Source organism: Ochotona curzoniae, unplaced genomic scaffold (genome assembly GCF_017591425.1).
Source record: "Ochotona curzoniae isolate NIBS_2020 unplaced genomic scaffold, NIBS_Ocur_1.0 contig_2321, whole genome shotgun sequence".
Lineage (NCBI taxonomy): Eukaryota > Metazoa > Chordata > Mammalia > Lagomorpha > Ochotonidae > Ochotona > Ochotona curzoniae.
The window spans coordinates 7,657,363-7,762,610 of record NW_024465421.1 but is presented as its reverse complement, the minus strand read 5'-3'; the positions used below and the strand labels follow the sequence as shown (position 1 = coordinate 7,762,610).

The window sequence follows — 105,248 nt, the reverse complement described above, 5'->3', positions numbered from 1 at the left end:
CAAAAATAAAAATAAATCTTAAAAAACATAGCCATGCTATCAATAGTGACTTTTAGATTTGACATAATCCCTATAAAAATTTCCAATGTATGTTTTTACCGAAATAGAAAAAAGAAGTCTCAAAATTCAGCTTGACCCACAAAAAACCTTAATAGCCCAGGCGATGTGGACAAACAACGAAACTAAAACATAAAGGATGTGGAGAAATTGAAATCCTGTACTCTGTTGGAGGTATTGTAAAATGAAACAGCCAATGCAAAGCATGGTACGGGAGACTCTCAGAAACTTAAAAATATGGCTTTGTGGTACAGCACGTTAATCTGCCTCTTGTGACGCTGGCATCCCATGTGATGCCAGTTCAAGCTCACTTCTGATCAAACTCTACTAATACAACTGGGAAAGCAGCAGCAGATGGCTCAAATACTCAGTCCCTACACCTACATGGCACACCTGGATGGGGTTCCAAGGCTCCTGCCTGTGGTCTGGCCCAGCCCTGGCCATTGTAGCCATTTGGGGAGCAGATGGGAGACCTTTCTCTGTGTGTCTCCCTCTTTCTCAAGCTCTGCCTTTCAAAGAAAGGGGACTCTGAAGGCAGTATTATGCAGGGAGTTAAGGCACCACCTGGGACTCCTGCAACTCATCAAAGTGCCAGTTTGAGTCCCTCCCTGCTGTTCTGTTTTCATTTCTAGCTGCCTCGGGAGCAACAGATAATGGCTCCGCGGCTTGGGCTCCCATCACCCAGGTGGGAAAGCTAGAGTTCCTTTTTCCACTGGTTCACTCCTCTAATGCCCACAACAGGTGGGGCTAGACCAGGTCAAAGCCCAGAGTTCCGAACTCCAGCTGGGTCCCCCACATGGGTAGCAGGAGCTCATGTGTGTGGGAGGCATCATCCACTACCTCCCAGTGTGTGCATTAGTAGGAAGCTGAATAGAAAATGGAGATGGGGCTTGAACTCAGGCATCAGCTACAGGATATGGCATCTCAAGTGGCAGCTTAACCCTTATACCACAATTCCTGTCCATCATTTTTTCTTCTTTTTAAAGATTTATTTATTTTGGAGCCTGGCACGATAGGCTAGTGGCTAAAGGCCTCACCTGGCATGTGCAGGGATCCCATATGGGTGCTGGTTCGTGTCCCAGCTGCTCCACTTCCCTTCCAGCTCTTTGCTTGTGGCCTGGGAAAGCAGTAGAGGATGGCTCAAAGTCTTGGGACCCTGCATCCATGTGGGAGGCTTGGAGGAAGCTCCTGGCTCCTGGCTTCAGATCAGCTTAGCTCTGCCCATTGTGGCCATTTGGGGAGTGAACCAGTGGATGGAAGATCTTTCTCTCTGTATCCCCTTCTCTTTGACTTTTCAATGAAATAAATCTTTTTTATAAAGAGATTTATTTATTTTTGTTGTAAGGCAAATTTTACAGAGAAGGAGAGGAGAGATAGAGGTCTTCCAACTGCTGATTCACTTCCCAAATGACTACAACAGCTGGAGCTGGGCTGTTCAGGAGCCAGGAGTTTCTTACAGGTCTTTTGTGTGAATTAAGGGGATAAGTTCTTGGTCTATCCTCTACTACTTTCCCAAGCTATAGCAAGGAACTGGATCAGAAGTGGATCAGTTGGGACTCTAATTAGCATCCATATGGGATACCGAAGCTGCAGGTAGAGAATTACCCTGCTACACTACTAAGCCAACCCCTTCCCCACCCCATCTCCTGTTTTTTCTCTTTCCTGTTCTCCTTTTCTTCCTCTTTCTTCTTCTTTTTAAGATTTTAAAAATTTATTTTCATTGGAAAGGCAGATCCAGAGAGAGATACAGAGGGAAAGATCCTCCATCTACCATCCACTGGTTCACTCCCCAAGTGGTCACAACAGCTGGAGCTGAGCCAATCTGAAGCTCAGAACGAGGAACTTCTTCCTGGTCTCCCACATGGGTATAGGATCCCAAGGCCCTGGGCCATCTTCTGCTGCTTTTTCCAGGTAACAAGCAGGGTGCTGGATGGGAGGTGGAGCAGCTAAGATCCAAACCGGTGCCCATACAGGATTCCAGCACACACAAGGTGAGGATTTAGCCCCTGAGCCATTGTGCCCAGACCCCTAATCTCTTCTTGAAGCACAGGGAACTTGGTCCTCAGTTCACATCACATCCCTTACCTCTGTTTAACACCTAGAAATTTAACCTGAGTCCTGTACTTACATCTAAATGCTGCATAGACTTCCTTATAGTTGAAAGGCTCCCGACACTGCTCTTGTAAATCACCATCCCACACTGTTAGCCACCTGCCTCCCGCAATGTTACATTATGTTTATTCAGCCTTTTATCAAGCCCAAGGCAAATAATCTTAACTTGGACAGAGACAGAAAAGGGCACAGCACGGTTTCTTCCCTGGTTTCATAAAACAGCTGCCGCCTGCCCACACTCTTAGTTTTTCCTCTCCAATACTTCTTTCTCAGAACTTAACCCCTTGGGACTAACAGAAGACCCAGGAATTTAGACTATCACCTCTTAGAAATTCCAGACACCCTACCACTTCGTTGTTGTTGTTCCTATCTGCTGCTGTGGTAGGTTGCCTTGGCCACCCAGGGCAGATGTGGTCAGCTAGGGCAGACCGTTAGACGCGTCCATCTGTCTAAATGATGTTCAGGGCAGAGTCAGAGTAACATCAGAACTCCGGACTCTGAAAGAATGACAGCAAAACCATAGCAGAGCAGCTTGCTCGGCGGGTAGATGAACAGATCATGACAATAATAAACCTGAACTCACTGTTGGGTTTCCGGAGGTAATCATTGTGCAGGGTTCCCCAGCCAGCTCTAGATTCAAGATCACCCAAATATTCTCCATGCTTCAGGCTGGGATCAATGGAGGCAAAATGTGAAATTAGAATCTCAGTGACTGGGTCAACAACTACCTCCAATTACCACAGCCCTCTTCCTGCTGGCCCAGTCCCTGGGAAACCAGTGGTGGCTACAGAGCCATAGGGTTATGGATGGACCTTTTGGTGTGGCACTGACCGCCAAGATCCTTTGAGCAGTTCTGGCTACTAACTTCTGGTGGTGGCCACTCAGTGTCCTAGGTTATACATATCCTGCATCTTGTAAAAGAACAAAGCGTCCATCCTGTGCCTCCCCATTCTCCTGGAGTTGCCAGTGTTCATAGTCTCCTTTTTACACAGTTATCTTTCTGGAGTTCTCGGCAGGGTGTTAAACCACTGACTGTTTGCTCTCCACTCGGAATCCTGGTTTCTGCAGCTGCTGGCGTCTCCCTGACTCTTCAGACCTATCCTCGTACCACGCCTTACCCCAGTCTGTCGTTCATTATCATTGTCCTGCTCGGTAAGCCCTGTGTCTATTCCTTCCTCAAAATCAAGCTCCCCATCTTGTTCCCACTTCCATATTCCAGACAGCCTCAAGAACACAATTTTGTTCATTTGCCGAGATCACAATTTTAATCCAGTCTGCTTTGCTTAATAAACCTGAAACTGTCCCTGTATGCAATTCTCCCGTTCATATCTCCATTCTGAAGCCTCCACCTGCTCACCTCATCCCTGGACACCTCTGAGCTCTGTTCTTCTTCTCCTCTCCTTCCTCCAGAAAGTCCCAAAAGTCATTTGTCTGCAGTTTTCATAGTAACCCACAAAGGAATGTTCTATAGGGGTTTTTAAAGGCTACCAGAGCATGGCATATCCAAACATGTGGGTGCTGTGGCCAATCAGACACCCAGAAAGAACTTAAATGTGGAGTAATAGGGGAAAAAAAGGAAACAAAAAAAAATGTTAAAACAAAGATTGTGTGTTGGGGGGCCCATAGCCTAGTGGCTAAATCCTTGCCCTGCATGTGCTGGGATCCCATATTGCCGCTGGTTTGTGTCCTAGCTGTTCCACTGCCCATCCAGCTCTCTGCTTGTGGCTTGGGAAAGCAGTAGAGGATGGCTCTGAGCCTTGGGACCCTGCACCCGTGTGGGAGACCAGAAAGAGGTTCCTGGCTCCTGGCTTCAGATTGGCTCAAATCCAGCTATTGTGGCCACTTGGAGAGTGAACAAGCAGAAAATTTTTCTCTCTGTTTCTCCTTTTCTCTTTAAGTCTGCCTTTTCAATAAAAACGCATAAATTTTTTTAAATGTGGAATAAGTACAGCTGCCAAAAGAAAAAAGGGGCCCAAGAAACCACACTTATTAGTAGAATAAATTTAGAGACTGAAAAAACTGCAGCAGAAGGAACAGGCTACAGGCAAGAGTTCAATCACTGTAGAATGTTCCACTACAAATCCCCAAATAACCACCCCCTCCCACTCACCAGAAAACCTTTTCTATTGGAGATTGCACAACAAAGACAAGGCCTGGGGAAAGGGTTGAGTGTGTCTGCTTTTTGGAAAGAAAGGCTGGACTTGAGCATATGAAGGGGACGTGCAGGGATGGCTGGCTGAGTGCTTGCCTTAAAACTGAAAAAAAAAAAAATGTGAAGTCTGAACTTTGATTGCCTTCTATGGAGCTGTCAACAGTAAGGGGAGAAGTTGGGCCCAAGCTGCTGGCACGAGTCCTGTGGCTCTAGGAAACAGGTAAGAAGTTGGATGGACAGAGTTTTTTTAGGAACCAGCTTTGTGGCATGGCAGCATCTCCAACCAGCATGTCTATCTGAATTCCGGCCGTTCCACTTCCGATCTAGCCCCTAGCTGGGAAAACGGCAGTAGAGGATCTAAATCCTTGGATCCTTGCATCCACGTGGGAGACCTGGCTGGAGCTCCTGACTCCTGGCTTCAGCCTGGCCCACTCCTGCTTGATACAGCCATTTGGGGAGTGAACCAGAAGGTGGAATATTTCTCTCTCTCTCATCCTGTTGCTCTTTCAAGCCACAGTAACAACAACCACAAAAGTGAATTTGCTTAGGAAAACATTACTTCTCTTCTACTTTCAACATACATCAGATCAATTATTGGATTAGGAAACAAAGATCAATTTGTTACCGGCAAGCTGGAACAGCAGTCAGTTCTTGTCTTCCTGAAGGAAAGAAGTCATGCGAGAGGCAGAAATTGGCCGTAGGCACAGTGGAGGATGCATCTGAAGGCCAAGGCAGGCAGTGCGGTACGAGGCTTTAACAGGCCTGGGATAGTTTTCCTCATGCCATTTTCCCCCTCTTCTCCCTGTCCTGAAAAGCTACTGGCAAGAAGTTCCCCCAGGGGCCAGAGTTCCTGGAGCAAGACTTTGTAGTTGTTTTTCCACGGATGTTGAGTTATTTTCGAACTCCTCACCCCACCCCACCCTACCTTCCGGATCTGTTTCTTCTGATTGCATGCAAGAGCTCACATTTTTTATTTGACGAAGTAGCTCCTGATCTTAGGTACCGTGGGTGGCGTGTCTTCTATGGCTTTTTCCTACTGACATCAGGGCATTAGATCTGATTGTAGGTGTTCTCTTGCTGTCTGTCCCAAGGAAACAAGGATCTGGATGGGAAACAGGGCTGCTGGGATGAGAACTGCCACCCAATATGGGATCTTGGCATATGCAAGGTGAGGACTTTAGCTGTCAGGCTATTGCACCGGGCCCACATTAAATTTTTTTTTTTCAGACACAAAAGATTATTTGTGAAGGAACCAGGTAAGCAGGGAAGGGAGAGGGAAAGGGAAGCACCTCTGGAAAGGAAGCCCGGAGGTGGGGTGCCTGTTGAAAGAGGAGGGAGAAAGAGACACCCCCAAATTACTTTTTTTTTTCTTTTGTCACCATTTGCCACTAGCAAAGTAGCAAGGGCTTTAGACAAGAAACATCATGTGTGATAAAAGTGATGGGGAGAAGCTGGATGAGGAACATGATGTTGACATCTCAACTATTTCCCATAAATTATTAACCAGTTTCAGCAGGGAAGCAGTCACTGTAAAAAGGAAAAAGCTCGTGGTCACTGCTTTGGCCGAGTCATCAGAACAGGTTCACCAACATTCAGTACTTCTGGTGTGACGAACTAGGAACAAGATTGTATCGCTTAAAAAAAATACGTTTATTTACTTATTAAATATATTTTTTTAATTGGAAAGGCAGATCTTCAGAGAAACGGAGAGACCGAGAAACAAGCTCTTCCATCTGCTGGTACACACCCCAAAAGTCACAATGGCCAGAGCTGAGCCAATCTGAAAGCAGGAACCTGTTCTGTGTCTTCCACACAGGTAGAGGGTCCCAAGGCTTTGGATCATCCTCTACTGCTTCCCTAGGCTACAGGCAGGGTGCTTTATAGGAATCAGAGCGGCCGGGATATGAACTGGTGCCCATCTGGGATCCCGGTGTTTACAAAGTAAGGATTTAGCCACTGAGCCATCATGTTGGGCCCCAAGACCGTGTCACGTCTATGAAGTTCTAGCTACAAGTGCCAAACCTGAAAATAAGAGACACTGGGAAAATCTAAACTAGTGACTTTCGTTTTGAGAAATAAAGTGACCGAAATTCTTCAAAAATTCATAGTCACAAAAGATAAGGCTGATAAATAGGTTAAAGATATAACAGTTTTTAGTTTGAATGGTGAAATGACAGAAATTTTACATTGCTCAAATGAGTGCAACAGCCAGGGCAGAGAAGGCAAATGATAAACAGAAGACCACAGTGGTAAAAAAAAAAAGTCACAGCTCTTCTAGGAAGAGGGGGGAGCTGTCAGGTGTGATCAACCAGTAAGTGGAGGGAGCCACGTCCCCCTGTAGGCTCAAGGTTTTTGGAGGTCCAGTGTATGACTCAGGTGCATTTGCCCTGGGGAGTTCCAGTTGGTGTTTAGAGCAAGTGGGTGCAAGGGCAGCTGAGTGGCACTGTGGTGAGAGGCAGCCATGCCAGCTTCCATGGACAGCTAACAAGGGGATTGTAGTCAGCACACTGAGATAACTAGTGACCATTGACACAACAGGAAGTGGTTACCAACAAGTGGTTCTCTCAGTTGTATTTCTGGACCAACCACATTGAGGAACCAAGAGTAGAGAGCTGGAAAATCTCAGATGAGCATGACCCCACTTTTGGTATGAGAAAGGTCAACTGGTGTTCAAGATGGGTACCAAGGCAACATAGCATTATAGGAGTTACAGGAATCTTCCATGTAACTTCATATGTCTGGGGTTCTGATTCAGTAGGTCTGATGCTGTTTTGTCGTTGTTGTTGTTTTAAATTTTTACTTATTTGAGAGGCAGAGAAACAACATACAAAGAGAAGAACAGAGAGCTCTCACCTGTTGGCCCTCAAAGGGTCAGAATGGCTGGGGCTGGGCCAGGCCCTACCTGGGACTTGGGATCTCCATGCAGGTCTTTGGTCTGGTTGGCAGAGACCCAGTGACTTGAGTCATCACCTGTGGCTTCCCAGGATGGGCGTTGGCCAGATGCTGAGATCAGGAATGGATCTGGAACTTGAATCTAGGCACCCTGATCCATAACACAGGCATACCAGCCACCATCCTAACTGCTGTGCCAAGTGTTCACCCCAGGTCTGCAGTTTTTCTTTTTCTATACTGTTACATCTTGTTTATCATTATCATTAACAAAAAATGATAACATTTTTTGGGGGGGAAGAAAATTAAGCCACAATTTAAACTTTGTAGTATATAGTGATTAAGCATGGTTTTACAGAACTTTGCATTTTAACAGTTGAAGAATAGAAAAGTTTTAGGCAGGTGAGCAGGGAAATCCCCAACAACCTAGTGAGTGAGGAAGAATTTAACCCTACATCCTACCTAGTAAAGTCCAGGAGAAGCAAATAGGGAGCCTGACCAGTAAGTACAGGCTGAGCGATTATAGGCTGATTGGCCTTTTCCCTGGCTGTTCTAGCCTTTCTATATCTTTATCTATGTCTCTCTCTGTCTATCTGAAAAGCCAGATGGGAAGCCTGATCAGTGAGGTACAAGCTGCGTGATTATCAGCTAGCTGACCTTTATTAGTCTCTGTCTGTCTGAATTAATTTTGGGGCTCACAGCAACCCTGATGGTTGGTGTAAGAGAAGCCTGGAATGTGCAGAGAAATCCTCCGTACCCTAGTTAGGAGTAACTTATTTTCGTGTCCTATATAGTAAGGTATGTGTGAATCCCCACTGATTGTTTCCTGTCTAAATCTAAGCTTTCCTTGCTGTTCTCTGTTTATTCTAAATTTTTTGTTGTTGTTTGTTTTGTTTTTTTGAGGGGGGCTCCGGGGCGACCCTGATGGTCATTGCAAGAGAGGGTGGGGATCCAAAGTTGGAGCTAAATGGGGACCAGAGAAAGCTCCTCTCCCCAGTCCCATAGGGAGTTTATTGTTCTCCTGTTTCTGTGGACTGCTCAGGGCTCCTGGCTGTTGTTCCGGTGACACTGGGCTCTGCGAGGAGGGATTTGGACTTCTATCCAATGTGGGAGATTCAAATGGGAGTGGATGACCTCAGAGTACTCAGCCTCCGAAGGCACTCTAATTCCTCGTGGTCTCCTTGGCAGTTAGGATGTAGTCCTTGGTGCCCATACTGATAGTCCTTGGTGAGGATCTGGGAGTCTCCAAGGTTGGGATACAAGCCTCCTCTTGTCCACCTGCTCCACTCTGGGATCCCCCCTGCTCTGTGCATATCCTGTTAAGAGGTTGTCAGGATTGCTCTTGATACCCCCTATGTCTTTTTGTTTTTACTATTGTCTAATGCTGATTTGAGTCTGTTGTCTATAAATTACCTGTTATGATCTTGATAGGTTATGCTTTACGTCTGCCTCACACATTTTAGGGAGATGGAAGATTTCTCTGCTCTCCCGCCCCATTACCGAGAAGCATAGGGTCTTAAAAGTGTATTGGGTTTTACAATTCTTTGATGTAGATCATGAGCAGTCTGACTCATATTGATTGTAGGTTCATTGATTACATCACAATATCTTGTTGCATGAGATACAGGTTGTTAGAGATTGAAATAATATTACATTTTACAGGTACCATTTTTTAGATTGATAGCATTTCAATTTAAATTAGGGCAAACATGTGGTATCTAACCTTTTGGGATTGACTCATTTCCCTTAGCATAATGGTTTCCAGTTGGGCCCATTTGGCCACAAAAAAACTGCATTTCGGTGTTTTTTTTTTTTTTAATAGCTGAGTAGTATTCCATGGAGTAAATAAACCACAGCTTTCTTATCTAGTCTTCTGTTGATGGGCATTTCGGCTGCTTCCAAGTTTTTGCGATTATTGATTGTGCTGCTATTAACATGGGGTGCATGTAGGTTTCTCGTGTAGCAGGGCACCCCTCCCAACAGTGTTCTGTGCCTCAGCTGGTGACATATGCCTTGTTAAAGCTATAAGCTAGTTTAGATTATCCTAAAATCTGCCAAATTCAGTAAAAATTATGCTTCAACACTATAAACTGCTAAATACTAAAATGAAAATCGACCTGAGACAGCTGAATAGTATCCTATAGCAATTTTAAGGTAGATAAAAGCCAGTTGTATACAAACTAAAATTGAAATGTTAATAAAGTAGTCACAGGATGTGGTTAAAACACAGCTAACATCGGATTCAGCAGGGGCAAAAACCTACCCTAGCCTGTGCTACACCTACCCTGGTTCTCACGAACGCCAGTGGGTGCTGGAGTCTATCCTAGTCCTGCGCACTCAGCCCAGTCCACACTTGTGCCAAGGGATACTGCAGCCATATCTAGACCAGAATGCGGTTCCTATTCCAGACCTTGTGCTTACCAGTAGGGACCACAACTCAGCCAGGGTGTCTCCTTGGCTTCCCTACCAGGTCTGTTCCCAGTCATAGATCATGAATGTGCCAGTGTTTGCTCTGACCCAGTTTGGCATAGTCCCTCACCTGTCATGACCTTTGCCTTTGGATGCTGTAACCTAGCCTGACCTGGCCAGCGCTAAGTCCCACCACTTGCTGGCAGGTGCTGGAACCTGTCTCTGCTCAGTCTGCTCCCATTCCAGGCTCATGCAGACTGGTAGGTGTGACAGCCTAGCTGAACTTGACCTGTACTCCAGCCTGGTTTTTGCTATTGCCAGTGAGCAAAGGTGGGTTTGGCCCTGCTCAGTCCACCTCACACCCTGTTTTAGGATGCATGTGCAGGTGCTGCAGCCTGGACCTGCCCAGCCTGTTTCCAGCCCCAGCACCTGAGTGTCGGCAGGTTCCATGGTCACTCCTAGCTCAGCCCATCACCACTCCAACTCTTTTCTTTTTTTTTAAAGATTTATTTTTTTTTATTGGAAAGACAGATATACAGAGAGGAGGAGAGATAAAGAAGAAGATCCTTTGTTCGATGATTCACTCCCCAAGCACTGCAACGACAGGAGCTAAGCCAATCCAAAGCCAGGAGCCAGGATCTTCTTTTGGGTCTCCCACACAGTTACAGTGTCCCGAGGCTTTGGACTGTCCTTGATTGCTTTCTGAGGCCACAAGCAGGGAGCTAAATGGGAAGCGGGGCCTCCGGGTTTAGAACTGGCACCCATAAGGGATCCCAATGCATGTAAGATGAGGACTTTAGCCACTAGGTTACCATGCCAGGTCCCAATCTCTAACTTCTAATTCAGATTTTCCATCTTCCCCCGCCCCCCCCCCCGGTCCAAAGTGTCTTACAATTCATTCATTGTTTTTTCAACTATGTCCATCCTATTTTAAATGCCTACTTAGTTTGCAATTTTTACATTTTCATTTAAATTGTTTAAAAAAAAAACTTCCTCTTTTTTCATATTCCAGAGCCACTTTTTAAAAAATTAGGTCAAGTACACATATTTCATATTTTTTCTCATTTCCCCATTTCTCACATTGTTGTAGTTTTGATTTTGTTGGTTTTCTGCTGTGTCTGAGTTTTGGTGTCTTCTGGTGTGCTTTGCAATTACTGAATGTGAACAGCTATTTTCTCTTTTTTTACAGATTGATTTATTTGAAAGACAAACTGATAGAGAAAGAGATAGAATCTTCCATCTGTTGAGTCACTCTCCAAATGGCCACAGCAGTTGGGACTGGTCCAGGGTGAAGCCAGGAGCCCAGGATCCCATCCAGCTCTCCCATGTGGATGGCAGGGGCCCTTGCTCTTGAGCCATCCTCTGCTGCTTTCCCAGGCACCTTAGCACAAAACTGGGTCAGAAGCACCTGGGACTCAAACCTGTGCTCAGAATTAGGAAACTCCAGCCGGAACAGCAGCCCTCAGCAGCTCTTTTTCCTCATAGTATTACCCATAGAACATTCCTTTTCCTGTTATCCATAGAAGATTCTTTGAAATCTGAGGTAAAGATAGGTTTCCCTAAGTGGCCACAATGGTCAGAGCGAAGCTGATCCGAAGCCAGGATCCCGGAGCCTCTTCTGGGTCTCCCATCCAGATATAGGGTCCCAAGGCATTGAACCATCCTCAACTGCTTTCCCAGGCCACAAGCAGGGAGCTGCACCTTCCATTTACTTTCAGTAAGATCTTTTGAGCCTTCCAAGTGGTGCCCATTAGTGCTGAAATCCAGTTATGGCTATAAAGACTCAGAGGATAACCTCCCATTTCTGCACTGCATGTTTACCAAAAAGCAGTTTTTTCCAGGCTTCCCTGGATCCAGGGATATACTGGACCTGAGGGCTATGCCGTCCTCAGCGACCTTGGCTTGTGCCAGGCTCTCATATTAGACTTTACTTTGGGTAAAGCTTTAGGTTTTCTTTTCTTTCATCTGTAATAAAACAGCTGTGAAAGAATGAAACATAAGCTAATCCATGCAATAAACCTGCAACAAATTAAGCAATAAACGAATGAGCACTGCAAAACAGGGGAAAAAGGATTGAGACTGTGGACCGTACCAATGTAAATAGCCTCATTGTGGTATAGTGCATGAAGCTGCTGTCTGTGACGCCAGCTTCCCCCTGTGAGCATTGGTTTATGTGTCTGCTGCTTCCTTTCCGCTCCCTGTTAGTGAGCTGGGAAGGACAGCAGAGGGGTGGGTCAAGTGCTTAAACCCCTACTACCCAAGTGGAAGACTTGCATGAAGCTTTTAGCTCCTGGCTCGGGTCTGACCATTATGGCCACTTTCAAGGGGGTGCAGGTGAACAAACGATAGAAGATATCTATCTCTCCCTCTCTTTTTGTTAACTCTGACTTTTAAATGAATTAGTCATTTTCTTTTTAACCCTAGGTGATATTTTCTGGTGGAAAAAAAAAAAAAACCTCTGGGTGTAGGGAGGTCTGTGTTCTATTCCTTACACCCACCTAAATCCAAAATGAAAGCTGATAAAAAAAAAATCTCCCAATCCCTGAGTTATGTTAAATCACATACATATATGACCAAAGTATCAGCAAGTAGCTGAGTCACTGTGAGTTTGAGGTCTTGGCATTGCTGTGGTCCTCTCCACTATCCCTGTTGCCAGAACCCAGGTTCTCTGTCCATCACATCCCGGGGTCCTCCCAGGAGCATCAGCTGGGGCAGATGAAGGAGAGGAGAAGATCCACCTCATTGCGCACGATGAGCTTCCCTGGATGGATGTTGTCTGGCAGCGCCAGGCTAGAGGTCATTTCCCAAGCATCCACGAAGGCCACACGGAGGCCAGCAAAGGCAGCACGCAGGAGCCGGTTCACCTGGAGGGTGAGCCAGTCACTGCCATACACGGACTTGTAGCCAGTGTTGGCCAGTTTGATGACCACAAGGGTGTGGGGCTCCCGGGCGAGGAGGGCTGTCACGGCTTCCCGGATCCCAGCCAGGCGTTGCACGAAGATGGTTGGAGGGAAGGTGGTGAAGTGAGCCCCCAGACCCAGCACGACCACGGTGTGGGGACCGCCAGCCAGGCCCCTCAGCTCTTGGGCCACGGAGTGCAGGGAGGCCACAGGTGTGCGTTTGGAGCGTAGGGGCCAGCTGTGAGCCCGCCAATGCAGCACGATGCCCTTGCTGGTGTCCACCAGCATCAGGGGCCCTACCTGATAGGTGGCATGCAGATCCACGGGCTTGAGGGCTGTTGGGAGGATAGGAGCGAGAGGGAGTAAGGGGTTAATGAAGGGCTAGGTATTCTTCTCTTATATAAATAAAATTCAGTTCCTGTTTGTTTCCTAGGACACAATCGTCCTGACACCCTGACCCTGACATTCCTCCTGCTCAGTGTACTTCACAGTTGCTTGGATCACCATAACCCATCTGAGTGCCTCTGGATTAAACTTTAACTTACCACAGCATTGACTTCCCTTTGCAGGCTGATCACTCCCCAAACTACTTTTTTCCCTCTCTGTAACTTTACATTATGCCATTTTCCCATTTTTTTCTGCTCATAACTTTGCTCAGTTATTTGCTTCATAGCTCCCTTGACCGTGTAGATGAAGGCATTTGCTAAATTTCTGTTGCTGTCATCTACTTTTGTGGGGAAAATTCAGTCTTTTTTTTTTTTTCCTTTAAAAAAAAAAAAGAGGGCCCGGCGCGGTGGCGCAAGTGGTTAGGTCCTCGCCTTGCACGCCCGGGATCCCATATGGGCGCCGGTTCTAATCCCGGAAGCTCCACTTCCCTTCCAGCTCCCTGCTTGTGGCCCGGGAAAGCAGTCGAGGACGGCCCAAAGCTTTGGGACCCTGCACCCGCGTGGGAGACCCGGAAGAGGCTCCTGGCTCCGGATCGGCATAGTATCGGCCGTTGCGGTTCACTTGGGGAGTGAATCATCGGACGGAAGATCTTCCTTTCTGTATCTCCTCTCTATATATCCGCCTTTCCAATAAAAAGTAATAAAAATAAATCTTTAAATAAAATAAATAAATAAATAAAAGAAACAGATTTAGGGGCCTGGCACCATGGCTCAACAGGCTAATCCTCAACCTTCTAGCACCAGTATTCTGTAGGGGTACTACTTTGTGTCTCAGCTATTCTGCTTCCCATCCAGCTCTCATTCTGGGAAAGTACTGGAGGATGGCCCAAAGCCTTGGAAGCCTATACCTGCATGGGAGACAATGATGAGACGTTGGTTTCAGATCAGCTCAGCTCTAGCCATGGTGGCCATGTGGGGAATAAGTCAATGGATGGAAAAATCTTTCTCTATGTCTCTCCTTCTGCCTGTAAATTTGCCCTTCCCATAAAAACAAATAAATCTTGAAAAATAAACAAATCTTTAAAACTTTATTCATTTATTTGAAAGGCAGAGCTACAGAAAAAGAGAAACAGTTTTTTTCTTTCACTGGTTCATTCCTCGAATGGCCACAAAAACTGGGTCTGGGTCAGACCAAGAACCAGGAACTTCCTGCAGGTTTCCCACATGAGTACAGGAACCCCAGCACTGGGGCCATCTTCCACTGCTTTCCCAAGCAGGTCAGGGAAACTGGATGGGAAGTGGAGCAGGACTTGAACGGGTGTCTATATACACTGCTGGCACTTCGGGTTGTGGTTTCACTTACTTTGCCAAAGCAACTCTCCCTACTTCCACCTTTTTAGATTTTCCCTAGGAGCTGTGTCTTCCTGACCTTTGGCCACTCCACAAGCCCAATCGCTATTTTCTCTCTAATGTTTCTCAGCTGCCTTCAATCTGGTATGTATGAAATAAGTCTTGCGTCTCTGCACAAATCTTACTACTTCTGAGTCAGACTGGCACTCATATGGGATGCCAGCATCACACTGTACCATGACCCCAGTCCCTTTGTTATTTAGGCTTTTAATACTATTACTATGTTCATTTACTGTACAGATTGGAGTGTCCTCTATCTCACAGATACCGTTCCGGATGCTTTTGTAATCAGTGGTTAAAAAGAGACATTAAGTCCTACTTATGGAGCTAACGGTTCAAAAGAGAGAGAGGGGCAGGCATTTTCAAATGTAGAAGGAAGATTGGACATTTTGAAGACCTGAAAAGTTAGTGTTCTTAAAGCATAAGTAATGATAAGAGATGATGTTAAAGATAAAGTTAGAGTCAGCACCAGCATGATCTTTACTTTGGAGTTCTGTGTACACTAAACATGATATTCACATTTTAATTTTATTTATTTGAAAGGCAGAGTGACAGAGTCGAGATGGCAGAGAGGAATCTTCCATCCCTAAATGCTCAGCAATAGCCAGGTTAAAGCCAGGATCCCAGAACCCCACCCAAGTCTCCCACCTGGATCATGAGGACTCCAGGACTTGGGCTATCACTGACTGCCTCCCAGGGTGTGCACTGGCTGGAAGTGGAGCCAGGGAGCCTGGCACGATGGCTCAATTGGCTAAATCCTCAACTTGAGAGCACTGGGATCACATACGTGTGTATATGGGAGAGACAAGGAGATCTTTCATCTGCCTGTTCATTTCCCAAATGACTACCACAATGGCTGGGGCTGGTTCAGACTAAAGGCAGGAGCCCAGAACTCCACCTGGTCTTCTACAGGTGTGGCAGGAGTCCAGGTACCTGGGCCATCCTCCTCTGCCTTCCCACATAGCAGGGAGTGGAAGTTGGAAATGAAGCCGCTGAGGCTCAAGCCAGTGCTCTGTTTGGGATTCCAGCATTGCGAACAGCAGCTTACCCTACAGTGTCATGACATGGACCTAGAAACTATACTGATTTTTTAAATGGCCAAGATACATTTACATGGAGCCAAGTTGACAGCTGGTGGTTCTGAAAGTTCCAGAAAGATCAACTGTGGATTTATTATATTCATGGTCATTGCCACAGCCACATGAAGTGGGCCAGATCATGGAGGAAAATCACTGCAAGGGACAAAAGAACTACAAAGAACTTCGTCATTGAAAAGCTGGGTATGCAAGGAGGAGATTGACAGTATAAAGGCCTGACATAAGGGAAAACTAGGTGAAAATGAGTTGCCCATAAACTAAGATGCTGTTACTAGAATGCTGTTACTTAACTTCTCACCTTTAACTGAAATAAAAGATACTAACAATAGTCCTTTGAGGCTACAAGGAAACATTCCTTCCAGTAATGTTGTTGAAAGTATATATAACAAGGAGATTTGGCTAATGTTAAACAAATTTATACTCTAACACATACATCCTGTGGAAGTCAGTCAGCTGGACAAATATGTATCTGGACGGACTGCTTCTAGTGGCAAATTACTTTGTCTAGGACACGTCCAAACTAGAACAGGTGTCTTGTGATAAAGCGCATCTCTGCAATGAATGTTGGACAGCCATAGGAAAAAAAAAAAAAAAAAGAAACGTGCCAAGACCCAACGGTATTCCATTTACAAATAGCCTTTAGGACACACACAGTCTGAAACTGAACGGAGAGAAGTCTGCCTACCATGGAGATGGTAACCAAAATAGTATAAATGGCTATGCTTTTTTTTGAAATAAAGATTTATTTATTTTTATTTGAAAGGCAGATTTTACAGAGAGAGGAGGAGGAGAGAGAGAGAGAGAGAAAATCTTCCATCCTCTCGCTCATTCCCCAAATGGCCACAATGAGCAGAGCTGAGCCAATCCAAAGCCAGGAGCTTCTTTCGGGTCTCCCATGTGGGTGCAGCATCCCAAGGACTTGGGGCCATCCTCCACTGCTTTCCCAGGCCATAAGCAGGGAACCGTATCAGAATGGCTGGGACAAAAACCGATACCCATATGGGATGCCTGTATTGCAGGCAGAGAATTTGTCTATGTCATAGCACTAACCTCCAAATTCTGGTACAATTCTAATGTAATACAAGTACTTTAGAACTGTTAGGAGTTGACACCACAGTTGGGATGCTGTTTGAGACACAGCCAGCTCACATGATTAAGACTCATCCATCCACATGCCCAGCATCTCCATCTTCAATTCAGCTCCCTGCTGATGTGTCAGTGAAAAGCAGTGGACGGTGGACCCCTGCCTCCATGCAAGGGACATGGATGAAGATCCTGGCTCTGGGCTTTGGCCTTACCTAGTCCTGTTGCAACCATGTGGTAGGTAGTGGCGAATCAGCATTGAGCCTGAGGAGCCAAAACCTGTTTAATTCATAACACAAATGTACTGCTCTGGTGGGGATGTTAATAATGGAGAAGAGTGTGTGTGTACGTGTAGGCAAAAGAGATATGAGAAATCTCCGTATTTTTTTCCAATTGTGCAGCGGCCACCACCCCTAATGCTGGCATTCATAGCAAAGCACCAGTTTAAGTACCAGTTGCTCTGCTTCTTCTTTAATTTATTTTAATTGGAAAGGCAGATTCACGGAGAAGAAAGACAGAAAGACCTTCCATCCATTGGCTCGCTCCGCAAGTGGCCACAACAGCCAGAGTTGAGCTTATCCAAAGCCAGGAGCCAGGAGCTTCCTCCAGGTTTCCTACATGTGTGCAGGGTCTCAAGGCTTTGGGCCGTCCTCTACTGTTTTCCCAGACCACAAGCAGGGAACTGGATGGGAAGTAGAGCAGCTGGAACATGAACTACTGCCCACATGGGATCCTGGTGCTTGCAAGGTGAGGACTCAGCCACTAGGCTACTGCACTGTGCCCACGGACATGGATTCCTAACACTGAAATACACACGGGGAGACCCCAGAGCAGTGTTCTGGCCAAAGGACTTTCTGAGCTAACCAACGTGATCTAGAGATTCAAGAGGGACAGACATTGATGCCAGCACACTGCAAAAGTTCGTGAAAGATGTACATTTTATTATTATTATTAATTTGTATTTATTTACTGCAATGGAAGAATTACAGAAATGGAGAAACAGATCTTTCATCTACTGATTCATGTCCCAAATGGCCCCAACTGCCAGGGCTGGGCAAACCAAAGCCAGGACCCAAGAGCTTCTATGCTAACACACCAGCCCTTATTTATTTATTTTGAAAGAGATACAGAGGAAAAGGAAGAGAGATCTTGTCTCTGCTGGTTAGTTGCCAAGATGGCCCCAACAGCCAGCAGCTTGAATCATCTTCTGCTGCTTCTCCCAGGTGCATTAGCAGAGAACTGGATGGGAAGTGGAACAGGAACAGGCACCTATGTGATTTGCTGGAGGTCCAGGCAACATCATTACCCATTAGGGCACAAAGCCTGCTCTATGGGACTCATTATTTCATTGTTTATATTTTATTTTAAAGGCAAAAGATAAGAGAGAAAGCGAGAGGCAGACACAGAGACCTATTGTCCCTTGCTTGCTGGGATGTCCAACTGTGTCTTTGGCCTCTGACTTCCATGTCATCAGCAGCATTCACGTGTTTGACAATCAAAAATGTCCCCCAAATGCCCTGTGTTGGGGGGGCAAGAGTACTGGGTGGCAAGACACTCTTAAAAGCTCACAAGTGCCCTCAACATGTGAGTCCAGCAAGGCAGGGGGCAGGAGTGGTCTCCCTCAACCCTAGGAGAGACCTGGAAGCCAGAAGTTGGGAGCTTCTTCCGGGTCTTTCACATAGGTATAGGGTTCCAAGGCTTGGGCAATCCTCTGCTGACTTCCCAGGCCACAAACAAGGAGCTGGATGGGAAGTGGAGCAGCTAGGACAAGAACCAATGCCCAAATAGGATGTTGGTACTTGAAGGCAGAGGATTGGACAATGTGCCAGTCCAGGCTTCTGTGCTTTGAATACAGCTCCCTGCTAATGCACCTGGGAAGCAATGGAGGATGGCCCAAGGTGCTTGGATCCCTGCCACCCATATGGGAGTTCTGGATGGAGTTCCTGGCTCCTGGCTTTGGCCTGGCCAAGTCCCAGCTGTTGTGGCCGTTTGAAGAGTGAACCAGTAAATGGAAAATTCTGTTTCAGATAAGTAAATGAAGTTTGAAAAACTCAATTCTGTGGGATTTTATGGACCAAGACAGGACATTTAACTTGAATGGAATATCAAATTTAAGGAAATGCTGGAGGGGAAAAGCACAAATGCTGTGATCACAGGGTGGAGATAGGGAGGCAGTATGCACCGTGGTGTATTCATTTGCACACGAAATGTAACAGCATTGCACCCCAGAGGCATGTGACATTGTTATGTATCCATTAAGCAGTTTCTAGAAGTAATTTTCATTATTTGTTTTGCTAGATATGGTAATCTTACCTGGGTTATGTATAAAAATACTTCAAAAATGTTAGACTGAGTGCCTAGTGCACAACAGCCTAGTGATTACAATCCTCACCTTGTGTATGCTGGGATCCCATATGGGTGTCAGTTTGTGTCCTGGCTGCCCCCACTTCCCATCCACCTCCCTGACTGTAGCCTGCGAGAGCAGTCAAGGACGGCCCAAAACCTTAGGACCTTGCACCCGCGTGGGAGACACCGAGGAAGCTCCAGGCTCCTGGCTTTGGATTAGCTCAGCTCTGGCCATTGCAGCCACTTGGGGGAGTGAACCAGTGAATGTAAGATCTCTGTCTCTCCTTTCCGTAAAATTCTGCCTTTCCAATACAAATAAATACATCTCTTTTTTTTTTTTTAAAGGAAAGGCAGACATACAGAGAGGAGGAGAGACAGAGATTCCGACCGATGATTCACTCCCCAAGTGACTGCAATGGCTGGTGCTGAAAGCCTGGAGAAAGATCCTCTGCAGGAGCATTCACCTGCTTACGTAGAGTTGCAAAGGAAGTAGAGGACTTGATGAGCCAGAGTTTACGCCCAATATCTTCCAACTCAAGTCACACCTGCTACAGAGACACTCTGCCTGAGCGTCTAATCCAACCATCCTCCTCACCGCTGTGCACTGTCATGTCACTCCTTAAACCAAGAACCAGGCCAGTTGTAACTTGAATTAAATAAAACGATCAATAGTTAACCACCCCAAGACTACTCAGATATTGGGGTTATCTACTAAGGATTTTAAAGACAGATCACAAAAATGTGTGAATGAGCCACTGTGAATAGCTACTAAAATAGCTAAAATGTAAAAGAAGAAATGTTTTTCAAGTGTTAGGAAGGATACAGAACAAGAAACCCTACACATGAAGGGGGCACTGTATAGAATGATACAAGTAATTTTTTTTTAAAGTTAAATGTATACCTACCATAGGACCTAATCATTTCATCTTTAAGTTGTTTTTTTTTTAAAGAAAGTATATGTCCTTACAAAGACTTGAACATAAATATTCATGGAAGTTTTATTTGTAAGAGATAAACATTAGAAGAAGCTCAAATATCCATCAATAAATGGAGAAATAAATTGTGGTATATTCATATAATAGAAAACTAGTCAGTACTACAAAAGAATGAACTTGCACCACATACTGAAACAGTGATGGCACTGAGTTAGAGAAGTCCCACACCTGTGGCTTCTCTGTGAACGCACCCTGTGGCTGCATTTGTATGAGGCTCTGGGAACTGCAAACTAAGCGGCAGAGTCAGAAAGCAGAGGGAGCAGATGTCGGGGGTGAGACGGGCAAGAGGGAGGGAACTACGAAGGGGCACAGAACACTTCTAGGTACTCATACCAAAGTCGTCTCATAGAGATTGTATCATGAGAGGACATGGGGGAATTGTTCAGAAAGTTCATGGCAAAAGGAAAGGATACATTTATTTTGGTCCTCCAAAATTTTGAGTTTTATACATTTTGTCTCTTGATATCCTTTTGTGTGAACTTTTTGAAGGCCCTGAGTAGGTTATAACTTGTCAAATTTGCCCATTTTAAACATGTAACATTCACTTGTGATAGGCCAGTTTTGCCTCAATTGATTGTTTTGAAACTTTTATTAATTTATTTTTATTTGAAAGTCTCTCTTTCTCTCTCTCTCACGCACACAAAGATCTTCCATCCACTGGTTCACTCCACAACTACCTGTAACAGCTGCAGCTGGACATGGCTGAAGTCAGGAACCCAGAACTCAGTCCGATCTCCCAGACAGGTGGCAAGGACCCAAGCACTTGAATCATCATCTGCTGCCTCCCAGGGAATGTGTTAGCAGGAAGCTGGATTGGAAATGGAGTGGGGGGTTTGAACTCAAGCACTGTGATATGAGATGTGGGTCCCCAAGAAAGGGGAACCTCAAGTCAGAACGCACTGATCATGATGACAGTACAGTAGCTGCACACCTGAGATTGGAAATAATAGTGGGTGGCAGTTCCCCAAACACAGGGTGAATAAGTGCTCCAGTGCACTTGCTGGTAATGTCATGATTGAGTTGATAGAATGTGCTCACTAAGAGTAAGGGCCCAATGTGATGTGACAGGCACCCCAGTGGCATTTTTTTCTCTATGTTCTGATGGCCTAAATACTTCTGATGCTCGCACCACGTACTGACTGTCTAGGACATCATTTGGCTTAAAATAACTGCTTCAGCTGCTAAGTGTTTGTTTTGCAGGAAGTTACTCATGCATTCTGTGATCTTGACTATTTAGACAGGTAGGAGATGTGGCTTTGGTTTATTGAACTTCAGCAAGCCAAAGAAAGGATAGAGATTCAGCAGAAGTCATTCAGCTTTCAGTGCTAAGGGAATCACCAGCCCTATCAAGATATGAGTCAAAGTCAGCCACAAAATCAAAAAAGAGAAAAATAAAACCCTCAGGAAATTGACATGGGGTGGGGTAGATTTAACTTTACTGAAGAGATTCCCTGGGAGTTTTATTTAGGCAGTAAATGGGGGAAAGTTTTGGCACTGTCGTTGAGCTCATTGCATGCTTTCCGGTGAGTTAAACTGGAAGAGCAGCACCATGACAGTGGTGTACCCTTCCCACTCATGACTCCCTCCTTCTCCTTTTGAAAGCCACAACGTCCTGCCTGCCTCTCCCCCTAAGGCTCAGGAGTTTTGTTGTTCAAAACCTTCCCCTTTCCACTTTTTCCTACTAAACAACCAGGTGTCCTGTCCCTTCCCCTCACGGATACTCACAGGACACGGTGTCACGCAGATACTCCCACCACTGCCGAAGCGTGGAGTCCCCCATCATGTGGACAATGCGGCCGGTCAGGCAGCCCAGGATGCTGTCCTCGGTGGGGAAGGAGCGGCCTGAGCAGGCCAGTGAGTGCCATACGTTTCGGTGGTAGAAGCCAGAGGGCCGTGGGGCTGGGAGTCCTGGGTGGCATGGGGGCCGTGGGGACAGGGCTGAGGGAAAGAGAAACCAAAGAACTGACATTAGTATCACACAATATGTTGGGCAACTTTTGCTGAATTTCATGTACATGAATTCAGTTCTTCTTTCTCAACCCCTGAAGCACTATTCTTTTAGCCCCCTTTTTTACAGGGAGGGACACTAAGGAACTAAAGTGTTTCATAGTTTTGCCATAATCAAGAACAATAACTGGTGGTTTCTCAAAACACCTAAAATAAAAGGAAACAGTATGATGCAGCCATCCCCACTTCTGGCTCTATATGCCCCAAGGGTCGGGCAGCCTGCCTGAAGAGATATTTGCACGGCTGTGTCCCTTGCAGCATTTATTCATAACAGCTGCATCCACATATTGAATGTCAGTGGGTCGGTGGCTAATGCTAATGTGGTATAGATATGCCATGAAATAGCATTCAGCCTTTATCAGGGGAATCCTGCCGTTGGTGCCATCCATGCCGTTGGCATGAATGAACTCGGAGAAGGGCTCAGGGAAGTGAGTCAGATGGAGAAAACCAAACACTGTGTAGTTTGACTTATTTGTGGGATGTTCAAAAAGTTAGATTTCCAGAAGCAGAGTGGTTGCTTAATGAGGCTAGTGGGTGGAGGGGAGGTGGGGCACGGGGAGTTGTTGATCAAAGCATCTGACATGCAGCAGCAGGATGACTATAGTTAAGGATGCCACACTGCATGCTGGAAACCTGCTATGACAGTTAAGTCCCAAGAGTGCCTGCTGTCAGAGCGAGGTGACACCAGGCGCTAACTGGACTATGATAACCATTTCCCAATGTGTACACATCACAGTGTGTACCTCATATAGATGCACTTCTGTCTTTTTTTTTCAGTTATAGCTTGCTATAACTGGGACATTTAAAAAAAAATATATATATTAAAGGAGGAAGCCCTGCTGTTTGTGACAAAGGAGTTGACGTTGCAGGACAGGCACAGTTAAAGTTGTGCCAGGCGCAGGATGAGTACTGCAGGCCCCCACTTCTTCTGAGGGAGAAGCTAAAATAGTGAAGCTCACAGATGCAGAGAACAGAAGGGAAGCCGAGATGCGCTGAGGGGACAGGCAGCAGGAAGACAGCCGTCAAGGATTGTAAAGTTTAAGAAACACAAGTAAATTCTAGAGATGTACTGTATGGCATAGAACCTGCAATTAACTATTATCTATTGACTTTTTAAAATTTGTTTTCACTTATCTTAAAAGTAGAAAGACAGAGCTTTTCTCTCTGCTGGGTTTCTTCCCCAAATGCCCACAATAGCCATAGATGGACCAGGCTGAAGCCAGGAGCCTGACACTCCATCCTGGTCTCAACGTGGGTAACAGGGACCCCAAGGAGTGCATACTTATCTCCAAACCCACGAAGATATTGCTGTACATTAAATATGTGCAGCATTTTGTATATCAAAAAGCATCTTTAAAAACGCGGTGACTGGCAAGGATAGCATTTGAATCTATAATCAGTTTGGCCCACCCTACTAGCCCTAATACCATGATAACCTGGTAGGGATAGATAAAACTCCCAGTGGAGTGTGTGCAAGTCCCATCCCTCTCTCCCCAACCTCTCCCAGCCCCACTCACCCAGGCTGCTGTTCCCGGTGGCTGTCACTTTGATCTCAATGCGGGACTTGCCCGGTGGGAGCAGCTTGTCAGTCACATTCCTGAAGAAACAGCCAGAGCTGAGCACTGAGAGCCAGCAAACCCCAGGCAAGCCTGGGTCGGGGTTGTTTGGCTTTTGATTTCTACTCGCCCTAACTCCCACAAATGGTGTGAGGTGACTGTGATGTAATTAACACTTTTGGCATAATAATGATTAAAAAAAATACAAAGAAGAGAAGTCTCCTATCAGGAGTCTGGGAGAGACTGCTGGCCATGAATCCACCCCAATGTTTCTCAGCTTACTGACTGCCAGGGCCAAAAGTTAGCAATTCATCTGTAACAGGTAGTTCCTTCATCTGAGAATCCCAGGAAAGACTTCCTGGGAGGAACACAGAGCAAATAAATTTCTCTCATACAAAAACTCAGCGGGGAAGCCTCACTCCCCATGCATGCAGTTTGGTTTGTGCAGAGTGACTTTCAAAGGAGAAGGTGGTAGAGGGGACTTAGCCACCCATCCCATCAGCCAGGTGATGAATTGTACTGGTGGCATAAATGCTTGACATGATGGAGAGAAAAATGTTAATGTCTGTGGTCTCTACTCTCCGAGCATTCAACCCCTTTTTTCATAAGGAAAAAAATTCCAATACAGGGGAATCCTATAATATCATTGACTGGTATTTCCCAGATTCTCAAAGTCATCAAGAACAAGGCATGTCTGAAAAACTGTCATGACTCCGTATATGATGCTAACTTAAATGGAATACCGGCAGTTTAAGACACTTGTTAAAATGTCCATGTCCCATCTTGGAGTGTCCAGGATCAGCACTCAGCTCTGGCTCCTAATCTCAGCTTCCTGTTGAGGCAGACCCTGGCAAAAATGCTCATGTGATTGGGTTCCAGTGCAATGCCTCAGTGGGTAAATCCTCACCCTGTAAACTGTCAGGATCCCAGGTGGGCACTGGTTTGTGTCCCGGCTGCTCCATGTCGCATCCCTTCTCTTGTACTATTGATAGACCTAAGTATCCACAACACCTTCCCTGGATATTATGGATAACATATTTTTAAATCTACTTAAATAATGGATATCTGAAAAAAAGAGAGAGGGATTTGATTTCCAGATGAGAAGTTGGAATTTCTGTTAAACCAAGACAGAAATCCAGGTAAATAAACGAAGCACTCGAACCCCTTTTGCTCTGAGAACATCTGCTCTGCCTTGGACACTTGGCCTCTTTGCTTCCCCAAGAGAATCTCTTTGCTTAAGACCTGTAAGTCCAGTGTCACTTGCAGGCTTGCCCAGACATCCAGTCTGACGATTTCACCATATTACATGGCTCTATCAGCCACTCAACCATCCCATATTGCATGAGAAGACAAACACTTGAATGGTATAAGTGGTGGAGCACATTGGATCATAGGAACAAGATTTGGCAGGTAGGATATGGCTCAAAGTTTGGCGAAGATGTCCCAGATTCCGGGTTTCTTACCATCCCAGCAGGGCCTCTTCCTGTTGTGTGGTCACCTTCAGGTAACTCCCACTTGAATGGCCAACCAAAGAGTTGCAAGGCAAGGTAGGGGGCTGAGCACAGAACCAGAGCTCACCAGAAACCACATCTTGGTACTGGCAGGTCGGCCCCTTTGCTCCCGTCGAGGAGGGGTCAACATTGCAAACAGCAATCTCTTCAGCACCAGTGGGTCCCCGGAAATACCCCCTAAAATTAACCGTGGCCCCCTTCTCTCTCCAGATTCTTCTCAGGACGCCAACTGCTTCACTGGAGTGGATCAGCCACACTCTGACCTGGGCCCGCCCTGCCCAGAGCAGGTGGAAGGATAGCAGGTAGGTGCCATTCTCCAGGTCCTGCACATCCCCAGGAACACCAGTGGTTAAGTCTGGACCCAGCAGCTTTGCCCGAAACAGATCCCCACCATGGGTCTTGGGCCTACCCCGGTGGTCCTTGGCCACAAGCACAACCTCCAGGGAGCCACCCAAGTCATAGGTAGCCTGTGCAGGGCCCCTCAGGTGGAAGGTAGAGGTTTGGGGGCTGGTGGAGGCCAAAAAGTCCCTCCCATCTCCTGGGGTCGGAGGCCAAGACAGAAGATGGGTCAAGTTGGCGAGCTCCTCTGGCAGAGACTTCAAGATGGAGGGTGACTGCGTGGTCCTGTGAGTAGACGTAGTAACCCCTGTGGCATTGGAGACAAATGTGATGGCATGGTAAGGTCCTGGAGGCCGATAGACAGTGCTGTCAGGCCAGGACGTCATGAAATATAACACCTGTGGGTGGAGCAAGAGGAAGCTGTCAGTAGTTTGTGTTTTCCCCATTTTGTTTAGGAGAAAAATTTCCACTCTTCAAAGCTAGTACTTCTGGCAGACAGGAAGACCAAGAAGCACTGCCCGTTTGCATCATGTTGTGCGTATCTCATAAGCCCAGCTTGTGAGTCACCACCTTTATGTGAAAAGAGTGTCTCATATTGTGATAAAGTGGGGAAGAAGTGAAGTTGGACTTCTGGTTTAGCTCAACTGTCTCTACACAGGCTTCGTTTCCCTACCAATACACACACACACACACACACACACACACACACACACACACACACAACACCCAGCCATAGTGTTAGAACAGACTTGGATCCAATCCTCCCAACTCTGATTTTTCTTGCTCCTCTCAATCCTGCTTCCCCTGTTTTGTAAACAATTATTTAATGTATTTTAACTATTTTATTTATTTTAAATATTCATTTTAAAAAATATTTAAATTTTTTTTAATTGAAAAGACAGATATTTAGAGAGGAGGAGAGACAGAGGGGAAGATCTTCTGTCCATTGATTCACTCCCCAAGCGGCCACAATGGCTGCAGCTTAGCTATCTGAAGTCAAGATCCAAGAGCCTCCGCTAGGTCTCCTACGGGGTGTAGGATGTTAAAGCTTTGGGCCATCCTCTGTTACTTTCCCAGACCACAAGCAGGAAGCTGGATGGGAAGTGGGGCAGCCAGGACATGAACAGGCACCCATCTGGAATCCCAGCAGGTGTAAGGTGAGGATTTAGCCACAAGGCTATCACACTGAGCCCTGTAAAAAATTATTTATAGTTTTTTACTTTTGGCTCTTTTTTTTAAAGATTTATTTTTTTTTTATTGGAAAGTCAGATATACAGAGAGGAGGAGAGACAGAGAAGACAATCTTCCATATGATGATTCACTCCCCAAGTGAGCGCAACGGCCGATGCTATGCCGACCCGAAGCCAGGAGCCCCTTCCAGGTCTCCCGCACGGGTGCAGGGTCCCAAAGGTTTGGGCCGTCCTCGCCTGCTTTCCCGGGCCACAGGCAGGGAGCTGGAAGGGAAGTGGAGCTGCCGGGATTAGAACCAGCGCCCATATGGCAGGCATGCAAGGCGAGGACCTTAACCACTGCGCCACTGCGCCGGGCCCTCTTTCTTTTCTTTTTAAAAAATATTTTAAAAATTCACTGAGAGGAGAGACAGAGAGAAAAATCTTCCATTCACTGGTTCATGCCTGAAATGGCCACAACAGCTAGAGCTGAGCTGATCTGAAGCCAGAAAGCAAGAGCTTTTTCTCCCATGTGGTTGCAGGGTCCCAAAGCTTTGGGCTATTCTCCACTGCTTCCCCAGGTCACAGACAGAGAGCTTAATGGAAAGTGGAGCAGCAACCAGGCCATGAGCTGAAGCCGATATAGGATGCTGGTGGTTGCAGGCATTAACTGGTTGAGCCATCATGCCTGGCCCTAGAACAACTATTTTTTTTACACATCTGTACCCTCTGTTAAATCATGCTGTTACAGTGGGGTATTGCCTGTTCCTAAGATCTAACACAGTAGTCTGTAGAGAAACTTAAGTAATTGGGTTAAGGGAAAAAATGGTAGCCCTCTGAAAAGAGCTGAGTGCATCGGTGGACAAGGGAGATATTCATAAGCCAAGAACACCTGGGCTTGTGTCTAACCTTGGAACTCCAAGTGGCAGACCGAAATCCACGGTGCTATTTCTCCTTTGTGCCTCCCTCTGGTTAAACGTAACAGAAGAGAGTGTCCCTGGCCTCAATACTTATCTCTTCTTATACTTCCCTTGAGTTGTAAATAACAGACCAAAGCATACCGAGACACTGTGTTAATGTCTTCTTTTACTTTTTTAGTTTTGCTAACATAAGAATAACTATTCTAAGAATTTCTAGCTTCACATAAGATAAGAATTAATGAAACCCTCTCTGTAACTCCTGTATTCTTTTAGGGTATAAAAGAAGGCTGCAGTATAGATTTTTAGAGATTAATGTAGATTAATAAAATCATTTCTAAGTTAAGCATCTTCTTGTTGTTTGTTCGATTAAGCCTAATACCCTCTTTCAAAACTCAAGACAGAGACCTTCAGCAGGAGGGTGAGGTGGAGAGAGAGAGAGAGAGAGAGCATGCTTTTGGGTTTTATGTTCTTCTGTGTCCTGTGAAACAGAAATAATAAGACAAGTCCAAACTCACAAGTCATGAGTTAACAAGAATGCAAAAAGTTTTTGCATTTATTTGAAAGGCAGAGTTACAGAGAGAAAAGGAGAGAGAGAGAGAGAGAGAGAGAGAGAGAGAATATCTTCTGGTTCACTCCCCAAAGGGCCCCAGTGACCAGAACCAGCCATGCAAAAGTCAGGAGCCAGAAACTTCATCCAGATCTCCCACCTGGGTGTAGGGGTCCAGATATTTGGACTATCTTCCTTTATTTCCCAGGCACATTAACAGAGAGCTGGATTAGAAGTGGAGTAGCCAAAGCTCAAGCTTTGAGAGAGAGAGCGTGGGATGCCAGAATCATAGGCAGTAGGTAGTTTAAATCACAGTGCCATAGCAATAGACCCAATTTATTGCCTTTGTGATTATGGCATATATATCAAGAGACCCATCTCTCTCTTTTTAAATTTTTATTTATTTTTATTGCAAAGTCAGATATATAGAGAGGAGGAGAGACAGAGAGGAAGATCTTCCATCCAATGAGTCATTTCCCAAGTGACTGCAATGGCCGGTGCTGCGCTGATCTGAAGCCAGGAGCCAGGAACCTCCTCCAGGTCTCACACGCGGGTGCAGGGTCCCAAGGCTTTGGGTTGTCCTCAATTGCTTTCCCAGGCCACAAGCAGGGAGCTGGTGGGAAGTGGAGTTGCCGGAATTAGAACCAACGCCCATATGGGATCCTGGCACATTCAAGGTGAGGACTTTAGTCGCTAGGTGATCATGCCAAGCCTCTGAGAACCATCTCTTGACCTCTGGACCCTCTGAATTTACTTTGCACATTGCACTTTATCATGGGTTAGGCTATCTAACCTGGAATATTATCTTTTCCTAATGAAAGGAGATATTTACTATGGAAAGCAAAGGTTATGTGAATAAAAAAGCAAAGGGACAGAAAAGGAAAAAGACTGAAAAATGCTACGCTCCCGGCTTTAGAGACAGTGGAAGGGGCCCTGAGTCAAAGAAAGTAGACAGGTCTCTAGAGATTGAAAAGGAGTTCTGTCCTGAAGCTTCTAATAGCCATACAGAAACCTGGAAGTCCCATTTTAATGGCTTCTGACTTTCAGGACTTTAAGAGAAGAAATGTGTGTTCCAATTGACTTTTTTTTTTTTTAACTTAGCAGTTTATACTATCCACGCAAGATTTTACAGAACTTCGTGCATTTTAGGGTAATCAAAACAGTTTTATAAATCGAATAGGCCATATATTAACAATTGAAGAGTAGAAAAATCTTAGGCACGTGAGCAGAGAAATCCCCAATAACTTAGCAAGTTTAGCACTGCACTATCATGCCGGGGCCTGAACTGACATTTGCAAAACTTTGTCACAGTAGCCATGGGGAACTATTACTAAATGAAGTTCAGAGTGATTGCCTGGGCTGACAGCCTATAAAGCTCCCCGAAAGACAGGGTCTGGGATCATAATAGACTAAGGCAATTTTAGATGCTGGTAACACATCAGTAGGTGGTTACATGTGATGTCCAAAAGAGAACCACTCCCAAATCATTCCTCTTGGGGTCCCATCGCGGTGGCCTAGTGTCTAAAGTCCTCACTTTGAACGCACTGAGATTCCATTATAGTTGCTGATTCTAATCCCGGCAGCCCCACTTCTCGTCCATCTCCCTGCTTGTGGTCTGGGAAAGCAGTTGAGGACAGCCCAAAGCCTGGGGACCCTGCACCCACATGGGAGACCTGGAAGAGCTCCTGGCTCCTGGCTTTGGATTGGCGCATCCCTGGCCATTGTGGCCACTTGGAGAATTGGGTCAGCAGATGGGAGATCTTCCTCGCTGTAAATCTGCCTTTCCAATAAAAATGAATAAATCTTTAAAAAAATGAGCAGAAATATTTTAACAGATGCTTCACAATAAAGGAAAATTCAGGTGACCAACAAATCTATAAATAGGCCATTACTGAATTAATAAGAAAAGAAATGCAAAATAAAAACAAACTTATTATTTCTACATGTTCAAAGAAAGGATACAATCAAAGTGCAGTCAGATGGAAATAATAAGCTCTAGTTTTATACACAGAGGGGGGACAAAAGGTTACAAGAATGGATTTTGTAGTGCAGTAGATAATTTAAAGAGAGAAACTGGTAGACCCCAAACAAAAAAGGGATTTGTCTGACTTGATCAGTTTACACAGTCAATAAACATATTGCATGTTAACCCATAAAAATGTACAAGTATTGTTCATCTAAAAATTTGCAGTAATTTAAAAAGAAACAGCCACTCTGAAATGGACTTTGACTTGATTACTAACTAAAGCTTTCCTGCAAACTCCTTCATTGCTCTCAGAATACAAATGAATTTCTAGATCAAGATCTCCAGATCACCCTTTTTTTTTTCAACACAGAAATCTAGGTTTTCATGTGAAATATTCGTTTAATTACCAACAACCCATTCTGTTTTCACAAGACATCTGTAATGGAAACTCCAATTTTGACCCATAATGGAGGGGGGACATGCCTTCTCCTGACGGCTTCTTGCATAACGATAACGAAGCACCCAAAAGAAGCAACAAGGGGTCACTTCAGAAAGGAGCAGAAAGGGAAACAACTGTTGGAGGAGAGAGCAAACAACATGAATCTTTTGTGGTTTTTTTTTTTTTTTTCCTCCTTGGGGATTCCACTGGACCAGTCTCTTCCCAGTTAATGTTTTAGATTCCTCGATAGACACCCCAACAGCCCACCTACTCACGCTCTTCCTTTGAGTGGCGTCCCACCCTGCCACGGGTCTTCCTAGAGTTGCAGCAGGGTGGAGGTGAGAAAATGAAGCGCCCCCTTCACCCTTTTAGACACAGCCAACTAACCTACCCAAAGATGAAGGCACACCGAGACAGAGAAGAAATGAGCCAGCCCTGAGAAGCACTGGAAAGCAAGAGCAGTACTCACCCAAACCAGAAAGGCCAATCCCACTGTCAGAATTTTGTATCCCTTGACTTGCTCCATGAATGGATGCATGTAGCTGGCCTCTTTTGCGGCAACCAGTCTGACTCAGGTGCACAGGTGACAAATGGAACAACTGAACTGCAACGAGCTCTCTCAGCATAAACTGGGAGTTTATAGTGGCTAGTTTCCAGTTTCCTTAATAGTTATTTATGTTGTATGTACACAGTCCACCCTCAGGTTGTAATGGCTTCAACCTTTGCACCTGAAATCTCAAAATACTTCTCATCATTTAATCTCCCTGTAACATTCTTTCTTGCCGCAGCCTCAAATTTGGAAGTCTCAGCTCCTCCATAAGAAAACACTCATTCCATTCCAGGATGTCATGAACCCTGGAATGGTCCTTGCCCGAAGCCTAGCCTATGCAGCTGAGGAATTTTCTCTTTCATGGCTGTTTCAGACTCACCCATAGAACCTTAAAAGCCATCTATGAGAAGAACTACAGTGAATAACAAGTCATTCACTTGTTAATTATTATTATTATTGTAGTTCTTAGTTTATTGAAAATCTGACAGCGACATGGGAAGGTTCAAACAGCTCCCTGGGGCATTTTGAAGTTAATCCTGACAGTGGGCTGAGTGACCTGCAGATGGGACAGGCTGCCAAAGTCCAGAAGCTTCAGCATCTCCTTGGTGTCAGGGATCTCTGAGACCTCCAGGACATAGTTGCCTCTCCTTCTCCTCCTCCTGCGGCTTGATGCTTTTCATGAAGCCTCCCTGGATGCGCTCCATCAGGTGCATGACAGCCCGCGATCTTGTTGCAGATCATCTTGCTGGGGATGATGGCAATTTCCTCACGCACGCGTTTTTGGTTTGGAAGTCATTGGCCAGCTGGGTCTTGTACTTCTCATTGGTGACCGTACTCTTCACGGATTTGGTGTGAACGCAGCAGATCGTGAGTCAAAGAGAAAACAGGAAGCACAAGAAGCCTGTACTTTTTTTTTTTTTTTTTTAAACTCAAGAGACAGAGACAGGAAGGCAGAAGAAGAAGAAAGTGCTTCTAGTCTACGGCCATACCACCCTGAATGCGCCCGATCTCGTCTGATCTTGGAAGCCAAGCAGGATCGGGCCTGGTTAGTACCTGGATGGGAGAAAGTGCTTATCTGCTGGTTTATTCTCCAAATATACACAATGTCTAGGACTGAGCCAAGTCAAAACTGGAAGACAGAAGCTTAATTTAATACAAATCTCCCATGTGGGTGATAGGGACCCAACCACTGGAGCCCTCTCCACTTCCTCCCAGGAAGCTGAAATTGGGAGCCAAAGCTGGGACTTGGAATCCAAGTATTCTGATATGGGATGCAGGCGTCTCAATCAGCCTCCTAAATGCTGGGTCGCACTTCTATCCTAGACCTATAAATGTGTATATATGGAATGTACTTGGAATTTATAAAAAACTACTTTATGCATAAAAGTTACCACAATGCATAAAAAAGCTCACAGTGAGATGGTAAATGCAGGCAATGATACAGTGTTTAAAATGCCACTGAGTGGAGGATGTTAGTGCTGTGGTATGAGTTAAACCACTGTCCACAACACCAGAATCCCACATAAGACTGCTGGATCAAATTCCTGCTGCTCCGCTTCTAGTCAACTTCCTGTTAATGTGCCTAAGAATTCAACACATGATGACCCACAAACACATACAGGCCCCAAGGCCCTGTACCCATGTAGGAGACCTGGATGGAGCTCCAGGCTCCTGGCTGCCACCTGGTTCAGCCTTGGCAATTGTGTTTATTTGGGAGAATGAACCAACTGATGAAACATTTCTCTCACACTCTCACTCCACCTTTCAAATAAATAACTAGATTTTTAAAAAACAATCGGCTGAGACCCTGAATCAGCTGAAAAGGGTCAGTCTTCTGGGGCTGTGGAGTTTGGGGTGCAAGGCTGGGTGGCAGGGATTTACTCTTAACAACAGAAGTGTTAAAAGGTTGTTAGGGATAAATAGTAAATTAGTGTCTAGAGGTGAGACTACTTAAACATAATAGTAGTAGGAATGCAAGAGTGCTGAGTAGTGATAAGGGGGTTTCTTAACTGTAAGCATAACCGCTATACTTGGCTTCTATAATCGTTGCTTGGCTTTGCTGCATAAAGAGCAGGACTGACGCCATGATGGGCCAAAGGTCTGGGAGCAGGCCTAAGTTTCACTTCACTTCAAAGTCTCATTTTTCTCAGAGTGATGGAGTGGGCAGCGGGAACGACCTTAGAGATGGGCCATCAGGGGCATCACACGTCTGCAAATGGCATGTAGTCTGCACTGATACGGGTTGCATGGGAATGTGGCCTAGACCGGTACAAGTTATATGTGACCAAGATAAGAACTGCTTGCTGGAGACATGTTGTATGTGACTAGGAGGGAATAAAAACAGTCTACAAGAGACAAACAGGATCCTTGTCAAGACTCCACTGTGATGGGTGAGACACGGACCCCAGCTCGAGCTAGCAATTAAGTTTCTTTGCTTTTGCATTGTTGCACGTGGAACCTGTCTGCGCGTGGTTCGGGGATCTTTTGGATCTAACAGGGGCAAGTTCTGTTGAGCTAGACGGCAGAACCACCAACAGAATGCAAGATCCGGGACAGGGAGTGGGTCCAGTAGGGAAACTGTGGACACCTCTGATGGGCTGCAACTCCCACTGGTGAGCATAAGAACCAGAACAGAGGGTGGCTTGGCTAGACAGGCAGTGGCACCTACTGGCATGAGTGTGGCCTGGAGGGTGAAATTGGTTGGGTTGAGTTAGGCTTCAATGCCCAACAATGTGTACAGAGATCTGATGAGATATGGGACAGACTGGACCAGTTCACTGCACATGTTGGCAGGCAGAGGAACCAGGGCTGGGGGCCGGCCCAGTAGGGTTACTGGGGATCATGGTGACTGTGCTGCAGCTCCCCCTGGTGTACGTGGTGGCCAAGTGTGTGTGATGAGGAGCGCTGGGCTGGGCCTCAGCACCATAGGTTTGCATAGAGGAAGCTGAGGAAGGAGGGCAGAACAAATTGATAACTACCCTAGTGAAGCTTGACAGAAAATTTCTGGGTGAATGGAAACCCTGAGGTGGATTAAGTCAGCCAATTGACCTTGAAGGATTTCCTCATCCTTTGCTATGCAAGATCAACAGCATTTCAGAACTATTGAAACCACTTGAACTGAATCCTCAGAACATGCTCCTCAATGGGGACCCTGGAATGACATAAGGTGGCCATTTCCCATCCCCAGGTCCTGAGGCGGTTGCTAGGCTGGGTGCGGTTCCTTCCCTTCCAATTACCCCGATCCCCAAGGAAGAAGAAAAGGAAAATGTGTAAGCAACAGTCTCACGCACCTTCCCCTAATTCTCAACTATGTAAATATCATCAAACATAAAATGAGTAAAAGGGTGGAGGATCCGAGTGGCTCACATCCGTATTTCGCCTCCTCCAGTCACGTACACACATTTCACATACAAACACTGCCCACGCTGATTTTTACTTAACATAGTTTTTAAAACTTAACTTATTGCAAAAATTTGACCTTATGCACCCACGAGGGAGGCCAGAAACAGGTTCTTCAGCTCCTGGCTTCAGATCAGCTCAGCTCCAGACTTGGAGGCCTTAGGGAAGTGAATTATTGGATGGAAGAGTCTCTCTCTCTCTCTCTCTGTAAATCTACCTGTCAAATAATAGTAATAGTAAATCTTTAAAAATACACTCAAGACAGAAAACTTGGTTTTGTTTATCAGTTGATTTATCCAGCATCAAATTACATTTCAATAAAAAAACCAATAAGGACAAGTATACCGGAGGGCAAAAGAAAATACTTGCAAAAATTCTATGCATTGTTCACTGAAAATTCTTGCATAAATAAGAGGAAGAAAAGCTACCACATTCTCTCAAGACTGTTCATCTTTTCACAGTTGTAACTGAACCTGAAGTTAAGGACAGCTTTTCATGTTAAATGTCTTTGGGCATGCTTGGGATAACTTGAACATGTAAAATGTTTAACATGACAATTCAGGTTTTGTCACTTGTTAATGTGGCTTATTAAAGTTGGGTTGAAAGCAACATTTCCCCTAACTTCTTGCAACAAAATCAACTTTTTTTTTTTTAAGATTTATTTTTTTTCTCTCTTCTTTTTTATTATTATTATTATTATTATTTTATTACATTGCATCATGAGACACAGTTTTACAGGCACTGGGATTCCCCCCTCCCCTCCCCAAAACCCGCTCCCCCCCCCCCATGGTGGATTCTTCCATCTTGTTTAGAGCCTTACAATTTTACAATTCTTTGATGTAGATCAGAAGCAGTCTACTCATATCGAAAATCAACTTTTTTTTTAAAGATTTATTTTTATTATTTTTGTATTGGAAAGGCGGTTATACAGAGAGGAGAGACAGAGAGGAAGATCTTCCGTCCGATGATTCACTCCCCAAGTGAGCGCAACGGCCGATGCTATGCCGATCCGAAGCCAGGAGCCCCTTCCGGGTCTCCCACGCGGGTGCAGGGTCCCAAAGCTTTGGGCCGTCCTCGACTGCTTTCCCAGGCCACAGGCAGGGAGCTGGAAGGGAAGCGGGGCTGCCGGGTTTAGAACCGGCGCCCATATGGGATCCCGGGCATGCAAGGCAAGGACCTTAACCACTGCGCCACCGCGCCAGGCACAACAAAATCAACTTTTAACTCCATTTTCTATAAACTTCTTTTCTAAAAATAAAGCTTCTTCTTTAAAAATAAAGCTTTATTTCTTATTTTTATTGCAAGGCAGATTTACAGAGAGAAGGAGAGACAGAAAGATCCTTAACTCACTGTGCCACAACATCCACTTCCAGGTCATTTGTCTATTCCCTTTAAAACAAGAATTTCTTGCATCTCACACACAAACTCATTATTATCCCCTCAAACAGCCCAACAACTCCACACCTGCCTTTCCTAGTTCTCTTAACACCCTCATCTCCATTCAGCTCTTCCTGGAGAATACAGTGGTGACATCCCTCACTGCTTTTAGAGGAGGTTGGTGAACAAACAATTGTGGTTAAGCACTACACTAGTGATAGGAGTCCTTTATATCTCTAGAACAAAGTTGAGTGTGTGTTAGTAGTGACGAAGGGAATAAATGTGAGGCATTGCCGAGAGAGAAAAAGGTTAGGCTTGTTTGCAAATTGCTTCGACAAGGTGGAGTTGGCCAACTTTTGCTGCTGAATGCATGTGAACAAAAGTTGTCTCACATTTCAGAATTCACTCTCAGCACCATGAAAGGTGGCAAAGTCTCCCCTAAAATAGAAAGGAATCCTGGAAGTGGGGGACGCGGGGTAACAGAAAAATTATTATTCAGTGTGTATGTCAGCAGCGTTCCATTTAGTGATATAGGTGTTTTTCCAAGAGGGTCCAGGTTTTTAACTTCAAAGAACTTCAGCAGCTTATCTTCAAGTGCCAGACAAAAGAGCATTCTCTGATCACTTAGCAGAACCTTCCTGCCCCAGGCGCACACCTCACCCCTCTGGTCTCTGCTCTACTGTCCTCTTCATCAGAAAGAACATCTGATATAAAAATAACACATCCACCCACCACCACCCTGATTCTGTGTTTTGTGCTTTTTAGGCAAGCACAACACATACAAGAGAGAAAACCCACAAAATATTTCAGCAGCTCACCGAATCTTCCCTCCAAACATTTGTGGAATGTCAGCTTCAGGAAGCTTCCTTCTTACTCACTTCTTTCTTCCCAGTTTGTAATATTACAGATTTGTTTGGCCTGTTTTTATAGATGTATGAGGTTTATAATAATACAAATTTTTATTATTATAATTATAAACCTAATAAGAAACTCATAAACCTAAACTAGTTTTATTTTACTTTACTGTTTTGTAAGTTTTTCTTGCCGGAAAATGTTCAGTCTTGCAGGTTGTCCGGCCAAGTCCTGCTCCATGGGCCCTTCACCCATGACGTTCCTGACCCTCCAGCTGCCCTCTTGGCCTTCCACATCCCACCGTCGCAACCCCACCGGCCCCTCCCCAGGACCCATCCGGGGATCCCTCCTTGGCCAAGAGAGGTGGATGGAGGACAACTGAGTTCCTCACCGCCTGGGATGGCCCATGTGCTCGGTCCCCAGTCACCCAACGGGAGCCAGGGCTGGCCTCTGGGCTCCTGGCGCAGCGGGCGAGGCTGTCTGGGGAGTGAATACTAGTGGGTGCAAGATCTCGCTCTCTTTGTCATTTTAAAAAATACACATATATAAATATATTTATATTTGTTATATATATATATATATTTTTTAATTGGAAAGGCAGATATACAAAGAGGAGAAGCAGAGAGAAAGATCTTCCATCTGATGATTCACTCCCCAAGCGACCGCAACGGCTAGAGCTGAGCTGATCCGAAGCCAGGAGCCAGAAACCTCTTCAGGGTCTCCCATGCAGGTGCAGGGTCCTAAGGCTTTGGGCCGTCCTCGACTGCTTTCCCAGGCCACAAGCAGGGAGCTGGATGGGACGTGGGGCCGCCAGGATTAGGACCAGGATTCCGGTCCTAAAATATGGGATCCCGGTGCATGCAAGATGAGGACTTTGGCTGCTAGGCTACCACGCTGGACCTTCTGCTTTATAAATAAATTTTACAAAAAGGTTGTTGGTAATTTTTGTGAGAGTTTTTATTTTATGATTATTTTTAAATTTTAAGCAGCGTTTGAATAACTTTTCCCATGTACTTTACAATCTCTCAGGAACAAAGGCTAAAACCTACGGGACGACTCTACCCTGGCCACTAGTAGGCAGTGTAAGGCAGGTGGACAAGGGACTCACCGGCGCGCGCATGCGCACACCCACAGCCCCGCTCCATTGGGGCGCTTCCAGCAGCGACCAATCCGCGCGGCTGATTCAGTTTGATGACGCAGCCACGCTCCAACCACGCGGGGGGCGGGGCGGAGCACGTGACCCGGGCCTGGAGCCGGAAGTCTCCGCGGCACCTTTGGCAGGCGGCTTGCCCGGCTCCTAGAACTGCGATGGTGAGTGAGGGCGCATGCGCAGGAGGGAGCGCCCCGGGCCGGTGTCCTGCTCCCCTGGCCTTTGGTTGCCCCCTCCCGGATCCGTTCCTTGTCGCTCACCTCCCGTCGGCCCCAAAACGGAGAGGGAACGAGGGAGGGGAAGCACAGTGGCGCGGAGGGCTGGAGGAGGGATCCCCGGGTGGGTGTTCAGGGTCCTGGGGAGGGGCCGGTGGGGTTGCGACGGTGGGATGTGGAAGGCCGAGAGGGCAGCTGGAGGTCGGGAACGTCATGGGTGAAGGGCCCAGAGGGAGCCTGGAGCCGTGGTCCAGGGACTTGGCCGGACAAGGATGTGGAGGGCCCCGCGCCCCAGCTCCCTTCTCACTGCCTGCATCTTTACCCCGCAGACGTCTGCACTGACCCAGGGGCTGGAGCGAATCCCAGACCAGCTGGGCTACCTGGTGCTGAGCGAAGGTGCAGTGCTGGCGGTGCGTTCTGGGAAAGGGAGGGAGGGTCCCCGAGCACAGCTGGCCGTTTGGCTTCCCTTGTCCCCTGTTCTGGGCCTTTGACTAGGAATCCTGCCTGGCAGAGGAAGCTTTCAGTTCTTGGTCGGTTTTGGGTCTGTCCTCTGCTTTGCACTGAAACAAGTTCCCATGTCACATGACTTCGTTTCTGCATAACTTTCTCTCTAGTGGCTCTTATTCCGTGGCACTGAATGGGGATAGCTCTCTCTGGACCCGTTTACTCTAGGTAGAAATGCAAGGCTTTGGCTATAAGGGTGAAAACAATGTGGCCACGCCTTACTGAGGGAGCTGAGATGGATTCAGCTGTGTAGGGCAGCTTTCTAGGAGATGTGCAGCCCAGCTTACAGGAAGGACGGTCGTAAACCAGCAGAGTATTCAGCGTGGGGAAGTGCACGCCGCCTGGCTCCTTCCTGAGGAGGGTTTGTGTTGAAAAGATTTAGGAGGGAGACCAGAATGAAGTGAAAGGGTCCCACTGGGGAGGCTTCAAGGCCACGATGCTAACCCCTTTGGACTTTACCTCGAGAGTCGTGGAGACCGTGATGATTTTCCACAGAAAGCTGACTCAGTGAAGATGGCTGAGCAGAATTATTGTGTTGGTGTGAACAGAGTGCTGGCAGCGGGGTGCTGAATCTGGGCTGGTGGTGGAGGAATCTGCATCCTGGCAGTGACTGGGTGACTAAGGAGGCCTGACTGGATACAGAATAGCAGTGAACAGCAGCTGTTCTGGTTCAGTGGAAGCCTCGCCAGCCTGTAAACAGTGGTTGTCTCAAATTGACAGATGAGAAATCTTAGGTACAGAATGTCAAAGGACCGAGGGAACTAAAAGTCACCGAGTGGGGGCTTCTGTCAGCTCGGCAGGAGGAAGTGGAGACTCACTGGAAAAGGGGAAGTCATGGCAACCGGGAGGGAGGGGGTAGGTGTTGGGGAGCAGGCATGGGTGTAGGTCAGAAAAGCTGTGACAGGTCAGTGGCCAGTTGCTGATTCTGGAGAATGTGTGTGTCAGATGGGTGGAACAGGGCAGACAGTCCAGGTCCAGGGTGCTAGAGGAAGGCCCAGTGTAGCAGGATGGCACCGTTACAGGCAAGTCCTAGGGCCTTTCATTTGGCAGATAGACAAGGGAAATGTCAGGGAGATATACAACGTGCAGGAGACAGAGGGGGCAGGCCTGGGACTTCAGTCCAGGTCTGTGCCTTCACCGCTGCCACCCACCCTCCTGCTCCGTGTACAGTCATCCGGGGACCTCGAGAACGATGAGCAGGCAGCCAGTGCCATCTCCGAGCTGGTCAGCACGGCCTGTGGCTTCCGGCTGCACCATGGCATGAATGTACCCTTCAAGCGTCTGTCTGGTGAGCCCCCGCTCCTGCCTGTGGGGGTGGGGGTACTTGCAGGGGCTTCTTAGGGAAGAACCCCATCTCCTTCCCACCATCCCACACCTGGTCCAGCTACTTCCTTCCCCTGAGAACCGAGCTCTGACGAAGCAGCATTCAGAAGGGATTGAACACACAGGCCTTTCGTCTTCCGATCCCAGCCTCGTTTGTGTGCAGCCCCATGGCGGCCGTGGCACACACTCACTCTGTGTTCCCTTCCCTCCCCTGGGGCGGGGGAAGGTGTGTCTTCCCTCCAGTGGTCTTTGGAGAGCACACGCTGCTGGTGACCGTGTCGGGACAGAGGGTGTTTGTGGTGAAGAGGCAGAACCGAGGCCGGGAGCCCATTGACGTCTGAGCCCACCCAGGCGTGAGGGTCCAAGCAGTGGATGGGGGCCGCTGGCCATGACGTGGCTGATGCTCGAGTCCTCTGCCTCCCTCTTGGCTTACTGCTAGAACCAAGGTCTTTTGCTCAGCCACCTCCCCACGCCTACCTGGAAAGGCGGCAGACCCGAGATTGCGGTGTTTAGGAGGCTCGCAGCAATGGCGTCTCCGTTGTTCTTCCCTCCCTCCCAATAAACTTGAGTTTCCTGTTCTTAGGCCTGGGGATGTGTGCCTGGTCGGGGGAGGCTATAACAGGATGGGGGATCTACACCCAGGTCTGTCTGCTGCTGTCCATGGTTACTGCTGGATACCTTAGCCCAGAGTGGTGGCCACCTCGGTGTCTGTTGGGCAGTAGGTAGGGCATGGAGGCCTTTGAAGGCTTGTGGGAGGGAATCCTTCTATGCCCCTGGAGTCTCTGCACCTTCCAGCAACACACACAACCATTCTGCTCCCTCCTGGACAGTCATTTAATAGGCTCACTTCAGTTGGAAGTAGTGGTTGGAGAATAAGTTACAGGGACCAAGGAAAATAAAAAGGCAAAAAAAGAAAAAAAGAGAAAAAAACAAAAAACCACAACTTAAAGTGCTTCAGGCTGGCTGCCAACGTAAACATGAGGGGCAGGAGGAGGCCACCTCACTGTCTCCCCAGCCCCTGAGACAAGAGAGTCATTGTCAAGGCCCCTTACCATCACCACCCTCTAATGTGGGCCCTCTGAGTGGGAGGGAGGGAGTGTCGGGGGGCAAGAAGGAACAGGAGAATGAGAAAATACCTTGTAAACGTAGAACCAGGGTGGGGTGGAGGCAGGGGAGCTCCTGGCGCCCTTGCCCTGGCCTGGGGTGGGACCGGCCCCCCAGGTCCTTGGGCAATACTATTGGCTTAATGCTGTGGCCACACGGGCCAGTTCCCGCCTCGCCCTAGGCCCTGGTCAGCAGACACAGACAAGCGGCCCCATGGGGCCTCTCTGTCCACCCTGGGAGGCATCCCAGGGCAGCCGGGGCCCTGCAGCGCCTCAGGCTTCTGGAGTGTAAGCGGGGGCAGAGTTGCACAGTGCTACTTGACGGGCTCCACCACCAGGACCTTGCACTCGCGCTTGGCAATCTTGTCCAGAGAGAGCACAGCCTTGTCTGGGGGCAGGTAGAGAGGGCGGCCCACGGGGGAGGCCACAGGGGGCGTGATTGCCCGTCGCTCCATCACGCTGCCAGACCTGAGAGAAGGTACCAAGAGGCCATGGGCCATGTTCAGACCCTCGCCCATCCCCATGCCCAGCTGTTGGCCAGTGTCGTGCCCAACCCAATACTGTACCTCATGAGGTGGCTGCGGGAAGGCTGTTGGTGGGAGAAGGACTGAGAGCGACCCAGGCTGGCCTGGTGTCTCTCCACCAGGTCCCGGACGGCAGGGCTGCTAGGGCTACTCTTGCGGGACAGGGGCCGGGCCTCGGGCGGCGGGTGGGACACACTGGCAGTGAACTGCAGCTTCAGCTTCATGTGCTGGCTCAGCTGGGGAAGGGGGCACATCAGCCTGGTGGCCTGACCACCAGGGCCTACACCTCCTCCTGGGTGACCTGTGGGTCACCGTGCTTGGTTTTCTAGTGTAGGCCCTGATGTCTTCCCACCACAGAAGCAAGGGCCCTGACTCCCCCCACCCCAGCATCCCACGGCACCAGCTCACCTCAAAGAGCCCTGCCCTCAGCGCCTGGAAAGCCACACTGAAGGTGAGTGCGCTGCCCTTGCGGGAGAAGCCCAGGTTGTTGAGGGGCGTGTGACAGACAATGGAGTCCAGCGCTGCCTGCATGGCCCGGCGCTCCTCCTCACACAGCTGCTTTCCTGGGGGCGGAAATGGGGACCAGTCAACCCTAGACAGCATGCCTCTGTTCCCAAGGGAATTTCACTGTTTCATGGGATCCTCGTAAACTGAAAAAAGTGTTGGCTTTTGCCAGCAGTCATATATGATAAGCATAGTGATCCATTTGTCCTCTTTTAGAGAGACTGGGCCCAGAGAGGTTAGGTAACTAGCCTAGGATCACACAGCCAGCACATGAGAGATGGAACTCACACCAGAGGATGATGCTTCTGTGTCTGCACTTAAGGTCGTGCAACCACACAGACCGCAGCAGCGCAAGCCCCTCTGCCTCTCAGCCCCATGATGCTGAGGAGAGCATCCAGGTCCAGGGCCCCAGCCAGCTGCCACACGCCTCGTGCGGCAGTGGGGCTGGCACCAGGTCTGAGCTGCATCTACCGGCTTCCCTCTACAATTTCATCCGTCCCTCCCATTCTGGGACGAGGCCCCAGCCGGGCAGCTGACCCACCGGCCTGTGCGTGCTCTGGGGTCCACACGAGCCTCACAGCAAGGAAGTCTTGCAGATTGTTGAGTAGCGTGTAGGTGACAGTGAAACGCTCGTAGGTCCGAACGGGGGACTCACAAGAAGCGGTCATCACAAAGCATGGACGGTCCAGTCGGACACTGGGCAGGCTGGGAGCGCAGTGAGAGAGGGCAGCCGTGAGGGCGTGGGAGGCAGCAGGGGTGTGGGGGATGGTGCCTGGCTGGGAAGCCTGCACACTCACCGGTAGTGGGTGTAGATGCTCTGGGTGAACGGCAGCTTCGGGGTGGACCACTGGACCACAGCAATCAGGGGAACCTCCAGGCCCTGTGGAAGGGGCCAAGGGAACCGCCATGTGTCAGTGTCCCCTCCTGGCTCTCCTCAACCCCCCCACCTTCACCTCCCTCTCCCATTTTTTCATTCTTTTCCCCTCAACACACCCATGCTTGCACTCACCTCCTTGGCCCCTGGAGGGGGCTGCTCATCCCCTCTCAGTTGAAACAGGAAGTTGTGTTCTTCCAGGGCACTGAGTGAGCAGGGGAAACAGCCAGAGGTGCTGGGCAGCCGGCAGAAGGAGCCCATGGAGACCTCCCCAGACTGGTGACTGGTTCCGAGGGGCAGAGAACAGAACGTGATGCCCCCAGCCTGGGCTCACCCTGCCCCCCACCCCTGTCCCACCCAGGGACCTCACCACACGTTGTCCACCAGCAGCACGGAGCCATCGGGCATGACAGGTAGATAACTGGCGTTGAAGTTGGGGAGGATTCGGACATCCCAAATGGAGATCTCCTCCTGGGAGGAGCTGTTGAGCACTGTGGGAGGTAACCAGGCCCACTCAGAACGGTCAACTCTGAAGGAAAGGAACTGATTCCCACCTGCCCCCAAATTACTGCCACCCCTGGCCCGCCACCCCAACTTGAGCCGGCTGGTCTGCTCACCCTTGAGCACTGTCAAGTGCTTCCCAGCCACAGTGAACTGCCGGCATCTCAGAACGGGAGGGGGCAGCAGAGTCAGCAGGGTGCTCACTGCAGGAGAGGGAGAGATGAGGAGGAAGGTCTGGCGTGGCCTCGCCTCCCACCCGCAGCTCTCACTCTCTTCTCCACCGCACCCCAGCCCCCAGCCTCTTTCCCGTGTGTTCTCCTCCCACCTTGGGCCTTGAAGGCGCTCTGCTCCCCCCGGAAGGTCTCCCCAGGAGACCGGGTCTGCAGCAAGCGCAGGTAGCCTTGGTCTCTGACCTCGGGTGCCTCCACCTCCCGCTTCCACACGGTCACTACAATCTGGACAGAGGGGACACACGGGACCCCGAGTCAAGAGTCGAGACAGACAGAAGGCGCAGCCTTTCTTGATAGGGCGTCTGAATTCGGGTGGCTCTTACCTTGGCCTTCGGTGTCCCTGGGGGCAGTCTATCCAGCGAGACAGTGAGTGGGAAGATGACCTCATCTGTGGACACGATTGGTTCCTCCACAGGCAGCTGGGATGGTGGAAGGCGGTGAAGAGGTCAGGGAGGGACCACGGTGGTCCCTTTAACATGCGCATAGCCTGTCTTCCCCACCCCCGTCTCCCCACCCCAGCTCCTCACCGTGGTCGCTCCCCCTGAGGTAGCAGGGCCCGGGCCATGGGTGAGAAGGGGGCTGCAGCCTCGGAACACACCCCCTCCACCTCCGGGATCCCCTCCTCCCGGGGGCTCGGGATCCTGGTCGCCGGTGCCACCGCCCCCCGACACTCCACCTCCGGCGCTGACCGAGGCCAGGGCGGCCAGGGCGGTGGCCAGTTCTGCCCAGGCCCCTCGGGAACCAGGGCCTCCTCCGGCGTTGGAGCCCGCGCCGCTCCGGCAGCGCAGCACCAGCAGGAAGCGGACAGTCTCCCCCAGGTAGAGATGATTGCGGCGGGGCAGCGCCCGGTACCGGCCCGGGTCTCCCGCCAGCTCGGCGCGCGGCGGCAGCGGCACAGCCGGGAAGTACATCGAGTAGTCACACTGGGACTCCATGGAGTGACGAGGACGGGGACGCGGCGGAGGAGGACAGGGGGCCCCGCTGGGGTCGGGGCAGGAGCGGCCCACAAGATCGGTCCGGCCCGGGGGGACCCGGAACCGCGGACCCCGCGACACCGAATGACTGGGGAGAGACCGGAAGCGGAAGGGAGGGGGCGGGGCCTCCGGCGTCCCGGCCTCTGGGTGGCCGCGCAGGGAGGCGAGGGCGGGCGCCGGGCTGCGCCTGGACGCAGGCAGGGATGAGGGAGGAGACCCGGCGATGGAAAGAATTCCTTGCACCTTTCCTGGTCCCGAGAGCTTTTCTGCAATTCCCTCCCCCTTCAGCCGTCCGCAAGCCAAGTGGAAGTTTCAAGTTATTTATTCATTTAACAAACATTTGGTAGTGCCCAGTAACAAATCTTTACAACTCGTCAGTTTCCAAAGGGCTCACTCCATCTTTTTTGCTTCTCCGGAGGGATGGCAGGAGGAAAGGGGCTGGCTTTTGCAGAGTACCACCAGGACCTGCGTTGGGACAGTGAGTGGGTGAGGGCAGTCCTGCTGAGAGCCCTACGGAGGGTCCTCTGTGGGCAAAGGCTGGAAGATGACCGGAGCCTTGCAGACATCAGGACAAAGTTCTGTCCAGTCTGCACCTGACTGCTGCACTCAGCACCCGTGCCCCCTGCTAACTTAAGGGCTCTTACCTGGGGGATCTCTAGAGGTGTCTATGGGGCCAGTAGCCTGGCTGTCTTGAGGGGCACCGAGACCGTAGGGGGAAATTGCTTGGCAGCCAGCTTGTCTTTGTACTGGAGTTCAGGGGTGGCCAGGCGTTCACACTCCTCCTGGTCACCGGGGCTCAGCCCACTCCGAAGTCTGTAGCCTAAAACCTTGGCTGACCCAAACTGGAAGGGGCGGAAACGCCGGTCAGAGATGTATTTGGGGTCTAAAGCCTCACCCCCTTCAAGGCAACGTTTAGCTAGGGCCTCCCGGCGGGCCCTGAGCTGGGCCACAGCGCCCTCCAGACGGTTCTGGCCATACTGTTCTATCCGTGCCCACAGGCTGCGGTTGAAGTGGACATAGAGAGCCCAGTCCAGGTGGTTCCAGGCTCGGGCACGAGCGGTCAGTTGGCGCTCCTCAGCCGTCTGTCCACCGTTGCCAGCAGCACCGTGTCCCTGCTCACCTCCAGCCTGGGCATTGTGCACAAAGCCTACCACATCATCCAGACCCCAGCACAGGGCATCCGCCAGTAAAACCAATGACTCGTCAAAGTACTCTGCCACCATGACCAGGTCAAACACAGAGTCTAGCCAAGCCAGACCCCACTGGATGAACGACAAGGACCCCGAGTCTGATGAGGCAGGGCTGGCGGTCCGGCCGTGACCCTCAGCGACAGTGGAGATGGGTTGGAAGACAGCACTGAGGTCCTTGTTCTGAGCTTGAGGGCCAGCGGCAGAAGGCAAGCTGTGCAGCTGGGGGCTGGGGAGAAGAAGATTCTTTCTCTTGGTCCTCATTTCAGGGGGGAAAGGGAGGCCAAAGTCAAACCACAGTAAGTTGCGGGCGTAGTGGTCCCCACGGGCCCCGGGCCGGTAGAATGCCCGAGGATTAGCCAGGAAGGCAGCCAAGGATGGCGCTTTGCGAAAGGCGGACGAGGTAGACTTGTAGTAGGAGAAGGCCGAGCGGGCCAGGGCCGCAGGGTCTCGGACGATGGAAAAGAAGAAGCTGTCAGAAGGCATGACCTGAAGTACCTGCAGAGGACCCAAAGCAGACAGACAGACAGAGCTGGGCTGGGGGGAAGGTAGACACTGGGGATGCTCAGCCTCCTCGCAGCCTGACTGGGGACACCCCTCTGAGCTTTCCTTCCTTTAACTGCCTGGCCTTGAGCAAGTTACTTAACATCACAGACTCAGTGTGCTTATCTGCAAGGTGGGGCTCTTCCCTTGGCCTTGGTCTGTAAAAATCCTCCAGAAGCCAAACTCGATGCTCTCCTTACCAGCAAAGACAGTGTTATCCTCTGCTCAGGAACTGTTTGGTCAGGACTTCAAGGCAGGAACCAGGGGCCAGCCTTGTGGCTAACCAGGCTAATCCTCTACCTGCAAGTGCTGGCATCCCATATGAGTGCTGGTTTGAGTCCTGGCTGCTCCATTTCCCATCCAGCTCTCTGTTTATGACCTGGGAAAGCAGTGGAGGATAATTCAAGTCCTTGGGCCCCTGCACTCACATGAGAAACCCAGAAGAAGCTCCTGGCTCCTGGCTTTAGATGGGCTCATCTCTGGCCATTGCAGCCATTTGGGGAGTGAATCAGTGGATGGAAGATCTTTGAACAAAGAAACAAACAAAAATAGGAAGGACTACTGTTGGGAGAGGGGCAACCATCACAGGCAACCAAAACATGATAGGGAAGAGTAACAATAGGGTTGTCCTAGCATGTGAGGACATCGGTGGGCAGGCTGGGCCAAAGGTGGCTGCAGTACCAGGCATTTTTGAGGCTCCTAGGGCATGCTGGAAAGCAAATGATACCCCCAGAATGGGACGCTGGGAAGCCATGGCTTTTTTGCCCCTAGGACTGGGATATGTGGTTGGACTTCTCAGTGAGAACAGCAGTGGACATCAGGCTGAGCCACATGAGAAAGTATCCCCTGGACTGCCCTGTGAACTGCCTCATAGAAGACCAACAGGAACTGTGAAGAGAACGCTTGGTCTATGGCCATCAGATGGCCTTGAAATAAACCCCAAATCTGCTGTGTGCTAATTGTGTGCCTCTGGGCAGCTGGTTGAATTTTAGTGTCTTTATTCCCTGGGCCCCATTTGCAGATCGTGGTCAACATGGAAGAAAATGGGCCTACCTGAAACATAGTAGATTCTCAGTGAATAATGGTGACAGTTCAAGCACTGTATTTTAGCCACTAGAGAGATGGACCGTAGAGTTGTGCCCTGGCTCCCAGCTCCAGTAAGAGGGGAAGATGAGGGGTGTGTGTGTGTGTAGGTGGTTGTAGCACTCACTGGAATTCTGCTACCTTCATACACTCTTTCTCATATACATCTTTGTCAGTGCTTTGCTCCCTCTGAGAATGCCCCATTGTGTCTCTACAAAGCCACATCTGCCCTTCCTGTCAAAAGTAAACTTTCTAGGGCCGGGTGCGATAGCCTAATGGCTAATCCTTGCCTTGCATGCACCAGGATTCCATATGGGGGCCGGTTCATGTCCCAACTGCTCCACTTCCAATTCTAGCTCCCTGCTTATGGCCTGGGAAAGCAGCAGAAGATGGCCCAAAGCCTTGGGACCCCCTAAACCTGCATAGGGCACCCAGAAGAAGCTACTGATTCCTGGCTTTGGATTGGCTCAATTCCAGCCATAACAGCCACCTGGGAGGAGTAAACCAGCACATGGAAGATCTTTCTCTGTGTCCCTCCTTTTCTCTGTAAATCAGACTTTTCAATAAAAATAAATAATTTTTTTAAGCAGCAACCTTTCTAGAAACCCCTCCTTTTTTGGCGGGAACTCTTCCCCCACGAGTCCAAATATAAACATGTGCATGCGCCAGGGGAGGAGCTGTAACTTTAGAGCAGGTGAATCTGGGTTCAAATCCCAGTGCAGCTGCCTTCGGTTAACAGAGATCACTTGTTTCAATGGAGTAAAAGCTCTTCCATTCTAGTATTCAGAAAATATTCAGTCAAGCCTAGCTCCTGTCCTGTATGTTGGTTTTTCCTCCTATAGGTGCGTGTCTGCGTGAGTGCACAAGTCCATGTGTTCACCTCCCCTAGACTAAGGCCTGCGGCTCCTGGTGTGTGGAAGGGGATGGGGTCAAGACCAGCCCTCCCTCCCTCAGTACACCACCCCTCACCTCTTTTAGGTTGAATCTCATGTGGTGACAGAGGATGTGGAAGGGGGTCTGGCCGCCCACCTTGTCCTGGGGATGGTAGCCTTTGACCCGAGAAGCCTGGAAGAGTCTTGGGTAGCCAAACTGGTAGCGGTCCGGGAGGGCAAAGTGCAGTCCGTGCCGGTCTCCGTAACGATGAAGCAGGTTGAGCACAGAGCTGCTCCCAGATTTATGTGTCTTCAGGAATACGAGTCGCTGCCGGGGCAGGCAGGACGCAGCAGCTGGCTGCGGGGAGCGGGCCCAGGGCTGTCGGAGCTGTAGCCCGGGGAGCCTGGGAAGAGATGGAAGGTGGAGGGGCTAGACCCTCAGTAACAGGTGACTGCTTATTGTAGCGAAAGCACAGCCGGCATGGAGCATCCTCCAAGACCCCTAGGAGCCACAGCCCTAGGTGGGATGGGAAGGAGCAAGTGGGGGGACATCAATCAGGAGGTGGGGATGAGAGGGGAACTCACCTCCTCTGGAAGGGCCCGCCCCAGAGCTGGAGGGCAAATCCGATGGTCATGAACACTCCCAGAGCCACCCCCAGGCTTCGAGGCCCCCAGAGCCGCATGGTCCTGATGGATGTCAGAGGACCCATGTGGCACAGGAGAGGGATGGAACCAGGCCCAAGAGCAGAGGCAGACAGCTTGAGGTAGCCGTGCAGCCGTGGAAGGCACCGATGGGAGCTCGGGGGTCATTCCCCAGGCCTGCTCGCAGCCCTGGTTGAGTCTGCCCCCTGAGTTAGCAGATTTTTGCCTCTGTCAGCGTCTAGAAGGGAAATGAAGGGGGGGAAGGAGGGGAGTCTCAGAGACTGTTCGCTGAAGCTGAGGCGTAATTTAGAGAGGGGACGGGGATGGGGGTCCCTTATACCTAGATCCTTTTAGGGGATTCTCTGGCTCCCCAACTTGCTCTCTGTGCCGTCAGTCTCTTTCTTACTTCTGCTTTTCCCAAATTACCCTTCCCACACACAGTTCTCACAGAATTGCCAAGATTTACAAGAGGAGAAAGACAGAGACTCTGATCATGAACCAAACAGCCAGCCAGAGAGATCAGACTCCTTGAGGCAGGTCAGGACATGGTCTGGCCCTGGGGCTTTCTCCGGAGCCCCTTTGGCTGACACTGGGGGAATCAGGAGCCTTCCTCCAGAGGCAGGCAGGGTCAGGTACCTTGAGAAAATGTGGGTCAGATAGTATGCAGGTCAGGGCTCCCAGGCAGGAAGGAGTTTGGACTCAGATGCATCCGGAGTCCAGAGCCACTGCGGAGGCAGTGTAGACAGAGTCATCTCCCTCCCCTTGCTCAGCATGGGGCAGACTCCCAGTGGTGGGAGGCCAGCTCCCTGGACACACTTTCCAATCCCATCGTTGCACCTGGAGGGGACTGCGGAGGTTCAGTTGGGGAGAAAGAGGTAGAGGAAGAGAGACAGCGGCAGGGGGAGACGCCAGGAGATCAACATCAAAGAAGCCCAAGCACTGAGAGCGGATTCCCAGGGTAGAGTCTGGCCCCACCCCTTCAGATCTCAACTGGCAATCCCAGACCAGGGCCCCCTCCAGCAAGCCCAGATACCTCCACCCTTCGCCAGGCGAGCCAGAGGTGATCCCCGGGAAGAGGAGAACCCATCCTGGCATCACTCCCAATTCCCTCCACCAGCACAGCAGAAGGGGAATCCAGCTGCAGGACTCCCTTATTGTGAATCCTTCATTTCCTCCCATCCATCTCTATTTCTCCGCGCACCCCCCCCCCCACCGCCTCTGTCCCCTCCAGTTTGGGTAATTACTGTCTCCAGCCTTTTGTGGGTCCCCTCTGGGGTTTCTGGGAGCCCTTCCAGTCTCCTCCTGCAGATCCAAACGTTCGTCCGTCTGCCGGCCCCCAGCCTCAGCTGCGCTTGCCCACTCACCAAACCTCAAGGGGAGCAGCAGGGAAATCGGGTCAGGCCTACCCGCCCGCCAGCCCCGGCCACCGCCCAGCTCCTCCGCAGCTCGACTTTCCCCACAAACTTTCTCAGCAGCCAGGCTCCTCCCCTCCCCTCCCTTTGTCCCGCCAGGCCGGCAGCTGCTTCGCTTTGATCGCCTCTCTCCCAGTCTCTCCCGCCCTGCATCTTTTCTCTCTCAGCCAGCTCTTGAAGACAGCACATTCCTCCTCCTGTCTTACTTAGGAATCCATTATACCTTTCTCTCCCTTTCTGCCCAACAAAAGAGTCATTCAGGTGTGAATGAGAGGGAGGAAGATTGATTGAAAGCAGGTATTGTCAGGGATGTAACCAGGTAGTTTGACCCAGAAAACAAGGGTGTCATGTCCCTGCTCCCCTCTAAGGCAAGGGTCAGTGGTGTGGTAACTGACATGCCCCCCGTCCCTGGGCTTTCTGTTTGGTCCCCACAATGCTTCCTGTTGGATGGGTGCGGATGCTCGGATGCTCTGCTTCAGAGGGCGAGTACCTTGGAGGCCTCCTGGTGCCTGCTCTCAGTGGCCAGGCTGAGGGAGGTGAGGCGCAGACACACACAGCAGAGTGACAATGAAGGCACAGAAAGCACACACTGGTCCCGTAAGTCCCATTTATTTGATTGATAGACATGGACTTGGAACACTGAATTGCGGCACAAAGCTTGTGACGTTGATGGCGGTGGTCCCAAGATGAGCCCTCTGATGCTGGAAGAAACCTCGGAGGAACCCGAGAACTTCACATCCTACTCACCCCGCTTCTCCCCCCACCAGTCCCTGCTGGCACCCAGGCAGCATCCACCTTGCCCCCTTCTGCCATCAGGTGCCCCGGCCCCGCAGCACTCCACCCTCCCCACTTCTACCTTCCTTCAAACCCCATTCCCCAGCTGCAACTATAAGCACTCCCCCACACCCCACCCTTTCCTCCCTTGTAGAGGCTGATCTTCAGCCCTAACCTCAGGGGCTGCAAGCCACACCTCCTTTCTAAATAAATAGTCCAGCCTCCTCCTCCCCTCCAGACCCAGGTACCAAATGAAAAAATAAATACTGTCAACCACCCCCCCCCCACCTACCCCACCCCGCCCTCACCCCATGATGGAAATCTGGATTGGGGCCCCAGCCATTCACCAGTAAAGTTCCTTTTCTCACCCTCTCTGCCACCCATCCCAGACGTCCCCGAGACCTAGCCCAGCCAAGGGGAGGGGAAAAAGGTGTCCGACCTTTTCAATGCCAGGGCACCCCTACCCTGTTACCGTGGTCCCAGCAGGGCCAGGGCTGAGGGCAAGAGGAGGAGAGCTGGTTGGCTGTGAAAAGCAAAAGACATCCCCTCACTGCTGCTCCTGCCCTGGTTGTAGCGGGCACTGCCCCCTCCTCTGTTCCCCGGACCCTCCCTTCGAGGAGGGAGAAGAGGCCGGCCTAGGGGGGCCAGAGGCTCAGGCCCAGCCTTCCAGTCATCCGCATAGTGCTGGCCCCCTCCAGAGCCGCTGGCATCCTCATCTGTGGGGAGATGAAGGGAAGAGAGGTGCAAAGAGGGACTGTGATTAGACGGCGAGCAGGAAGGATGATGAGGAGACAGGGCGGACACACAGGCCAGGTGGGAGAAAGCCAAGTACCCAGAAGCCAATCTGATGGGCAGAGGGTGGGGAGGAGTGACAAAGGGAAAGGGGGGAAATGAGCACCTGTGCTGGCAAATTCTACCCTGGGGAGTTGGCCCACTGTCACTTGGGGCTGGCTGTCCTCATTCTTTCCCAGCCTCTGCCTAATCTAAGAAGCTGCCCCCTGCTGCTCTCCAAGAAGGTGTTTCCTTCCAGGTAAGTGCTCAAGATGCACCTTAAAAAGTACTGAAACTTACAGGAAAGGCAAAGGGCGACTGCCACGAGGTAAAGGGGTGGGGCTCCAAGGGTAAGGGGTTGGGCTGGAGGGCTGGGGTGCTGGGCACCTGGGCTCACCCTCATCATGCCGATCCAAGTCGTGCCCGAGTGCAGCCGCCTGCATCCGGGCTGTGGCTGCCCGGAGCTGCAGTCGCCGCCGTCTCGTTGGCAGGTCGGGACCCGAGGCGTCCAATTCCAGCTCAGGGTTCTGGAACTGATCGGTGATGGAGCTCCCGACTACAGGTGGCATATACCTGCGAACACAGCAGCCCCAAAGTCTCCAGTCCGCTCGCTTGGCAAAACACGGCTCCACTACCCCTACCCGGCTAGGCTCTCACCGGCCCCGCCCGGTCCCTGTCCAGCAGGGTGCTGCCTCCTGAGAGATGTCCGCTGCCATGCGGGAGTCCCCGCACACCGTTGTCGGCAGCCCCGTCCAGAAGCCCCGCGCCCGGCCCAAACGTTCGCGGAGATCCCACACCTAAGCAAGAAAGAGAAAAAAACGGGACCCAGTGGAGCTGCAGTGCCTTTCCACCTGCCGCCAGCCCCGCCCCTGCAGACCCGCCCGCTTCCACCTGCTACCTGGCCCTGCTCCCGCCCATGCCTGCTGCCCTGCCTTGGTACCCCACTTCTCTCCCACCTGCTACAGCGCCCTGCCTTGGTACCCCACTTCTCTCCCACCTGCTACTGCACCCTGCTCCCGCCCATGCCCACGCCTGCTGCCCTGCCTTGGTACCCCACTTCTCTCCCACCTGCTACTGCGCCCTGCCTTGGTACCCCACTTCTCTCCCACCTGCTACTGCACCCTGCTCCCGCCCATGCCCACGCCTGCTGCCCTGCCTTGGTACCCCACCTTTCTCCCACCTGCTACTGCGCCCTGGTCCCGCCCGTGCCCACGCATGCTGCCCTGCTTCGCCTGCCGCTCACCAGCCGCTGCATGTTGGTGCCTGCAGCCGTCGTGGGCCGCTCCTCTTCCACCGCTGGTCTCCAGGGACGGCCAACTTCTTCCCAGGGCGCTGGGGCTCGGCGATAGCGTGTGGATACTGGGTGGGGAGTCCCACATTGCTGGAACGCCTGCAACCCAAGGAAGAAACCTCACACACTTCTTACTGCTGTTTCCAGTGCTTTTCACCATGACATCTCCCACTGTGCTCCGAGCCCAGGCTTCCATCCATCTGGGCTGACACACATGCTGTCCCTCCCTCCCCACCCCCACCTCATCTCCACCCTTCTCTCCTCTGTACCTTTTCTGTCACCTTCACGCTGTTTTCCTGCAGGTACATCAGACCTTCTGAGATTTTAATGCCAATGGACTCCATTGCCAGCTCGAAGGAAAAGGGGCCCTGGAGCTTCTCAGCCAGGAGCAGGAGGCCGTCTTGAAGGGGTGGGAGGAGCAAAGGAAAAAAGCCCAGGGAGGGGGGTCACACCTGATCCCCACGGGGTTTCTGAGGGGAGCAGCAAAGTGCAGTGGTGGGGGCGGGTTAGGTTCCTGCGAGAAGAGAGCCCTTCTTGTGTTCTCCCTGCTGTGTGGCTATAGAACCCCCTTCCTGGCTCACCCTCTACCCGACTCCCTGCAGGAATAAGACCCCAGCCTTCCTCAAGACCCTCCTCCGTTCCATCATCCTCACCCAGGTAGCTGCCCCAGTCAGGCTCCAGACCCATGTTGCTCAGACAGCCATGGACCACGTTGAGACAGAAGCCCCTGCAGGGTGCAAGTGAGGGGACTCCCCGGCAAAGGGGGCAGCCGACCAGCCGCATCAAAGCCCGGCTGCAGCTGTCAGACACCGGCATCTGGCAGGGAGGGGTGGGGGACAGAGAGCAGGGCTGTGTCAGCAGAAGCCAAGTGGCTGGCTCTACCTCCCCCCAGCTCTGTGTGTAGGGCTGAGTGGGAGTGATCCCACGGGACAGCAGGCCAGGTCACACACAGGAGGTTCCTAGGGGCCAATTCACAAATGCTACTGAATGGCAAGGGTGGGACTAGAGGGGCACTGGTGGGGGAGGGGGATTCTGAGGACAGATTTAAAGACACGAGTGAGCCATCGTGGTGAAGGGGGAGGGGAGAGTGAAGAGGCTGGAGGTGACCTTAGGGGCTATAGGCCAGCAGCCTGGCCTTCGGCAGGGGGAAGGAGGAGTCATTGAGGGGTCCTGGGGACACAGAGGGGCTGGTGTTCCAACCTCAGGTTGCCAAGGGACCAGAGTTTTGGGGCTGATTCAGAGGGCAGGAGAGGGTTGGGGTGGTAGGTCATGACCTAGACAGACTTTATCCCCACCCTGCTTTCTGGTCTGGTCTGTGATAGTGGCCATCCCCAGGCCTCTCCTGTCTGATGGTGCCCGTCTGTTTCTCATGGGGGCTTCCACTTCTGCCTCTCCCCCAGCCCCGCCCAGGCCGCTTCTAACCTTAAACGTTTCTCTGACCACATTCCGTCCGGTCTCTAGGCCCTGGATAAAGGCCCGGGCAGCCACCATAGATCGGGTTATCTAGAGGAGAGGAAAGCAGGGGAGAGACACCACAAGGTTGTGAGGCTAGAAGACCATACCAGAAGCTTAGGCTGTGTGCGGGGGGCTTTCAAGGTGTGGGATTGTCTTGAGATGGGCAGAGAGTAGGGAGTGAGGTCAAGAGCCCCATGGAATTGCAGTTGGGGAAGAGAGAGAGGAAGGGGGTTTGGGAAGAACTGGGGTGTCACCCAGGGCTTGGCGGAGGAGACAGTGAAGCCAGAGGATCAGATGTTGAACCTGTGGGAGCCCCAGCGTTCTCCTTTGTAAAATAAGGATCTGCCTCACAGAGCTGGGAGGACATTTAAATGAGATCTTATACGTGCGAATGCTCTCAAGGAGTGAACACCTGTTTCAGCTGTGGAGGGAGCACAGCAAGTGATGATGTTAGAAGCAGAAAAAGCAGCAGAGAGGTGGCTGCAGCCGGGAGCAGGTGAGTGTCGATGTGAAAGTAGGGGTGCAAAGTGGAAGTGGGGGGCAGCCAGTTAAGACACCAAGGAGCACTGGGTCAGGCACAGGTGTCCGAGGTTCAAGATGGGAGCCACCAGGCCAGAGATGGGGAGTCTCCAGCGCAGGGATCAGAGGTGGCCGGGCATCCTTCACCTGCAGGCGGAGGCGGCGGGGTGAGTCCCCGAAGGGGTGCAGAGAGCCATCGGCAGCTGAGGCCAGGTGTGTGAGACACAGCAGGAAGTCGGGGGAGAACCGGCGCTGTGGGTGCAGCAGGGGAAAGGTGCGCTCCAGGAGCTGGGCCCAGAAATCCGCCAGGATGTCATCCAGCCCCTCGCCAGTCTTGGCATAGTAGTCTCGTAGCTGAGAGAACAGGCCATTGAATATGGAGGCGTGCTGGGCATACAAGCGGCCGTAGGAGTGGGAGAAGAGCTGGGCCAGGGAGTGCTGGGATATTGAGAGCGTCTCCTGAAAAAACTCTGTGGTAAATGCAAGGGACGGGGTGGGGGAGGGAAGCGGGGAGCAGGGGGCAGAGGGGAGAGGAGGCCAAAGAAGGGGAGAAGAGTGAAAGGGCAGAAGCAGGAGGGGATGGGAGAGAAGAGAGAAAAGACAAGGGGATTAGCAGCCGAGCGACTCAGAGACCTGGGCAGTCTGATAGGGAGAACAGGAGTCCCAGAGAGACCCTGCATGAGGCTGGGAAAGAACGGCGACAGGAAGCATGCTGGGGTCACACACACAGAGGGGAGCCCAGGTCCTCACCGTTGAATTTCTTGTGCCGGGCAGCCAGCGATTGGGCCAGGAAAGAGCCGCTGCTCTCCACCAGGCTTTGGAAGGTGGCTTCCGTGTCCCTGATGAGCCTCTGCTCTGTCTCACTGGAACAGCAGGTGTACTCCTGGGGACAGACCCTGAGGTGCTCGCCTGCACAGCGGAGACAGCAGGCACAGTGGGAGGTGATCGCAGCAGGTGCCTTCCATCTCCCGCCCTTTTCTCTCTATTGTCCGTCTCCTCACCATCCCCACACAACCACAAATCCAGTCCCATCAACTAGGGCTGTTTGACAGCTGCCCCAGGGGCCACAGACGTGATCAAGTGTCCTTAGGTGACCCTCCCCAAGGGAACTGGGACGACTCCCTCTGTGGGATGAAGAATGGGGCTTGGAGGGGGTTAGGCTATCTGGTGAGCCAGAAGGGATTATCTTGGAAGGTGCTGGTAGAAGCAGTAAGGGGAGTGTTTGTGAAGAAAGGAAGCAGGCAGGGGGTGCTAATGACTAGAAAGGGATTCCCAGGGTGAGGGTGGGGTAAGAGCTATGATATGGATGGGAGGCTCATAGAAATCTTGGTGAGGAAGTTACAGGAGAGAGATAATTGCGGGATGGGAGGATTATCATAACGGGTCACTCTGAAAGGAAAAGTTATTGTGTGAGGGGAAGCCCCGCCCCTGCCTCCCCTCCCACCCCCCAATCACCAATTCTCTTAGTCTTCCTCTTTCTCCTCACCTGAGATCAGTGTGGAAGGGATTAGGTCTAAGCTATATTTCCGCGCCCCCAGCACCTGCCGGGTCTCTGCACAACTCCGGGTGACCTTTGCCTCGCTCCCCTGTCCGGGACCGGGACCGGGACACAGAGGCAGCAGCAGAAGCAGGAGGGGTCGCAGCACGGACATGGCTGCAGCCGCCCCGGGACGGCCCAAGTGGGTCCTAAGGAGGAAAGAAGAGCCCACCCGGACTCCAGAATCCGGGTCTCGGCTGCGGAACTGCTCCGCCGGTCAGAGAAAGAGCGCAACCCCCCGAAAACTGAACACGACCCAGGATAGCTGGACCAGGAGGCATCTGCGGAGACAATGGGAGCCCGGAGCCGGACAGGGGGCGGGGCCCGAGGCGGGGCCGCGCCAATGATGGGAAAGAGCCGGTCTTGGGGGCGGGGCCAAAGCCGAAATGGAGCCAATGTGGTGGGACAGCTCGGAGGGGCGGGGCCGGGACTCGGACGCACAGGGGAAGTTGATGAGCTGGGGGCGTGGCTTTTCTTGGAGGCGGGGCTATTCGGCTCGGAAGGCGGAGCCTGAGTGAAACATAGCCTGTGGGAGTTGAGGAGTCAAATTGAAGGGGCCTAGCCCGAAGCCCCGCCGGCCGAGGGGGCGGGGCGAGGGGTGGAGGGGTGTGGCCTAACCAAGGCTCACACGGGCGGCCCGCGCTCTCTGGCCCACGTGACAGGGCGGGGCGGCCGAGAACCAGTGGCTGCTCGACGCGGCCGCAGCGGCGTGACTGGAACGTGGTGAGCACGAGCTCGCACGCCCCCTCAGTCTCGCGGCAACTACGAGCGCTGAGGCGGAGCCGTTGGGTTTGCGCCTGCGCAGCTGGGGTCCTCGTGCCTTCCCGCGTTTTTCTAAACGCTTCCGCGGTCGGAAGAAAAGTGTCGCGGGCCGCTGGGCCGGAGGGCGGAGGTAGCCGGAGACACCTGAAGGAAGGCCTCGAGGCGGTGACCCGTCCTCAAGCCTGCCCAGCGAGAAGTCACTCTGACTCGTTTGGACAGTGAGAGTCCCCTTTAGTCCAAGAATACGCCCTTCCCCGTTCCCCACCCTCCGGGCCCTGAGGGGAGAAGCCGTCCGCTTTGGAGCTCGGGGGGCCTCCGCTCGAGAGGCTGAGAACTCGGCCCTCGGTCTCTTGAGAGACTCGTAGTCGTCCCCGCGGAAGCGGCTGGAAGGCGCCCCAGCGGTCGCTCGTGGAGGAACCCTTCTAGAAAAGAGCAGGCTCACCTCTTTCTCCCTTTTCGTGTTTCCAGTTTGGTCTAACAGCTCCTCCGCCCTCGCCCCCCCCCCCCCATGGTTGAGTTTCCCGTTCTACCCCATATTGAATTAAGTTGGGCTTTGAGAAATGACCTTCTTGTTTCGCTTTTCCTTTGTTCTGTGGGGCGGGAGTTTCTTACCCCGCAGCCTGGGGGTGGGATGGGACATGGGCATTTTGTATCTTGGGGGGCTAGTGTCCCCCTGTCTGTCCCTAGGGCTGGCCAGGCCTAGGGTGGGCGACGTGGCGAGCGGGGTGGGAGCTCTGGGCTCGTTTGTCTCCTGCAGCCCGAGCGCCATGCCCACCCTGCGCTCGTCCTCGTCCTCCTCCTCCTCCCCGCGCTGCGGTGCGGGGGGCAGCGCCCGCGCCCCGTCGGCTTCTCCCAGCTCCTCCGGCCGCCAGCCCTGCCGAGACCCCGACCAGACCTCGCAGGGGTGAGTCGGGGCAGGGGGCGAGACGTTGGTGGCAGTAGGGTGCTGGGATCTGCCGAGGAAGAGGGACATGGAGCAGAATCCATCCAGCTTTGACTTGGACGAGTTTCTGGGTTGAGCCTGTGCAGGCTCCTGCTCGTCCTGAGAGCTGGGATTCGGAGAATCAGCAGCCCTCGGTCGCCAGCTTGGCGTATGTGCTGTTTTAGTTGGTGTCCTGTTCCCACTGGGGATTTGGTAAATAGCTTATGTGGATGAGAGGGTTCTGTGAAGGTTGTAGTACAAGGGAGCCCTCAGCTCAGGGGGAACATAAATGTACGAATGTTAACATTTGGAGGGTCTTTCAAAGACTTCTGGATCCCATTGCACTCCCCAAATTGCCTCAATGACCGAGGCCTGGGGAGGTGGAAACCAGGAGACAGGAACTCCATCTGGGTTTCTGCTGAGGAAGGTCAGGGCCGAGCACCATCTTCGGTTGTCTTGCATTCAAATAAGCCAGAAGCGCAATTGGAAACAGCGGGAGCTGGGAGTCAGACTGTTCATAAGATGCAGGTGTGGCAGACAGGGGCTAAGGTTACCTGAGCCTTGACACTGGCCCCAAACTTATATTTAAATTGTCTCATGAGTTTTTTTTTTTTTTTTTAAGTAGCCGTCTTATGTTAATCTTTGTGGGGAAGGACTAAGCTCCTACAAGCTTTAGTCTCTTTTTTAAGTTTTTTTTTTTTTTTAACTGGAAGGGCAGATTTACAGAGAGGAGAGACATAAAGATTGTCTATCCGCTTGTTCACTGTCCAAATGGCCAGAGCTGAGCCCATCCAAAGCCAGGAATGCAGTCTTCCACGCGGGTGCAGGGTCCCAAGGCTTTGGGCCATCCTCGACTGCTTTCCCAGGCCACAAGCAGGGAGCTGGATGGGAAGTGGAGCAGCTGGGACACGAACCAGTGCCCATGTGAGATGTGGGTGCTGCAAGGTGGAGAATTAGTCAGCCGAGCTGTTGTCGGCCCCAGTCCCTGGTTATTTTTAACGGACCCTCTCAGTCTGTCAGTGCTGCTGTTGGGACCAAGTTATATCAATGTTATAGAACTTCACTCTGATCAGAATCTGTGGTTGTATCTCAGAAGGTGAAAAGCACTTCCATCACCTGTTAGTCTCCTGTTTATGAGCGATATGTAAATTCCTGACCCTCACTGATTCTTTTTTCACAAAAAGGAGTAATCTCTCTGTGACTATCACTCGATTTCCTATAGGGAGTGTTAGGAGAGGGTTGTTCTCCTTTATCTATTCCAGTTCCTCATACTTCGTCTCTTTTGCTTCCAAATGAAAGTTTTAAGATTATCCCTACTGGAGCTGTGCCGTGGCTCAGTGGGCTGATCCTCCACCTTGTGGTGCTGGCATCCCCAAAGGGTGCCATTTCCAGTCCTAGCTACTCTACTCCCAACCCAGCTGCCTGCTTATGGCCTGGGAAAGCAGAGGATGGCCCAAGTCCTTGAGTCCCTGCATCCTGGCCTTGGAAGAAGTTCCTTGCTCCCAGTTCAGCTCAGCTGTGGCCCATGTGGCCATCTGGGGAGTAAAGCAGGGGATAAAAGACCTGTCTTTGCCTCCTCCTTTCAAATACATTTTTTTTGGGGAAAAAAAAACTGTTCCTGCTTTCCAGCAACAGTGATCTCTTCTAAGGATTGATTTTATTTTTTGAAAGAGTGAGAGACCAGGAGAGGGGTTTCCATCTATAGCTTCACTCCCCAGGTGCCCACGATATGGGGTGTGCAGGAGGGAGGAGCTTCTTTCCCAGTGCCTTGGGCCATCTTAAGCTGCTTTCCCAGATTGATTAGACAGCTGGATTGGAAGTGGAGTAGCCAGGACTTGAACTGGTGCCCGAATGGGACTGAACCTGATAACACCACAGCACTGGTCCCTAATTTAATCATCATTTTTGAAATCTGCAGTTTTGTTCATGGAAATAGAGTATAGCTGGAAACAGAGAAATTAAAAATTATACTTTAGGTTAAAGGAATAAATTTGTATTTAAAGAAAACCATACCCCATCATAGGAGCAGTGACTCTTTGTCAACTGATGAAGGCAGTGACTTTGAAGACAGTCTGAGACGCACTGTGAAGAAGAGAGCAGCAAAGCGACCACTCAGACTAACTCCAGTGAGTCCATTTCTTGTTTTTGAACATGATCTGCAAAGTGGCAGAACACAGAAGAGGTTCAAGTGATATGTTAGTGAAAGGACGATATTTAGTGTGTTAAGGGACAGATGTAGGAAAAATACTTTTTGAGAATTAGAATGTAGAGATAGGATAGGTTCCAAAGTATTTTAAAAAGTTTTTAAATTGTGCATCAGAGAGACAGAGTTTCCAAATGGTTCATTTCCAAATGTCTACAACAGCCAGAACTGGGTCAGACTGAAGCCAGAAGTTGGAAACTTCTGTGGGTCTCCAGGTGGTAGGGATACAAGTACACTCCAAGTATGTCAGCTGGGTGGCAGGGACCCACACCATCACCTGCTGCCTCTCAGGCTGTACGTTAGTGGAAAACCAGAGTCCAAGTTGGAGCCAGGACCCGAGTTGACATTTCTGTGTGGGATGTGGGCATCTCAAGCAGCGTCTTCATTGCTGCAGCAAATATTGCCCCCTCAGCGACCTTTAATTTTCATTTGAGGGGTAGAGATCTTCCATTTACTGATTCACTTCCAGATGCTTGTGCTAGGGCTGGGCTAGGCCACAGCCAGGAGCCTGCAGCTCTGGTATCCCACAGGCAGGCATTTGATCTGTCATTTCCTCAGATTCTCATTGGCAAGAATATGGGTTGGAAGTGGAGCAGGAGGAACTTGAACCAGGCACTCCCAAATGGGATGTCGATGTACCAAGCAATGTTTGCTTTGTTGATCACCTGCCCTTCAAGGACTCTTTAAAAAGAATTTGGGATTAATCACGATCATCATAACCTAAAAATCAGTTATTTCAGGTTCGAGTTTATAACAGTATCTGCTATGGAATTGGCAGCTTACATCTGTTAATGTGATAACATTACTTTCACTTTCTCCTAATTTTATTTTTTGTTTTTATTTTTATTGTACTGCTGATAGGTAGCCAAACATCCAAAGAAGGGGTCCTATGTGGTCCGTGTTCGTGGTCAGAAAGTGTCACAACCACCAGCCAATGATCTCTTTGATGCTGTGAAAGCTGCCAGAGGTGATATGCAGGTAAAGCAGTGTCACACTTCTGTCTCTTGATGCTGTCTTGCCCTTTGTGAGTGGGAGATAAGGATGGGTGTCTGCAAACTTGTGGACATTTTACTGATCCCGCTTATATCAACTGATTGTTCAGAGCTCTGGAATAATATAAGGGAGTTGTTGGATCAGAATATTCCTTTTTAAAAAAGATTTATTTATTTTTATTGGAAAGGCAGATAAGATTTATGGAGTGAAGGAAACAGAAAGATCTTCATCTGCTGGTTCACTTCCCAAGTGGCCACAATGGCTGGAGCCCAGTCAGGCTGAAGCCAGGAGCTTCTGGGTCTGGCACATGGGTGCAGGGTCCCAAGATTTTGGGCCGTCCTCTGCTGCTTTCCCAGGCCATAGCAGGAAGCTGGATGGGGAGTGGAGCAGCCGAGACAGGAACCAGTGCCCATACGAGAATCCAGTGCTTGCAAGATGAGTAATTTAACCATAGAGCCACTGTACTGGGCCCAGAGTATTCCTTTGCTAGAAGTGTCATAGAATTGGAGCAATTCTGCTTTTTCTTCATTGATGGAGAAGGTGAGAGAGTTAGATAATCTAGGAATCTTGGATCTGGTTGTGGCTGGCTCATTTACTCTTGGCATTTTGTAATTCCATGTTGACATACCCGATTCTTTTGATTGCCTTCCCACATTTTCTTTGCGATTCTTTGCATATCTAGTATGAGTGTGTATTAAACTTACATGTAATTTAAAAAATAAAGTAACCACCTAGATCTTCATCCCCCCCCCTCAATTAATGAACAGTGCTGTAATGGCACTGCTGTAATGACCCCTGGTATTTTTTTCTGACCATCTTACAACGAAGTCATAGGGAAAATTGCTAGAGTGAATTTTGCGTTAATCATTCTCTGGTCTTCATTATAGTGTTACACAGATTTTTTTTTTCTTTTTGAATACTTTGTATATCTGACTTTCCAATAAAAATAGAGAGGAGGAGAGACAGAAAGATCTTCCATTGCTCACCCTCTCCCCAGGTGGCCATGTTGGCTGGAGCTGAGCAGATCAGGAGCCAGGAGCTTCTTCTGGGTCTCCCATGTGGGTGCAGGGTCCCAAACCTTTGTGCCATCCTTAACTGCTTTCCCAGGCCACAAATATGGAACCAAGTGGGACGTGGGGCTGCTGGGACACATGAACCAGCGCCCATATGAGATCCTGGCACACGCATGCAAAGCTAGAACTTTAGCCACTAGGCTATCGCACTGGGTGCCAGATGTTTCTTAATGTAATAATCATTTGGCCTATTGTGACTTAGCATGATTGGAGGTTCACTCATTTTGTCTATGTTGTAGATTTATGTGTAATATATAAATTTTATGATTTTTAGAAAAACTGTTTTTTTAAGGATTTATTTTTATTGGAAAGCCAGATATACGGAGAGTCACAGATCCTGCTGGTTCACTCCCCAAGTGGCCATAATGGCCAGAGCTGAACCAGTCTTATGATAGGAGTCAGAAGCATCTTCTGTTCTCCCAAGGCTTTGGGCTGTCCTCAGGCCACAAACAGAGAGCTGGAAGGAAATTAGAGGGCGCGGCGGCGTGGCCTAGTGGCTAAAGTCCTCGCCTTGAACGTGCCAGGATCCCATATGGGTGCCGGTTCTAATCCAGGCAGCTCCACTTCCCATCCAGCTCCCTGCTTGTGACCTGGGAAAGCAGTTGAGGACGGTCCAAATCTTTGGGACCCTGCACCCATGTGGGATACCCGGAAGAAGTTCCTGGCTTCGGATCGGCATAGCATCTGCCGTTGCGGTCACTTGGGGAGTGAATCATCGGACAGAAGATCTTCCTCTCTGTCTCCTCCTCTCTGTATATCTGACTTTCGAATAAATAAATAAATCTTTAAAAAAAAATTAGAGCAGCCAGGATATGAACAGGCACCCGTACGGGATTCAGGTACATGCGAGGGACTTTAGCCACTAGGCTACTGTGTCGGGCCATGATTCTATTAATTTTTTAAAGATTTTATTTTTATTATAAAGTCAGGTATACAGAGAGGAGGAGAGACAGGAAGATCTTCTGTCCGATGATTCAGTCCCCAAGTGACCGCAACTGCCGGTGCTGTGCCGATCCAAAGCTGGGAACTAGGAACCTCCTCTAGGTCTCCCACAGGGTGCAGGGTCCCAAAGCTTTGAGCCGTCCTCGACTGCTTTCCTAGGCCACAAGCAGGGAGCTGGATGGGAAGTGGAGCTGCCAGGATTAGAACCGGCGCCCATATGGGATCCTGGCACGTTTAAGGCGAGGACTTTAGCCGCTAGGCCACAGCGCCAGGCCCGGTTCTATATTTTCAAAAGATTTACTTTTTTTGAAAGGCATTACAAAGAGGGAAGGAGAGACAAATCTGTCATGTGCTGGTTCACTCACCAGAAGGCCACAGCAGCCAGGAATTATATGATCTCAAGCTTCTCTCGATCTCATGCATAGGTGCGGGGTAGAAGCACTGGGACTGGCACCAGTGTGGAATGCTGGTGTTGCAGGCGGACATGAAAATAATTTTTTTTTGAAGAGTTACAGGACCCAGTGCAATGGCTCTGTTGGCCAATACTCCCCTTGCAAAGTGCTAGCATCCGATTTGGGGGCTGATTCGTGTCTTGGCTGCTTAACTTCCCATGCAGCTCCCTGCTTGTGGCCTGGGAAAGCAGTGAAGGATGGCCCAAACTTTGGGACCTTGCACCTGCTTGGGAGACCTGGAGGAGGCTTATGACTTTGGATTGGCTTGTTCCGCTCCAGCCATTGCAGTCATTTGGGGAATGAACCAGCGGATGGAAGATCTTTTTGTCTCCCTTCTTTCTTTAAATATGATCTGCTTTTTCAGAAAAAGAATAAATTTTAAAAATGTTTTAAAAAATAAAACATTACAGAGAGAAAGAGTAAGAGAGCTTCCGCCTGCTGGTTTACTGCTCAGATCGTGGCAGCACCAGGGCTGGGCCAAACTGAAGTCAGGAACAGGAGTTTAATGTGGGTTTACGTGGGTGGCAGGGGTCTGACTCTTGGGTCATCCTCATAACTGCTACTTTCCCAGGCCACACAGGCAGGGAGCTGGATGGGAAGTGGGGCTGCTGGGATTAGAACTGGCACCCATATGGGATCTCAGCATGTTCAAGGCGAGGACTTTAGCCGCTAGGCTACGCTGCTGGGCCCAGGAGCAGGAGTTTGACGTGGGTCTCCTGCATGGGCGGCAGGGGCCCGACCCTTGGGTCATCCTCATAATTGCTGCTTTCCCATCCTCCCTGCTGCATTAGCAGGGAGCTGGATTGGAAATGGAGCAGCCCAGACTCAAATTGATGCCCACATAGGGTACCTGCTGCAGATGGCTGATTAACCTGATATACCACAGTGTTGGCCTTAATAATTACCTATGGTTTCCTTTATCTTTGTGCAAAATTTTTCTTGAATTTCACATCTTCTATATAGACTCATCTGTCCACAGTTTATCCTTTAATAGTTTCTTTAGGTAGAGGTTTATTAACAAAATTTCAGGTTTTGCTTCCTTAGAAGAATCTTTCATGTTCTTGAAAGTTTTTTCTAATTTAAAATATTAAGATTTTTTTTTTCTTCACTACACTAGATTCTTCCATTGCTTTCCACTTACTCTCTGCTGCTTCAAAAAATTTTTCTTTTATTTTGTTTATTTGAAAGTGTTATGGAGAGGGATTTCCATCTATTGATTCACTCCCTAGGTGGCCACATCAACCAGGGGCTGGGCCAGGCTGAAGCCAGGAGATTCACCTGGGTCCATGACATGAGTTAGAAGGGGCACAAACTCTGGGACTGTCCTCCACTGCTTTTCCCAGGTCATTAGGGAGCTGGATTGTAAGTGGTCAGAACTCAAATTGGTGTTCATGTGGAATGTTGGTGGTGCAGAAAGCAACTTAATTATGTCAGGATTCGATTTTTTAAATTAAGATTTATTAATTTTCATTGGAAAAGCAGATTTACAGAGAGGAGGAGAGAGAGAGGAAGATCCTCCATGTGCTAATTCATTCCCCAAATGGCTGCAATTGTTGGAGAATTTGAGCCCTCCTGTACTGCTTTCCCAGGCCACATGCAGGGAGCTGGATGGGGTTGGGGCACGGAACTGGTGCCCATATTGGATACTGGCATTTGTGAGCTGAGAATTATCCTGTTGAGCCCAAAGTGCCAGTTCCTAGACTTGTTTTAAAATTTGATTGTTTTGTAATAATTTCAATGTCTGAATCCTTTGTCAATGTAATCCTGCCCTCCCCCATTCTTTCTTTCAGTACTTTATTTCTTTGTTTTACTAGAATTATGTTGGGGACCCAGCATGATGGCTCAATGGCTAAATCCTCGCCTTGCACATGCCAGATCCTATATGAGTACAGATTTGTGTCCCAGCTGTTCCATTTCCTATCAGCTCCCTGCTTGTAGCCTGGGAAAACAGTAGAGGACGGTCCAAAACCTTGGGATCCTGTACCAACATAAGAGCTGGAGGAAGCTCCTGGCTCCTGTCTTCAGATCAGCTCAGCTCTGGCCATTGCAGCCATCTGGGGAGAGAACCAATGGATGGGGCATCTTTCTCTCTGTTTCGCCTTCTCTCCATAAATCTGATCTGCCTTTTCAATAAAGCTACACCTTTAAAAATTTCTGTTGTCATTCTTGGAGCCTAGGTTGAAGGTGGAGTTTTGAGGAACCTACATTTGCTCTGGCACTTACTTGGGGAAACTTGGGAATCAGTTTTAACAAAATTCTCTGCTAGATGTTACTGTAATCAGTGTGATGGTTTGCATCAGAGTTTCAGATCCAGACCAGAGGGCTAACTATGGTGAGGAATTCTAGAGGAAGAGCTCTTTTTTCTCCTCCTCCCTACACTAAGGTCTTTTATTTTTTTTTTTTTAATTATTTTTATTGCCCAACCAGCCCTCATCCATTTCCAGTTCTTACTGTTGGATGCTACAGCCAAGCCATGCCTGGTCTATCTCCAGACCTAGCTCTCATGTGGTTCAGTGGGTGCGGAGACTAAACTCGGCGTGTCCTACACCCACCCTGGTTCTTGTGAGCACCAGCAGGTATTGGAGTGTATCCTAGTCTGGCACACCCAGACGCAGTCCATGCCCATGCTGAGATGCTACAGTCATGTCCAATCTAGATTGCTGCCCCAGTCAGGCTCTTGCACTCACCAGTGGGAACCGCAATCCAGCTGGGGTGTCCCTTTAGCTCCCCAACCAGGCCTGCTCCCAGCCACAGATCGCGCATGCCAGTGGTTGCTCTGAGGATCTCCAGAATTTTAGGAACCCTCAGGACAACAGTCTTCTTGCATGCCTTCTGATATTCTACCTCAAATCTGTTGTATGTGGATTTCTACTTTTCATTCTACTTCATGTTAAAAAAGTTAACATTTTCATTGAAAATTTTCATTATTTCAGCTCTACCAGTCAAGCTAGCTGGGCAAGTCATAAATTTAGATGTTTCCATCAGAATTATAGACTTTTATTCTGTTTTATTTCTGAAAATAAAAACAATACACATTTTTTTCCCCTAGTCTTTGGTGGACGAATGGCTGGAGAGCTACAAGGAAGACCAGGAGTCGGGATTCCTGGAGCTCATCAACTTTTTCATCAGATCTTGTGGATGTAAAGGTGAGGCACTCTTTCTTGGCATCTTCAGCCTTCTGCTCCTGTGTTGTGAAACTTTTCCTCCATTTAAATGAGTAGAATTCAGTATTTCCTTAAAGGAAAGATAGTAAAGCATAAGAAAACTTCTACTTATTTAGCTACATATTTTTAAAGATTGATTTTACTTATTTGAAGGGCAACATGACCGAGAAAAACTTTGATCTGCTGGCTCACTCCCCAAATGACCACAGTGACCAGAGTGGGGCCAGGCTGCAGCCAGTAGCCAGGAGCTCCATCGGGGTCTCCGGTGTGGGTGTCAGGGTCTCAGGTTGTTGAGCTGTCATCCACTGCTGTCCCAGGCACGTTAACAGGCAGCTGGAGCAGACGTGGAGCAGCCAGGACTTGAAGTGATTTGATCTGAGATGCCAGTGTTGTAAGCAGCAACTTAACTTGCCGCACCACAGCGCTGACCACATCTTTGACTAGTAAATAAGATAAGTGATTTTGTAGAAAACTGTTGATATAAAACCCTTTGGGGGAAAACAGGCTTATGTGGGGATCATGCTATTTACAAACTTGAGAAATTGGCCCATCACATTCGCTTATGTCTTTCTGGATAAGATCATCTTACTATTTTTCAGTATCTACCCACTTCTGGGAAGCTGTTGTGCTCCACATCTCTAAATGTCATGGTTTAATTTATTGAAGCAGGAAGTCTCAAAGTTTTATTATGAATCCAGTTTTCTAAAAATCATAGTTTTATTTATTTTTATTAGTTAAGTACTTTTTAAACTACAGTTTTCCATTGCTTGATGGCTTTGGTTACCATATAGTTACCTAGAGAGACTGGGTAGACATAGAGCTAGGATTTGAATCTGCTGATTCCACTCCTAGGCTCCTTTCAGAATGTTCCTTAGCTCCTCTTCAGTTTTATCTGAAAACGATCTGTGTCTTGTGGGTTTTTATAACTGTCCTGTCTGCTTCCTCCTGCAGGCATCGTGACCCCAGAGATGTTCAAGAAGATGTCCAATTCAGAGATCATCCGGCACCTAACGGAGCAGTTTAATGAGGTGGAGGAGCAAGACCAGGATCTTCTTGCCCCTTTTTTAGAGCACAAGGCCCATTATCCTGTTCTTTCTGTTAATGGGAAATATGCTGTTGGGAGGAAGAGCTCAATCATGGGGGCTAGATGGGACTCACATTATCTGAATATGCCTCTAGAATTAGGGAGAATAGTAGGAAATGAGGTATAACATTTCTACTAAATAAATATAACATGTTTACTGTGGGTTTTGCTCTCCAGGTTCCTCTGTATTTGTGGTCCTGGTTATAACTTGCTTATCCTTTTGTAAAACTTTTCTGTAGGACTCAGGGGAGTATCCCCTGACCGCCCCAGGTCCATCATGGAAGCGGTTCCATGGAAGCTTCTGTGAGTTTGTGAAGGCATTGGTCTACCAGTGCCAGTACAGTCTCCTCTATGATGGCTTCCCTATGGACAACCTCATCTCCATACTCACGGGTCTCTCAGACTCCCAAGTCCGCGCCTTCCGTCATACTAGCACCCTGGCTGGTGAGCACTCATTTTTACCCTGTGGGTCTTCTAGGGATCAGTGGGATCTACCGCTTCTCCAGCTCTGGTTATTGTTCCTGCCTGTGTCTGTACCTCACAGCACGGATTTGGAATTCAAAGCACAATGTTAGATTGTGAAAAGGGGTGGATCATGATGGTAGTAAATTCCAGCTTAGTAGCTTTCTTGTATCGCACCTTTGGGATATACAGAGGGTTAAGAGAAGACCAGGAAAGTTGTTGGGCTGTGGGAATTCATTCCAAGATGGTCCAGAATTCTAGGTCACCATGCTGTAGCTTTCATTTTTCACTGCCTCTTTCCATTTATGTTTTGAACATATGTTTTTCCTGCTGATTTAAGTAATGATTTCCTTGTTTTTTTTTGTTTTTTGTTTTTTTTTTTCTTTTCCTGACTCAAAGCTATGAAGCTGATGACCTCCCTGGTAAGAGTTGCCCTCCAGTTGAGTCTGCACAAAGACAACAACCAGCGTCAGTATGATGCCGAACGGAACAAGGGTCCAGGACAGAGGTCACCTGAGCGCCTGGAGAGCCTGCTGGAGAAGCGCAAAGAAGTGAGCCAAGCTGCTTACTCTTCCCTCACTGCCTGCTTCCACCACTTCTGCCACAGACCATCTTATCCGGTCCCTGTGCCTTTCTCAGTAACATGGGCCCCAAGCATCCTTTCACGTTGTGGATAACAAAGTCTGGCAGCACTTTTTTTTGAAAGATTTTTTTTTTTGTTAATTGGAAAGTCAGATATACAGAGAGGAAGAAAGACAAATGGCAGCACTTCTGTGGGCTTGTCTGGCCATTGTGTGCGCGCATGTCTGGAGTGTGGGCTCAGTAAGTCTTGTCTAACTTAGAGTGGCTTTAGGCATCTTTGTGTGTTCACTATGTGCAGTTTCTGTTTTTCCACCTTACAGTTGAAGTGTCATGCCCTGGTGACATTCAGGGAACTCAGTTTTGACTTTCCTGTTAAGTATAGAGTGTACAAGTCACTACAGGAGGCCTAAAAGCCAACTACTGACAAAGGAGGTCATGTTCAGAGGATGGAGGTGCGAGGCCTTCCAGTCTCTCCACCTTTGCTTTGTTCCAGTTAGCGGCTCGCTCACCCTAGCTTCATGTAACTTCTCTAAACTTGTTTCCTTTCCTTTAGAAAGGGGGATAAATCCACGTTTTGTGAGTTCAGATGAGATAATAAGTAAATTTCCCAGCCTGGCCTATAGCAGCTATTTGCTTTCTTTTCACCTTAAGACTACCAAAGGGGGCCACATTGGGTCTTAAACCCACCACCTGTGATGCCATCCCATAAGTGATGTGAACTTTAAGCATTGTCTACATGAGACTGATGTACTTTATTTCTGTTCCTCAGTGGCAGCTGACACTCTTCCACTCAAAATTCTTATTTTAAAGCATTTCAGACTTTAGGCTTAGGGCTGCACAGCCTGTGTTATGTTTTTCCTATATATGCATAGCTGTGATAAAGATTCAATTAGGCACAGTAGATTAACAATAATAGAAACAATAAAATAGCACAAGTATATACAATAATACTGTAACAAAAGTTACATGAATGTGATCTCTCTGAAAATATCCTCTACATATATTTGGACTTCAGCTGATTGTATTGTAGGTTACTGAAACTGCAAAAAACAAAACTGCAGATGAGAGGAGGCTATGTAATTTAAGATTCTGGACATTTATCAGACAGTGAAAATAGAAGAAAAGGAGGGATATAGACAGTTTCCCAATAATACTTTAACACAGAACAGATCTTTGGTGAGGGCTGGGGCAGCAGCCAGTGGACATGTGGCGTGGGGACTCTCGCCAACCTCAGGTCTCCTTTTCAGGCAGTAGCTCTTTACCTGCTTAGTGTCCCACATACTAAATCCTTTTTGCCATTTAGCTTCTCTCATCTTCCTTTGAAACCTTTATTTTTCAAACCAGTGAATTCCTGATTTCTATAGCCAGTGACTTTCCTTAATCTCCCTTTTCCAGACTTCCTATAGAATTTGGTACAGATGACCATCTTCTCCTCAACCCCCCTTTTTTTCATTTCATTTTTTTTTCTTTCAAATCTGGAAAAATTTTTTAAAGATTTATTTTTATTACAAAGTCAGACATACAGAGAGGAGGAGAGACAGAGAGGAAGATCCTCTGTCTGATGATTCACTCCCCAAGTGGCCGCAGTGGCTGGTACTGCGCCGCTCTGAAGCCAGGAGCCAGGAACCTCCTCCAGGTCTCCCACACGGGTGCAGGGTCCCAAGGCTTTGGGCCATCTTCGACTGCTTTCCCAGGCCACAAGCAGGGAGCTGGATGGGAAGCAGGGCGGCCGGGATTAGAACCAGCACCCATGTGGGATCCTGGCACGTTCAAGGTGAGGGCTTAAGCCGTTAGGCCATTGTGCCTGGGTCCCAGATCTGGAAATTTTAAAACATTCAGAAAAAGACAGTGGTGTAGTGAATATCATATCCACATTGTCTGAATTTAATATCTGACCATAGTTAATTCACATAATTTGTTGCTACTTTATAGTGAATTACAGACTTGGCTTGTTACTGCATAACTTCAACACTATTTTCATATCTGAAAAGATTAACTATAATACTGGTATTTTAAAATTATGATTCATATTTAAATTTCTCCGTTTACCTCCTAAATGCCTTTTGTATCTGGGTAATCCCAACCAGGATCTAATTAAGGGCTGTGCATTGTATTTGGTTGTTGTGTTTCAGTCTCTTACAAGTTTGTGTGTGTTGTTTGCCCCCTTTTCCCACTTTCTTTCAGTATATTGTTCAGCTGAGTATGTGGGTTTGGGGACCAGCATTGTGGCGTAGTGAGAAGAGCTGCCTGCAAAGGGACATCCCTGCGGTTGCCAAGTGGCCTAACCCCAGATGTCCCGACAGTCTAGAGAGTGGACCAGTGGATGTAGGGTCTTGATCTCTGCCACTCTCCCTCCCTCCTTTCTTCTTTCTAACTCTTTCAAATAAATAAATCTTTTTTTAAGATGGGATTTTACTTCCTTGGCATCTGCTGTTCATTTAATGCATGGCTTCTCAGCAGTGGACCTGTTGACCTGGGCATGCTGTCCTGGTGTTTATATGTAGGCTGTTTAGTAGCAATTTTGGTTTCCCTCTACTGGATTCCAGTAGCATCCTGCTGCCTTGTTTGCAACAATCCAAAGTATCTTCAGATATTGCTGAATACTCTTTCAGGACAAAACTGCCCCACTGAAAAGCACTCATTTATTCTTGTTGTTGGGTTAGGGTTAGTTTGTTTGCTGCCTGTCAAACTGCTGTTTTTATTTAAAAACAATTCTGAGATAGGCATTTAAAGAAAAGATTTGGGTCCAGCACAGTAACCTAGTGGCTAAATTCTCACCTTGCACATGCCATGATCCCATATGGGCATTGGTTCATGTCCCAGCTGCTCCACTTCCCTTCCAGCTCTCTGCTCGTGGCCTGGAATACAGAAGAGGATGGCCCAAAGCCTTGGGATGCTGCATCTGCACGGGAGACCTGGAAAAAGCTCCCAGCTCCTTGGCTTTGGATTGGCTCAGCTCCAGCCATTGCAGCCTCCTGCGGAGTGAGTCAGTGGGCAGAGAATGTTTCTGTCTACCTCTCCATCTATAAATCTGTCTTTTCGATAAATAAATAAAAAGGCAAAGTTAGAGAATTATCATATCCACTTGGTCACTCTCCAAATGGCCATGGTGATTGGAATGGGCCAGGCTAAAATCAGGAGTTTGGAGCTTCTTCTGAGTCTGCCGTGTGGATGCAGGACCTTAAGTACTTGGAGCATCCTTTGATGCTTTCCAAGCCATTAGCAGGAACCTGGATCACAAGTGGAGCTCCCCAAATGGGCCAGGACTTGAACCAGGCCCATGTGGGATGCCTAGCAGCAGCTTAAATGGCTACGCCACAGTGCTGTCCTTAAGATAGGCATTTGGCTGTGTAGTTAAGTAGGATGTCCGTGTCCCATATTGAAGTGTTTGAATTTGACGTCTGCCTGCGGCTGCTGAGCCCAGCTTCCCGCCAGTCCCGGCTGTGGGAGGTGCTCACCAGCAGTGGTGACTCTCGTAATTCCACATGAGGGAAATGGGGATCAGGTTCCCAACTTCTAGCTTTCTCGTCCAAGCTCAGCTGCTGTCAGCACTTGGGACTGACGCAGTGAATGGGGAGAGCTCTCAGATGTGTGTTCTCTCCTCACCTCAGTCTGTTTTCCCGGTTACCATTAGTCAAACATGTAACTACTAGCTAGAGCTTCTGGTTAGTTAGAATAATTATACAACAGAATGTTATCTTTCCCAAGCAGAAACCTTGGACATTCATTGAGCATTCAGCTTTTTTGTAGAATTATAAGTTTTGAAAGGACATAGGATACCAGGGGTTTGTGCTGGATCTTGTGGTAAATAGGAAGCAGGTGGAAGTTGTCTTTCTGTATCTCTGTAGTCTTAGCTATTGGGGTGCAAATGAAATTGACCTCTACCTCCCCGTCCTCCAGCTCCAGGAACATCAAGAGGACATTGAGGGGATGATGAATGCCCTCTTCAGGGGTGTCTTTGTGCATCGGTACAGGTGAGTGGTGGGCTTTGCTCTTTGAAGCAGTCAGACCACAGATGTGACAAGGTTCCCTTCTTACCTTGAATTTCTGGGGTAGTTCCAGAGCTAATGCAGCTGGGACAAAACACTGAACATCAAATGTTTCAAATTAATAAGGTTTAGCTTACCCCATCTACAAAGGATCCTGTAGGTAGGTAACTGATAAATTAGTCATTATCAGTTAAGATGATAAGGCATTGCTAAATATTTCCTAGTCTATTTTGTGGTTGACTTGCTTCTGTTTTACATATTTCTGGGAATAGAGGCTTGAGAAGACAGAGGCAGCCAGAATGCTGGCCAGCCACTTCCTAGCACAGCCTGCTTTTATTGTGCTAAGAATAGGGGGTTTTATGTGTTCAAAAGAACTAGTAGAATTAAGCTAGAGTATCTGAAATTGTTTCTCACTTGCATTCCAACTTTATGCCTTTTAGACCGTTCAAATTTAATCTTTTCTTGAATTGGAATTAAATATACACACAGTTTAGTAACTATTAAATGAACTTTCAAAATCAGTTTTTGAGAGGTTCATGGAAGATGAGATTATACAACAGATTCACCTGTTTTGTGGGCTGGTTACAGAAAAAAAACGTTTATGAATACTGTGTTATGTGGGGAGGAGGAAATGAAAGGCATGGCGTGTGGTGTTGCTTCTGTGAGAGGGAAGGTGACGGGAAGTCGGTGTCTCTCCCTAGGGATGTTCTTCCTGAGATCCGTGCTATCTGCATCGAGGAGATTGGGTGTTGGATGCAGACCTACAGTGCTTCTTTTCTCACTGACAGTTACTTAAAGTACATTGGCTGGACCCTGCACGATAAGGTGGGAGTTGCGTCATTTCCATAGTCACTGCTTACCTTGTCCTCTTGCCTGCCCCAGGACACCTTGGAATTTTACTTGGTGACCCATCACCAGTCCTTCAAGGTTTTGAACCCTGAGACTTTGTTAGTGCTGGGGAGAGTAAGATAACAGAGAAAGATGTCTCCAGAAGATGAATGCCTCAAAACTAGAGGTAACAGGCAGAAACCTTTTCTTAGGCAAAAGCAAAAGATTTTTTACAGGTTGCTAAAACAAGTGCTGTGGTGGGGACCAGGAGGTTTTTCTTACATTGTGATTGTAGAATTCTGTTGTGACCTTTCTGTATTTGGAGTAAGAGGACACCAGGCTCAAAAAAGGCATCTGTGTGGTCCAGGGGCACGTGTGGTGAGTGGAGGAGCAGCCGGTTACATTTCCATTCTGTTCTTCCTCCTCAACAGCACCGTGACGTGCGCCTGAAGTGCCTGAAGGCGCTGAAGGGGCTGTACAGCAGCCGGGATCTGACCGCGCGCCTGGAGCTCTTCACCAGCCGCTTCAAGGTGAAGCTGCATCACGGCTGCTTCCTGTCGCTCCCATTTCCTACCCGGTGTCTTCCCATTCTGCTGCTCTGATGTAACTTTACCCATCACAGCTCTGCGCCTAAACCTTGACCTTCATCTGTCACATCCTTAAAAGATGTTTTGGGGTGTGCACTGAGATACCGAGTATGTCTTCCTTCCCGTAGGACCGGATGGTTTCCATGGTCATGGACAGAGAGTACGATGTGGCAGTGGAGGCCGTCAGATTGCTAATACTGATCCTTAAGTGAGTCATGGGAAGTGAAGTGAGCAGTTTCATGTTTCCGTTAGAGTTCTTTTCTCTTACTTTCTGGACCAGTCTTTTCTCTGCCTTTCATGAGTTGATTTTTGCTTACGTGCAGGTTGGAAGAGGACATTTCTGAGTTGCAAGATCTTAATGGACATTTTTTCTGTCTTCTGTAATTCTGTACTCCTTTGTCTTCCATTCTTTGAAAGTTCTTTGTAAGTTATATCTTTGTTGACTTTGTCTCTTTTTGCTTCTAACCTTGGTTGTGCTGGACAAGGCATCCACCTGCACACACTTACTCTCCCTATCTCTCGGCAGGAACATGGAGGGGATCCTGACAGACACAGACTGTGAGAGCATCTACCCTGTTGTGTACGCCTCCAACCGAGCCCTGGCCTCTGCTGCTGGAGAGTTTCTCTACTGGAAGTGAGTGGGCTCCTGCTGTGTGCTGCTGTAGCATCACCTGCCATTTCCCTCATCTGCTGTTGTCCTGCCGGAGACTCCCCATCCTTAGAAAAGTCTCACTTGATGTCTCTTTCCTCTCTCAGCTCTGCACCCTGTTTTATTCCATCCTTCTCCCCTTGAGCCGTTGCTTTCTTCCATGGTGATACTGCACTCCTGTTGCCTCCCGTGCTATACCCTTTCTCTCTGTCCACTCCACCAGGCTCTTCTACCCTGAGTGTGAGGTGAGCCAGCTGAACGTCAGAGAACGACACCGAAGTCCACGTGCCCAGAGGACTTTTTTCCATGTTTTGCTGTCTTTCTTTGTGGAGAGTGAGGTGACATGGGCAGGGTGTCTGGCTGTTGTGTGGGACCTGCGAGTGAGGAGGGTGGAGGAAGGGCACTGTGGGGTGAGGGCAGTTGTGTTTGGCATCAATAACTCACTGTAAACCCTCTTTGACAGCTTCATGACCATGCTACCTACTTAGTGGACAGCCTGTGGGACTGTGCAGGGTCCCACCTGAAGGACTGGGAGAGTTTAACAAGCCTGCTGCTGGAGAAGGACCAAAGTGTGTACCTTGTCACCTCCCTGGGGATGAAGGCCTTGGGAGCCTTGAACCTCTTGGCTGACTTGTAAAGGCAGAGGTGACACTGGGCATAATGGGCCTAGTCTGTGATTTCTGTTTCTGATCTTTCTTCCCTGCCCTCTCCCCAGGTCTAGGCGATGTACAGGAGAGTACGCTGATAGAAATCCTTGTGTCCAGTGCCCGGCAGGCTTCCGAGGGTCTCCCACCTGTGGGGAGGGTCAGTGGGAAGAAGGTATGACGTGAAGGACAGGTGAGCACTATTGGAGCCAGATGTGTGTTGTTCACCTGTAGCCTATAACGCTGGATTAGATACCTTCCCCTCTGAAGAATCTCCAGAAAATTCAGAGGGAGCTACTACATTCTCTTTTCCTCGCTGGATAGATAAGATCATGGGGGGAAGGATGCACAGTAAGTCACCATACTTTGCTCCTCCCAAATGCCTCTTTCCAGGGCCTGACGGCGAAAGAGCGTAAGCTCCAGGCTGATGACAAGGTGAAGCTGACTGAACACCTCATCCCTCTGCTGCCTCAGCTCCTGGCCAAGGTAAAGCAGCCCCACTCTGCAGGGTCAAGGCCTGAGCAGGAGGAAGGAAATGGCCCCAGGTAGGGAGTTGGACTGGATTAGCAGTGTATCAGCAGCTGAGGTCTCCCTTTTGATTGTCACAGTTCTCAGCGGACGCAGAGAAGGTCACTCCCCTGCTCCAGCTTCTCAATTATTTTGACCTCAGCATCTACTGCACCAGGCGCCTGGAGAGGGTGAGAGGACACAGAGGTGTATCTCCTACACCGTACTGCCTCCCTGCTAGGACCGTTCTACTGCCCCTGTCAGCTTCTTTTAGGAACCTGCATTCCTGAAAAATCAATGAACCTTTCCTTTTGTAGGCATCATATCCTTGAGGTGTAATTCTTTTTCTTCTACTTTTAAAAAAAATGTACTTGAAAGAGTTTCAGAGAGCAGGATGGATAGAGAGCTTCTATTTTTTGGTTTGCTTTTCAAATGGCCGCAGTGGCCAAAGCTGGAGCAAGGGACGTCTTCCAGTTTTCCTGTGTGGGTACAGGAGTCCAAGGACTTGGGCCGTCTTCTGCTTTCCCAGGCCATTAACAGGAAGCTTGAAGTAGAGCAGCTGGGACTAGAACAGGTGCCTGTAGGGGTTGCCAGTGCCTGTTAGGCCACTGAGCTGGCCTACAAAGTGTACTTCTTTTAACTCTTCTCCGTCCTCCAGTTCTCTCCTCCAGAAAAGTTGTTGTCCTCACACCACTATCTTCTGTGGCTTTCGTTTCCTCAGCATCTGGAGCTGCTCTTAGAGCAGCTGCAAGAGGTGGTGGTGAAGCACGCAGAGTCAGCAGTGCTCGAGGCTGTCGCTCATGCCCTCTACCTGCTCTGTAATCCCGAGTTCACGTTCTTCAGCCGGGTGGACTTTGCCCGTAGCCAACTCATGGATCGGCTGACAGACCGCTTCCAGCAGGAGCTTGACGACCTGCTGCAGGTGGGATCCAGGAGGATACCCCCTCGAGGGTCCGGGGGTGGGAGAGGGTCACAGAATGAAAGCAAGGATCAGGGAGTTCTTGGGAAAATCTCCCAGGAACCTTCTTTGCTCCTCAGTCGTCCTTCCTTGATGAGGATGAGGTGTATAGCCTGGCAGCCACTCTGAAGCGCCTCTCTGCCTTTTATAAGTAAGCAGCTCTGCTCTGTCCCCTGTTCTGTTGCTGTTGGGATTGGTGGAGTTGGTTCCCTCTCTTTGCCCCAGTGTAATGTATCATTCTCTCCCCAAAGTGCTCACGACCTGACTCGCTGGGAGCTCTATGAGCCGTGCTACCGACTCCTCCGGAAGGCTGTGGACACAGGAGAGGTTCCACACCAGGCAGGTGGACGGGCTGTGCTCACAGGCCAGTGTTGTAGGTGGCCACATGTCCCAAGTGGTTCTGGTCCCAGGTGTGGCATGATGGAAGATCAAGAGGTTCACTCCTTCCCCTCCGGAGAACAGCTGTCCTCTGAGGTTTTCTGGGCTCACGGCTCATACTGAGGGTGTCTTGTAGAGAATGGACAAGGAAGAAGTGTTTGGAAAGTTATCTGGACTAGAGAAGGACTGGGGCTCCTCTCCACTGCTTTTGTGTGTGCCTGCCTGTTTCTCCTCTCTCTCTCCTCTTCCCCCACTAACCACCTCTGCTCTCTTGACTCCTTCTGCCATTGTTACAGGTGATCCTGCCGGCCTTGACTCTTGTCTATTTTTCCATTCTCTGGACACTGACGCACATTTCTGCGTCAGGCACTTCCCAGGTGAGCCTGGGTCTGAGGGGAAAACAAAAACGGGGTCTTTGTGTTCCTTCTTCCCCTTCAAACTGCTGTCCCCACAGAAGCAGCTGCTGAGTCTGAAGGGCAGGATGGTGGCCTTCTGCGAGCTCTGCCAGAGCTGCCTCTCAGATGTGGATCCCGAGATCCAGGAGCAGGTGAGCAAGGGGACAGGTGTCCCCTTCCACAGGGGAAGCTGATTGTATGATTTCTATGTTGGTCATATATTGTCATTTCTGAACAGCCTTTTTTTTCCCTCCCAACAGGCTTTTGTCTTACTAAGTGATCTACTCCTCATCTTTAGCCCTCAGATGATTGTCGGGGGCCGTGATTTCCTTAAACCCCTTGTCTTTCTTCCTGAAGCTACTCTGCAGTCTGAGCTAGCCAGCTTCCTCATGGATCATGTCTTCAGCCAGCCAGGAGACATGGGCAATGGTACAGAGGCTGCGTGCCTGTGGAGGCTGGGGCCTGGGCCTGGCTCGGCAGGCGTCGTAGGGCAGGAGGCCTGAGTCTGTGCTTCTCTTGAATCAGGTCACTCCCAGGAGGATCATTTACAGATAGAGCAGCTGCACCAACGGCGCCGCCTGCTGGCTGGATTTTGCAAGCTGCTGCTCTATGGGGTGCTGGAGATGGATGCAGCCTCAGATATTTTCAAACACTACAATAAGGTACAGTTAGATACCACAGAATTATAAGCATAGCTGTGGCTTTCAGATTTAATGACATTAATATGAAGGAGGCAGTTCTGAAGGTGTCAGGCTTAAAAAAGTGGGAGGAGTTAGAATTAAGGGACAAAGCAGAGAGACTTGCAAGTAAGTGATTATGGAGGAAAAGCTGTTAAACTCAATGGAAAGGAACTAGCTTCAGCGCATGAAATTGGATAACTTTAAAATGGAAAAAGGGAAAGGAAAAAAAGGCATCATCCTCATGGAATGCCTGGAGTGGACCCCGGTTTCCTTGCTGCTGTACTGATTTCTGCTGTGTGAACCCTTGCCACATGCTGAGCTGCATTCCAGCTCCAGGAACACAGCAGGGACTACAAAGGAGGTTCAGAGCCTGGCGTGGTAGCCTAGTGGCTAAAGTCTTTGCCTTACATGTGCCGGGATCCCATATGGGCTCCGGTTCAGTTCCTGGCAGCCCTGCTTCCATCCAGCTCCCTGCTTGAGGCCTGGGAAAGCAGTCGAGGACAGCCCAAAGCCTTGGGACCCTGCACCCACATGGGAGACCCGGAACAAGCTCCTGGCTTCAAATTGGCACAACACCAGCTGTTGCAGTCACTTGGGGAGTGACTCATCAGACAGAAGATCTTCCTTTGCGATAAAAATAAATCTTAAAAAGAAAAAAAGAGGTTCATGTCCCAAAGCACCTCCATTTGGGAGTGGAGGAGCATGAGTAGTGAAAGGTTTGTGCCAATGGTAATGACGGTGGCAGGCTTCCCACCCCCCCAGGAGCTCTCCAGGGAGGTTCTTCCCTTCTTCCTTCGAACTGCTTTGCTCTTGGGTTTTGCATCTGTTGGCTGCAGATAAGCTTTGTCTGAGTTACTCAGTGCTTCCCTACCTAAGGTCTTTGGGAAGGAGTCGTGATCGGATGTGAAGGAAGAGGCATTTCTTTCTGGTGGAATGTAGCCCTTTCCGTTTCTGCTCCTTCAGTTCTATAATGACTATGGTGACATCATCAAGGAGACCTTAACGAGAGCCAGGCAGATGGACCGAAGCCATTGTTCCCAGATCCTGTTGCTGAGCCTCAAGCAGGTACTCTTCTGTCCCAGGACCGCAAGCCTGTGACATGCTCTCCCAGTAGTGTCCACCTCTCTGTCCACCCTGAGCCACACAGAAGGTAAAATCCTCAAGAGCAAGAATTTTATTATTTTATTGTTAGTGTATCTGATAGTGATGTAATACAGAACCTTTATTTCTTAGTGTGTTCTCTTATAGTCTCCATCAGTTACTGAATCTCTTGTTGCAAAACAGGGATGAGAGCTTTGTCTAGGAGCAAAGAAAGTATGAAAGTAGATGGTATATCCCAAGTCCTTTGGAGTTTTTGAGCAGAAAAAGAAATACTGTGCTCTTTTAGCTCTGTCTTGCTCCTTGCTTTCCTAAACATGCCATGTCTCCTGGACACAGCTCTACACAGAACTGCTGCAGGAACAGGGGCCCCAGGGCCTGAGTGAGTCACCAGCCTTCAACGAGATGAGGGACCTGGCCCGGAGGTTTGCCCTGAGCTTTGGACCCCAGCAGCTGCAGAACCGTGACCTTGTGGTCATGCTACACAAGTGAGGAAGGGCTTGTTAGAGGCCGTGTTTAGGAGTGCTGGGACTGAGGCTTGGGAGGAGGGTAAGCACGTGAAAAGGCAGTCGGGTAGGTGTTGTGTCCCAAAGAGAAGCTGCTGCTTGGGTCACCTGCATCCGATAGTGGAGTGTCACTTTGGGTCCCAGCTGTCTGCCTTCAGTACAGCTTCCTGCTGATGCACCTGGGCGAGTGGATGTCCCAGGCGTTGGTTTCCTGCCACCAGCCTTGGGAGATCCCAGGTGTAGTTCCAGCCTCTTAGGCCTGGCCTAGCTCTGGCTGTTGGAGGAATTTTGGGGAGTGAACCAGCAGATAGAAGGTTTCTGTTACTCTTTAATGAAAAATCATTTTAAAAAGTGTTACTTGTTTTTCATTGGGAAGGCAGATTTACAGAGGAGGAGACACAGAAGGATCTTCTGACTGCTGGTTCACTCCCCAAATGGCTGCAACCACCAGAGCTAAGCTAATCCAAAACCAGGAGCTAGGAGCTTCTTCAGGTCTCCCACGCGGGTGCAGGGTCCCGAGGCTTTGGGCCGTCCTCCACTGCTTTCCCAGACCACAAGCAGGGAGCTGGATGGGACGTGTTGCAGCTGGGACATGAACTGGCACCCATATGGGATCCTGGCGGTTGCAGGGCAAGGAGTTAGCCGCTAGGCCATTGATGTGAGCCTGAAAATAAGCTTTATAAGTAGCAGTCAGGTGGATTGTTGGTTAGATTGTGCTGTTACAAATAAGCTGGAAAAAGGAGGTGGGTCCACTTGGCTAGGATCCATAAGCACTAGAAGGGGCAGGTGCGGGGTGGGGAGGGTAAAGCGGGTACAGCACTGTCTTCCTGACATAACTCTACCCAACCAAGGGAAGGCATCAAGTTCTCCTTGTCAGAGCTTCCTCCAGCTGGCTCCTCCAGTCAGCCCCCAAATCTGGCATTCCTGGAACTCCTCTCAGAATTTTCCCCCCGGCTCTTCCATCAGGACAAGCAGTTGCTGTAAGTCGGTGGGTTGGTGAAGGGGAGAGAGATGTGAATGGGGAGGATGATGGCCTGTGGAGGCCCCACCGGCCGCTACAGCTCCTCCTCCCTCCCATTCCTTCCTTAGACTGTCCTATCTGAAGAAGTGTCTGCAGCGTGTCTCCCAGACTTCTGCGCGTCCCTGGGGTCCAGTCTCCACCTACTGCCACTCCCTCAGTCCTGCAGAGAGCGTGCCAGAGGCCAGCCCCCGGGGCTCTCCCCACCCCAAGAAGAGGCGCATTGAAGGTAGAGTGCTGGCTGCCATCAACAGGTTCCACTGCACAGTCAGTGGCAGATGGTCTTTGGCCATTTCAGAGTGTCAGATAACTATATCATGACCCATGAAATGCTGAAGAAATGACAGTAAAAGTAAGAATATCAGTGCTCATGAGATGTAGTAAAAACAGTGTTGAAAGGGACATTTACAAAAATGTACTTATAATCAGTGTCTCATGAGTGATGTATTAATGAATCACACGGACTTGTTGAAAAAGACAAATGAATAGGAATGCTAAAAGGTAAAATTCATAGCACAAATGATTGGATTTGAATTAAAAAAACTATAAATTGCAACATGAAGGAGCCATTCCCTAAAAAGATGAGCAAAACAACCCGTCCGCCATATTAACAGTGAGTATCGAGAACAGCCACCTGAAATTAGACATGAAGGAGAGAGGGTTCCAACGTTCTGCTCTGTGTGTGGGCGTAGGCAATAGTAGGAAACGCTTCAGCAGTGGAATTACGGACTTCAGGCTGTTCATGAAATATTTATCTGCTGTCATTGTATTTTCAAGGTTTAGCCAGCTAGAAATAGCAAACCTCAATGGAAAATGTACTAGAAATGAATAAAACTAAAGATTGGACTAAGAAATTATACATTTAAGGTATCCTCTTGGACAGCTTATATTCTGTTCTCTAAATTCTAGAGATCTTGAGACGATTGCCCTTCACACTGACATCAGTTTACTACGTGCCTCTACATTTGCGTATTCCAGACATTTCATATGGATGGAAACACACAATGATTGAATTTTTTTTTAAAGATTTATTTTTTAATTTTTATTGGAAAGGCGGATATACAGAGAGGAGAGACAGAGAGGAAGATCTTCTGTCCGATGAATCACTCCCCAAGTGAGCGCAACAGTCGATGCTATGCCGGTCCTATGCTGGTCCGAAGCCAGGAGCCTCTTCCGGGTCTCCCACGCGGGTGCAGGGTCCCAAAGCTCTGGGCCGTCCTCGACTGCTTTCCCGGGCCACAGGCAGGGAGCTGGATGGGAAGGGGGCCGCCGGGTTTAGAACCGGCGCCCATATGGGATCCCGGGTGTGCAAGGCGAGGACTTTAACCACTGCGCCACCGCGCCGGGCCCAATGATTGAATCTTTAGAAGTATTTATTTGAGAAAGGCACAGAGAAGGACTCCCATGCACAGGTTTACTCCCTGGAAGCCAGGAGCTCAATCCAGGACTCCCACGGAAATGCAGAGCCAACCCCTGGGCCATCAGCTGCTGCTGGCAGGACCAGTGTTAGCAGAGAGCTGAGACTGATAGGAGAGGCAGGCGTCCCAGGAGCTGTCCTGGCCACTGCACCAGAAGGCTCACCCTCTTCTCACTTTGTGAGGAAATACCACACTGACTCCCAAGGGCTTGTGCTACTTAAACATTTTTTTATTATTAGTATTATTTTCCATGATACAATTTTGTAGGAATAAGGGAAATCCCTAGGGATTCTCTCCCTTTTCTCCCTGCATATTTTCCCCTCCCACGATAGTATTTTTCCTTATTATTACAGTAGTATAGTCCTCTAGTAAGAGTTACAAGGTAATGTTCTGCTATTTAAGTACATCATCACATTGGCCTTGTGGGCATAGACAAAGGTAGAAAATCTAGTACCTATTGTCAAGGTATGTTTATAACTGCTTCACCAGAAATCCTCTGTTCTGGAGTAGAGATGCGTACTGCAACGTAGCTTCACTTCCTGATACGCTAGTCTGCATTATGCGCTTTATCTATGAGAATACATGTATATACTTGTTTGCCTGTATATCTATTTGTTTTGCATGAAGGTTGTTTTATATCATGTGATATTTTTCCTTTTGGGCCTGGCTTATGTCATTGATTATAATGGCCTCCAGTTGGAATCATTTTATTGCAAATGCTAGAATTTCATTCTTTTTAATGGCTGTGTAGTATTCCACAGAGTAGATTACCAGTTTCTTCATCCATTGCTCTTTTGATGGGCATCTGGTTTGTTTCCATGTCTTCATTATTATGGATTGTGCTGCTATTACCATAGGGTGCAGGTCTCTTTGTCTTATGCCAGTTTCACCTTATCTGGGTATTTTTCCAGGAGCAGCTGGATCATGTGGTAGATCAATTTTCAGTGTCTGAGCACTCTCCATACTGACCTCTACAGGGGCTGCACTGGTCTGTACTCCCACTAACAGTGGAGTAGGATATATCTTCCCCCCCCCCCCCATATCCTCACAGCAGTTGTTAATAATTTCTGTATGTAGGTCATTTTCACTGGTAGTTAGGTGGAACCTCAGTATGGTTTTTATTTGCATTTCTCTAGCAGCTGGGGAGTCTGAGCATTTTTCATTTGTCTGTAAACCATTGGAATTCTTTTGAAAAATACCTGCTCATTTGCTTCACCCATTTTTTAACAGGATTATTTCACTGTTCCTGAAGCTCTTTGTAAATTCTGGATATTAGCCTCCTGTCTGTTGTGCAGTGTGCAAAGCTCTTCTCCCATCCTGTTGGTTGCCTCTTTACTTTGCTAATCATTTTATTGTTGTTGTACAGAAGCATCTTACTTTGATTTTGGCCTTGACTGCTTTTGCTGACTTTAAGTCTTTGCTTATGCCTGAATCTTGGAGAGTGCTTGCTATGTTTTCTTCTCATAGTTTGATGATTTCTGGGTGCAGATTTAGGTCCTTGATCCACTTAGAGCTGATGGTTTTTTTTATAAGGTGAAAGATGGAGGTCTTCTTTCTTCTGCAAGTGGATACCAGTTGTCACAGCAGCATCTGTTGAAGAGAGCAGCCTTTCCCTGGTTGTTCTCGGTTCTCTTGCCGAAGATTAGTTGGCTGTGTATGCATGGGCTCACTTCTAGGGCTTCTGTTCTGTTCCATTGGCCTTATTCTGTTTTTGTACCAGTACCAGACTGTTTTGATTATTACTGCCCTGCAGTATGTCTTGAAATCTGGAGTCATGATTCCTCCAGCATAATTTTTATTCTTCACAATAGCTTTAGATATTATGGTTTCTTGTGTTTCCAGATGAATTTTTGTGTCATCTTTTTGAGCTCCAGGAAGAATGTTGTTGGGATTTTGATTGGGATCACATTGAATCTGTGTATTGTTTTCAGTAATATGAACATATTAGACGATGCTGATCCTACTGCTCCAAGCCTATACCATTTTATCATTCCTTTTTTTAAAGATTTATTTATTTTTATTACAAAGTCAGATATACAGAGAGGAGGAGAGACAGAGAGGAAGATCCTCTATCCGATGAATCACTCCCCAAGTGACCCCAACGGCCGGTGCTGCGCCGATCCAGAGCTGGGAACCAGGAACCTTCTCCAGGTCTCCCACATGGGTGCAGGGTCCCAAGCCTTTGGGCCGTCCTCTGTTGCTTTCCCAGGCCACAAGCAGGGAGCTGGATGGGAAGTAAAACTGCTGGGATTAGAACCAGCGCCCCATATGGGATCTCGGTGTGTTCAAGGTGAGGACTTTAGCTGCTAGGCCACGGCACTGGGCCCCATTTTATCATTCTTTTAGCCATATACAGGAACCTCTCTCTCTACTTCCTTACCAGTAATTGTGTGTGTTTTATCTTTCTTCTACTGAATAAAATGGTATCCCATTATGATTTAAATTTACATTTCCCTAATGACTAATATTGAGTACTTTTTTGAGTCTATTGACCATTCATATTCTTTAGTGAAATTATTCAAGTCCTCTGCCCATTTTTTTTAAAAAGATTTATTTGGGTGGGTCCAGTGCAGTAGCCTAGTGGCTAAAGTCCTTGCCTTGTATGCCCCGGGATCCCATATGGGTGCTGGTTCTAATCCCGGCAGCCCTGTTTCCCATCCAGCTCCCTGCTTGTGGCCTGGGAAAGCAGTTGAGGACGGCCCAAAGTCTTGGCACGCTGCGCCTACATCGGAGACCTGGAAGAAGCTCCTGGCTCCTGCTTTTGGATTAGCTCAGCTCCGGCCATTGCAGCCACTTGGGGAGTGAACCATTGGATGGAAGTTCTTCCTGTCTCTCTCCTTTGCTCTGAATATCTGACTTTCTAATAAAAGTAAAAGAAATCTTTTTGTAAAGATTTATCTGAGAGGCAGATAGAGAAGGATAGAAGTCCTCCATCCTTTAGTTGACTCTGTAAATGGTCACAGTGGCCAGAGCTGAGCTGATCCAAAACCAGGAGCCAGGAGCTCCTTAATGGCCTCCTACACGAGCACAGGGGCCCAAGGAGTTGAGCTGTCCTCTGCTGCCCTCTCAGTCCGTAAGTAGGGAGATTGCCTGGAACGCAAGTTGGCACCCATTGTTGGATGCCAGTGCTGCAGGCGAAGGCCTAGCTTGCCACACCAGGGCACCAGCTTCAGAAGACTTGGTTAATGCAAGGTAAAAATTTCCATGTGTGAGAATGTCATGGCTTAACAGTTAACATTCAGGCCTGTGACTCATTTGAGTTAGTTTTGTGTGTGAAGTGAGGCAAGGCGTGATTTCTTTAATTTCTTCTGTATGTCGCTGAAATGACATCCTAGAGCGTGCGTATGTAAGATGCTGTGTCCCGTCCTGGAGGGCCTGGTCCCGATGCCCAGCCCTGCGGCGGCTGGCTCAAGGGATCACGTTCCTGCCCCCTGTGCTGGGGGACCTGGGTTGCATTCCTGCTCCCCGCTTCAGCCTCCCCTTCCCGGGGGGTCTGGGGGATGAACCAGCAAATAGCATGGTGCACGTGTGCCTGCTTGTTCTTTTCCTGCCTCTTACTTTTCTTTCTTTCCCCTCTTCCCCCACATGGCCTTTTTGCCTCTCACATAAGTAAATAAAAATCATTTTTAAATTTATCTCATACCACTAGGAAACTGCTTTAATCCATTAGGTAATATTCATACTAAGTGTCTCCTGCAGGACACAAGGTACCATATTTAGTGTCTGAGAGACCATTAAAATTTTTCAAGCAACTTATTCTAATAGAGAAAATACATTTGTGGAAAATGTAATTTTGAACAGTCATCCATAAATCGTAACTGCCTGAGAATGTTTAAGAATGAAAGCTATAGAATTCAGAACAGAAGGGATCACCTTAGGTTTAGTTGATCTATCAAGTTTTTACTGAGAAAAGGGAATTTAAGCTGAGTTTTACTGACAGGTAAGACCGATGGAAGTTAAGCAGGAAGAATGAATATTCTGAGTCAGCAGAACGGCGCGTGTAAAACAGAGAGGAGTGTGTCAACCAGAGCATGAAGTTAGGTTCACCTGAGGCAGAGAATGTGTGAAAGTGACTAGAAACTGGGAAGACTGGTTCTATTGGTCATTGGGCAGGTGCTGAATGCCATGCACTGGGGGACAGCAGTAAACAAAACAGACTGCCATGCAGAAACAGGAGGTGATGGAGCCTCGGTGGGTGGTCCAGGGAAAGCCTCACTGAGCGATGGGAATGGTGGCACAGGTGGCCTGTGAAGGGAAACAGCCACTGTCAGGTTTCCTGTCCATTTGAAGGTTCAGCAGTTTGAGAGTCAGCACCGGAGGGGAGGGGAGCTGTGTTTGGGTGTGACGGGTTAAGCCACTGCCGGTTAAGCCACTGGTCTCCCACACTGGGGTGTCACTTTGAGTCCTTCTGTCCATTTCCATCCAGCTCCCTGCTGCTGCACCTGGGCAGGCGGCAGAGGGTGGCCTGCGTGCTCGGGGCGCTGCACCTACGGAGAGATCGGGCTGGAGTGCCCGGCTTCAGCATGACCCTGCCCTGGTGGTCAGGACTCGCTGGAGAGTGAACCAGCAGACGGAAGATTCTCTCTCTCTCTCTCTCTCTCTCTCTGCCTTTCAAGAAAAGCCATTCAGGGCTCCACTAACCAGGCCTGACAAGAAAACGCTTAAATGTTTGCAGAAGCAAAACAAAATATATTTTTTATTGGTTAAAATGGGAAGGGAAGCTCTGGTTGGAGGTTAGTTGGTAGCCTCTGATTGAAAGTTCTCTCCTCGGCTCTGCACGTTAGCTCTGAATTGAGGTTTGGCTTCTGAACCTGAGGCACCGGCGCCATCTCCACCTGATGGCCTCCCGAGGGGTGTATTTTGTTTTTGGTGTTTGGTTTTTTAAGCAGAGGCAAAAGAGCAGCTAGTGAGTTTCAGAATCGCATACCAGAGGAGGCCACGGAGAGGGTGGCGGTGGCATGTTTGAGGAAAAACCGTTGTGGTTGGAATTCGGAGTGTGTAGGATCTGACACCTTGCCGCTGGCACGAGCCCAGAGCGTGTGAGTCAGAATGAAAATGGCTGCTACTCCAGGGCCGTGGGAGCCACCGGGCGGTCTGGAACAGCAGTAGGATCTGTGACCCCTTCGAGGATCCCTTGGCCTGCGACAGGAACTGAGGGTCCACCGAGCGAGGCTGGAGAGAGCCCAGACCAGAGGGCTAGTGGGGTTGCTGAGAAGTGGCCCGGGTCTAGATGCGTCCCCGGCCATCCTTGATGGGCTGGCTGACCCCTGATGTGAGGAAGGATGACAGAGACCTTGGGAGGGTGGAGCTGACTCGGTCTGAGCTGGGGGACGATCAGGGTGACGGTGTCTGTAACTCCGGTGCTAGGGCCTCACAGCTGCGGCTGCAGAGCTGGAGTTGAGAGGAGGCCGGCGTGGGAGTGAGTGGTGAAGGTCATGTTTAGGGCCGTGAAACGGAATGGTGTAAGGCAGCCAGTGAAGATGGTGGCCGGTGGCCGCAGGGCTGAGCCCTTGAACCTTAGGCCCTGAACAGGCAGAGAAGGCAGGAGGATCCCCTGAAGGGCCAGAGGTTCCCTCAGGACTCCCACTCGGGTGTGGCTCTTCCCTGCTTCTTGTAGCCCTCTGTTTACCCGGGCAGCTCTCTCGGTGTCCGTGTACAGCTGGCCCTGGGAAATGCAGGTGAGCAGGTGACAGATGTATCAGCTTCATGGAAGTTACTGAGTTGCTCCCGCTCTTCCCCCTCTGCCTTCTCTGGTCTGCGGGCCAGAGACCCTCCCTGTGCCTCCTTCGGATCGGAACTGTATAGACACTGCAGTCGTTTTTCCCTGGCCTTTTGAAAATCTTTTCCCATTTTTCTGTTTCCTCCTGACTTTTACACATTCCCACTGATGGTAGAATTTTGAATCTTGGACATTTTAACTTTCTGACCACAAAAGTCTTGAATAGATATGATCTCAGCTATTGTTGATTAACTGGACTGCATAAGCTGAGTAAAAATAAATTAACTTGGTTAATAATCCACAGTCTCAATTTCATGTTCACATTTTCCTGTTTACCTAAAAATGTGTATTTGTATATATTTATAGGATTTTTTTTAAGATTTTTTTTTTTTAATTGGGGCCCAGCACGGTAGTCTAGTGGCTAATGTCCTCACCTTGCACACACCTCGTGCCGATTTGTATCCAGCTATTCTTCCTCCCATCCAGCTCCCTGTTTGTGACCTGGGAAAGCAGTTCAGGACAGTCCAAAGCCTTGGGACCCTGCACCTGCATGGAAGACCTGGAAGAAGCTCCTGACTCCTGGCTTCAGCTTGACTCAGCTCCAGCCATTGTGGCCACTTGGGGAATAAACTAGTGGATGGAAGATCTTTCTCTCTATATCTCCTCCTCTGTGTATGTCTGCTTTTCCAATAAAAGTAAATAAGTCTGTAAAAATATTTTTGTTGGAATGGCATATTTACAGAGAAATATCCATCTGCTGGTTTATTTCCCAGGTGGCTGCAACAGCCAGAGTCGAGCAAATCCAAAGCCAGGAACCAGGAGCTTGCTCTGGGACTCCTGTGTGGGTGCAGGGTCCCAAGGCTTTGGGCATTCCTTTGCTGCTTTCCCAGGCCACAGGCAGGGCACTGGACGGGAAGTGGAGCAGCCGGGACATGAACCAGCGCCCATATGGGATCCCGGCATATGCAAGGCGAGGATTTAGCCACTGAGCCATCGTGCCAGGCCTGTGTATTTGTATTTCTTTCCATGTTTTATAAGCTGTAGAGTAAGTTGTTTGGACAAGGTCTAGGTATAATTTCCCAAGCCTTATGTATTGGCTTATAGAGATTTGCTCATTTTTGAGGCATAACAGCATGAGATCACCTAGGTTTTTCATTCCCTTAGTAAACTTGCCCTTTCCAGATGCTGCGTGGTCTGTCTGTGCTCTGTACTTGATCTGTCCTTAATACTCGGTCTGCTGCTCCACAGGCCCCCCCAGACACAACAGGGAGGATGTGTCTTCCCAGGAAGAAATCCTGCAGCTGACCAGCATCCCACCCACGCCCACCCTCACCTCCACAGCTGTGAAGAGTGGAAAGGGCCTGACAGGGTTGGAAGAAGTCGAAGGCGGCGGCTCAGAATCAGAGTTTTCCCAGGGGTGAGTCTGTCTGCGGGGTGCTGTCTTCCCTTTGTGGTCTGTCGTTCCCCACAGCACTCCCGCATTTACAGATTCTTCTGGCTCCATTCCAGACCTTTCCATCTAGAGTGTCTGTCTGTCCCAGGACTCTGAGCTGCGCTCTGCTCAGTGGCCACCTGCTTCCCCTTGTCTCCTTTGCTTTGTCCCGTCACTGATGCTGCTGTCTCTACAGCCAGCTCCTGCCACGCAGCCAGAGGTCAGGGGTCCTGAGCCCACGCAAGCCTTCGCATCCTGGTCTGGGCAGCCGGCTGACCCGGTGAGTGATCTCATGTCCACCTCTGCCTCCCCGCCCACGTCCTCCAGTGTCCTGCAGAGCCCCGGTATGTGGAGGCCTGCTCTGATGGAAGCAGGGGCGGGTCCCTGGTCTCTGAGAAAGCCCTGCAGGTTTGACAACCCTTGCTGTTTGCCCTGCCATCAGACTCAGCCTCATGGAGGAGGACGAAGAGGAAGAACTGAACATTCTGGATGAGTCCAGTGAAGCGAGGCAGGACAGAGACAAGGTACGTGGGCCGACACGCCCTTCTCTCTGCAGACCAGAGGCTGACGTGCGGGTCCCCAGTCCCGAGGACGCCCTGGGCTCCAAATTACGGTGAAAGAGGAAAAGGCTGAAGATGCTTTGGCCTTTGCTTGGTCCTTTTATTAAGTGAAAAATATCCGAGTGGGTCAGAACAGTGCTGTTCCTCCTGCCCTCAGAAAGGCCTCGGGACCCGCTGAGGGGGAGGGGCCAGCTCGTCACCACACCGACCTGCGGCCCCCTCCCCTGCTCCCGAGAGGCTCCCCCAGTCTGTGTCCCTCCACCCATTCCCGTTCCGCCCCAGCCCCTGCTTCCCCACGAGGGATGCTGCTGGTGAACCAGGGAAAGGATTCAGGCTGAGGTGACCTGAGGGAGTCCCCAGCTCCACATTTTTAGTTGTCACCCCTTCTCATCCTCCATTTCTTTAAGAGGGAGATTTGGGGTGGGCATTTGGCGATGCCGCCTGGGACACCCACAGTCGTCCACACCCACGTGCTTGGCTTAGAGTCCCGCGTCTCTGCTTCCCCTGTAGCTTCCCGCTGTGCCCAGGGAGGCCGCAGTGGTGGCTCAGCTCCTGGGGTCCTGGCCACCCTGGCCACTCAGACCAGGCATTCTCTGAGGACGGAAGCAGTAAGGGAGCGTTCCTGCTCCTTCCCTCCCTCCCTTCTTCCACTGCTTCCAAATACCGACTACCACAGACTGGCTCTTACAGCAGTGCCGTTCTCACAGCTGTGGGATGGGGCTCTGAGAGCAGGGGAAGCACCCCTGGGTGCTGGGGAGGGCCCCTCTGAGCTGCATGAGGCTGACGTCTCACTGACCTCAAGTGACAGCATGGGGGCGCCAGGGCCTCTCTCAAAAGGGCATTAATCTTGTGCCATGACAGTCGCCTTCCAAAGGCCCCACCTCAACCATCACTCTGGGGGTCGGAATTTCAGCATTGGATTTGGAGGGGGCACATGGATATTCAGTTTGTAACCAGCTACATGTTTGTTCTCTGCTCTTTGAGGAAGGAGGAGCAGAATAAGGCCGAGGAATGGAGGCTTGTGTTCAGGAGAACTCTAACAGAAGAGCAGTGCCTCTAGTAGATCTTTCCTAAATCCTCCAGACAAACCCCTTTCCCTGCTTCCCGACCAGCCTACCCGGGCAGGGCTGGGCGGTCACGAGTGGAAGCCCTTCCCTGAGGGTGCCTGGAGTCTGGCCCTGCCCCTGCGCCCAGCGGGACCTACTGACTGTCCTGCCCGGCTGTTACAGCCCCAGCTGCCGCCCTTGCACGTACACGGCAGAGGCTAGACGAGGCACTGCGCCCTGTGCTGTGCCAACAGTGGGAAAGACCTATCCTACACTGACCCCGTTCTCTCTAGCCACCAGTTGGGCGCGCTCCCCCCAGTGATGCCTGGATGGACCTGTTAGATACTGCAGAGGTGATCTTCGAGGTGGGTATCCCCAAATCAGGGGTCCTGGGTCCTTGGGAGGTGCTGGCAGGAAGCCCCCCAGGCCTGTCAGGAATAAGAACAGGCAAGAGCTCCAGGAGTCCAGAGGAGCAGGGAAGCCAGACTCTCCCCCTGGGAGACTTGGTGCTGTTTGCCCTTTGGTCTACTTCTGTCTCCCTCCCTTTCCTCCCGCACGCAGGAGTTCTGACTCCGGGACCCTCCCATCTCCACTGCCCACCTGGACGTGGCCACCTGGAAAAGGCAGACAGGACAAAACAGCAGGGAGCCTCCTGCAGCCTGGCCCTGGCCGCCAGCCGAGTCTCCGGGAGAGGTGGGGGAGCAGGGAGACCCTGTCTTGCTGCTGCCGTTTGGAGGGAGGGTGGGGGTAACAGAGGGAGCCCCAAAGTCTTCCTGGATTTTGGAAGATCACATATCCAAGCTTTTTTTTTTTTGGTCTGGTGAGTAGCTCAATAAACATGTTTGAATCTGCCAGCCTGCAGCCTGAGGTTGTTACTGATGGAGGCCAGTTCTTGCCCGCCCCTGTTACACATGCCCAGGTGTCTGTATCCCCGGTACCTGTGCGAGGCCTCGGGGATGAGCTGCTCAGTAAGTTAGGGATTGATTGTGTGTGTGTGTGTGTGTGTGCGTGTGTGTGTGCGCGCGCACGTACCTGATCTGGGGCAGGCGGGCAGGCTGAGGTGAAGGGAGATGTTTCCTGTGAGGAGACCATTCAGCTCAAACCACTTCTCCTTCCTTTCTCTTTGCCCTTCTCCTCACTTTCCTCTCATCCACTCTCATGTAAAAGCTAGAAATGGAAAAGCACATCCTTTTTATTTAAAAATTATTTTTATTTGAAAGATTTTACAGAGAGATCTTCCATCCATCCACCGGTTCAGTCCCCAAATGGTCGCAGCTGAGCCAATTTGAAGCCCAGGGCCGAGAGCTTGTTCCGGGTCTCCCAGGTGAACTTGTGCCATCCTCCGCTGCTTTCCAAGGGCACAACCAGGGAACTGGATGGGAAGGGGAGCAGCCAGGACTTGAACCAGAACCCATGTGGGATGCCATGCCACAGGGCAGAGGATTAGCTTGCTGCCATGTCTGCCCCCTGTAAATCCTTTTTAAAGGCAGTCAGTCTGTCCTGTCAGTGCCCTGGGAGGCAGATGACCCATTCAGGCTCCCTAACCTAAATTCAGGTGGAACAGTTTCAGGGAGTAGAGCCTTTTGTTGTTCTGTTTCTTGTAAATCTTTTTTTTTAAGATTTATTTTTAGGGCCCGGCGCAGTGGCGCAAGTGGTTAAAGGTCCTTGCCTTGCACGTGCCAGGATCCCATATGGGCGCTGGTTCTAATCCCGGCAGCCCTGCTTCCCTTCCAGCTCCCTGCCTGTGGCCTGGGAAAGCAGTCGAGGACGGCCCAAAGCCTTGGGACCCTGCACCCGCATGGGAGACCTGGAAGAGGCTCCTGGCTTCGGATCGGCATAGTATCGGCCCGTTGCGCTCACTTGGGGAGTGAATCATCGGACGGAAGATCTTCCTCTCTGTATATCCGCCTTTCCAATGAAAAAATAATAAAAATAAATCTTAAAAAAAACTTATTTTTATTGGAAAGGCGGATATACAGAAAGGAGAGACAGAGGAAGATCTTCCGTCCGATGATTCACTCCCCAAGTGACCGCAATGGCTGGAGCTGAGCTAATCCGAAGCCAGGAGCCAGGAACTCTTCCTGCAGGTGCAGTGTCCCAAGGCTTTGGGCCGTCCTCGACTGCTTTCCCAGGCCTCAAGCAGGGAGCTGGATGGGAAGCAGGGCTGCTGGGACTAGAACCAGTTCCCGGCGTGTTCAAGGCGAGGACTTTAACCCACTAAGCTATCTTGCCAGACCCGAGCTGTTTGTTGTTTTTAAGATTTATATCAGAAAGATTTACAGAGAGGAAGCTGTAAATGCTTCCCAAATGCTTAGATTGTTTGATTAGCACTTAGGTCCAGGGTCTCTTCCCCCTGAATGTGAACTCTGTGATTGCTTGACTAATGGAATATGGTAGAAATGATGCTGGTCCTGTTTGTGAGGTTTTATATTGGCAGCTCCCACTTCCAATTTCTTGAGCCCTTGGTGCAGTCGCTCTAGTTTGCGAAGGCATGAGCATGTGCTGCCTCCAGCCAGCAGTGGCCCCTGATGGGAACGGGATGGACGGTTCCCACCCCACTCTTGTGCGTCCTAGCTGAGGCCCAGGCCGTGGGTCTGTGCCCATTCCACATCGAGCCCATGAGCACAGGAAGGTGGTGGCTTACACCACAGACTTACATCTCAGAGTGAAGATGCCAAGGGCTTTTGCATCTTTATCTGTTGACGAGAACAAATCGTGTACGCATCATAATATACATTCAAATGTAATGAGTTAATGAGGAAAAGTCAAAGTACTTTTATTGATTAGTAGTACAAAAAAGGTTTTTCTCTGCAAAACAAATGTTAATGAAATCATGGTTTGTTTTCTGAAGTTGTAGATGGTGGTTCGGTTTGACGGTTTTAATGCCTTCATAATTGGAAAGGGTGCCTGTCAGCACTGTGCATTTACTAATTCAAAACTCACTGGAAGTTTTCACCTTAAGACCTGGAAACCGGTCGGAGAATTTCCAGGTACATGTGAGTGTGCACGTGTCACCACTTGGAGCATAAGCCCAGTTCATGGTGTGTCCTGTGAACTGGTCGGTGATGGGAGCGTGGACCTGCCCCTCCTGCAAGATGCTGACCTCACCGGAGGTGAACTGTGACATCTGGATCCCCGAGAGGCACCAGTGCATTCTGGGAATAAGCGTCAGTGTGTTTTTCATCTTAAGGTGGAGAAACGCTCCTCGCTGGCCTGCAGAGCACCAGTAGGCAGCTCTGTCCTGCCCTGGGGAGACGCCGCTAGGCCGCTTCTGGGGCCGGCAGGACAGGCCGGGGGGGCTTCCTGGGACGTCAGCCTGCTCAGGCCTGGCCGGGCTGGACCGGTGTGGAGGTACAGCCCTGCTGGCGAGGTGCATGCCGTCAAACTCTCCTTGTCCACTGACTGGCAGGGCTGTGCATTCCTGTGAGCTTCACAGTAATAAGCTTTTGTCACTGTGTCCCACAACATGTTCCCTTAACCTGAGTTGTGGCCGTGAACTTCAGCAGAGGTAAGTTGGAGCCGCATGCCGAACTAAAGAACCAGGGAGGACAGGAAGGTGAGGAGGGGGAGGGCAAAGGAAAGGAGAAGGAAACAGACCAAGAGACAGCCAGGCCATGGGCAGGAAGTGAGCTGGGCAGGGGCCGAGGTGGGTGAAAGCGGTCCTAGCCCACCAAGCTCGGTCCCAGGAGTCAGTACCAGATGGAGCTGGACGCCCTGGGACACGGCTGGCTCAGCCTTGACCACAACACAGAACCTTGTGCAAGACAGGAAAAGCAGCCAGAATTAAGAAGTGAGCACAGGCATCCCTGCATGGGGGTGTAAGGCTGTGGGTTGCAGGGAGAACACGCACAACTCCACCCTGTGTGTGCTCTAAGCACACTGCCCTGCTTGTCACCCTGCTGTCCTCATCTGTGGCTGGGGTGTCAGCCATGGCCACGGTCCTACTGCAGTCCCCGCTGGGCCTGCTGCTACTGCTGCTGCTGCCAGCGCCACTGCCAGGGCTCCTTCAAAAAGGTGAGTAGCTGGGTCTGTCCTGGGGGCTCTGTGCCAACCACAGGAGGGTCCTGGCCTCTGGAGAGGGTCTGCGGGAGGAGGGGCCACCTAGGTAGCTCCATGCCAGCCCTTCTCCTTCCCTCCTCCTCCCTGCAAGCCTGTAGCGTGCCCACCAGGCCAGAGGGCACACCAGGGCACAGGGCAATGCTGCCCACAGGAGACAGTACCAGAAGGCCATGGGTTGGCCTCCTGATATTCTATGGCCACTTCAGTGTCTCCTCTCTGCCCCGTTTCCCTAGAGAACTCAGCTAGACCCACTTCCTTTGGAATCTCCCAACCAGAATACCTCTCAGCGTCCATTGGTGGCTCCGTTGAAATCCCTTTCTCCTTCTGGTATCCCTGGGAATTGGCTGAGAATCCTCACACGAATATAATGTGGAGAAAAGGCGACTTCCATGGGGAGTTTATCTACCAACGCACCGAGAGCTTCACACACACGAACTACAGCAACAGGCTCTCCCTGAACTGGACACCAGGGCAGAAGAATGGCTCCCTCAGGATCTCTAACCTGCAGCGCAAGGACCAGTCCAAGTACTTCTGCCGAGTGGGGCTGAACACACGGACACAGGGCTGGCAAGTGTGGCAGTCCATGCCAGGGACCTCGCTTGTCATCACTCCTGGTGAGTCCAGCTGCCCTGGCAGCTCCAGGCTCCACTAGCGAGGTCCATCTCAGTAAAGGGTTTAAAGGTGACTGGTGTCATTCAATTCAAACATAGCATTTGCAGGGCTTTTCTTTTTATAAGAGATTCACTTTTGTTTGAAAGGCTGCTACAGAGGAAGACAGAAATCTTCCATCCATTAGCTCTATCTCTGATGGCAAAAACAGATTGGGTCTGAAGCCAGGAGACTCCCCTAAGTCTCCTACCTGGCTTCAGAGTTCCAAGAACTTGGGCCATCCCTTGCCACCTTTCCAGGCCATTAGCACGGGAACCAGATGGATACGAAACAGCTGGGAATAGAACCAGGCTGGCACCCATATGGGATGCCAGCACCACAGATGGGGGCTTAACATACTATGCCACAGTGCTGGTCTAGCATGTAGGTTCAAAACCCTCAACACTAGCCTGTGTATCCGCCCACTCATGGGACCTACGAATAGCAGCTCTCTGACTCCCCAAACCCAGACACATGCCCTCAGTGCATTAATAACCTGCTTATTTCTCATCTCTCCCAAGCCATCAAGACTACCACTCAAAGAACCAAAAGGAGGACCACCACTACAGCTACCACAACCACTACAACCATAACAGCCACTACAGCCACCCTCAGGGTCACGGAGGGCAGACAGCACCCAGAGTCCCAGCTGCTGAGTCTGGAATCAGCAGTCGGGCTGGCAGTGGTCTCAGCTCTGGTCAAAGCGGCCTCTCTGGGACTGCTGCTCTTCATGATGTGGAAGAAAAGGAAAGGTGAGTGGCCCGGCACACACCCTCCCTCACACCCACGCTGCCGAGTACAAGCTCCTCAGACCCACCAGCACCACAGTCACTCAGGGCAGCTCCTGCAACCACGTGTCAGGATGGCCCAATCCCACTAAGTCAGGCACTGAGGCCTGTGCTTGGGGACCCACATCTGTCACAGGCTCCTCAAGTGTGGGTTGTGGGAGATGCAAGTGGGAACCACCCATCCTGCCACACAGTCCCACCACTTGCCATGTATCTCTTGCCTCCATTCTCCTCCATCCTCTCCTTTGGTTCACTGTTAGGAGTGGGGGTTGGGAGTTGGTGGGGACCCGCACTGGACAAGTGAGGTGACAGCAGAAGGGACACAGAGTTGGCCCAGCTCAGCTCAGCAAGCTCTGGGTGAAGCCCCCAACCAGGGCCTGGCTCCACACCAATATACAAGAGTAGATGCAGCACAGGCCTTGGGGAACTCAGCTGGTGGAGGGACACTTGGTCTTGGGGTCAGAGAGCTCATTTGTAAAGGGCTTCAGTTGCAAGAGTGGGAACCTGGGACGACTTCCCACAGGAAGTGACAAAGACAAAAATTCAAAGAACAGAAAGTGAGCAGTAGTCATTTGGCATCGTGGTGGTTCAATGCTTCTTAGGATGCCCACCTCTCACACAGCTGTGGCTGCGTTCAAGGCCATGGAAGGCAGCAGGTCATGGACCCAGCACACAGCTTCCTGCCACCCTGTGGAGGAGCCTCCCTGGATTCCTAGACACTGCCTTTGTCCTGGCCCTGACACAGCTGGGAAAATGGGAATTCACCAATGGGAAGGAACACTGCCTCCTTGCATCTCAGTCACCCTGGATTCTGAACAAATAGGAAGTAAATGGACTCCAAGCAAACAGAAGAATGATCAGGCAGCAGGCAGGGTGCTGCTGAGGCCACTCACTGGCCTTCCAGGAGCAGACCCACTCCTGGAAATGCAGGGGTGCCAGGGCTGGAGGCAACGCAGGAGCAGAGAGAGAAGTTCCTGACTCTCACACCTAAGAGCTTTCCAGGGCCAGAGACAGAGAGAGCTGGAAAGGGGCAGCCCCAGTTCCAGCTGTGGACACGGTGCTGGGCTGCAGCAGAGGGGCCACAGGTGGGCAGGCACACGGGGGGAAGGGTAGGCCCTAGAAAAGCTGAAGCAGTAAACCCAAGAAGGGGGTGATGACTAGACTGACATGGCCATGAGGGAGTGGGGTGAGTCCCACATTCCAACCCAGGTGAACGAGGCTGAGAAAAAAAAATGACTAACTGGAAAGTACACAGGGAACAAAGCAAGCCCCTGTGTCCAAGGCACAGACGCCACCTCCAGCTTGGGTCCCCTCACACTGGAGGTGTTGGCCTGACTTTGAGCAGAGTCCACCAGAAAGTCAGATGTGTGTACTTCCAGCTCAGAGGAGAGGTCAGGGCTGCAGCATTCACTGTTCATGCCCCAACATCCTCCTCCTCTGGCTGAAATTTCTTTTTTTTATTATTAAAGATTTATTTTCATTATTTTTTTTATTGGAAAGGCGGATATACAGAAAGGAGAGACAGAGAGGAAGATCTTCCGTCCGATGATTCACTCCCAAAATGACCACAACAGCCGATGCTATGCCGGTCCGAAGCCAGGAGCCTCTTCTGGGTCTCCCACGCGGGTGCAGGGTCCCAAAGCTTTGGGCCGTCCTCGACTGCTTTCCCAGGCCACAGGCAGGGAGCTGGAAGGGAAGCGGGGCTGCCAGGATAGAACCGGCGCCCATATGGGATCCCGGACGTGCAAGGCGAGGACCTTAACCACTGCGCCACCGCGCCAGGCCCTGAAATTACTTTCAAGCAATGACTCTGAAGTCAGTGTCCATCTCAACTCTGGCTCAGGCCACTTTGAAGCATCTCCTGTCCCATCAGCTCTTGACGCACAAAGGGGCAGAGACTGTCGTCTGACAACCTGCAGGCACCCTGGCGTCACTGCCCATCAGGGAAGCTTTGGTGCCAGGTACAGATGAGCAGCCCCAACCCCAGGTGGGGTGGTTCTGAAGGCCACGGCAGCACAGTTAGATCCTGCAGAGCAAGCACTGTGACCATGAGCACGCACAAGGAGTAAGCTGCAGTCACTAAACTGATGATGCCATAGTCACATGCTAATGAAGAGATAAACCCAAGGAAGGAAGGAGAGAAATCCAGATAAATCCAGATAAAAACACACAAGATGCTTGTGGGAAATTACAAGGTAGCATTCTTAGCCCACAAGGAAAAACAGGTGATTCCATGAGAGGAGATGGTTTACTGAGGAGAAAAAAAAAAAAACTCTATATTCTCTCCTGAATTTTCACTAGTATGAACTCCGTAAGAAAAAAAGATGTGTGAGGAAGTAATTAACCATAGCACTAGAAGAAACCTTGTGAGAATATAAGACATGCCAGTCTCTCCAACTATAATAGAAATCATTTAACTTCTGCAGAGCCTAAAACGCAGTGTGTCCTGAGAGGAAGGAGGGGCAGGGACTGAAGAGAAAGCTCACACAGTCACAAGGAAATGGGCTCGTGGATTCCACTCTGAGAAACCCACGCCTGTAGACGCGGCGTGTCCTGGACTGGGGTTTCCTCACAGTTTTCAACCACTAGGTTACAAACTGCAGGATCTGTGTTGCTTACAAACTGCAGCTTCCATCAGGACATGGGACGCTAACAGTGGCTTCAACAGCAGTTTCTTTACTTCCTACTCTGAACAGATCGAGAAGCAGACATCACCAACCTGCAAGTCCCCATCCTGCCCCTGTCCAATGTGGCAGCTGAGACTCCAGAGGTTTTTGGATTACAGGATGAAAGCAAGGACAAAGACAGTGCCACAGCCCTCTGTTCCCCTTTCCAGAACCTTCCTCAGTTTTTACTCACAACTTCCACTTGCAGCTTACTCATCTGTGGAGATCACATTGCCACTGTCAACAAAACCATAACTGAACAGGGAGATTTCAACGTATTTGGCGTTAGCAAACAGCATTTCCTGTCCCAGGACCCACTGGGGTTGGAGGTGAACGAGCTCCAAGGGGCAGAGAGGAGCTAGTGCGTAGGACAGGTGGAAGGGTGACCAGGCAGAAAAGCAGCTTTTCAAGAGGCAAGAGATCAGCGAGACCAAAGATCAGGTACATAGGGACACTGACAAAACGTGAAAGACTCCTGCAAAAGGCAGATCCTTTGTTGAATTCAAACACAGACTCAGAGGGAATGGAAGCAATGGGTAAGGACCACAAAGAGGATGTGCATGGGCAGATGCCTATTTGGCCTGGAGCCTGCTGCTGGTCACTCCCCTCCTGCCCTGGACCCTATGGGCACGGCCTGGGAGCAGGACACAGAGAAGCCAGGTGGAATAACCCTCACCTCCCGCACAGGTGGCACTCATGCTCTTGGTCCTCCCACAGGGCAGCAGACCCAGGCCGAAACTCCAGCCAGGTGAGTGCTGGACCTCCTGGGATGGGCAGGGGGTCCTGGGATGGGAAAGGGCAGGGCTTTGGAAGGAGCCCTCCAGGCACTTCTCGGCCCTCCTGGAGGCCCACTCCACAGCTCTGTCCTCCTCCCTCGCTAGCACGCTGGACACCTGACCTCAGTCTCCATCCTGCCAGCTCCCTCTGCCTAGAACCTCGTCCCAGACACAGCCGCTCCTCGATCCTGCCTTCCTCTTTCCTGCTCTCCTCCCGTGACATCCTCTTCCCAAAGTAACTTCCCAGGGTCCCATGCACCCTCTGTCTGTGGCTCCCGTGGGCCTGTCCTGCTCAGCAGCATGTGTGGTCTCTGCCTCCTGCCCACCCTCAGTGCTCCTCCTCCTCACCTCCTTCTCTCCTCCTTTTCCCTCTCACTGCCATCACTGTGTTCTCACTGGAAGCCTCTCCCTGCCTTCCCAGCTCTCCTTCCTCCAGCCTTTTGCCACACAGGGATCAGCCTGAGCCCTGCTCAGTGCACCTGGCAGTCAGACTTGCTTCTGTTCTCCCAGCCTAGCCAGGCACTACCCACAGACACAGAAGAGGGAGTGAGAGAGCGAGAAGCACAAGGGGTTGGCCTCCCTGCCTCTTTCTCCTGACTCTCCCCAGTACAAGCAGCTTCTCCGGAATTATCCACCTCCAGTGAGCATGGGGGACCTCTGCTGGGCCACCCCACAGGTGGCCTCCTCCAGAGGACCTCAAACCACCACACTCACCCTGAGAGGCCAGGGCAGGCTGCAGGACACCCTGCAAGGACAGCCAGGCCCTGTCCTCTAGTAGATTCCCCACTCTCTTAATGCCATGCAGGAAACCTCCACAGCACACAGAGGAGAAACATGAGAACACTGGGAATCAAGGTAAGGCCTGGCCCAGCCAGCCCAGTGTCTGCCCTCAGCCCTTCCCACTTCCCCAAACACCTCCTACCCTATCTGGGTCTCCTTCAACACTGGGCCTCACGCCAACCCTCCCATGTGACCCTCACCTAGCAGGGAGCCTCAGTGCTGGAGCCCCCTGCTCATCTCTCCACCTTCATGCTTCCCTAGGACCAGATCACAGCTCCCACAGGTAACCAAGGCCTCAGGAAGATGACTGCCAAGCAGGTATTGGAGGCCCCAGAGAAACCGAGCAAACAGCTGTCCCTCCTCCTCTTGTCTCAACTCCCTGGCCCTCACCCACCAAGTAAACACCCAGAAGACTTGCCTTATTGTGTCTAAGGAAGAAATGGTGTTGCCTTGAGTCTCTCCCATGAAAAGCAACTGCAATACCCAAGCACACCCAAGACTGCTCCACAACTTTGCTTCAGTGACCGCCTGCCTCAGGCCAAAATGCACAAATCCCCAAACTCTGTTAGCCATCCCAGGTCTACCCAGCATTATGGTGTCCAGTACTTCAGCAGGTCTCCTCACTGAAGCACATGAGCAAGCCCGGGCGGCGTTAGCCCACTCGGCGTGTGAGAAGGAAGTGATGCTCCAAGGGCTTTCTTCAAGCACCCCTGACCTGCTCCTTTTTCTCTCACCCACTGCTCCCTTCAGCAAGACAAATCTCTTAAGACAATGAACTGTGGGACCCGGCAGCGTGGCCTAGCAGCTAAAGTCCTTGCCTTGAACGTGCCAGGATCCCATATGGTTCTAATCCCGGCAGCCCTGCTTCCCTTCCAGCTCCCTGCCTGTGGCCTGGGAAAGCAGTCGAGGACGGCCCAAAGCCTTGGGACCCTGCACCCGCGTGGGAGACCTGGAAGAGGCTCCTGGCTTCGGATCGGCATAGTATCGGCCCGTTGCGCTCACTTGGGGAGTGAATCATCGGACGGAAGATCTTCCTCTCTGACTCTCCTCTCTGTATATCCGCCTTTCCAATAAAAAAATAATAAAAATAAATCTTAAAAAAAAAAGACAATGAACTGTGCGCATCAGAGAAGTCAAAGGAAAAGATGAGGCGCTTCAGCAGATTCCTGAGGCAGCAGGCGTGGCCAGGCCCATGGAGGCCGCCTCAGTGCCCAGGGACGTCTTAGGGAGGACCAAGCTCTGTGCAGAATGTTCCTGAGAGACCCTCCAAGTCCACAGAGACACAGTCACCAAGGCCCAGGGAGCCACAGATGCACTGAGGGATCACTTCTCCAGGCTGATACCCACTTCAGAGGACCCTGAGTCCAGGGCAGGCATTCAGTGAATAGTTAATAAGCCCAAGTCCCTGGGTTCAAATCCTGCATCCAATCCTGATCCAGCCTCCTGGTGACACACACAGTGGGAGGGGCAGGTGATGCATGGCTCAAGGCAGTGAGTCCTGCCATGCAAAGGAAGGAACAGCAGAGTTCCTGGAGCCTGGCTTTGTTCTGGCTCAGCCCTGGCTACCTCAGCACTGGGCACTGAACCAGCCAATGAGAGCGTGTGCTCTCTACCTCCTTAAACCCTGCCTTGCCTTTCAAATGACTGAATAAATACAACATTCCTGATCAAAACTCTAGCACATTTCTTTGTGGAAAATGAACATTTTGAAATCAAAGTGGTAAAAGCTACCTTGTTCTAGAGGGGATAGCAAGGGCTGACTGAGCCCAGGGTAGGACGCAGTCCACCAGCCCAGCACTACTGCATTTTCTCGCACACTTTGAGGCTGGAAACCACTGTTTACCACAGACAAGAGGGGCTGGGTAACATGAGAGAGAATCTAAGAATGTTCTGTAGTAATTATCAGACCATCCACCATGAACCTGAGACACTCTAATCCATGAAAAACTCCTTAACAGAAAAAGGGGCCAGGTACAAAATGTGGGGAAAGGGAAATACAGGGTGGGAAGCTGACCAGAAGGGGCAGTGAATGTTCCTTCCAGGTTAGCTGGGGCCAAACACCCAAAGTTTCACCCGTGAGCAGAGCAGCAGGGGCTGTGGTGGGCGGCAGAGCTGGGACTTCATCATGGCACCAACAGAGCCATTCTTCCCACGTCTCTCCTCAAACTGCTCACTTCCCTGTCTCCTCATGGACTCAGCAGGACTGTCCTGCCCAGGTCTCCAGTTAATGAACCAACACCTCGGGGTGGATTCAACCTTTGGTCTAATATTGAGGATGTTGAGGGGCACTCCTAGGAGGACCCTGGGTGTCCCAGGCTGGTCCCTGGCAGTGGTGCCACCAGAGGGTGCTTATTTCAATCAGGTAAGACTGGCTTCTCTCTGCTTCTTGGACCACCAGGGTATTGCTGCTCTGCACCTATCCACCAGTACCAGCTTCCCACAGATGCCAAGCTGATGCCAGATCCTGAACTGCAAGCCCAGCTGAACCACCTCCTTGCTGGTTAGAGTCATGAAAGCCGCCTGAGACACCAACTGCCCTCCAGCCCTTCCCACCACAGCCAGACGCCTCAGGGTTTCCTCACTAAACGAGAGAATGCACACAGTGTGACTGCAAGGCCTTAGGAAGTCAGTACTCACTACTTTCCCTCAGGACTCTTCACATCCATGATACCCCAAGAACCACACGCAGAGGACACAGCAGGCAACAGCCATGCTTCCTTCCTGCTGCCAGGCGAGGCAGCATGCACATGGCCCGGAGGGAAGGGAGCAGGAGTATGGGGAAGGTGAGGAGCCTGCAGGCCCTGGTTCCATGTCCCATCCTTTCCCTACTGTGAAAGAGCCAAGGCTTCAAGCTGACACCTGGCAAAGGGAAGGTGAGCAGGGCTGAGGTGACATGTCGGGGACAGATACCCAGGGTGGATCCTGGGTCCTTGGCCTGAGGGATGTGGCTATGAGGGGCCACAAATGACAGCAGAGGGGTCAGGGTTTGCTAGGCACAGGCACCATGCAGAAGCGGCCTAGAATCACCTGTCATGGGGGCCCATTCCTCAAGATGGGAGAGTGAAATATGAAGGCCACCCGTGGGAGAGGCAGCCGCCCTCTCCAGGCCCAGCCAGCACAGGCCAGGCCAATGAATGCTGCCCAACATCCCAGCTAGGACACATCCACCCCGAGGCCCCAGGTGTCCACCTCCCCAGGAGCAAGACGCAGAGGAAAACACACCTACCACTACAGTTCAGTGATGCTGAAAGTAAGGCTGCTGGGTCAAGTCCAAGTTCACGTGTCCTGTGTCCTTTGACAGCAGGAATCCCTAGGCGAGGTGGGGAGGGAAGCAAACACAGAGCAAGGCCCGATGGGTAGAAGATGAGGAAAGAACAGAAAAGTGAAGTCTGCCTCTGCACAGTTCACCCCAAGACAGCTGACATAACATTTGCTGGTGAAACTGGGCTTGCTGCCCCTATAAACCCTTCAGCAAACCCACTATCCAGGGTCGGGGTGGGCAGAGCCTCCTGCACGCCAGCCCTGTGTGGCACCAAGGCCCTCAGCCCTCACCCATCAGCAACCACAGGTTCTCTGTGTCATCCACAAGCAAGGATCCCACAGACATGGCTCTGTCCAAAGAAGGCTCCACAACGTCGAACAGACTCACCACTGGGCAGGGAAGCTCACAGAGACCTTATGGACATGCAGCTTTCTGGGTTACTGTCCCCCCAAATCACTGACAATGCAGGCCCAATGACCACCAGGCAGCAGGGGCAAAACCTCTAGTGGCGGTTGGGGGACAGAGGTAAGGCTCCAGTCAGACCACTGCATGTGGGTCTTCTGGTCTAGGAAGAATTGCTCGGAGCCTGGATCTCCCTGAGGACGTTGCTCTTCATTCATTGGGGCTGCAGCCTGGCCCTGAACCCCAGTGCCACTGAATACCATTCAGCATAGCTTTCTTTGTGGACAAAGGAGGAGGACAATCAAGCTGGACACCTCTGTCATGAGGACCCCACCCTACATCTCCTCCTCATCCAAAGAG

The 105,248-nt window shown here is 50.0% G+C and overlaps 7 protein-coding genes and 1 pseudogene across 7 annotated transcripts; 3 read left to right on the top strand and 5 right to left on the bottom strand.

Moving 5' to 3' along the window:
* Window positions 1-12,113: 12,113 nt before the first annotated feature.
* Window positions 12,114-30,840, bottom strand: LOC121151492 (NXPE family member 3-like). The gene is made up of 5 exons (XM_040972916.1): window positions 30,760-30,840; window positions 24,863-25,647; window positions 23,361-23,440; window positions 21,562-21,774; window positions 12,114-12,854 (listed from the first exon to the last, which is right to left on the bottom strand). The coding sequence occupies exons 1-5, from the start codon at window positions 30,826-30,828 to the stop codon at window positions 12,322-12,324; spliced, it is 1,680 nt and encodes a 559-aa protein (XP_040828850.1). The 5' UTR covers window positions 30,829-30,840; the 3' UTR covers window positions 12,114-12,321.
* Window positions 30,841-31,341: 501 nt separating this feature from the next.
* Window positions 31,342-31,712, bottom strand: LOC121151853 (annotated as a pseudogene).
* A 5,991-nt stretch (window positions 31,713-37,703) lies between these two features.
* Window positions 37,704-40,238, top strand: LAMTOR4 (late endosomal/lysosomal adaptor, MAPK and MTOR activator 4). The gene is made up of 4 exons (XM_040972915.1): window positions 37,704-37,779; window positions 38,163-38,243; window positions 39,508-39,625; window positions 39,904-40,238. The coding sequence occupies exons 1-4, from the start codon at window positions 37,777-37,779 to the stop codon at window positions 39,999-40,001; spliced, it is 300 nt and encodes a 99-aa protein (XP_040828849.1). The 5' UTR covers window positions 37,704-37,776; the 3' UTR covers window positions 40,002-40,238.
* A 232-nt stretch (window positions 40,239-40,470) lies between these two features.
* TRAPPC14 (trafficking protein particle complex subunit 14) lies at window positions 40,471-44,445 on the bottom strand. The gene is made up of 11 exons (XM_040972914.1): window positions 43,924-44,445; window positions 43,720-43,815; window positions 43,492-43,621; window positions 43,283-43,369; window positions 43,036-43,156; window positions 42,801-42,948; window positions 42,589-42,671; window positions 42,333-42,496; window positions 41,696-41,850; window positions 41,330-41,523; window positions 40,471-41,231 (listed from the first exon to the last, which is right to left on the bottom strand). The coding sequence occupies exons 1-11, from the start codon at window positions 44,329-44,331 to the stop codon at window positions 41,078-41,080; spliced, it is 1,740 nt and encodes a 579-aa protein (XP_040828848.1). The 5' UTR covers window positions 44,332-44,445; the 3' UTR covers window positions 40,471-41,077.
* A 541-nt stretch (window positions 44,446-44,986) lies between these two features.
* Window positions 44,987-48,780, bottom strand: GAL3ST4 (galactose-3-O-sulfotransferase 4). The gene is made up of 3 exons (XM_040973835.1): window positions 48,641-48,780; window positions 48,153-48,459; window positions 44,987-46,055 (listed from the first exon to the last, which is right to left on the bottom strand). Exons 1-3 carry the CDS (start codon window positions 48,763-48,765, stop codon window positions 45,036-45,038), a joined length of 1,452 nt encoding a protein of 483 aa, XP_040829769.1. The 5' UTR covers window positions 48,766-48,780; the 3' UTR covers window positions 44,987-45,035.
* Window positions 48,781-51,222: 2,442 nt separating this feature from the next.
* On the bottom strand, window positions 51,223-56,571 carry GPC2 (glypican 2). The gene is made up of 10 exons (XM_040973834.1): window positions 56,406-56,571; window positions 55,670-55,828; window positions 55,067-55,389; window positions 54,368-54,448; window positions 53,599-53,761; window positions 53,215-53,345; window positions 52,898-53,044; window positions 52,312-52,451; window positions 52,052-52,227; window positions 51,223-51,599 (listed from the first exon to the last, which is right to left on the bottom strand). The coding sequence occupies exons 1-10, from the start codon at window positions 56,569-56,571 to the stop codon at window positions 51,352-51,354; spliced, it is 1,734 nt and encodes a 577-aa protein (XP_040829768.1). The 3' UTR covers window positions 51,223-51,351.
* Window positions 56,572-57,985: 1,414 nt separating this feature from the next.
* Window positions 57,986-92,310, top strand: STAG3 (stromal antigen 3). The gene is made up of 33 exons (XM_040973705.1): window positions 57,986-58,122; window positions 60,164-60,266; window positions 61,205-61,321; window positions 66,853-66,949; window positions 67,919-67,995; window positions 68,291-68,495; window positions 68,913-69,064; window positions 72,996-73,069; window positions 73,786-73,909; window positions 74,344-74,442; window positions 74,628-74,707; window positions 75,026-75,133; window positions 75,372-75,486; window positions 75,612-75,717; window positions 75,864-75,967; window positions 76,186-76,278; window positions 76,401-76,490; window positions 77,021-77,221; window positions 77,338-77,408; window positions 77,509-77,596; window positions 77,932-78,012; window positions 78,090-78,182; window positions 78,291-78,459; window positions 78,556-78,692; window positions 79,674-79,775; window positions 80,148-80,296; window positions 81,166-81,294; window positions 81,404-81,561; window positions 89,718-89,886; window positions 90,098-90,181; window positions 90,344-90,425; window positions 91,801-91,872; window positions 92,069-92,310. Exons 1-33 carry the CDS (start codon window positions 57,986-57,988, stop codon window positions 92,075-92,077), a joined length of 3,675 nt encoding a protein of 1,224 aa, XP_040829639.1. The 3' UTR covers window positions 92,078-92,310.
* A 3,123-nt stretch (window positions 92,311-95,433) lies between these two features.
* Window positions 95,434-102,076, top strand: LOC121151489 (paired immunoglobulin-like type 2 receptor alpha). Its single transcript, XM_040972913.1, has 7 exons — window positions 95,434-95,521; window positions 95,800-96,180; window positions 96,736-96,966; window positions 100,386-100,416; window positions 101,250-101,299; window positions 101,486-101,507; window positions 101,975-102,076. Exons 1-7 carry the CDS (start codon window positions 95,437-95,439, stop codon window positions 101,997-101,999), a joined length of 825 nt encoding a protein of 274 aa, XP_040828847.1. The 5' UTR covers window positions 95,434-95,436; the 3' UTR covers window positions 102,000-102,076.
* Window positions 102,077-105,248: the final 3,172 nt, after the last annotated feature.

Bases quoted from the DNA above. Each gene is read 5' to 3' on its own strand.
- LOC121151492 (XM_040972916.1), bottom strand. From the start codon at position 30,828: ATGCATCCATTCATGGAGCAAGTCAAGGGATACAAAATTCTGACAGTG. The intron at 23,441-24,862 runs GTAAGAAACCCG...CTGTTTCTTCAG, and splicing joins GAAGAGGCCCTGCTGGGATG to GAATGTGACTGACAAGCTGC. The intron at 12,855-21,561 runs GTGAGTATCCGT...TCCTCCCAACAG, and splicing joins TCTGCGTGACACCGTGTCCT to CCCTCAAGCCCGTGGATCTG.
- LAMTOR4 (XM_040972915.1), top strand. The intron at 38,244-39,507 runs GTGCGTTCTGGG...CTCCGTGTACAG, and splicing joins GCGAAGGTGCAGTGCTGGCG to TCATCCGGGGACCTCGAGAA. The intron at 39,626-39,903 runs GTGAGCCCCCGC...TCTTCCCTCCAG, and splicing joins ACCCTTCAAGCGTCTGTCTG to TGGTCTTTGGAGAGCACACG.
- TRAPPC14 (XM_040972914.1), bottom strand. From the start codon at position 44,331: ATGGAGTCCCAGTGTGACTACTCGATGTACTTCCCGGCTGTGCCGCTG. The intron at 43,370-43,491 runs GTGGGAGGAGAA...CCTCTCCTGCAG, and splicing joins GAGCGCCTTCAAGGCCCAAG to TGAGCACCCTGCTGACTCTG. The intron at 42,949-43,035 runs GTGAGGTCCCTG...CCTCGGAACCAG, and splicing joins CTGCTGGTGGACAACGTGTG to TCACCAGTCTGGGGAGGTCT.
- GAL3ST4 (XM_040973835.1), bottom strand. From the start codon at position 48,765: ATGGGTCCTCTGACATCCATCAGGACCATGCGGCTCTGGGGGCCTCGA. The intron at 48,460-48,640 runs GTGAGTTCCCCT...ATCTCTTCCCAG, and splicing joins GGCGGGCCCTTCCAGAGGAG to GCTCCCCGGGCTACAGCTCC. The intron at 46,056-48,152 runs GTGAGGGGTGGT...GGTCCTCTGCAG, and splicing joins TGAGATTCAACCTAAAAGAG to GTACTTCAGGTCATGCCTTC.
- GPC2 (XM_040973834.1), bottom strand. From the start codon at position 56,571: ATGTCCGTGCTGCGACCCCTCCTGCTTCTGCTGCTGCCTCTGTGTCCC. The intron at 55,829-56,405 runs GTGAGGAGAAAG...TCCGCTGTGCAG, and splicing joins CCCTTCCACACTGATCTCAG to GCGAGCACCTCAGGGTCTGT. The intron at 54,449-55,066 runs GTGAAGGATGCC...CCTCTCCTCTAG, and splicing joins CCCGCCGCCTCCGCCTGCAG to ATAACCCGATCTATGGTGGC.
- STAG3 (XM_040973705.1), top strand. From the start codon at position 57,986: ATGCCCACCCTGCGCTCGTCCTCGTCCTCCTCCTCCTCCCCGCGCTGC. The intron at 76,491-77,020 runs GTGAGAGGACAC...TCGTTTCCTCAG, and splicing joins GCACCAGGCGCCTGGAGAGG to CATCTGGAGCTGCTCTTAGA. The intron at 90,426-91,800 runs GTACGTGGGCCG...CGTTCTCTCTAG, and splicing joins CGAGGCAGGACAGAGACAAG to CCACCAGTTGGGCGCGCTCC.
- LOC121151489 (XM_040972913.1), top strand. From the start codon at position 95,437: ATGGCCACGGTCCTACTGCAGTCCCCGCTGGGCCTGCTGCTACTGCTG. The intron at 95,522-95,799 runs GTGAGTAGCTGG...CCGTTTCCCTAG, and splicing joins GCCAGGGCTCCTTCAAAAAG to AGAACTCAGCTAGACCCACT. The intron at 96,181-96,735 runs GTGAGTCCAGCT...ATCTCTCCCAAG, and splicing joins CTCGCTTGTCATCACTCCTG to CCATCAAGACTACCACTCAA.